Source organism: Dryobates pubescens, chromosome 24 (assembly GCF_014839835.1).
Source record: "Dryobates pubescens isolate bDryPub1 chromosome 24, bDryPub1.pri, whole genome shotgun sequence".
NCBI classification, from domain to species: domain Eukaryota; kingdom Metazoa; phylum Chordata; class Aves; order Piciformes; family Picidae; genus Dryobates; species Dryobates pubescens.
In genome coordinates, this window is record NC_071635.1 from 5401883 (window position 1) to 5514236 (window position 112354).

General features: G+C 41.2%; 3 protein-coding genes, 1 long non-coding RNA gene and 1 other non-coding gene across 11 annotated transcripts; 3 read left to right on the top strand and 2 right to left on the bottom strand.

Annotated features, from left to right (window-relative positions):
* The first annotated feature begins 2682 nt into the window (after positions 1-2682).
* Positions 2683-31269, top strand: LOC128898491 (uncharacterized). Of its 2 annotated transcripts, XR_008462859.1 has the most exons (5): positions 2683-2863; positions 3291-3329; positions 27024-27172; positions 30746-30851; positions 31179-31269. It is a non-coding gene; the product is annotated as an uncharacterized LOC128898491 (long non-coding RNA). The 2 variants fall into 2 exon arrangements; XR_008462860.1 differs by lacking the exons at positions 2683-2863; positions 3291-3329 and adding an exon at positions 24629-24721.
* On the top strand, positions 3006-3134 carry LOC128898497 (small nucleolar RNA SNORA24). Its single transcript, XR_008462867.1, has one exon. It is a non-coding gene; the product is annotated as a small nucleolar RNA SNORA24 (small nucleolar RNA).
* Positions 7094-38043, bottom strand: PRSS12 (serine protease 12). The gene is made up of 13 exons (XM_054172729.1): positions 37615-38043; positions 28883-29021; positions 27020-27198; positions 26346-26496; positions 23170-23348; positions 22409-22550; positions 22105-22301; positions 19214-19355; positions 16032-16237; positions 15651-15729; positions 13839-13961; positions 11162-11442; positions 7094-9707 (listed from the first exon to the last, which is right to left on the bottom strand). The coding sequence occupies exons 1-13, from the start codon at positions 37955-37957 to the stop codon at positions 9400-9402; spliced, it is 2469 nt and encodes an 822-aa protein (XP_054028704.1). The 5' UTR covers positions 37958-38043; the 3' UTR covers positions 7094-9399.
* Positions 32514-67573, top strand: METTL14 (methyltransferase 14, N6-adenosine-methyltransferase subunit). 6 transcript variants are annotated; one of them, XM_054172731.1, is made up of 11 exons: positions 32514-32627; positions 51066-51154; positions 51811-51898; positions 55106-55186; positions 55614-55701; positions 57755-57845; positions 59077-59218; positions 60850-60942; positions 62803-62919; positions 65165-65375; positions 65802-67573. In XM_054172731.1, exons 1-11 carry the CDS (start codon positions 32610-32612, stop codon positions 66113-66115), a joined length of 1332 nt encoding a protein of 443 aa, XP_054028706.1. In that variant the 5' UTR covers positions 32514-32609; the 3' UTR covers positions 66116-67573. The 6 variants fall into 6 exon arrangements, with proteins under 6 accessions (XP_054028706.1, XP_054028709.1, XP_054028707.1 ...); XM_054172732.1 differs by lacking the exon at positions 51066-51154 and adding an exon at positions 44165-44334 and having other exon boundaries at positions 32591-32627; XM_054172733.1 differs by lacking the exon at positions 32514-32627 and adding an exon at positions 44238-44334.
* Positions 67574-70104: 2531 nt separating this feature from the next.
* On the bottom strand, positions 70105-108264 carry SEC24D (SEC24 homolog D, COPII coat complex component). Its single transcript, XM_054172547.1, has 23 exons — positions 108187-108264; positions 105841-106041; positions 104423-104549; positions 103721-103869; positions 101763-102026; positions 101004-101125; positions 97883-97994; positions 96411-96538; positions 86476-86614; positions 85197-85312; positions 82343-82467; positions 79712-79903; positions 78970-79063; positions 77555-77671; positions 77060-77230; positions 76328-76424; positions 75621-75766; positions 74701-74839; positions 74136-74254; positions 73335-73514; positions 72706-72897; positions 72125-72214; positions 70105-71800 (listed from the first exon to the last, which is right to left on the bottom strand). Exons 2-23 carry the CDS (start codon positions 105989-105991, stop codon positions 71660-71662), a joined length of 3111 nt encoding a protein of 1036 aa, XP_054028522.1. The 5' UTR covers positions 105992-106041; positions 108187-108264; the 3' UTR covers positions 70105-71659.
* Positions 108265-112354: the final 4090 nt, after the last annotated feature.

Here is a 112354-nt window from a genome sequence, read left to right on the forward strand (position 1 = left end):
TGCAGCTGATTTTTGGAAGAGGTGCTGCAGGGTTTGCTGCTTGTATACCGGGCAAGCTAGTTGCAGGCAGAAAAGCAATAGAGAAGTAAAGGCAAACTGCTGGTGCTCTTGGCAGCTCTGATTTCTGATGGTCACTAGCTACTTGTTTATACAAAGGTCGTATGAAGCCACTTCTTTTTTTTTTCTTCAGAACTATTTAATTTGTTCTTACATTTAACAGGAGGCTATAAAAAACAGAATTACTTTTAATGTGCAGTCAGCTTGGTGAAGAATGAAGAGTCTGAGCAAAGCATGCAGTCAACAGGTAGATGTGTTATTCCTCAGATCCTAGATGCACGAGTGCAGCCGAGTAAGAAAGTCATACAACATGAATTACCTGACAGAGTTTAACCTCTTCTTTTCACAGCTTACCTACAATCAGTGTTTGATTTCCAGGCACAAACTATCAGTATTAACATTCTTTAAAAATACTGCTTCATTACAACAAATTTGTATTTGTGAGTCAGTCAGATGTTTTACTGAGGTTGGTAACACAGCCATGGTTTTCTCCTCCCCTGGTAGATAACCGCATAAGCAATTTCGGTAAAAAATGCTTGGTGGTGTGAGCTTCACATTTATGTTCACAAATCTGATTCTGAATTTTGCTTTCTGCAGACATCTGTGCTATTAAAAATCAGGGTGTGATTATGAGCAGAAAGCCACCAGTAGGAGGGTGTAGACATATGAAATCACTTCGTTATTTTGAACAAACATTCCTAAGAATACTGTGATATCGTCCCAGTTCTACTTGTGCAGAAAGAATTCGTTTCAATGATTTGCAGACTTTCTTGTACAGAAGATCCTTTTTCATTGCTTAAAAAAAAAAAAATAATGTGAAACTTCCTCAGGAAGCAATTAAATAGATATTTCGATGTTTATAGATGTAATAATACTCTTGTCATTCACATTGAATGAAAATTGCTGGAAACATTTTTCTCCAAGTTTTTTAAAATAAAAGATAGATATTATTCTGATAGTGGCATGGTCTCTGAAGTGCAACAATAAACTCTGGTAAGAAAATGTAGTGCTGTGTGGAAGTGATTTTTATGTTCACAACAGCTGTCCTTTTCCAAGTTGGTTAGCAGCTATTGCGACTTTACACTGAGCTACAACACAGTCCAGGAGTGTGGGAGCAGCATGAAATGTTTTCAGAAATTAAAAACATTGCTTACTCTCTCTGTGAGTGACTATTACTGCTGGATGCAGCTGCTCATTTTACTGCTTTTGCTTCCTGCTTACTTTTCTTTTTCTTTTTTTCTGCCAGCAATTGCTAATGTGCTGTAGAAACAATCCAGAGTTTGCTATTTTTAAGATAACAAGCAGACTTTATTCAAATTACTTGCCTTGGGGATTCAGTAGTTGTGCCAATGTATCAGCCTACACAGACAGGAGAAAACCTTTCTTAGGAGAAACCTCTAAAGACAGTATAAATGTCCAAAGGAAAATTCAAAACAGATTAAAAAAAGTGAAGTGTACTCTGTAGCTGGGCAAAAGCTGCTTAATACCCGCATAGAGGTGTGGAAAACAGGAAACCTAAGTTAACAAAATATTCTGTTCATTACTGAAAAATGATGTGACCTGTCATTTAGAAGGCTAAGCTTCTAATAGTAGTCATAGAAGCACAGAATGTTAGGGGTGGGAAGGGATGCTGAAAGATCATCTGGTCCAACTTCCCTGCCAGAGCAGGTCACACAGGAATGCATCCAGGCAGGTTTTGAATGTCTCCAGAGAAGGAGACTCCACAGCCTCTCCAGGCAGCCTGTTCCAGTGCTCCATCGCCCTCACAGTGAAGTTTTTCCTTACGTGAACTTGGAACCTGATATGCTCCAGGCTTGTCCTAACATTGGACATCTCTGAAAAGAGCCTAGCACCGTCCTCCCAAAACTTGCCCTCCACGTAAGAAGATGGGGCTAAGTTCCACAAGTGAATTCTAGAAGTAATTCTGACTAGAACATGTGTTTTTTACTTAGGGTAGAGTGCAGCTGCCTAATCTCCTCGAGCTGGTACCGTTTGTGAGCAATGTTTCTGCTTCTCAAGCAGAGCTAGCAGCTTAGGGCTTGCCCAAGCATACACGCATGGATACCTAGTTACATGGCTCTCCAGCTGCGAACGGAAGCAGTTTCAATGTCTCGTCGAGCTGAAGGGAGATGCTTTGGGGACTGATTGCAGCCGCTTTTCCATGCGCGCATTAATCCTGTTTCCGCTGGGACGCCACCCAGTGGCATCAGCAGAGCAAGACACAGGGCGTGGATCCCCTTTGCCCTTCCCGCCACACCGCAGGGCGGTGCTGCTCGGGGCCCGCCCCCGGGCCCGCCCCGGTGGCTGTCCCGCCGCGTGGGTGGAGCCTCCGCGCGGCCAGCGGCCAGTTCCCGGCGGGGCGCGCGGAGAAGGGCACGTGGGGCGGGCGGCTTTGGGCGCGCGGAGAGCGGCCTGAGGGCGGCTTTGGGCGCGCGGAGAGGGGCGCGTGGGGCGGGCGGCTTTGGGCGCGCGGAGAGGGGCGCGTGGGGCGGGCGGCTTTGGGCGCGCGGAGAAGGGCACGTGGGGCGGGCGGCTTTGGGCGCGCGGAGAAGGGCGCGTGGGGCGGGCGGCTTTGGGCACGCGGGGAGGGGCGCGCGGGGCGCGGCCTGAGGGCGGCTTTGGGCGCGAGGGGCGACCGGTGGGCGCGTGGGGCGAGAAGGAGGCTGAGGGGCTGGCGGGTGAGGTAACCGAGGGTGGGCGCTGGCGCGGCCGTGAGGTAGCGCGGTGTGGTCTTCTCCACAGGCGTGCCTGCCCCCGAGCGGAGACGTCGCGGCAGAGGGGAGGAACGGAATGAAACGAGAAGCAGGTGGGCCCTGTGGCAAGGTGGGCGGCGAGTGCGGGTTCGGGTTGTGAGGGGTTTGTGAGACGGCGGCCAGGACGCGGCCTGGGCAGGGTTGCGGTGAGGGAGGGAAGATGGCGGCCGCCACGTGGTGGGGTGGGAGGAGGTAATCCATGACTCCATGGGAGCTGCCCTGTGGCCGTCTCCCTTCCTAGGCATGGAAGAACAGTTCCTTGCTAATTGGCAAAACTTCTACCCTCCTGTGGGTATTAGTCGTTGACTGTAGCAAGTAACACGCCGAGTTGGCCATGGGGTGCTCTGTGTGGACTTGGCCAGCTTTCCCCCTTTGTGTTTTTTTGGTTGGCTGGTTTACTGTTTTCTTACCTTTTCCTCAATAAGCAGCTAGAGCTGAGTCTGTAAACCTGTTAACGGTTTGGTTTTTTTTCTTCCGTAGGAGCGCAGAAGGTCAAGTATGGAGCTGCAGTGTGACTAGGTATGTGTTCTGTAGCAAGCTCTGGGAAGGAGGGTTTCGGGCGGGAATAATAGCGACTTGATAATTTCTATTTAGCAGCTAAACTGCTGAGACTTTTCTGTAGGAATCGAGGTGTAGCCTTGGTGTTAAGTTTTTAAGACGTACTTTCTATGTTTGGTTCTTATCGACATAAAAATAGAACTGTGTAAGTTAGTGTGAGTAGGAGCAACTGGGCTTGGATGCAGATGTATTAGATACACTGGGAATGAATGATGAAACGCGTGTTGCCAGAACTTTTCCCCAGCCAAACTAGAAGCATCCAAATCTACAGATTTCTGTCTCTGCAGGTTAAATGTCGTTTTCAATAAATGTTTCTTTGATTTCGTGAAGTCAGTATGAAGAGTTACTTGCAGCTGCAGGAGTAGAAGGGGAAGTCAGGTTGATACTAACAGCTTTGTTTCAGAATAGTTTACAACCTGTAGGAGAGCATCATACTGTTCAGTGTTTGCTGTCTCTGTATGTGTTTCCAGTAGCAATATTAAACTGCCTTAAACTCGTTTTTACAGGGGAAAAACACTGTTGGGTTGTGATGACAGAAGAATCACACAGAAAGTTAGTGGTTGGAAGGGACCTCAAAAGATCATCCAGTTCAACCTCCCTGCCAGAACAGGATCCCCTAGAGTAGGTCACAGAAATACCTCCAGGCAGGTTGTGAATGTCATCAGAGAAGGAGACTCCACAACCTCTCTGGGCAGCCTGTTCCGGTGCTCTTATCACTCTCACAGTGAAAAAAGTTTTTCTTTATGTTCATATGGAATCTTCTGCACTCTGGCTTGTACCCACTGCCCCTTGTCCTATCATTTGACATCACTGAGAAGAGCCTGGCTCTGTCTTCCCTACGCCCACCCTCCAAAGAAGAAGACAGGGTTAAGTTCCACAAGTGGAACTAGGAGTAACTGTGACTAGAACATCTAGTTTTTGCTTAGGGTAGGGTGCATCTGTCTAATCTGGAATTGGTGAGCAATAATACTTAATGCTTAGCAAGCAGAGCTAGCAAAAGCTAGCTTTAGGGTAGATCTTAATTTTGCTTTAGAATTGAGAGAAAGGAGCTGCCTTTGTTTTTGTTTCTTAACAAAATCTGAACTTGGATCCTAAAGGAGACCCTCTGCCATCCAGTCCCTTTACAAAGAGGGGCTGGAATGTCACTCTTTATGCCTAAAATCAGCCTTGACTGTTTCTATATAAATACAATTAGGAGGACTCGTTTATTCTGTGCTGCTTTCAGAGATCGTCTGCTCATGTCTTTGGGCTGTTGCCAAGCCACAAGCAATTGCAATAATGCTGTTGGTAGATTAGTGGCTGTGCTGCACTGCACTCACTGTGTACCATAACTGAGCATACTGCAGTATTATTAAGTCTGAGAATGTGCACCTTGGGTGGTGGCTTTTTCTGCTGTCCAGGTGTGTGTGGTTGCTACAAGGTACACTGCACAAACGAAGGTAAGTTTAGGGAGTGCATGTGAAAGCTACAGTTGTAATTATGCCTATATAAAGTATTCAAATGTATGCATGAGCCAATAAAGAGACATCAACTTTGACTGCCAGTGTTGCTTCTTCCTTACAAGACTACTGATAACCAAGATAAGTCACATGGTGATAACAAACGAGTGGAAGCTTAAGATGGGCAAAGGCAAGGTGGATTGCCTGGGCGGTGTTTGGAGCTGCTGTAAGAGCACAACAACAACAGATGGTCACTCTGAAGGCCAAAGAGTGGCTCTGCAGGAGCAATTAGTAGAGGAACTATAACATGATCACTGTTGGATGGCTGTGCTCCAAGGCCTTTGAAAGGGAAAGATCTATGAGATTTAAGCTACTGGGCAGGGAATGGAGGGGAATTCGGGAATAAAAGGTACCACCACCACCCAGAAGACATCGGCCACCTGGGGCACCACTGGAACCTGGAATGGTGATAATTTTCTTCTCTTGCCTCTGGTTTTGCCCCATTCTTTCCTCTGTCACATGCTGCATAATCGTCTCTTGGTGTCAGTTTCCCTCCTTAGGTTCACTGAAGAGCTTCCCATGAACCCTTCCTCTAAGGTTGTGTCACAACTTGGCAGATGAGGGGGTGTTCCTGTCTGAAGTGGATGGGGGTGGAACTGTGGACATGTAATTACAATACAAACTACCTCTAAGGAAGTTATTTCCAATGATCGTGTTGGTCACGCTATGGAAAAGATTGGTAGGGAGATGAGGGAGCTGTCAGAGGAAACATTCTCATTTGTGTGGGGTTTCTTCAGCATGTACACTTCCTGCCATTTCCAAGGTATAGCTGAAGGTATATTCTGTGGAGCTATAATAAGTGGTACTACACCTGTTCTAATTGGTGGTGTGTGATTACTCTTCAAACAGCTGTGTACAACCTGATCCTATGGCATCTTCACTGCTTGGGGTTCCATGTTTGTGGCTGCCAAGCCTGGTAGCCAGCAGTTGTGTGTGCTGTGATTTTCCTTTTCTTTAAGAGTGGAAAGTAACAACCTTGTGCCTCTACAAAGAAAACCCCACATCTCTTGTACTAGGGTGGTTATTTGCTGATCTTGTGCAAGGAAATGCTGGGCAGCGGCCAGGGGAGCTGCTGTGTCTCGGGGACAAGGGAATGCTGCCACTGTGGGTGTGGTTGCTGTCCTGCAGATGTCCCAAAGTGGCTTGCTCAGGTTTTCAGATTAATTTGTGATTGGCTTTGACCTCATGAAAAGCAGGGGTAGGCAAGCAAGTAGGAAGAAGCTGCAGCAGGCTTGAGGATCAGTTTCCAGAATGTATTAAAACACAAGACTAGGACGTAAAGGTCTGGAGAGAAGCTTTTTTTCTGTTGTGGTTACTGAAGTGATACTGAAAAATTAAGGCTTTTCAGCACTGATAAAATTCCATTTGTTAACCCAATTCCTTTGAGTTTTAACCTTTTGAATCAGCAGCTGCCTTTTAAATCTGTTTTAACATTTCCGTGTGTAACAACTGTGTTGTCATTTGACCTGATTGCCCTTTGAAACTCGACTGTTCTGCTTCCTATAAGGAGGATCCTTTTATATGAAACTTAACTTTGGAGAACAAAGTAACTGTTCTGCTAGTCCATTGTGTGAGCCGGGTGGTGAGGTCACTGATAACTGGACCTGAATAAACTGGCCTACTGGCTTCATCTGGCCTGCAACTCAGATTTGTGAGTGTTTCAGCTCTTCATCAAATATTTAGAACTTGGAAAGATGAAACTGGGTTTGCTTCAAGAGAAGGAAGAAATAAGATTATGGTCAAATGTAAAAGTATGAATGTAATGTTCACTGTGGGTATCTCTTAGTTGAGTGCTCAGAGAGGTTATGTAGCCTTTCCTATGAAGCTTTCTATCAGCATCTGCTCGCATACAGCATAGTGAAATCTGCCTTGTTACTTGAGTACAATAGAGAGATTCTTACAAGATGTGGCTTAGGATGGCTTGGTTTTCATTCTTTTTCTTAAAATTTGATTCCCAGTTCCCAAAGAACTTTTTCTATCTTCACGTCTCTTCCTGTTGTATCTTAGCTCTTCCCTTTGTAGATGTTCCTTGGTTATCTGCACCCAGTTCCATCCAGTGTCTGAGAAAATATCCCAGAGTTCATATACTTAGAAAATACTTTCAGGAGCACACTTTTTTTACTTGAGAAAGCTCACATGAAGTTTTACCCCGTGGATGTTCCTGCAGCATCTGCTCATGTATCATCCACAGGAGTAACATATACAAGTTGTAGTTAGTGTGGCAGTTTTTATTAGGTACTTTTACATCATCAGGCTCATTGAACAAAAATCAGAATGGTGTAACATAAAGACAACATTCTGTGTTTGAAACTGAAAAGGCATGCTCTCTGCTTAAACACATAGTGCAACATTTTAAAATCTAAGAAAGCATCCTATTAAACTAATGAGCTACTGCACTAGTACTGCATTTAGTATGCAGACCTGATTTCCACCCACACCACCACCCCCAGCCTGTTTCTGTGGTGCGGTTTCTAAACATGATTTCCCCTGTACACAATAGATGTATTGCACTATATAGTCTACTTGCCACAAGTCAAAATCATGGGTCTTGATGGTACACAGATACATTTTGACAGGTTTACTTAACACTTTAATTCAAAGGGTTATGTTGGAGTAAAAACAAAAATGGTTTTAAAGTTCACTAGCAAAGTGTGTCACATAGATCTAACACTAGGTAGTCACAGTACTATGATTTTTTGACATGTTTTAAAGTATTTCACGCTATTTCAAATGGTGAATGAAAATATATTAAAGCACCACAAGTACTTGTTTAGCACCAGTTCCAACAAGTATTAACTAGTCATGACCCGTGAAAACTTAATTTGAGGTTGGAAAGAAATGAAGGGCCAAGTCTTCAATTGTGTGTGCTCTGTGTAATACCATCACCACTTCTGTATGCCAATGGAGCTGTCTTGCCTCTGTTACACCACCAGAGAGACACAGAACCACACAGAAATGAATGACTGACTGCTCACAACAGGAATACATGCATCCCACTGTTCACAAAAGGCCACAGAACACTGTCACAGCCAGGGTATCTGGGGATAAGGAAACAGTCACTGGTGGTCACAGTTTGCTTAGTTGCTCTGAGGTGCCACGTCTGCCACACTTGCCACATGGAGTGTTTCACGGCCCACAGAGCTTTTGTTTCATCTTTGTAAGAAGCATGTTTGTTCATGCAACTAGAACACACTTGCAGGCAGAATGACCTTGGACGGGGAAGGTAGAAGTATCACTGAACTTTGTGGTCTCCCTCTTGACTGCAGATAGTTCCAGATACTTTCAAGCATGATAGCTGTTAGTACTGCACTAGGAAGGTGATTACTCTTTGTGTTCTGTGTGCTAAGTTCAGTGGTGTGGCCCTTTATAAAAGTATAATAAATTGGCTTATATTTGTCCTGTACACCAAGAGTAACTGCTTATTAGTGCAGTTCTATAATAAACCAGTAGGGTTTCCATAGTGTGGGGAACAGTATCTCTAAAGGAATTAAATGGAATCAAGATGTGTCAATACCTCAGAAGTCACTGAAAACTATCTGTCACCTTTCCTGTAAGACCAGTCTGAACCAGTTTAAGACTTTATAGACCTTTGTAGACAGGTTTTGGCTCAGCATCTCCAGTATTTGCAGTGTACGTACTTAAAACTCTCCTATAGGATTGACAGAGGCTCTTAGTGTTACTTGAATAAAGCCCTCCAAAATCCGCAACGAGATTGGTATGTTTGTTAGTCTGATGCTGTACTGACAGCTCGTGGGAAATAAGAAAAGTAAGTTCTCTTCAAAATGTTGTAGGTACTAAAAGATCTGAATTTCAGAAAGAAGACAAATACTTATTTAGAGGAAATTAAATAAGAGCTCTGATCTAGCTCTTCCAGCTGTGCAGCAGTTTTATGGGGAACCTAACTACTGTGCTAGCTGTTTTTACTTGGGAATGTACTTTCTGCCCACTAAGCTTTGAGAACATTTATCAGAATCACTGGGAAGCTGATTATTGACAATTATTTTCTGTCTTAACATTTAATACATACTTGGAATTGCTTACTACAAATGATCTCATTAGTCAGTGAAACAGGTCAAAAATAGAGGGCTGAGTGTGAGATCAGAGGAGTAAGACAACAGTCAGGAACTGATTAACTATACTGAAGATTAATTTTGAGATCTGTAATTCTAGAGAAGCTCAGAACAGAAATAGCTTGGAGCTACTACAGCCTTCCTGTGGGCAGTGAATCTGACAGTGAGCTCTCCAGCTGTCCTGTTCCAATGTTACTCTAAGCTGGCTATCACTTTTCCTCTTATCTTAGATGCATGATAACTTGTACATAAACTTCCTTAATGCAGAGAGATTTTATCTGGATAGTAATCCTTAACTGGAAAGGTTGTGTGTATACAGCTTGGTTTAACAAAAAGAAAAACACAGGAATCAGGAAAGTGTGTGTTTCCACCCACTGTGGGCCCCAGCTGTGCACTGTCTGTGCTGATCAAGTTGTCCTGACTCAAACTTTCCTGACAAAGTTTGGGTTTCGCCATGGATGTTCATAGTTTGGTCACACTTTTTATCCAGGGTACAAAAGAGGATACTTTCGTATAGACACCTGGAGAATCTTTCACGCCACAGCCATAGCCCCAGGAGGTCACACCATATACAACCCAGCTTTCCCCTGGCCGTTCACACATCAGTGGTCCACCACTGTCTCCTTGACAGCTATCAACACGTTTCTGTTCCTGGATGTTTCCAGCACAGAGCATTCTTCCTGTGAATCTTCTTTTGTAACGCTCTTCACATATCCTCTTGGGAAGTAAGGGAATGGCAGCCTGTTGTAGTGTTCTTGAATAAGCCCTTCCTGAAAAGAGGACCCAAATTACTGTCTTGTTATGATGACTGGTCTTGGAAACATAAATACTATTTCATTCCATTTTTGCTTTCAGTCCTGTCAGTCATTAAATGAAAACAAGCTTAAATACTGAAAAAATGTACTGTGGATTAAAAATAATATGAATTCCTACATAATGTGAATATGGAATAGAGGCTTGGTTTTTAAATCCTGGTAATTTCTGTATACCAGAGAACTAATGGGATTGAATAAGCAGTGCTCTGCTTGTAAAATGTCAAGATTTCAATCACTTGGCTTTTTTCAGTTGCTTGCACATCCTTTTCAGTTGGAAACATGGAAAATTAAAGCCAGTGCTGAGAGTTTCTTAAAGTAAAATAGTAATACTTGTGATTCATACAGTAGGTTTGAAATTTCAGCTGAAGTACTGAGATGATGTAATTTCTTACTGTAATTAAAGTAAATTATTGCAGTGGCTAATGTTTCCTTAAATAGATGTCCAAAGTAAACAGTACTGCAGAACTTTCAGTGAACTGTGTAAAATGATGGACAAAGCCAGGTAATGAATTAGGAACTGTTTTAGCAAAATCCCTACCATACAAGTCCTATCTCCTTTACAGTGACCCAGACATCTGTGCACACAGAGGAAGAGCTGATACTTGGCCTTGCCTCCTTGTCTCCTTGCCAGTTGGAATGAGTCAGGGAAACAAAGGCTCAAGTGTGGTTGCTGTCTTGCTGTGTATTCAGCACCATAAAAACGTGAAAGTAAAACATGGTTATTAATTTATAAAACGTTTAAAGGACAAAGGCCTTTGAAGAGGAAAAATCTTACACTGACCTAAAAGGTGACTAAAGAGTTTGCTCCAGATGTCTGGATTGCAGATTGCTCTGTGACTCTTGTAAATTCTGGCAAGATGTTCTCTTACTTAGATCTAACTGCTGATGGAAAAATGTCATCAGTAACAAGGGAGACTAAAGATGTTCTTTGAAAGTCTATTGTGTGTGTATTTTCCATCCATTTTTCTGTTGAAGTAGTGTAATTGACATAATCTTTCTAAAATATGCATCATACTTACCTTAGAAACCTTCAGTGTGTTAGAGCTGTTAGTTATGTTCTGAGGGGGTGATAAGCTGCTGTGCAGGGTGTGCCTGGCAACAAATAAGCTTTTCATTCATGTTTGTCAGGCTTAATGAAGCCATTTTACTGACTGGTTCTGTGGTTTAGGGTGACATGGTTAATCACCACTTTTCAAATGCAAACTAAATTCAGCAAATAAAGTGTTGTCATTCCTGGTTAAGGATCAGGAAAGAAAATATTCCCCTATATAAGAAGAGTACAAGTGGTCCATTTTGAGCATTTTCTTACATTTAATACTGGAGTTGTTTGAGGAGGTGGTGAGGTTTTGTTTTTAATAAGCAGCCTAAGTTAATGAGATTGGTGGCTGGAAATCATTGAAAATTTTTACCTGTGTCACCCCATCCAGTGATATAGCAGTTGGGAGCAGTTTTCTGTGGTCTTTCTCTCCTTAATGGCAAACAAGCAGGTAAGACATGGGTACTGAACCTGGCACACTGTTCCTCTGGCCCCTGGAGCCTCACCAGTGCAATATCATAGTCAGTGCTGTCAGGCCTATACTCTTTATGCATCACAATCTGTTGGACTCCAATTTCTTCCTCATATTCTTCTGGTACCAGTGTGTGGTAGTCTCCAACTCGCACAGCATAGTTCCGAGTGTTGTTGCCATACCTAAGATTGAGGTGAACACAAAGAGGGCTGGCTTATGCAAAATCAGATCCTAAGCCTGCAAACAGATTTGAGCAGGCTATTTAGTAAGAATGAGACAAAGTGACAGTAATCAAAATAAAAACCTGAGTACTAACATTGTGATGTTCCAAATAATTGCTAAAATAAAAACAAGTTTGCTTTGTAGGTTGGTTGAGAAATGCTAGAGGCTTAGACAACTTAATAAACACATTTTTATGTTAACTGAAATTTATGATAAGGAAAGCAAAGCATATATGCATCACAAGCACCTATTGTCAAAGTGACAGGAGGCCTGTAAATCATAGACTTGCTTTGCAGTCAGTATGACCCCAGTTTCTTCCGTGTCGTGGACTAAGTGGTAAATATCTTGGAGATCATTACTGCGGCTGAAATAACAAATTTCAGTGCATGCCTTTGGAGATTTTTGGATTACAGGACACAACCCTGCTCAGGAAAATGCAAACGAGAGTAGTGTTGGGTACATTTATTTTCAAATCTGGCTAAGCTAACCCAAATATTTTTCCTTTGACTTCTCCCTTTTCCTTGTAGCTTTCAACAGGAAATTCATAATATGTGTGCAGAAAATACGCTACTGTGTCCTGTCACCTTCTAACCTGTGATTGTTCATTTTATACCCTCTAGCAATGTGCTGATCTCCATAGCCTACTAAAGCTTAGAGGACCATCAGACTAAGCAGGAACATTACAGATTTCTTCTGAACAATATATAACTGTACCACTGAATATTTGTTCTAATTGTGGGTTGTGTTCCTGGTTACCTTCAAAGCTTTCCATGTCAAATTCTGCACATCTCCATCAGATGTTCTATCAGCAAAACATCACCTCTAGGCTTACAAGGACAGTTAGTTGCAGGCTGTGACCAAACATCTTTTCATCTGAAGTGAGGAGTAGTGAGAAGGAGTGCTTTCCTGTCAGCCATAGATCAGATAGTACAGTAGAAAACTTGCTACATCCTTGATTTTGACAAGAGGAACAGTTCCTTTAAATAGGTTCCTCCTGGGCTGGTGTGTTATAGATGATGGTGATTTTTTAGCAAAATAATTAAGAGATTCAGGAAAATGTATGTTAATTAAAAGTCCTGATTTTAAACACTTACTAGAATGAGAAGTGCTGTTTCTCATGCAGAAATATGAAACTTTAATAGCTGCAAGGCTTCTAGTGAAAAGCTTAATAAGCAGTCATTGCACAGACTTACATATTTTTGTGCACATCCACATACATAAGGCGTTCTTAAACTGATTTTTTTCATCAGTAGACAGTTTCTTCCCCTGTAGTACCTGGTACTTGCCAGGTGTGGAAATATTGTAATACAGGATCAGTACATTAAAAAAGGTAAAGAAACCTAGCTTAGGGGTGTCAAGAATTTTAATTCTGCTGTCTACTTCATCGTATCTTACTAGGTATTTGGTTCTTCTGTCCTCATGGTCTCTAGTTATCAAAATACAATTACCAAGCCCATATTGAAGTACACATGGGCATTCAGGAATGCCTAAAGAAACATTTCAGTAAGAGCTATATTACTAGAACAGTGCACTGGTTGAGTAACACAGTATTTCTAAAATGACATCATGGCCATTATAGTTTCCTTTTCTGTGCTTCATTTCTAATTATCCAAAGTTGGGGTTTTTTTAATGTATAGACCTGCATAGCTGTCAGAACCACTCAGGACAGCACTTACTAATAAGATAGGTGGGTTATAAAAGGAAAAACAAACATTATTTGGTCTTAAATGATAGTTTGTGAAATTACAGAAATGAATAATGCTGACATACTACTGGAATCGTGCAAAAATTGTATTTAACTTTTGTCCATAGTAGAGATGAGCCCACTTTTGTTACTTAAGCAGTGGTCCAATTTCCAGGATATGAGAAATGGTATACTGGCCTTGTCTATCTGTGGAAAGTATGTGAAGAAGCTGCTTGATCTATAGATAGCTCTTGAAAACCTAGCCCCTTAAAATATTTGATCATTAGAAGTTCAATCCAGTCTAGAGCTAAAGGTGCCTTTTCTCCTTTACAGTAAACAGTAGTTCACCCACAGGCTGTTGGAGCTGCATGCTCACATCTAGGTTGCACTGTTTTAAATGCAGCATCTAAGGCAAAACAATACTTAGGGGTGGGTGTGGTTGGGGTTTTTTTGGTGTGGTTTTTATTGTTGTGGTTGGTGTTTTGGTGGTTTTGGTTTTGTTGTTTTGTTTGTGTTATTTGAAGGGGAAAGAGGTTGGTTTGCAGGATTTTTAAAATGAAAGACCTACTCTTTGGAACAGTTTTCAGTGGGCTTGAGCTGGAATGTTTTTTGCCTATGCCCAGAACAACACAATACTTTGAAAGTACCCTTCACTGCTGAAGAGAGACCTACCGTTTAAAACAATGTGCAGCAGTGAGGACCCAGCAGCTGCTGATGAGAGTAGCACCACACAAGAGTCTTCCATCACCATGAGAAGACTTCAGTCGGAGTGCAACCTGCCATGGCCAGCCACCCCTAAAGAGGACAGGAGACATTGCCTTTGTGGTACACCAATGGAAAAGTAAGGTAGCTTGTCAGTTACCTTGAGTTTAAATCCTTCTTAGTTTTTTTGACTGACATAACCTGCAAACCACATTATTCATTGAGTGGCAGCTGAGAATGCCTTTATATTCGTGCAGCATTGACAATTCCATTTAACAGTGGTCAGGACTACTTTACAGATTGTTTGGGCATCCAGCACTCTGAGTGCTTCCTCCCACTGTCAATTATTTCAATTTTCCCTTCTCAGATTGCATTCATTGTGCCAAAAATACATTCTATGAGTTCCTTGCCAAATACCATTCAAGTCAACAAACCAGAAATTTCCTGTCAACTGGAGAGGGGAAAGAAGGGAATTTCTTGAAAAGCTTAAGTTTGCATCCTTTCCTGTCTGCATTCAGATCTTTGTCTTGTTTAAAAAGGGAAGCTGGCAACACAAGATGTCTAAGGCAGCTGTAGAAAGCACCTTTTGTTAGCCTATGATCATCTGGTTTATATTGTAGATCTGGGATACATATTTGCAGGCCTGTGAAGACAGGATGAACTCTTTTTCTCCCATTTAACAGATTAGCAAAATACGGAATCGGGGGAGAGAGAGATGCACCAGAAAGCAACAGCAACATCCAAGAAATAGCGTCAGGCAGGCTTAGGTGTTTCTGAGTACTGTCAACTTAAATAGATGTGCTGGAGTACAAGAGCTGCCCAAGACCTCACCTCAGAGTTGCCAGTGCCAGTCTCAAGCTGCGCCAGGGGAGGTTTAGACTCGAGGTGAGGAGAAAGTTCTTCACCGAGCAAGTCATTCGTCATTGGAATAGGCTGCCCAGGGTGGTGGTGGAGTCACCATCCCTGGAGGTGTTCAAGAGGAGATTGGACGTGGCACTTGGTGCCATGGTCTAGTCATGAGGTCTGTGGTGACAGGTTGGACTTGATGATCCTCGAGGTCTCTTCCAACCTTAGTTATACTGTGATACTGTAAATTCAGGTGGAGGAATTTCCTCCCTATAAACATAGAACAATGTAGACATTTTTTACTTCTGGAAGATAGGATTCAGTATGTCTTTCCAAAGTGGGATAGTTCAGCTTTGGGTTTTCTGGCATGTATGTAAGGATCCAGATCCTTTTAGAACTTTGTCTTAATGACTTCTTGTGACAATGAGTCCTTTTCTGACATTGCTTATCTGTTCCTTTCCTTGATTTTTGAAGTCACCTAAAGTCCCTGTGGTTATTTATTACAGGATCAAGGGTCTTGCTCAGACTTAATTGTACAATCCATTGTTTATCACTGTTTCGTTTCATCCAATATTCTTTGTACGCATACTCTGAGATGGTTCTTTTTCTGTACAATGCATTATTTATTACTCTTATTACTGAGGTAAGTAATCCTACTTTGCTCTGTCTGACTGGCATGTCAGTATTTTTCTGGGCTCCCTCTCCTTAGTGTTCTTTGATGCTCCTCCACTTAGGCAGTGTTTGTTTTGAAATGGATTGATTGATGCCGTGCATAAATTTTGAAATATACTTTGAGTAGATTTCTGCTGCTACCTCATGACAAGCCAAAAGAAAAACAAACCTACAGTGAAACTATAAATTAGGCAAACCTCTCACGGCAAATATATCTCTTGGAAGCTTTATATTCAGAAAGACTTGGCTTTACCAAATATTTACCGTAAGGAATTTTTCCCTCCAATTATTCGCTTTTGTCGACGATGGAGTAACCTCAATCCACAAACAGATGCAAGAGAATCTAAACCAGAAAGGGAGATAAAGACATTATTAAACTCAAAATGAAAAGTAGCCAATCTTCAATGAGATTTAACTGAAAAACAACTACTAAGGCTGTAGTTATTCTGTGTCTCATGGTAGTTTTTAACTACTACATTTTTCTCAGACATGGTGTAAGCAAAGAGGATTTCCCACCACTTCTGTTCCTGGAACTCTTGACAGAACTCTTCCCTCTGTGCTGTGGGATTTTTCACCTCCATGTCTTCCTACTGTGACAGTTTCCCATCCAAACCTGTTGGTCTGCTGCATGCAACAGGGCTTCACCTTTATTGCTGTTCCCCAGGGCCTTCTTGCTTAGGTGGTCGCAGATGACCCCTGCGTCCTCACTGTGCCGGCAGTTGTGCATCCCAATGTCCTGCTTAATGCAGTCAGCCAAGGATCTCTCACTTCCTGTACATTTCACGTTATCCACATGGATGGGGCCTTTGCCCTCCCCAAAATACGCCATTGTCCTTGCTCTAGCCGGACCTCTGGAGACAGAACATATATTTTATTAAGCATTTTGAGGCATTATTCTTCATTTTACTCAGATGAAATACTTCAGAGAGTAGTAAAATACATTGAAGTGTTATTATAGGTGTGTCTGAACTATGAGTTTACAAGTCAGTTAACAGTAATTTACTGATACTTCATTGTGATAAGAATATACTGAATAGCAGGTAACTCAAGTGTTGCCCTACATCATAGCTTTCCATTTTGAAGGCTATGTGATAACTGCATGTTGTAAAGGTCAGTACTTCTATGCATACAGAAGGGTAACAGCAGGTAGAGTGGAATGCTGGAGTAGAGCCATAAATTGCCCATAACCATATAAAGATGTAAAAGTCATACATACAAGCTTCCTCTTTTCTCTCACTGGCATACAGAAAGCCTTGCCCGTTTGCATTTTGTTACCACATAAGTGAAGGATAGGCAGGCAGGTTATCTAAGTAGGTAATGTTGGTTAGAATGCAGGCATTGTAAAATGCCGGTATCTGTAAAAAGAAGTGTCTGACACAGATCTCACAAGGTCAGCAGTCTGTTGATAGACCAAGGTCAACATTTTTAATTTCCATGGCTAGCATGTATTTACCAGATAATCCAAAGCCTTAACTGACTTTGGAACCAGTAGAGGACAACCTGCCTAATGAGTTTAGTATGATTTAACTTGTCAATCATAAGCAATGTGATTCTTCTTGCTCCAAACATTTGAATGATACTCTGACTACAGACAATGAACAACAAATGTCCAGCTCTCCAATACCTTCCTTGGCTTAACATATAAATTCCAAAGAGTACTCTGATAGCTTTGAGGTTGCATATGCAAATATTCTAGGTGAAAGAGATGTAGAGAGACATACAGAGATAAGGTGAAGGAGGGAACTTAGTGCATGTGGATTGCAATCATGCATTGACATGAGACTGAACTGCAGAGACTCTTCTTGTGTTTATACGAATTCACTAAAATGGAAGTGCTAACAATCTCTTTACAGATTCTATCAAAATATTTCTGTATGTTAAACCAAATCACATAGTAAATAAATACTTGAGGAAAGGTGTGTGTTCTCTTAGTGTTTGTCTTGCTACAAGTCTCCAGTTTTAAGGCAGTCTTTTCTTCCACTTGTAATGATAGATGGATTACTTTTTTTTTTTCAAGGAATATGATTCCCTTATAGGAAAGACTTGAGGATGAAACAGCATTGTGAAGGGAGTTAAATGATGCTGTTCAGTTTTGTGATCGGTCTTAATCAACACTGATATCCGCTTCAGTGTTAGATGCTTTTTGAATTAATCCCAGGAGAAGGTCATAATGTGTTTATTCCTAAAGAAATAATTGTCATCAACCCTCATGCTCAGGTACATGAACCCAGAAGTCCCAGCCTTGCTGTGGAACAGTCATGTCACTGCTGAAAATAATTTAAACTTCAGCAGATAGACCTGTGCATGATCTTCTAGGCCCAGAAGCAATTCCAGCTCATCTGTGACATAAGAGCATAGTCAGGTTTGTGGAATGCAACTGTCTAGGTGTAGAGTCACCAAGACCCAACATTTAAAATAAGCTTTCTGAATTTCTGGAACCTAGTTTTAGATTTGTAAAATGTGTCTACCCCTAGTCTTCAGGAAGCATGTGCTGTGTTGTATCCTATCATCTTAACTCCCCCATTCTGACATGATACAAATTGAAAACCCAGCCAACTGTTTGTCCTTGCAATAACTTAAAAACACAGTGGGGTAAGGGGTTGAGTTTGATGATCTGAGGGAGACATACGAAAGGCCAGAGAGGCTGAAGATGAGCAGACTAAATAAATGATTCGGTGGAAGACAGTACAAGTCAAGTTTTATAGTTTTGAAGCTACAGTCATCTACTATTTATAAATGTGCTGTACTGAATGAGTACCAGACAGTGTTTAAAAAGGCAGGTATTATGTGTTCAGACATAATTTGATTATACTCAGCTGCACAAGCTTTACATTGTTGGATACAGCAAGCAGATAAAATGATTTTTATTTTTTAAGCCCAGATTTCTTTACAGATATATTCAGAGAAGACATTTCACTAATTTCCTGTTGGATTTCATTAGTGTTTAAATAATTTTCAGCTCTTATTAGTTCTGCTATTTATATGTCTACCATCTAGTTGTGTTATCTTTAGTGCTCTTAGGTATCCAAAAAAAATTGTTTATGAGTGATGTAAGCCTGATTAAGTGACTTAGTTCAAAAGTGACACATACATTGCGGTGGTTTTAATTAGATGGTGTTTTTGTCCTGTCAGATCTATCCCTATATTAAATGAAGCATATTGAAATTGCTGTCATGCAGGCTGAAGCCAAAATCCTTGGTATAATAGTTCTATCAAATCTGCAAGCTACATCAAGTTCAGCTAGGTCAAAAAATGAAGTTAAAACCCCATGAAACTAGGAATTCAGTAACTGCTGTGCCTACATCTGAATCTGCAGAAAGCATATCCACATCTTGTGGCAATGGACACTGACCTGTAGCTGCATTTCATAAAAATATTGACAGTTATGTTCAATCCTGTAAAGATTTCAAAGTCATAATTAAGATTTCTAAAAGATAAATATTCACAGCATGCAAATTGCAACTTTCAATGAGAACAGATTCTGAACTATTTTTAAAAATACCACCATTACCTCTGAAAGTTTAGCTAAATTCCAGTCATAGGTTCTAAAAATTTCTATTTGCCACTTAAGTTACCAGACTGTGATAGGATTTTGAATATTAAAACTCCTTTTCCCAGTTATGTTAGTTAATGAATACTCCTTTTGAGGACATAGCCTACTGCTTGTTATACAAACAGAATTTTCTATGAGAATACCAAACAGACAACTTTTAAAAGGCATAAATTATGTTATCAGACATATGTTGATGATAGTTGGTTTCAGAAACTTAACATTTTTAGATACAGCAAACAGATAACTTGAAAAACAGCTTAATGAGTTTTCTTACTTGTAGCCAAGCTGTCGACAGACTACAGCTGCATCCTTATCAGACCATCCATCATCACAAATTGTGCCCCATTGGCCATTGATAAAAATCTCTACACGTCCTTCCTTCTTATTCTCACCATCCATCAGCCTGATGGGAGGACCTGGGAATAAATAACTGCTGTCAACTCACAACAACAGAGGCAAGAACTAGTACTTTAGGTCAGTTTCATCACATGCAGTATATAGGGTCAGCTGATGTTTATGTTCAACAAGTCTAATATCAGCTGTTAAAATAGTCCTATTTTTCCTGGCTGACAAAACAAAGCAGTTTGCACAGATTGCAAGGCAAATACAAAATATACTGTATTCCGAGTTTAAGAGCTTGTCTGGTTCCTTAATTTCAAATAAATACAGGACATAGCTTGGAATTAGACCACAATGTGCATAGAACAGTCTCCCTCTAATTGCAGAAAACCTGAGATCATTTGATGTGATAGCAATGCAAGCTGGACCCATTTTCCTTGCAGAAACTGTATGGGTGAATTTAACTATCCCTCAGTTCATATATCCATTCTCAAACTGGTTGCTACCACTCCTCTTAACCACTGTCAGCAAACAAAGTGCAGCACTGTGTTGAACTTCAGTTATGACTTAGTGTTACACGTGCTGCTCTGTAGTATACTTTGTGCAATAGCAGGGGGCCTACAAGAAAGCTGGTGAAGGACTTTTTAGGGTGTCAGGTAATGATAAGACTAGGAGGAATAGAACAAAAATGTAAATGGATAGATTCAGATTTGATGTTAGAAAGAAATTCTTCACCATGAGGGTGGTGAGACACTGGAACAGGCTGCCCAGGGAGGTGGTAGAAGCTTCATCCCTGGAGGTTTTTAAGGCCAGGCTGGATGTGGCTCTGAGCAACCTCATGTAGTGTGAGGTGTCCTTGCCCATGGCAGGGGAGTTGGAACTAGATGATCCTTGAGGTCCCTTCCAACCCTAACAATTCTATGATTTTATGTTCTACAGCATGTTGTTCTAGATTAATGTGACATTATTTTTCTATCAATTCACATTGATTGCTTATTCAGATATCTTCATAATACAAAATCTCACTGATGGGAATAAGTTTAATTAGTCCTGGTTTGTTCAGTGCTTGGCTTTTTGAATCACGAGGCAAAGTACATAGTACATAGTACATATTTTGTCCACTGAATTCATCTAACTATATAACAACAGGGGAAAAAAAGTAAATGGTAAGAATAGAGTCTTTGTCCACTTTCCAATCAAAAAGTCCTGTAGGAAATGTCAGGTACACTGTCTTCATTTTCTTATTGAAATGATGAGTTATTCTGGAAGAATATGATTTAGGTGAAATTTATATTACTCGGTTAGAGTCATGGGACAGTAATGGTAGCTATTTTATTAGTATATCATCTTGTGGTTTAGAATATATATATATATTCATGAGCATAAAATTAATACAACTTTCTGGCAATGGAGAATGTGAGAAAGTTCCCATATGGATGCATTTAACTGAACCAGACCTCCTTCAGCTAAGATTTTATTTTATAGGAATTTAAGTAAAGCAACACAGATGGTTTGCATCTGTAAAGGCAGCAGTCATGATTCAAATTCCTGTTATTTTTGGTCTGAGAAAAATCTTTCTGCCAAATATGATTTGACATCTACACATAAAGAAACTGTAGTGAATCATAAAACATTCAGTGGATTGTGAGAGGTCAGAAGGCTATGAAGAAAAAGACTATAAAGAGGAAGAGAATAGAAGACTACACAGGGAAATGCTGATTGTTGGTAGAACAGGTAGCAATGTCATGAAGTAAATTTGTGCCTTGATTTGCACAGCAGACCTTTGGTCTATGATTTCCAGAGAAATTCAGGCACCCAGGCACACAAATCCATTGCATTTCAGCAGAAGATGTTGAGTCTCACTTTGCTACTTAACAATTCTAATTTCAAAATCAGCTAAAATATACTTGGGTGAACTAAAGATTATTGGTGGCACTTTTGTAAAAAGCTACATACTGAGGAGCTACAAACTCCGTATGCAGCAATTTTTTTACGTGAAAGTGTTTTTGAGAATTGCTGAGCAAACCATTGTCCCCCTATTAATTTTTATTTTGCATGTCTGATAGCCAGTGTTCTTGTTTAATTCTCTCTATGTGGTTTTAGGAATCTTTGAGATTCATTTGTATATGTTTGGGTCTACAATGCCACAGTTAATTAGTGTATTTCTTTTCCTATCTGTCATTTTTTATTCTTTCTTTTTTTCATACAAGTTTGAAGGAACTGGCTATGATCTGTGTTTCCACTATCATTCTGCCCTGGTCAGCAGCTGGGGCCCATTCACTCAGGCACAATATAAGTGTTAGCCAGTAGTAGTAACAGAAATAATTTCATGCATCTCATCCTTCCTTCTTACTGGCTCTGAACTTCCCCTCTTTCTCCATATATTTTTTTCTAATTGACTGTAAAACTGTAAAAGGATATACTGTTGATTAATATTCCTCAGTGTTTGGCTATGTCTCCAACTTTTGATAGTATGAGACAGTTACTTAGGACTTGGAAAGTGCTGAGTGAAGTGCTGTACACCATAAGGAAGCGCTGAATCTGGTGAAGATTGAGAGAACAGGATCTCCAGGATATGACTTTGTTACCTTACAAATTTGTGACCTTTAATGTTCTGGCTGCTTATGTTCCTTTAAACAAAGCTTGATTACTTCCTATGATCTTCAGGAGAAAAGTGACCTTTTTCCCTTCCTGTTTTTCCTTCCTTCTTTGCACACATCTGCCAAAACCACATATTTTGAGCGTACTTAGATATACTATACTTGCTCAGATCTGTACTCACTGAAGCACTGCTTATGCTGTGATTTAACTAAAGAGATGCCTTACCAAGTGAGAGTCTATGGCTGTCATTATCTGGATGGCAAATGAGTCTGACATCCTCCTGATGGGTGCAGTCATGCTTTCCCCACTCTTTCCTCGAGCACTGTAGAAGGTTCGTTTCCTTCCCTGAGCAGCTGACATCATCCAACCAGATGGGCCCAGAGCCTCCTTCTGAGAGACTCTCCGGTGCAGTTTTTCCATACCTGCATAATACATATGTACATACTGTCTACATACTGTAGGGTTCATGTAAATGTTTGTCATCATTGTTAAGGCAAGGAGTTAGATATCTCATATAAAGTAATCTTACTTAAATCCCAGCTGCTGGCAAACCACCTGTATATTCAGCTCTGTCCACCCATCATCGCAGACTGTACCCCACTGGCCAGAGTAGTAGACCTCCAGGCGTCCCTCATGACTGCCTTTCCCACTCACTAGTCTTAATGCACCATCTGTCATGAGCAAGTATGAAAAAGAAAAATACAAATCAGTCTTTCTTAGATCCAGTTATTGTTCTACCACAAAATTAATAACATTGCTCTTACTGCATCTGATCAGCGTATCAGGCTACTAAATCTAGTGCTGATCACTAAGGTGTCACTTAATGACAAATGCAATACCATAATGCCCCCATCAGCTGTGAAGTGTTGCATAATGCAATTGGTTAAGTGCAAGAGAAAGAGCAGAAGATATTGATCCCACAACCCCTTATTACATGCCAAGCCCACAGGAGTGGGCTCTGGTTACATGATTTCACTGTGCATACACCTCATCTTTGTCTATTCTCTTATCTCCTCTTTGCTCTGATGCTGCAGTGCTTGCCACCGCTGATAGATGTGATACAGTTGAGGCATGTCCCACATAGTGGCAGTTGGCATGTTCCTGAGGAACCAAGGCTAATGAGATTTCTGTACCTGTAAATCACCATAGCCAGCAGCTGGTTTGGTCTGATACTGCCCAAACACTGTTACTGTGGGATCTGCATCTGCAAACTTGACAAATGCTCTTTCCAGAGCTGTGAGCTCTGCATTTGTCACTGTTTTCCAGTGTGGTTGTTGGTAATTGAAGTACCTGTGAGAGGTGTGCAGGAAACACCAGCATCTTCTTTGTGGCCACAGTTGTGTTCTTGCCAGGAGCTTTTTGGACACTGCTCTATCGAGAGCTCATTTCCTGTGCACTGCACTTCATCCAGCAGCACGGGGCCTGAGCCTTCTCCAAAGTAAGCCTGACTCCATGCCTTGGCAACACCCCTGTGGGAGTGTAGCAAACACCCAGTTGAGAGAAAGCCAGCTGAAGAGTCTGGGACTCAAGAGGGAGAGATGAGATGTTGCATATCCAGCTTTCTAAACCAGCAGACGGACCACCTAAAGAGCTGGCCATGCAGCCTGCAGCGTGTCATCTAATGCGCTGTGGTTCCACAGGCCACTTTAGCCTCATCTGAGGTTATGGAGTTCCAGACTTCTACTGTTCAAATGTATCTAGAACATCTATTTCTATTGGTTTGTATCTATGATATTTTCCTTTACAGTCCCTTTTGATTTCTAAACATAACTTTTCTAGAAGAGATTATGCAGCTTGGGTATGAGGATTCTAATTTAATTTTCATTTACTGTTTATATGTAGCAAAAATAATTCAATACCTCTTTCTGCAGTGGCTTTCATCTGTTGTCCTCAGAGCACTTTAATTAAATCTCAAATACCCAGATGAGGCAGACAAAAGTGATTGTTCCTCATTTAGTCATGTAAAAACCATGGCAAAGAGACCTTAAGTGACATGACAATGTCATACCACCAAGCAGTGGTGGAAATAAGAACAGAAAGCAGACCTGGCCTTGTGTGCAGACTGTATGTCAGCTTAGAGGATTTGGGGCAGAAAAAACCTGTGTAAATTGGAAACACACTGTTGCTTCAGCAGGACAGAAATGGTACAGGGTTTAACTCTTAACAAGCTATCAGAATGTTTCCAATTCTGTTTAAAATACCATGTCTTTCATATCCAAATGTTGTCAGGGTTTGGTTTGTTTCCACTTATGTGTCTCTCTGTTCATTTATCCAGTCTAGTTTTTATAGAAGTGTTCTCAATATCTATCTTATTTTTCAACTTGTAAGACTGAAATGTATATTCAAGTTTTTCAGTATAATGAATTGATTACCTCCCTAAAGGTTTAGTTTAAATTAATTAACATGCAGTTTGGGTGCAGGGCTCTATACTAATTAATTTTCTTTAAAGGGAGCTTTCTATTACCAGCCATATGTTATCAAGTAACACCCAACAGGAATGGTGTGTTTAGCTTATACTGAAAACATGACAGGTCTTGACTATTTCATTTTGGGATGTAGTCATTCAGTATCTTAACTGGCTTTTGCAAGGGTGTGTCACAATAGTACATTTATTTTCCTTTAATATAAGTTGCAGTAGTACATGGGTTTAAGGCACTGATTAATCCGTGTATGGATCTAGATAACGTGGGTTTAATTTTCAGTGCTTTGTATACATACCTAACAATCTTTCTTCTCTCTTCTTTATTAAAGGAAAACAATACTAAATTTACTATTAGCAATCTCACAAATTCTTAATAATAATTCCAAAATGTTATAGGACTGCTGCAGCAAAGTTGAAAAGGTATGGGAAGCTTCTTACTGAAATGCTTGACTTTTGCAATTGGTGGCAGGCTTCCAGATGGATTAACAGTATGTAAATTTAGATTTTTATTATTTAATTGACTCTTCTACTGCCACTGTTGGTACAATTTCACTTCATATTAATGAGCACATTTGTTAAGAAATCTTGATTACTTGAGAAATTCTATAAATCTCTAGACATATTTCAAAAATATTTGGCACCATATTAATACCATTTATTTACTCAGAAAAATGAATAAAATTAGAAGCATCTAATCACATCTCAGGACTGCAGTTTATGAATGTTAAATATAAGTAATCAAATGTCTTAGTATAATCAGTAAGAAGGCATGTTAAGAGCATAACATTTGTCATTAGTGTACAGAAATGTAATGCATAGCTTGGTAATTCCCCAAACTCACTATTAGTGGCTCAGTTCAAAAGCAGAAAAGCCTGTAAGAAGATAGACTTGTTGTTAGGCATTCCCAATTGTAAATGTACAATAATATAGAAATACAGCACAAAATAAACTGGGGGAAAATGAAAATAGAGGAGCATGTTGATTCCCATGTGGCTCACCAGGAGATCTAGAAACTTGTAAAATACTGCACATTTCTCATTCTTTTGAGCTGATTTGTATGGAAGCAGCGGTTCAAGGCCTCGGTTTCATTTTACAAGTACACTCTGGGAGCTACCCATTAATGTCACAAAGCTTGCTGCCTTCAGTGCCACTTCATCATAATCCCAGCAGGGTTGACAGGTGAGTTTTGTTCCAGTCTCCTTTGCACTGACCTACTTAGTTCTCATCTAGTCCATCTCAGGCATAATCCCCTTCTCCGCCTTGGGTCTTCTCTGCGCCTTGCTCCTAGCTCTCTCCCTCTTCAACCCATCTGGCCTTTCATCTCAGTGTCCCCATCTCCTTCCTCTCTGGTCCAGCAGTTCTCTTTACCTCCCACTTCTGCAGCATCTTTCTTCAAATAGTGACTACTTATCTTATTTGTGGTATCAAAATCACCCCCAGCTGTTCAGAGGAGGAACAAGAAAATCCCGTTCTGCTCTGACTGTGTTATGGACCATGCTTAGTTCAGACAGAATTGCTGATAAGCTTAACTGTCAAAACTTCAAACAGACCTCTACTCAGTATATGCAAATATCTTCAGAGACTCGTGACTTAGATCTTGAGAGATTCTCACAGGGATGCCAAACGGCATCCTTTCTGATAGGGCAGTGCTCTTACTCCAAAGCGAGGAGGCTCGTAGACTCCTCAGTGAAATAGATGCAAGGATTTTAACAGTCAAGGCACCTTCCTTTTCCTCACCCGTGGTTTGTCCCTGAAACTTTACTGAAATTGTACTGAGTTTTCACTAGAAAGTATTTCTTTCAAAACAAATCCTTTGTTCTACAGACAAGATTGCCTCTATCATACGCCACTGAAAACCAGATCCTATAAATCAAAGTTTCAGGGAGTTGAAAGTAATGGCATTGTACCTGAACCTTCTATAAACAAACTTAGGTACTGCTTCAAAGTGTCAGTGTGATTTTAAGGGAGCATCTTTTTACATAGCTCCAAGCTATGTATCTCTCCTGCTTTGCTGCTGGAGTAGAAAATATGTAGAAAAACAAACCCAAGGCCAAGCTGCCGACAGACAACTTCAGCATCTGCGTCATCCCACTGATCATCACAGACAGTCCCCCACTGGCCAGCATGGTAGACTTCTACTCTTCCTTCGTGAGTGTTGGTCCCACCAGCCAGCCGGATCGGAGTAAAGACAGGGGCTGTGATCAAACACAGAATATAGGAAAAGGTCACTTATTTACCAAAATGTTATTTTGGTAGTAAAGAGAAGTGACGGCTTATTGGTTTCTCTGACATCACTCAAGAATCACACTTTATTTCTTCTAGTTAGATGGAAAACCTGAAATTGAACTTCTTAGAAATTAGTTCCCCTAAGGTCCACTCTCAGTAGCTGAAGAATATTTTACAGACAAGTAACCATACTGATGTGGAGTTACTGAAGTGTCAGAGCACTCGCAAATACTTAGGGCTGTAAGACCAAATACTACAGTCAGGAAAGCTGCAGCTCTGCCAGTCAGAGCAAAATTGTCTCTGTTTAGGCTTGTCCCGTGTTGCTGCTTGCACAGCACAGAGGGATTTCAGTTTGTGATGCAATGATTCAATCTGTTTAACTTCCTGTTTCAGGAAGTCTTAATATTTTTTTCTAATTCAATAATGACTAATTATTACTACTTGTATTTAAATAAGGGAAGGAGTTAACCAAACCATATGTATTTTCTTTACCCAGGGAAGAGCTACATGTGACAGCAGCTGCCATTTTTTGAGGACATGTTCCATCCTGCCAGATGTCTTTTTCACACAGCAGTATATTTTCCTCATCACCACGACAACGCACTTCACTCCAGTAAACAGGAATAAGGCCCAGTCCAGAAAATGGTATGTGTTTTGCTGTACCTTTTTCACTGTAAGAAGAATAATCAGGATAGGATATTAGAGTGGGAGGTGGGGAAGTGGAACATTTTGTCTTGTATAAATCTTGGAGCAGAAAATTAAAGACTTTCTTCAGCAGAGTAAATTCATCAGGTTTTCATACAGCTCTGCATTGTCTTCTGCACAAAGAAAAGTAACAGATGTGAGCCAGTTCGCACCATTTTACTGTGGGATACTCCAGTACAATGGCCTATGCTGCTGCAGGGCCAGCTATATGCCTGTCCTCCCTGTTCCTGACTACAAAAATCAACAGTCCACAGTCCATAAGTGAGTCCCACTGCAGCTATACTTCAAGGAGAGGTCATGCTAACAAGCCTCTCACCCTTATCCTCCCCTTTACTACATTCAATCATTACTACTGCTCTGCCCATGCACATGTCATAACATATGGTGTGACCATGAATGGAACCACCTCAGGCTCTGTTCGATCAGTCCCATGTCCTATATTCTCCATTCAGCCATTCCCATCCATGCAAAACATTTATAAACAGCTTTCCTTCTTTTCCATACTGGATCTACAGCAACAATTATTGAGCTATCTTTTCTTCCATATAATGCCTAACAAAATTAAAACCAAAGCACAAATACTGTAAAATCAATGTATCAGAGAGATGGAAGCACCTGAAAAGCACCAGTAACACTTGGTGAGTTCACCTTGTAGTATAGGTCCAAATTTCTGCCAAACAGAAAACTTTCGATTACCATTTCCAAGGGGCTTTTTGTCCTGCATTCATATTTAAGCCATTTCTGTTGAAAAGGCAAAACCATTCAGCCTAATCACTGAATTATTTTGCTAACAGAGGTCTTGTTTAACTGCAATGTTTAGGGTATGGAAGGCAAAAAGAACTTAAATGAAAATGAGTAAAGGAGACATTGCATGTATACAGCTGAAGCCATAAGCAAAATCAAAGCCTCCAGATGGCTGAACTTTTATCTCATCTAATCCTCATATATTTTTATAAGTTGGCTTGGTGTGTCCAGATTAGTACTGAACATTATAAACCAGCTTAGATTTAGTTCTGGCTAGCAGTCTTAAAAAGTAGAATAATCATTAGGAATGTCACATTGCAAGTATGCTATAGAAGCCCCTTACTGCTTGTAGCAAATCATTACTTTGGTATGTGACTGCAAGAAATGTTAGAAGGGCAATAAAGCCAGACATACTTTGTGGCTTATTGAGACAGTGCAAACTGAATGGAGTGCTGAGGGGAATATTCAAGCAATAGGGTTGCTAACTTGAAACAGCACTGGTTTTTCAGCAGCTGAAATTACTTTTTATTTTTAAAACTCCCTTTGGATATGGGCCTCTTCTTTCTTACCTGAGTGTTATCTTACTGTTGCAATTGCAGTATCACTATAGGCCTTATCTGGAGTTTAATAACTAAATTATGTTAAAAGGTCCTGTTCATTAACTCCATTCTGAAAGCAATGCAGCTTTCAAATTAAATACTGACATTCACAGCAACCTCTCTGAAGTACAACACAATTGAAGGAAATGAAGGATTCTGGGAAGAACAGCATCAGCATTTAGCAACTTTCAAACAGAAAAAAACAATCCCCAAACACAAAAAGCGTTCAGGATGTGCAAAATAGAATGTCCTTTATACTTAAACATCATGAAAGTAAGGTGACTGATTTTTACTCACTGAAACTTACCCAAGGGCAAGCTGGCGACATACGACCGTTGCGTCGTTATTGTCCCAGTGGCTTGCACAGATTGTTCCCCAGATTCCATTCAAATAAACCTCCACTGCACCTTCAAACTCATTTTTACCACTCTGGAGTCGTACTGATCCTAGTTAAGAAAATTAAAAAAACAATAAGCCACATTGCTTAATTAATGTATCCCATAGGAAGGGCTCTGTACCTGATTTTCCCTCTGCAGAGAGAGTTCATGCATGACCATGTTTGTGCTTTTTGGGAGAGCTGCTTCTAAGAAGCTCTCTGACACATTTAACATTCCTATACACTGAGGTACAAAAGATAACCATATTTGTTACACGAGGAATACATTTTGCTTCTTACACTTCTTTCACTCATTTCTGATCCTTCTGATGCTACAAGTATGTATAGAATACACATAAATATTGGAATGTTTATTTTAAAAGTGTGTGTGTATATATAGAGAGAGTGCTATACATTTATCTTCCACATAATTCCATCCAGCTTCAGGGAATCAGAAAACAACCACAAGGATTGCATAGCTTTTGCTCTGACCCATGTAACATTATGCATGTCATGGGTATCAGCAGTTTATTTTAGCCAAAGAATGCATTTGTTCATACTTGCTCTTAGACAGGAAAATGGATGTAGTTCTACTAATTCATGAGAGGTCTTTACCAAATTCCCAGACAAGCTAAACACGTGAAGAATCATCCAAAAGGAGTGAAGAAAATGTCTGCTTCTTAAGAGCTGCACAACACAGAAATCCAAGTAAATTAATAGAAGTTGCATTTTTTTACAGCAGTAGTTTAGTGGAGATGCCAGATGCATCTGCTCCTGCTGGTAGACAAGTGCCACTGGTCAAAGTGGGGAAAAGCTGGTGGTAGCTCTAACTCTGCAGCAGCAGAACAGTCATAACATAGCTCAGAGTTCAACAAGAAAGAATACATTGTTGTTAAATTATCAAATACAGCCTAATTGCATGCATTAGTATTGCCTGAAATCTCAGTTAATCCATCTGTCCCTGTTCTGTGATCTACTTAAAATCAGAAGCTGCACCATCATCCAGCTTGCAGGGTGTTCAGCAATGGAAGAAAACAGTCAATGTTTGTGCCTGCATTTCATTGTATATGTGTTCATGTATGTGTTGTTGTTAATAATAATGATAATAATGATAATGATGATGATGATGATAATAATAATAACAACAGCAACAATAGCAGCTAGATCCACTTTTTCTTCTCAGCTTGCACTCAGATTGTGTCCTAGTTTTAATTTAGTTCAGTATCTTGTATAAAGCTATGAAGCTAAACGACTGCCAAATAACTGGAGGAATTAATTAACCTCAAGCTTGGGTTTGTGTGTTCCTTTTTGCCTCCTATTTACTTTCTCAGCAGTAACTTACTGTGCAGTAAATTGCAAACAAAATTTATTCGACTCATGTTACAGAGTGAGCTATCATTCCAAATAAGGGGATCATTAATGAGTTAATTATAACTATTGGAGACATGTTGCATATCCTTTATCTGTCTTTATAATTCTTCTCTGTTTTTTTCTGTCACATACAGACAGAGGCTGGAATTTTGTTTATTTCTGGGCCTCACCAGATTGTTTTTATAGACTATTATTTTCACTTGAAACATCAACTGCAGTCATAGCACACTGATTCCTGACATGCCAGAAAGCAATTTTGAAGATGTCATCTCCAAAAATAAGTTTATTTTTGTACATGCTTACATGTCACCTACAGCATTTCCTGAGTACACATTACACAATATTTCTATTCAAATATTTGAGTGAGCACATGAAGAATAAAATTCTCCTCTAAGTCTCCATGGCCTCTTTCTGTATTTACAGAATTCCCAGTGACAACAGTGGAAGAATTCATTCATGTACACAGAGCAAAAGATATCACAAGTGATATCTTCTGCACATCAGCAACTCTCTTCCCAACAATTGAAATGTAAGCGATCTGAAATCCTTTGCATCTCTCATAGAAGCTTCAGGGAAGAAGTTTGTTCAGTGGTTCATGTCCACAGTGAGAACTCTGTGCTTTTCAAATAAAACAACCTGTGCCTAGCCACCCGCTCCCCTAAAGAACCCCCAGTGACTTCTCGTCCCTGTTAAAATGGGAAAACACACTACTGGTACCAGTTGGTAAGGAAAGGAAAGTGACCGAGGGGAGGGTACCTGATTTCCATGTGCCTGTAGGAAAAGACATGTACAGAGGCAATAAATGAGGATTTTTAAAGAATTCAACAAAATATTTTGGTTTGCTTTTTTCCTGCAGATGGACAGCTGTGCATAGAAGCACCCATGTTTTGTGAAGGGCAGTAGCTTTCATTAAGTGACCTGTGTTCATCTCATAAGAAAATACAATGCCAGATTCAGTCATACAGAAGAGAAAACACACAAGAAGATCACTGAAGGTAATTTTGGAACAAATTTGAACTATTCTTGATTTTCAGATGGTTAATCTGTTTAATAGATTTAACTGAATATCTGGTACAATACAGTACAATAATTCTAACACACTGATTGCATTGACTTGCTCCTCTCCTCATGGGACAGTGTTGGTATCTACATCTACCTACCTAAACCATCCAAGGCAAAATCCAGCATTCTGTCCTCAAGCAAACCAATAAGTAAACCCACTGTTTTTAAAGAAAAGTGAGAATTGAAACCCCTAGGAAAGCTTAATGTCTGTAACATATTTTTCCTTTGTCCACTCTTAAGTGTTTCTAGCTCAGTATTTCATAAACACTTTGAAGTATGTACCAATCTGTATCATATGACTAGTCATGATTATGAAGCAAGCAAATCAAAGAGCATGCTAATGAGAAAATTATTTCCCTGTTGTTTACTCAATACTTTGCAGTATTCCATTCCCTGGGAGTTGAGTTACTGGATCAAGAGATACATTAGTTACAGTAACATGGATACTTCCTATAACATCACAAACATAAACTTTAAAATATAGACTTCATGTCGGTAGCTTTTGTTTTCTTTATAGTAGCTAGACCTCTTTCTTCACAATGAAACATAAATCTGTGTTTCATGTGCAAACTGATCATAGGGAATTGCAAGATGACCAGCATCATCTACTATGATGTATGTTTATGCTGTATTATTCATGATTGAGTCTTTGTTATAAAAGAGTGTGTTAATATTTTAACTGCAATATAATCAGTATTGCATTGTTAAAATAACCAGGAAACACTCTTTCACTTGACAGGCAACAAGAAAACTAATATTTAGCAGGATTAGAAGCTAACTCTTTATTTAACTGATTAGGTCTCCTACTATTACATTTTAACACCCTCAAGCCCCTATGGCATCTCAACACCTGTGCTCAAGGGGCTTCTTTCCGTGCTTCCCCTAAGGCACCAGAAACTCTAGAGAAAAGCATCTGAAATACTTCTTAGAAAACAGGTCTGGCTTAAGCACATGGAGGCTCTAGGTTTCTGGAGTTGTAGATATAGTAACATCTCCAATTTTTAAGTTATAAGATTTCAGCTCTTTTAGTTGCTGATGGGAGTAGAGCTTGTGCAATAATATCTACTCTGGCTTTTATGCAATGCTCTAAGAAACTCACACTCTTTTCCCTCTCATCCAACTCAGTATGGTGTCAGTCCTCTGCTGGAAGTGCTGATCAGATCTTCACTGCCTCAACACCAAGCTCAACAGTGGCAAACATGTGGGATCCTGCTCATGGCTCTCAATGCCCTCCTCAGCACAGGTTGGTAAGAGAAAGGATGAGGAGAGAACTGACTCCCTGAAAATGAAAAACAAGAGCACCGGACCACAAAGGGAGCCTACTAGGTCACATACTGTGGTCTCCCAATGGACTTAATTCCGGTATTTACTGAAGAATACAACATTGTCTTGACAGAAACTCCCAACATTTATCCACACTCAAAAATATCTGTGTTTCTTCTAACTACGTTCTAGCCAAGGTTACAGACGGTCAGCTTATGTTGTTTACATACAGTTGGGTAATTTTAGTTGCCCTGGTGTCTGCCCAAGTCAGAGTCTTTCCCATCTGCTATCACTGTTTAAAAGAGATTAAGTTATACTTGCAAATGCAAGGAAGTAAGGGTATCCAGCGGGTGCTGCTGAGACTTGCTCTGCAGCACCTGCCATATAGGCTTAAGATGAGACACACAGGAAGAACAGGAGAGGAAAACCTCTCAGACAACTTTTAATTAACTCCAAAAAGCAGAAGAGCTTCAAAGGAATTGTGCTGTTGTGCTTGGCCTGTTTAGCTATACCATTCTCACCTCCAGAGATGGTGGGTAACTTCAAACCCTGTTTAATTTTCTGCAGTTCACTGAGAATAAGCCTTGTTACTGTGTGTGGCTGAATTGCAAATAGAGTAGGAATCCTCTTCTGCCATATGTTTGCCTATATGCTGCAGCTCTGGGGTTTGTGGTGTTGCCTAAAGATGGGCCAGTGGTTTCTTCATGAACACCTGTGTCCAAAGGTTTGTTGTTTGGCTCTAAATGTAGATTTGGAAAAGAGGGATCAGAAGGAGAGGTTGCCTGTGCCTTTCACCCTGGTGCTGGGCTCTCAGTACAGATTTAAAGCAAAGCAACAGAATTGGGAAATTTGGACATCTCTATAACAATAAATAGTTATATTTATGCTTTAATTTCCAAGCTGTTCCAGCATGAGATAGTAACACAAAAAGGCCCTGCACTGATACAATGCATCCAGAGAAGGGCAACAAAGCTGGTGAGGGGTTCGGAGCACAAAACCTATGAGGAGAGGCTGAGGGAGCTGGGATTGCTTAGCCTGGAGAAGAGGAGGCTCAGGGGAGACCTTATTGCTCTCTACAACTACTTGAAGGGAGGTTGTAGCCAGGTGGGGGTTGGTCTCTTCTCCCAGGCAACCAGCACCAGAACAAGACAGTCTCAAGCTGTGCCAGGGGAGGTTTAGGCTGGATGTTAGGAAGAAGTTCTTCATAGAAAGAGTGATTAGCCATTGGAATGTGCTGCCCAGGGAGGTGGTGGAGTCACCATCACTGGAGGTGTTTAGGAAGAGACTGGATGGGGCGCTTGGTACCATGGTTTAGTTGATAAGACAGTGTTGGATGATAGGTTGGACTCAATGATCTCAAAGGTCTTTTCCAACCTGGTTAATTCTATTCTATTCTATTCTATTCTATTCTATTCTATTCTATTCTATTCTATTGCCATGGAGGCAGTTAGGTAAGTCCAAATTGACACAAAGTGTGAGGGTCTGCCAGTGATACACCCTGTATGTCCCATCTAACCACACCGTAACTCATAGTACTTCAGAAAAGTAGTGGATCATGCATAATACACGTAAGAGAGTCTGTCCCAGTTTCTTTATGAAACTAATGCATCAGTTTGCATGAAGGGCTTGTACCTGTACTTGTAGTATAGGTCAGACCTAACACCTGTTCAGATAAACTGAAACTTTTCTACCCTTCCAAGATCAGGCCTGGCTAAAATTAAAGAAATTAATCCTACTGATTTGAGCAAAATTATGGATGATGCTCACAGTGATCAGTAAATTCTGTTGTCCATCACTTTCCTGAGTCCAAAAATAAAATTAATTTCTCCTGGTATTTTAACCTTGAAAAAAAAGATGATCCATCAGAAGTACTTTTCAAGACCCATCTAGAGAACTTTAGCAAATAGCAGGTTTGCATACCCAAGCATAAATATAAATACTGCATGTGCAATATAAATATAAATATTGCATGTACTGAGTATGTAATGTGCTGAATCGGTTCCTCTGCAGCAGGGAGATTGATCAATGGGTTAAGGCTTTGAAAAAATAAAGGGAAGTGTTAGGAAGGTAACAGGCTCTAAAGCACTGCAGTTGTCTTATGGGGTACAGAGCTGTAGAATATGAGGAGGCTCATGCTGGGCAGCTGTAATAGGAATGGTTCCAGAAGAGCTTAGAAGGAAAAGCAGACACTCATGTTTAATTTTCATAATTATTTTCTTTAACCTTCTGCTATTAAAAAGTCCCAGTTCCCAAAAGACCTTCCATCAACTGCCTGTGCTTTAGTATAACAGGTGGGGAGAAGAATCTAATGTTTAGACTACAAGCCAGAGGCTTGGTTCTTCTCTCACAAAGGTTCAGTGAAGCATTATTTGATTGGTACTAGTGGAATTACCCTGTGATAAAAGCAATTTAAATGGAAATAGTCTACAATCTGGCCATTCTGGAGAGGGGTATTTTGTTTTCAATTCTGCCACTGATTGGTGGGGTGACCTCTGGCAAAGACACTTAACCTCTCTTTTATTGTTTCCCCCTTTTGTGAAATAAAGAAAAATAGTAAACCCCCTTTTACATACTGAGGTAGGCCTCTTCTTCGAAGACTGAGTATGTTACAGGTAAGTTGTTAATAGCAGTAGCTAAAATACTTCATTCTGCTGGAGTTACCCTGGCTCTGTGTACAGAGTGCTCCCATACTCATTCATTTTCCCCTACAATTTCCTTGGTTAATCATGATAATTTATATATATTTATATTTGGTTTACTTGCTTTCAAGGCAAATAAATAATATTACCCAGATGTCTCTAATTTTAGAACAAAATTAAACACAAAACTAATTTTAGACTGGTTCCACGTAGCACAGTTGCAAAGGCACTTTTCCTGTAATTTTTCATTGTTAATATTTAAATATGAAGCAGTTTGATATATAGACATGCACAAAGTGTAGCCAAGTAACTTTGCAGATAAGTCTTAATATCTAAGCTGGGAAAGCCAGGAGATTTACAGTTAAGGCTTTGAATATGGTGTTGCATTTAGCTACTGTATGTGCCTAATAACTGAGCATGGGCTTCCTTAGCACATGTCCTTAAGCAACAGTGTAGTAAGTTTCTCTCTGAATGGTCTCTCCTTCTCTGGATATAAACTGCACCATTATCTTCCTTACATTTCTTTGCTTTTTGTAAGAAAGGCACATACTGCAGGGCAAATGTGAGAATAATGTTTATTTCTGAGCAAATGGCTGGATTTATGTCCATGCTCCACCTTAAGCCATCTCACACACTCTCCAGTGCTTTCCTATCACTTCCACAAATGCTTTGGGACAGAGGTTTGGGGTTTTTACCACTGAGTCAGATGACCTTTCAATTAGAAAGTATTGGCTATTGTTCAGTATGTGTCCTTCCTCTTAGCAAGGGCTAAGCTGAATTTCCATTTTGGGAAAAAAAAAAAAAAGCCCTCAGCATCCTGAAAAGACTGAAGAAATGCAGCTAAACCCAAACCAAGTTTTGGTGGGTTTTTTTACTTAAATCGTATTTGTGCTGAACTTAGAGGGGATTCTGGAATTCAGGTAAGTACAAGATTGGGTGCTTAGCAATAAAATGCCACATCCTTCTTCACTGCAACATATTAGACAAGCCCTCACAAAGTATTTTGGGAATCAGACTGAAGAATGATAAAAAAAAGAATGATGGGCTAAATTGAAGAAGCAGCTGTGGGACCCTTTCCCAAACTGAGACCCCTTAAAGGGCATGAAGTCTTCTGGGTTTTTTTTGGTTTGTATCTAGTTACCTGTTTTCTTCTCTACGGCATCAGCTGCCTGGTATTCTTTCCAGGGAAACATCTGTATTGCATAACATCATTCTGTCTTCCTGGAGTGCAACACTGGACTTGAACACAGCTTTGGAAGCTGCACTTTTTTAATGCAGAAATGATGGGTATAGACCTCGGTGCCTCCATATGCTCTTCATGTGATATTTTATATTGATATGTATAATGAGCACATTGTTCAAATTATCATCTTTTTTTGCATACACTTCTAGGGCTGTTGTTAGAAGAGAAACATAACAACCCTCTAAAGAGATCCAGAAGTAAATTAATAACCCAAAACAACCTAAAATCAAGTTCCACAAAACTAATAATGATAATAATAATAAGTTTCCTTGTTGACCTTGTGATAGTAAAAATATGTAAAGGATGGACAACAAATAAGGGAATTTTAATTTTCTTGCAGTAATTATGCTTGATCATGTTTACTATAGATGTAGACAGGACATAATTCTAATTTAAGTAGGAGTTAATAGCAGAGCACTGAAGGAGAAAACGTGAAGCCATTCAAAACCAGCCTGTACATAAATATACTTAATGCCGACACTGATGAAGTGTAAAGCTGATCAGCTGCTCAAGGGCTGAAAGCTGAAATTGCTGTTCAGTCCTTGTGCACTGAAAACTTCCACTGAAGTCTCAGAGTTTAGCCGGGAGTGTGTGGGGGCAGCACAGGTCTCCTGGCTGGCTTCAGAGATATTCCCAAGCACCAGTGCTACTTTGCAAACCCCCATTATCCTAAGATGGGGGGGCGGGGAAAGCAAGAGATATTAGGTGAGCCGTTGATGCTGAGGGTTAGGCATCCTTTTGCTTTCTTTTCTTCCTGTTCTGTAGATCAAGTGCTTCTCAGGGAGACGCGTCCGGTTAGGGTAAGAGGAATGCCCAGTACAGAGTATGCAGAATATCGGCGGCACAGCTTTGTAACGCCGTTTACCTCCGGATAAAGCAGCGTCGGGATAAACCCACGTAGCACCTTCTCTTGCCGAGGTAGCTGCTGATGTAAAAGTTTAGACAGCTCGCTTTTGCTGACCCTTTGGCAGGAGGTGCCTATGCTCCGGTCCCTGTGCCCTCTCCGTCCCGCGGAGCTCCACACAATTCCCGCTCCGCCGCCCAAGACTCGCCCCCTGCTCGCCCCGCGCCTCCGCCCCGCTCACCTCTCTCGCAGTCAGAGCGGCCCCGCTCCGCCGGGCTCCGGCCACCCCCGGGAACGCACCCGGGCCGCCCGCTGCTGCCGCCGCCGGGTAGGGCGCAGGAGCTGCGTCGGCCCCGCGGCTCCTGGCCCGCCGTGCCCCGCCGCGGGAGGCCGGGCACTGCCGGTGGCCAGGGGCGCTGGGCCACCGCGAAGCCCCCGTTGGAGCAGCCGGCGGGGGGCGGCTGGGCCGGGGCGGGCGTCTGTGGGGGGCGGGCGTCCGGGAGGCTGGCGGAGACCTGCCCCAGCCCGCGGGCTTCGGGGATCGTCCCTATCACCAGCGCCACCACGAAGCCGGCGAATGTCATGGTGCCAGTCCCGCCGGCTCGGGTCCATCTCCCCCTCTCATCGCGCCCGGGATGCGGATGGGGGGGAGGCGGAGCCGCGGCGTCCCACTAATCCCCCACGCCGTACACCCTAGCCTCCCTCCCCCCGGCTCCCCTGCCTGCGGGGGCAGGGCCAGCGGCGTTCGGGGCTACCTGCCGCAGCCTTCTCAGGCACGGGGAGGGGGGAGCGGGATTGCTGCCCGGCCCCATGCGGCAGCCGTTCCGGCAGCCCCGGCGGGGCTTTGGAGGAGACTATGTATCGACCTAGTCGCCGCGCCCCGCTGGAGCCTGGCTCCGGGAGCTCTCTCCTGCTCTCTCGCCGCTCCCGGGTCCAGTGCTGCCCGCGGTGCTGCCGCAGGCTCCCATCCCGCCCCGCATCTTCCTCGCACTTTGGGGCTCCTCTGCCAGCCACCACTTTCGCTGCCCTGGTCCCGCAGTTGCGGCTCCGCCGAGCCTTCTGACAGCCTCACAAGGAGCAAAGTCTGGCCCGGGTCGGGGGACAGAGGGTCTAAACGGACTCTCACAGCGGCTGGGGAGGCAGAGGGATGGAGAGCGCACCAGACGCGTCTGCGGGAAACAAAGGGGCTGGAAACAAATACCGTGAAGAGAAATGTCTTCGAGGGTTTAGCTTCAGCCCAGCCCCATGTGCTCTGAATAGTAATCTGCTTATTTCCCCAGCGACCGCGGAGTTCTGCATGACCTGATCATCTCTGATATCCCTTTTCTACCAAGGTCGCTGTCAGTTAGGTTTGTTTCTTTGTCGCAAATTGTTCAGTTGTTAGTTTGGGTTAGTTACTGGTTTTCAATTTATCTTGGAGTCTATGCTGTTCACATTTTGCCAAGTCCCACTCTGCCTGACAGAGCGCACACCCTTTATTTGGCAGTTGGTCTGTAATGTGGTCTGCAGAGCCACTGCTCCATAGGCTCTTTTTTCCTCTCTAATTTATTTGGCTGAGAGGTGTTACGCTGGTTTCTGGGTGAGCACACCAGTATTTCCACAACCTTGCATTGTGACCAGAGTATAAAAGAGAGAGTGTGTACTTTCTGCTTTCCATGCAGCATCCCTTGTGTCTCTACTAATCCTTCCTTCAGCAGCCTCCAAACCGTTCAGAAAGTGCAAAATACATCTTTACCAATTTAAGCTTTTGTTTGCAAGACCAAAAAAGCTCCAATGCTAGGGAGAAGCATCTCCTAAAGAGCTTGGTATTACCTGTAGTCATTTTAGTTCTGGTCCTTTGCAATTAATTCATTATTGCAACATTTCAGTTAGTATTTTAATCACAAAGTTAAAGTATACTCTGCTGGAGTTGCTACAGCTACATGGTAACTATGTCATCACATGTATCTGTTGCACTTCTGTGTGGATATAAGCACACGGATGGTCCTTTCTGAGGTTTCTTCTGGGATATGTATCTACATCACCTTAGAAACTGTCAAGACTAGTAAGAGTTTAATTTGTTTTCAAAATATTTGAATATGTACAAGATATTTGCCTGAAAGCAACTCATTATGGCCATTTTTTAATTTTCTGAAGAAGTGTTGCTGTCATGACAAGTTGGTTGCTTTTATCCGTTGGAAGGGCATGTTAAAAGCATGCTCAGCCTAGCTGGTTAAGGCTTCATTGCCCAGTAAACATGTTTTTGGCATCACAGTAACTGCAATGTTTCATTTTCTCTGACCTAAGCCTCTTCTCCCTGTCCCCTCCCCCACCCCGCCTGGAAGAAGAGTTCTGCTGATCAGCACGGGAGGAGGAGAAGAGATGAGTGTGATGAATCTTGCAAAACACTCGAGGCAAAGCTTTGAGCCTGGTACTTAATGTATGCTGATCTCATTTGTCTGCCCTAGGTGTGTGGGCCAGCAGGAATCTTGCATGCAGTGAACTTCCTTTGCCTGTGTAGAGTAGAGGTGTTTGTGCTTGAGGTTGCAAGATGGTACTAAGCAAGAGGTGGGGGGGAAGGGGTTACACAGGATAAAAGGTTTGAAAGTAACTAGAATTATAAAAGAAGCATCAAGACAGATAAAAAAAAGGATCATAGTAATTCCCTCCCAATATAGGATTCAGTATTAGTTGAATGATCCACATCTACAAATCCACTCTTGAACATTTTAATTTTTATCAAGATTGTTGGGGTTTGGTTTGGTTTGGTTTGGTTTGGTTTTCATGTAATTGTATAAAGAACAAGATCCTTAATTTATTTTAATTGTAAATTAGCTTCCAGTATGATGTGAGGTGTGCTAATGCTACAGGAAATATTTCCTTTGTTAGAATTTCCAAATCAGGAGTTTGGTCTGGCTTCCATCCCAGATATTGATAATAGTTTCACTGGATAGCAGGAGGGGACCTCTTCTAAGGAATACTGGAACTGATGCAGTTTGTTTTTCCAGGATGTCTGCTTTGCACTTTGGTTGCAGCTTCTGTCTTGGCTGGAGCATTTACAAGTGTCTCCCCCATATGGTTCCTCATGTGCTTGATCCATATGAGCTCATGATGCATTTTTCCTTTGGCTGTAGCACTTACAGGTGCCATGTATAAAATCACTCTTGTCCACCTTACTACTTTTATTATGCTTGTAGGAAGCTCATTGTCTGTGTGACTTCTGCCTCTGTCACAGTTCTCACAAACCATCAAAAGTTACTGAGAAAAGAAAAACAATAGTTACAGATACAGACAGCATGTTCTTGAGAAGCTTGATTCTTTTGGACCTCACACTTAGAATAACAGTAAGAATTACAAGTGTGCCTAAACTGAAACTGCACTATCTTTTAAGGGTGGATTTTGCCTTTGCATGTTTATAAACAAGAAACAAAGGCTTATTACTCTGATATAGCTGACACAACTTTTAAAAGATGCCAAATGTGAGATGCTCATAGTGCATTTGGTTGCCTTTAAAAAGTTTTGTTTCTGCTGTACAAAACCGTTGACAAATTATTCATGAGTTGGAAATGAAAAGGAAAGGAAAAAAATACTTGTTCAAATAGGAAAAGAAGCAAGTAGATCTTTAGAAACCCAAGAAGGTCTCAATGGATCCAGACACTATGTACAACTTTGATTCTGAAACTGCAGTATCCAACTTTCCAGGAAAAAAAAAATTGCCACAAAATGCTGAGAAAATAATAAATCTTTGGAAACTGTGCTAGTCATGCTCCTGCAGCAGCAGGGTGGCGTTTGAAGTTAGCAATCTGTTTGACAAGGCCTGCAATTTCATGTAGAAAGAAAGGCTTCTTTTGGTGTTTCTAAATTGGTAGTGAAAATAATCCATTAAGATGACATTGCAGTGGGATGACTGGCTCCAGGTGAAGCACATAGCAATCCTCCCTTTTGCAAAACAATGTCATATTTAATCTTAGCATTTATTCTGTTCCTTTTATGCACAGGGCTAGCATGTATCAGTCCCATGGAAGTCCATTGAACAACTCTTGTGGCAGACAGCAAACCTGTGCTGCCTACCTGATGGCTTCCATGGCAGCAGCTGTAGGAAATAATCTGCTAAATAGCTCTTCATTTCTGTACAATTCCACAGGATTGGCTGCCTTTTTCTCTTCTGGTATTTGACAGCCCCAATACCAAACCATTGCTAAAACAGCAATTAAAAATTCATAAGTATGAACTATATATCCACTCCAACACACACACCCCCACACCATGCCCCCACACTATTTTTGTGTATAGATTCCTCATGGTACCTGAGAAATGGAGATATCTGAAATACTTGCATTATACAGCAGCCGCCTGTGTTATTCCTATATGCAAGGCTTAAAAGGAAACACACAATGAGCTTCCTTTATCCTAATAGCTTTGTAAATGCACTGCATAGTTCTTCCCTGGTCCTGGCTCTGCTTTTACATGAACTGTGCGAGGAGGTGAGGGTAGAAGTTACCAGAGGGCTAATTTTTAGTAAATGGTTTCTGTAAATAGGTGAAGGTATCTGATGTGCAGATTATACATGCAAAAATAGTAGTCCTCATTTCAAAACCCTTTAATATCAGACATTTAAAATTCAGCTGGAGAATCAATCTAATTCTGTCCTCATTTAATCAATAGCAAAATTCACTGATTAGCCTCTTCCTGTGCTCAGTAAAGCTGCTTACCTTTATTTTTAAGTAGCTCATACAGCGTGCTCTCAGCATAGATTTTAGAAAAGCTGAGCACTTCCAGCTGTTGGTGGAATGCAGTTAAAATACTACTGACACATGAAGGCCTGAGTCAGTCTCATCTTATTGCCACTGATAGCCCTAAACCAGGGTATTCTCTCCTGCATTCCCTCAATGTAGCTGTGAGAGATCAGGGCAAGGGTTGACCTCAGGCAATGCCATATCTGAGAAATTCCTCTGGGAAATAAGTGCAAGTACAAAGCAGAAAGAATGCAGCCAAACAGCCAAACGTCACGAAATTGTTTTCAGCGTATCCATGCAGTAATTTCTTACTGCTATTTCTTCACATAGTCAACTATGCTGGGACTAATCAGACACTGGAATCAGTGGGGAAAATTATGTCCATGACCTAGTAGGCACTGAGTGAGATCTAACAGCATCAGAAAGATCAGAGGAAGGCTTCACACTCAGGAGATTACCGTGTGCAAAACTGGCCATAGAAAGGGTGCTGTAATGAGACAACAATTTTAGGACAGAAGTCAGTGCTCTTATAAAATAATTTTATTAATAAATACCATCCTTTTTAGCAAACATGGGTGGCAGAAATTTGAAATCCTACCAAGTCTGACTCAAAATTAATTTGGGTTTGTGCTTATACGGGAGAGAATAGGCCTTTTGTCTGTAATTATACGTAAGCTCCATAGGGTGAGCCTGCATTACACAGGATGTAACTGAACAGCCAGTAATTGATGAGGTTTCCATTACCACATAACACAGTGCGCAGAGTAATGAGATCATAGAAAAACCTTTTTAAAAGTGTTAAGTATTTTCTTGTATAGCAAGCTGAGTTCATCATATAAGGCAATAAGAAACCAAATTTCCTGGAACAATACAGTACATAGGTGCACAGGTACTAACACTGGGTTATACAGACATGATGAAAGAATTGCACTGAAAGCTAAACTGAATCATGCAAAACTGGTGAATACTTTTTGTTTGATATAGTGAGCAGAAAAAAAAAATTAAATGTTTCAACGGAGATAGATTTGTCAAATTCAAAGTAACTCTACATAATTTTTACACTACCACAGTTTTGTGCAGAAAACTATGATTTTTGCACAACAGTGAAATGTGGAGATACTTGTTGAAAAGTATTGTTTAGAAAATAAACAAAAAGTTCTGTATTCACCAGAGGTTCTAATTATCTAAATATGTATCCTTAATATTCATAGATTTAGAGATTCATAGAATGATTTAGGTTGGAAGGGACCTTAAAGATAATGTAGTTCCAACCCTCCTGCCATGGGCAGGGACACCTTCCACTAGACCAGGTCACTCAAGGCTCCATCCAACCTCTCTGGGCAACCTATTCCAGTGTTTCACCACTCTCACTGTAAAGAATTTCTTCCTAATACCTAGTCTAAATCTACTCTCCTAAAGCTTCATTCCCTCTCATCCTATCGCTACAAGCCCTTGTAAAAAGTCCTTTCCCAGCTTTCATGTAGGCCCCCTTCAGGCACTGGAAGGCTGCTATAAACTCTCACTGGGGCTGCCTTCTCTTCAGGCTGAACAGCCCCAACTATGCCAGCCCGTCCCCATAGGGAATGTGTTCCATCCCTCTGATCAGTTTTGTAGCCCTCTGGACCTGCTCCAGCAATTCCATGTTCCTCTTATGCTGGGGACACCAGTACTGGTCACAGAGCACCAGGTGGGGTCTCGAGAGCAGACTAAAGGGGCAGAATCACTTCCTTCATCTGCTGGTCACGCTGCTTTTGATGCAGCCCAGGACATGCACAGTTGGCCTTCTGGGTTGCAAGCAACCATTGCCGTCTCATGTTCAGTTTTTCATCAGCTGACACCCCCAAGTCCTGCACACTGTGATGTCCCTATGTAAAGTCAGGAGTACCATGGGTAAAACTTGGGAGGACTGGAGACATGATTTGTTCATGCTGTTGCTGCTATTTCATTAACATCCAAGAAGATACAACTAGCACAATACACAGTCTTGTTCACACAGTTGCAATGTGATGGTGTTTGAAGTTGTGTTGTATACTGTTTCCATCAACAATCTCCAAGCACTTTATGTTTCTCTTGCAGATTTCAAGTGTGCAATGCCATGTGGCTGCATGGGGAGTGAGACTCAAGTGTGAGAGCTGCAGTGCCCCAGCATGACTAAGTACAACAGAAGTGCTGCTTTAGTTCCTGATGCTTAGAATAGGAAGTAGGTGCTGCATCACGTATGTTACAGCCTGTGAACTAGGTGAAAGGTGAGTTTGTGTAGCTGTGCTATAAATAAGGATATTTAAAGAGGCAAGATTATGCCAAAAGAATATTTAGAAGAAATGGAATGGCAAATGGTATTTGTTGACAAAAAAATCTTAACAAATTTTTGCTAAGAAATAGAACTTTGGTTCTGAACCTGGCCACCTCAAGTTTGGTACGTGATTCATTGAGCCTGTCCCTTAAAGGAAGCTCTGGACACGATTCATTCTGTGCTTCTGTTGGTGAAACAACCCACCCCAAAACAAACAAACAAAACCCACCAATGGCCAGGCTACACCTTTTTAGAAATATTTAATATTTTGTGGAACATTTTGGTTTAGATCTAAGAGTGGAAGTACAACAAAAATCACAAACCACAGAATGATTAAGTCAATCAGGATTGGTGTGTGGTTTCATCTTCCATCTAACACAATTCTCACCTTCCCATTAGCAGTAATGAAACAAGGCACTTCTAAAATTTCCCGCAGAAATTTCCCAGTGTCCTGCATAAAATGCAGCAGCAACATACATGCAAGGTCTTAATAAGTCTTAATTAGACTTTGTCCCCAGAGTTTCAGAAGGATGCAGGAATTTCTTCAGTGTACTGAAGTACACTGGAATGCATGCATGTAATACATGCAATGATCCTTCAAGTATTTATGTTCATTAGCATAAGACTCTGTTACCAGGAATGAGAAAGGATAAAGTGAATTACAACTGTATTTTTATAGTTAGGAATAATGCAAGGGCCTATTACACAATTCTATAAATATAGTGTATTAGAACATGTAAAATAACCACAAAGAGGGGAGAAAAAATTACTTGGAGCAGGAATTGTTTTGTCCATGAAGCCATATTTAACATTGTCCTGTTGGCTGTATTAGTTAGTAATTCCATTAAAATCAGTGAGTCTTCTTAGGTTAGTGAATAGATTTAGTGCAGATGAATACATGCATTAGTTTGCCCATACTGATAACATTTAAAGAACTATAAAGCTCAGCAGGCTTAGCTTGCTTTCATAAATACCTACTGGTATTTGCTGCTGGGGCAGCAACTATTTCCCACTGATTAATACAAAGTGATACTCAAAGATGTACTCCTTTCAACATTTTAGCTGACATTTTAAAATACAACTGCACTTTAAAATACTCAAGGATAACATCTACAACTGCAAGGAAATTCTGTACAACAAGGAATCAGAGCTGACTTTGCACTATTGAACTATGACTCTTGTAGTTAGAACAACACTGGCATTGTGCAGACCTGTGACAGACATTTGCACTTGGATGGCCTTCATTACCACAGAATGTGGAAAATGTCAGGAACTGTAGGAAGGGCAGCAGGGAGAGCAGGGGAAGAAAGGCGGCAAAGAAGGCAAGATCCACTGCTGTAACTAGTGGCAAAACAAATCCCTTTCTTATAATCTTCATTGTTGGCTTAATCATCCCTTACTCTTTCTTACTTCTGACAGATGTCCCTTTCTTATCTCTTCTGATCCCTCTTGTCCCATCATTATGATTTCCCCATTTCTGTTTTTTCATAATCTAATGCTGATGTGGAATTGCACATTCCAATTTACTGCTTTCATAATTAGTCATCCTGGTTAGGACAATAATTTGTTAACTAAAGTATCAAAATTAAAATTAAACTCACTGGATTATGAAAAGCCGCAGATTTTTGCTATGGCTATAGCTATGCAAAAGATATGTAGTGACTTGTCCTGGTTTTATATTGATCTTCTTAGCATGCTATTTACTTATGTAAATAAACACTATGTCAGAGTACACACTACCTTTTGTACTTTAGACTTAAAAACACTGGAATTTTACCCAATACGTTCTAATAGCATGCAACTAAATCCTGCTGGACCAAATGCCTAGTTACATTAAGTAGAAGTACTGTTAAGATTATTGATCATAAAATCTCTAATCTCTCATTGTTACCTTTCCATTATTATTATCCTCTTTTGGAAACAAATCTCAGAGTTTTGCTATTAGTTTCAACAGACTCTTTGCTTGGCCCTTAGAAATCAAATCAGTAACTTCTGCTTGGAGCTGTAGGGAGAGAACTTCCAGCTTGAATTATAGGATCAGAGAATCACAAGTTGGAAGGGACCTCAAGGATCATCTAGTCCAATCTTTCTTGTCAAAAGCACCTGTCCATCTGAATCTGAATCTTAGAAGAGTCCAGTGTTGGAGAATCCACCACTTCCATGGGGGCATTATTCCAATTATTCCAATGATCACGAGTAGCCCATATATCCACTTTCTGTTTATACGTAGATTTTTCTGCCTGAACCGTCTTTCTAAATTTCCTAGAACCCAGGAAAAGTAAAAAGCAGCTGAATAACTTCTTCCTTTACGATTTGACTGCAAACCATCTTCATATTTTTTGTATTGCCTTCCATCTGTACTTCTGGTGCTTCTGAAGCTGCAGTTGAGCGTTTGCTGCAAAATAATCCGGACTGGCTTAAAATATCAGCCAGATCTTTTTCCTGATCTAGTGGCACAGCCACTCAGAAAACACAATGGATAGTGACCTGGCATGAATGTAGAATGTAGAAATAAGGTATCGATTTGCTTGGTATGCTATAAACTGAAAGAAGAAAGCATTAAGATCTAGTTATTGAAAGTATTGACAGAAGCCACAGTTAACCAGTGATGCTGTAAATACTCTGGAAAACATGAAAGCAAATGGGAGACTGGGAAAAGAAGATAAATGCAGAGATATGTTTTTAAATATTCTGTGCAAATAACATGCTGATGCAAAATCCTCTATCTAATTAGCTATCCAGGAAAACATTAAATAATATTGCAAACAAATTTAAAATGGAAAAGCACTGAATATATGAGGTAATATATAAGGATATGTTTTCTGGAATACAAGGTCTTCAGACAGATGAGGTTTTCAGTGTACAAAGCTACCACACATTGTAATACTCAGTATAGTGTCATTATCTAGTCACCCTTATTGCTATTTAGTACAAAACAAAACAGCTATGAGAAAAAGCAAGGGTACTGTTACCACATAAAATATGCACAAGTACCATATTGAAACATTAAAATGTACAAGATTGTTTTGCAAGCATGATAGGACAGAATTTCTGACTGCAAGATAAAACCAGCAGTGTAATTTTAACATCTTGTGTGAGAAACGTAGGGAAAGCAGGAAAGGGATATATAGTATGTTCTGATTTCAGTGCTTACAGAGTTAAGTCTGTAAGTCATTGAGGTGTAGGGAATATGTTTGTTATTCAAAGCATAACAAATTCACACTTCTTTAACACTTTGATTTATAATAATAAAGCCAGCAGATGTCATGTAATTAGACTTGTTCTGCCCATAAGGGGAGCAGATCAAATTCAGCTCAGTGGTTAGAACAAATGTCATTGAAGTTCACATAGTTACTAGAGATTTGCTCCTGCCTCACTAAGTGGGGGAGGGTTTGTTAGGAGGTAGGGGGGGGTATATGTGTGTTAAAACGAGAAAGGAGGCTGCTTCGGGAGCAGTGTTAAAACTAGAATGAGTAAATACAGATACAATACAACATATGTATGGCATATATGTGGGCATTTCAGTTAAAAAGCCGGTTGCATTTCAACACATTCTCTGAAGGTGATTGCAGGCCAGTAATGCTTGATCTTCAAGTGAAGAGTGACTTGAGGGCTTGGGGGACTGTTTTGGCTAATTTTGTAACTAATTTAGAAGGAGGATTGTCAATTAATTTCACTGATTGCATTTGTTGAAAGAATATGTGGTCTCTTTGTTAAAATAAGGATGTAACTGTTGGCAAGGTATGTGGATGACTCAGTAGTCACCTCCACATTAGTAAGGGGGCTGTGATCAGCAGGCCCAGAGGCAGCAGCTGTCATGCTGTGAGCAACATGCAACATCAAGGCTTCATGTCCATTACAAAGGCCATGTACAATGCTGGATCAAGTGGCAGTGAAACATGATCTAGATGAAGTGTGAAATCACAGCACATACCTGTCAAATTATCCAGAGCAGACAGTGGTGCATTTATGAAGGCTCTCTGCTGGCCATAAGTTAGCTTCCTGAGGACAAGCAGTGCTGGCCTAATGAAAACTCAGCTGCTACTGACTTACAGGAAATTTTTCAAGAAAATTTGAACTGCTCTGGTGAATTGGTGTAGATTGACAGTTGTAGTGGTTTTGCAATATGCTCATCAAGTCAGACTTGCCATCTTGTGGGCACACAGCCAAAGGCAGAGGTAGAAATGCATGCGCTGGGTGTTGGGGGTACTATCATAGAATTGTTAGGGTTGGAAAGGACCTCAAGGATCATCTAGTTCCAAACCCCTGCCATGGACAGGGACACCTCACACTAGATCAGGTTACTCACAGCCACATCCAGCCTGGCCTTAAAAACCTCCAGGAATGGTGCTTCTGCCACCTCTCTGGGCAACCTGTTCCAGTGTCTCACCACCCTCATGGTGAAAAGTTTTTTCCTAATATCCAATCTGAATCTACCTATTTCTAGTTTTGCTCCATTACCCCCAGTCCTATCACTACCTGACACCCTACTGGCCACAGAGCATATACAAGACTCAGAGAGCCAAACCCACAAAGTTTGGCAAAAGCAAGGAGCATTCTGAAAAAACACAAACTATTTTGAAACAGGATATGTATATAGTGCAACATCTTTCACAGCTATTAGAATTTGTAAAGATTAGCTCGTCTGGACTTAGCAACTGGTTCTAAAAATGGAATGCAGGCTCTCACAAACTTCATCATATCACATCCAGGAGGAAGTGATTCTGTTACTGTGCAGGGACTTCTACAGTATTGATTACAGCCAATGCTGTCAAAGTGGTGTGCAGCACTGTGAGATAGCATTTCTCTTTCTATAACATTTCCTACATAGGACAGTATAACTAATTATGTATTCCCTAAGGAATTAAAAGAAAATCACCCTTTGGGTATATTTGGGTTTTAACACTTAAAAGCTCCATCACTTTTCTAGGATGTTCTACTCTTAAGAAATGTGAGTAGCTGCAAACAGTTTCTTTCTGCAGTAGTCTGCACTGCAGAAAAAGTTCTTCTCCTCATGCATCTTTGTCAGTTTTAAGTTTGACATGCATAATGTCACTGGCATTTGTACCTATATATATTGCTTAAACCCCAAAGAGAGTAACAGCTCCCACCACTAGTGTGATGGTATCTGCAGCAAGATCCCAGCAGAGGGGACCTGCCATGTAACAGGGCAGAATGTCGCCTTTCAGATTGTTGTCCACATCTTTGGGTAGGACAATTACAGGAAAAATTGATCTATTTCAGGAGAGTAAGCATTAATTGTAACTGTGGAGACCATTTTTAATACTTATTTTTGCAAGACGGTAGGAACTGAAGTTTCATTGTACAACTTTTGAATCCAGACTGTGGGCCTTCGTTTCAATCCTCATTCTTCTTGCAGTACAAATAGCTGTCAGTGAAAATCAGCATGCAGTACAAATTATATACGTTCAGTGACCAACTACAAAATGTGAGAGGGAAAAGAGGATGCTGGAAATAGACCAAAAATCAGATGGAAAGCACTTTGAAGATTTTGCAGAGCTTCCTCTAAATGGAATCTGAGAGATGTAGGCTAAATAGAAAGCTTAATCTACAAGTAACTGCATTGGATAATGCAATAGGATATAAAGGAGAGACATGGGAGAGAAGCAGTGTTCTGGTTTCAATAGAGAATGACATGAAAGGTTGCATGTGAAACTAAGGTATGGGCTTCAGAATGCATCAAACCGCTGTGGTCAGAGCTGTGAAATAGGTGGAGAGAAAACCTTTTGAAAAGAGCTCGCTAAGATTTGCAGGGCTGGGTGTCTGGAGTGATACTTGTGTTGCATTGGTGGAGTGGAAATTAATTTAAGGGCCACACTTAAAATCACTTAAATGACATTAAAGCTGGTAAGCAGTCTGTTCCGTGACTCCTGGAGAGTCAGTGACTCGCATTTCCATCTGTCTGGTGGCTAACGCATTTCACGGTAGGACTCGGTTATCTGTAAACCAGAGCTCCCCCGTCGTTGTGAAAGGAAACGCTGCAGCGCGGCTCCAGCCCAGGGGTGCAGAGCAGTGCGGTGAGGCTGGGAACCGTCCCGAGCCCAGCCCGGCCCAGCCCCGCTGCCCGCAACCAACATGACCGCCACAACCCGCGCGTCACGGGGCTGCCGCAGCCGCGCTATTGGGCGAGGGGTCGGAAGTGACGCAGCGGCGGGAGCCCGGTAGCACGGGGTGGCAGTCGCCGACTAATTGGCGATGAACAGCCGGCTGCAGGAGATTCGAGAGCGGCAGAAGCTGCGGCGGCAGCTCTTGGCGCAGCAGGTAGGAGGGCCGGGGCGCTGAGGTGAGCCCTGGCTGTCTCTCGCCAGGCCGGGCCCTGCGGCTGGCGCGGGGCGCGTGGGCCCCACCCTGTCGCCGCGGGGAGGGGAGCGGGCGCGCGCCGCCGCAGGTGCCGCCGTCCCGGTAACGGCAGCGGGGCGCGGGGAGGGAGCGGCCCTGCTTCTGGCACCGCCGGCCCGGCGCGGGGGGACCCGAGCCACGCTGTCGGGGTGCTGCAGTACTGGCTACACAGTTAGTGGTTGTTAAGGGCCTGCAGCTAGCTCTGCGGGCGGGCCCAGCCGGTGGGACGGGGTGTACAGCTTGGCCCTTTGCCTCACTGGCTCCGCTTGAGACGGGTTCAGTCCGCGGTAACTGTGGCTCGAATTTGTTTTGGTCGTTGTTCAGTTGGGAGCGGAAAACGCAGACAGCATCGGGGCCGTGCTGAACAGTAAAGATGACCAGCGGGAGATTGCCGAGACGAGAGAGATGTGTAGGTCAGTATGGGGTTGACACTCGTGTTAGCGGGTTAGTTAATAGCAATGCAAAGCTGTGAAATAGGGTGAGCGAAGTAAAATCCTACTGTTTATGTAATAACATGGAGGTCAGTGATCACTGAAATCTGAACTTTAAATAAGGTGAGTAGTGTTTAGTCCTTCATTTCTAAGAGCAGTTACAAAATCAAGGCTAGCTTTTGTTTTTGCCGTTAAAAAGCTACTGTGGAGCGAAATTGAGGTGTGAATTTAAGAGTATTCCACCTGTGTTGCCCTAGGGCCTTTATATCTTTCCTAAGAACAGTTACAAGGTAATTAGTTCTTAGGGAGAATAGACATGTGTAGGATGGAGTAGGTAGTACTTATTAATTCTCATGTAACAGCAACTTTCCTTTGTGAGCAATGTATTTGTTTGGGTAAAACAAGCTGTGCCTTACAGAGCAAGGACAATGAGGAAGCAGAATATCTGGTTTCAGGAGTCCTGTCCTTAAGTTGTGCTGGTCTAAAATACCTTGAGAAGAGCAGCTTGTTGTATACTAAATTTCAGAATCACTTCAAACTTGTGACAAACGTGGTCAAGGCAAATTATCAGAGATTTATGAAAGGTTCTCTCAGGAGAGAGAAACTTTTGTATGAAGACTTTTTCTGGATATTTATAGGGCTGCTTATGATACTTCTGCCCCAAATGCAAAACGCAAATACCCCGATGAGGGAGAAGCTGATGAGGAAGAGATTGAAGAATATAAGGTAAGAAGAAAAGGACTAACTTCCTTTTTTCTGGTGTTGATAAGTGTGTGTGTATAAAAGCATAAAAATGTGTAGGGATAGTTTAAAATATGCCATCTTGGTGACATCTCTCTTTAGGTCTTCCACTGCAGCATTCTGAGAGGTGTCAGATGGTAAGTGGTTCCTCTCAGGTGTTGCTGAAGTGCCCTCTCAGGTGTTGCTGAAGTGGATTGATCAGTACCAGAACCCATTGTTTGGAGGCTTAATTTAGTGCTGCTTCTAGGAGGAGGCAGGCTTAGGTGATAGTGGCCACAGAGAATGGTAATGTGTTGGGTAGGAAGAAGTGCTAAAATGTGTCTGCGCTTGGGTACACTAAAAAGAACTTGATCAGAATCTGTCAGAAGGAAAGTTTGCCTTTAGCAAGAAGCACAGGCTATTGGATGAGCTGCAGGGAAACTGAGGGTGTCTTTCCAACCTGCATTGTAAGTGCAGAGGAATCCTGTTCTGGAAGAAATAAAGGACTCTAAGGGAATAGAATAGTGAGGCTTGGTTTCTGGTGTGCTTTAAGTATTCAAGCTATCCAGGGTAAGTTCAGTTAAAAAACACACACCCCTCCATGGTCACTGAAGAATTGTGGTTGTCCTTTTTCAAATGCTTATCTGAGGGTTGTGTGACAGCTTTCTTCTTTCATATCTAATGTGATGTTTTGGCAAAGATGTGTGGTAGAGAAGCAAGGTTAAACAAAGGCATAATTGCCATATTGCTGTCTTCCTGATCTGCTTTGTGATTGTGTTGCAGCATATATCCTGCCTTTCCTTTTCCCCTTGTCCTAATAACCTTGCTTCCACGCTTAAGCAGACTCAAAGTCAGTGCATTTGTGGAATAATGCTGTGTCTGCTGTTCTCTTGCATACCTAAAAATAGTAATTTTTAAAAATGTGGGGTCTTGGTAGTGTTATGTTTGTGTTCAGGTTATTATTTTTTCTGTAATAACATCAGTTTTCTGTCTTACTAAAATATATACCAGGACCTTTTTTGATGTCTGTTTTTTAAAGTCTATCTGTAAATGGACATTGTTGTTAACATGCTGAGAGTTTGGTTTGCTGAAAATGTCCAGTACTGAGTCACCATTTCACAGAAGGGATTTGCAGAGTACATGTGCTGTTTGTGAAGTGGGGCTTTTGTGCTCATGTTAGGTATCAGTTCATAGTAGTTTATTTTACTCCTTCACCAAGTAAGTGGTTAAACAACTGATTTATTTTCTGTGAAATAACATGTGAAGAAGTCATTCCAGTTGACAAAACATACGAGTCTTACAATTAGCATTTTCTTCATTAGCATGGAGAAGACTTACTTTAAGGTGGGCTGTAACCACTTGCTCTTATGATGTTGTTGAAATTGAAGAATATTTTAATAATACTGGTTTGGATCAGATGAATAGATTTAAGAAACATGAAACCCTCAAGTACAACTTCCATAGTGGTCATCAGCTGTTTTCAGTAGGCATTGCTAATTCCCTGTTGGCAAAGAGATAAGAACTTTGCAAAATCCCTTTTTTATGTATGTAACTTTTTCCTTAGTACTTTGAGCCAGTTTAAATTTAGTCTTGCAATGTGAACTGATTAAAAAATCAAGGGTAGCAAGCCCTATTGCATTGTATTACGGATTCCTTAGGCTAAAGTCGTAACATGCTTCAATGTTAGTGTGTGGGCTTGGGGGTCTCTAAATGTAGTTGTAGTTTCTAGTATTCCAGATGGAAAGTGAATGAGCTAATGACACCTAAATGCCTTATGCTTGTTTTGAGAGAAGGCTGAACAATGACATTGATTTTTCATTATGTGGGGAAGTGTGAGAGCAGGTTTCAAGGTGAAAAATGAAATATGTTAATCTTCCCTTTAGGAACATCTGATGCCAAAAAGGTGCTGGGTTTTTTGTGGAGTAACCTTAAGTATATAGTGATGATTCTTTAGCAACCATGAGGCTGATACAAAAACAAGAGCAGCAAGGCTGCTTGACTTGTGCTGTGGGGTCTGACCACCTTGCGGACTGCAGAGGTGGGAGGTATAGAAAGACTCACGTTAATGGCAAAGGTGGATAGTGGATATTTCAAGGTCAGAAAGCTGAATTGTGGTTCTACAGAAACTCAGCTATGCTCCTGGTTTTGTGGGCCTGTGTCATTGTACTAGGGTTAGTTGAGCTCCCTGCTCTGTATTTGGAAGTGACTATCTGCTGCCACTGCCAGGCTTTTTGTAGATGGCTGAGAGCTGTGATTGTTGCCCCACCCCTCCCTTTCTCCAGGTACATTTACTCAATTGTTTGAACCTGTGTGTCTGGGATCAACAGTGTTATGTGGCAAATACTGCTGGAGTTCTAACTTAGAAGTACAGAACCACCTGTGGTTCAAATTTGCTGTCTGCCAGCCTAATCTGGGGCAGCCCTGCTGTGCTTTGTTTCTGCAAGAGATGGCCTGCAAGCTTGGAGTGCTTCCATGCCATTGTTCTGGAGGCTGGAAACGTCTTCCTTTCCTGAGTCATGGTAATTGCTTAATGTATCTCTAGTCATTTGAAAAAATGTATGCGTGCATATTAGTGTTAATTTCATTCTGTCTTTGCTTTGGTTGTGCTTTTTCCCTTTGAAAGTTGCTAGTGTGGACTCTTTGTTGCCACAAGACCTTTTTGAAACTGACTTTATGAAGGCATAAAGAGAACTGGGATCACTGAGATGTAGGTATCTAATAGGCACTTAGGTGTAGCATGTGTTGTTTCTGCAAAGAAAATTACAGCAAATTTATATAGAGAAGATGGCTTCCGCTCCTGAGGTTGGAACAGAAATGATTGAGTGCATATAAATGTTCAGAGATTCTGCTGCAGAGGACCCTCAGCAAAATGTATCATCTGCTTTAGTCAGAGGAGTGAAATTTTGGAGGGACAACATTTTAAAGTTCATGGTGCCTTGTGAAGCACTGCCTGCACTGTCAGGGCCTAGGGTTTCCAACTTCATCCTCAGAGGCCTTTCCCAGTAATGCTTCCCTCATTAACAAGGTCAGACCTTTTGGGGATAGGTAGGTTTTTTTTTTTCCTCCCCCTCCAAAACTGGAGTTGGCTCTGTTCATGATCTGCTGCTGTAGATTATTTCTTTTTGTTGACAATTCTGTTTCTTAAAGAAAGAAGCAGGCTGTAATGCGAGAAACAGCATGGTCTTGTGTACTTACATCTCCTTTGTTTCCAAGGATGAAGTAGAGCTGCAGCAAGATGAAGAGAACCTGCCCTATGAAGAAGAGATTTACAAAGACTCCAGTACCTTTCTTAAGGTGAGATGGTTTTGCATTTAAACCTGTAGTCAAAGCTGGCATGGCTGTGTTAAACTGTTTCTGTGAGTCACAGAATCAGTCTTTGAGGTTGGAAAAGACCTTTAAGATCATCACATCCAACTGATGGTATTTGAAGTGACTGACAGGAATCCACAAGTATGGAAGCTTCTTGTGAAAGATCTGGCTGTAACTAGCATTTACATTGATCTGACTAAAGATCTGGATCAACTTACAATGAGCTGTAGTAATGGTGGACCTGCTTTGGAACTAAAACTGCGGTGATTTTTGCTAATGCCACTTATAGAGACATGTTAAAAATTAACAAGAAATAATCTTACTTTTTTGTTTGTCAGACTGACGTGCAGTGTATGTGTGCACATTCAGTTATCTCCCTGTTGCTTTCACTGAACTCCCTTTTGTTCTGCAGGGTACTCAGAGCTTAAATCCACACAATGATTACTGCCAACACTTTGTTGACACAGGACACAGACCCCAGAACTTCATCAGAGATGTTGGTAAGTCATAGTAACTGTTTGAAGGTAACTTGGTATATTCAGTAGCACCTTTTTCTTGCCCTTTTTAATTCACTTACTGGGAAATGCAGATGTGTGTACTTCATAGCTTTGTCTCTCTGGACTCTCCTGGGCACGCATGTAGCATGTAAACTATGAAAAATGGTTGAGTCAGTCAGCAATGTGGATAATACTTACCAGCTCAGTTACACAGCTGCTGACAACCCATAGGCAGGCCCACCACAGTGAGTTTAGAGGATGTTACTTTTTATGTTTATGTTCTTCCAGCCATCCCTGAACTTGAAATCTTACTTACCTGAATGTAATCTTCAAAAACTAAGGTATGGTTTGGTCCTGTTTCCCAGAACATGTGCCTGGTAGTTAATGGTTTTAAAGCAGGCAGGACAGCTCCCTCTGCAGTTTTCTGCAACAGTTCTCTGTATTTTATCAAGTTGAAGCTTGTCAGGGCAAGTGTGTTGTGTTTATAGATGCCAGCCCAAGGCGGTTTTATTTGCCTGTTGAGGCAATGTAGTCTCTCTTTCTTCTCTGTATTTTGTGAATGCTGAGAAACACAGTTGGATGTTGAGTATGAAAAACTGGTTGTTTCAAGTCAGTTACATCTTTATCTGCAGAGCATCTGGGCTTCAGTTCTGTGCTGCATAAAGAATTGGGACAGAACAACTTGTTACACAGGTCAGCAGCAGTTAGTCTAGACCCCTCATTAGAGATGAGGTATGCTACTTTATAACTGGATATGAGCCTACAAAAAGCCATAGGGTAGTAGTGGTTCCAGAGCACCCAGTTACAGCTCTTTGATGTTGCTGTTGGAAGAGAGGGAGAGACCTGTGGGTTTTGTCTTGGTTGGTTCATTCATTCATTTTTATATTCATTTTTATATTATTGTTTAATTTTTTTATTTTTAAAGCAACTGAAGTCATCCTGATAGAAAACTCTTTCACATCTGTTGCTGCTAACTAGCTTCCATTTCTGCTGGTGGGAATAATTGCATTGGACTGGCTTGAAGCAGCACAGTAGTGGAAATTAGAAAAACACTGCGGTTTTTAAGATGTTATATATTTAAGCAGAAGAATGAAAACAATCTTTGGGTATTATGTACATGTAATGAGAGATAATAAGGTTAGATGCCCAAAAAACTGCTTTTGCCAGTGTGATCTGGGGTTGGGAGTTTGGAAGTTTGAATTAAAGTATGAAGAGGCGTGAAGCGTTGTGGGTTTGGGTGGGGATTTTGTCCCCCATGGTTAGGTCCATTCAAAGTTTTACATGCACATGAAGTTTTGTAAATAACTCCTACTAAAGTTGAACAGATACTGCTTGGGAGGTGGGAATGGTTTTGATTTGCACTGAGCCTCCCACTAGCAGTAACAAAAACATATTGTGACTGCTTACTTTTTGGAAGGGGGAGTATAATACTCTGTTTGTTCTTGTTCTTTTTGTTTTAAAGTTTGCTGCAGAAAATCTTATTCTCCCTTTCGCATTCTCTGTGTATGAAAGGTTTGAAAATTAACCTCATAGAGCTAAATCTAGGAACACAATAAACAAATACGCATGTAGTCAAATCATGACTGACAACAGTGTACCAAATCTGTATAAGGGGTGCCCGCAGGAGCCAGCTACACCCCATTTGCTGCCATAGAAATCACCTTCAAAGCTTAAATAAGAATATTCTATAAATTAATGTTAATTAGATCTGAATGTAATCTTAGGGGAGGGAGTACAAAATAACTTTAAACAGTCTGGCACTTTTAGTTTAAATGAAAGATTGTTTCCTCCTAGAAAAAGGAATTGTGAACTCCTGACCACTGTAGTGCTCTAGAGTAGATTAGTCAATTGCAGCCATAGTTCACTGGGCCAAGGCAGAAAGCTTTTCTGAAGTACTGCTGTGAGGGGTTTGGTTTATGCTAACAATTTTTGTTATGCTAACAAAAATTGAGGCTAAGTATTAAAACATTTGGACCTATTCAAAATACTAGACAATGCTTAATTGATACAGATTTACTCTCAAGTAGTTGTTAACTTCATGTTTTCTTCTTCTTAGGCTTAGCAGATAGGTTTGAAGAATATCCAAAACTTAGAGAGCTCATCAGATTGAAGGATGAGCTGATATCTAAATCTAACACTCCTCCCATGTAAGTGTTTATGTGGAAAATGCCTTTCTTCTCCAGACCTGTTTGAAGTTGGCTGTCTGCTTTGCAAACCTCTCTCTTTAGCACCTGCTCAGAATTTACATTTTCTATTTCTGTTCATATATAGAAATTAATCAGTTGAAACTTCAGAAGAATAAAATCAGTTTGTTTTGCTAGATATTTAATATAGTATATGAACTAGATTTTTCCTTCCAGTGTGGATTATTCATAGTATCAAAAACTTTGATTTTTAAGACCAAACTGCCAACTGATGGGGCTTCAGGTTTTAATTTGGGAACTAAAAGAACATTGGTTGTGATTCTCATGATACGTGCAGTTTACAATAGCATGAAAGCTTAAAAAATGCCTCTTAATATAACCTTAGTTGTTTTTGTAACAGATTTACTTGGTAGAATGTTCAGCTGTTCTCTTAGTGCCCATCAATCAGATGTCGCTTTGCAGTTCAAGACCAAGAAAGTTTATGCTGGCTGGAAGTGATTTGAGAATTTTTGCTGAGTATCAGATGCAGTATGGGCATGCAGTGTGGTACGCCCAGGAACGTGAACCTATCTGAATGTGAAGCTAATTCTTTTAATGTACCATTGTCCCAACCTGTACTGAGTAAAACCAGCATTGTTTCATGATGGTCACATAAGCTGCAGTGGTTGTCTGAACAGCTGAGCTACAGACTGCAAAACTCAGCTGGCTGTTTTGAGGTTGGATGGATTTGGGCATCCTAGAGCACAAAAGGGGGAAAAATAGGCAAATGTTGCCTTCTGATAACACCAAATACACTTAAAGAATGATAATCTCTTCCATACACTTTCTTAGGAAAGGGATGATGGTGGTCTGCCAATCAGGTGTTTTTTTTTAAGGTGAAGCAAACCAGAAATCTGTCAGCCAAGCAGCGAGTGTTTGCTTTTTAAATGAGGATATTTTTTCCTTCGTGTTCATGGATGTATAGAAAATTCAGTGAGCATCTGTTCCCTGCTCGCTAAATTAGAATCCTAAAAACTATTTCAGAGAGAGACTAACTACTTTAAAAGTGTCTAATGCAGCAGCATTCATCTGAGGTTAGGTGAGACTGCATTGGGCATCTCTTGGGTTCAGTGTGTTTGAGCTGCGTGAACTGTACAGGAGACCACTTCACTGGCTACGCAAGTGCTGTGTGGAGTGTAATCTCCAGCCACTGCTATAACTTGTCCAAGCCATCTATAATATTTTCTCTAAACAGGTACTTGCAGGCAGACTTGGAAGCTTTTGATATAAGGGAACTGAAGTCCAAGTTTGATGTGATTCTCCTGGAACCACCACTGGAAGAGTACTACCGAGAGACTGGCATTACTGCCAATGAAAAGTGCTGGACCTGGGATGATGTAAGTGTTTTTCCTTCTCAGAGAAGTATTTCATAGGGGTTTTTAGGCAAATAGAGGACTTCATTTGGTGTCAAAATGTTTTAGAGAAGTATTTTAAGGAAAAATGGATTTTTTTGGTTTTGGGGTTCTTACCAAAACGAAGCTTTACATTTGTAGACACGCCTACACTATTTGTGTTAACAGACTGTGTTTGGAGGAGTTCAATGAATTAAATACATGTTTTTGTTCTCCCTGAGCCTTGTGGAAACTTGTTGAAACAATGGTGGGATTTCTCCCTACCCTCACATTTTTTGCTGTTGAAATTCAGAATATTCATTGTAAATATTCCTCATTGAAACCACCCCCACCCCCCCCCAAACCCTAAGACAACAAACAGCCCCAATCTGTAGTAGAGAGCAGCTGATGAAAACAATCTTGGCATAACCATGTCAGGAATTCTTAGGTTCAGGCCTATGGGTGTGAACATGCAACTAATAAATCCCTATTTTGGGGAGACCCTACTTGAACACAGGACTGTTTTATTGGCCATAACAAGAAAATTTCAGCCATAACCCATTCACTCCTATCTGTGCTCTATGCAGTTTGGGCTGGGGATGATGGTGCTGCTTTAGACTTAGTTTGTTCTTAGGCTGAAACCTGTACACAAGTGAATCAAAGTAAAGGACCACGAGAACAAGAGAAAATCCAACCCATCTTTAAGGAATTAATTTCAAAACAAAGGCATTTTTATGCTTGTGATAAGAGATTGGGTAACTATGTGTTAAGGAATAGATAGCTTCTGTGTTAGCCTTCAGTTACATCCAATAAAAATGATGCCTGGCAGCATTGCCTGGGGAAAAAACATTCTGTCCTAACAGAGCTGTAAGTGCTGGAGGCAGGAGCCATCCTCTTATCTTAGTTGGGAGTTATGCTCTCTTAGAATGGCTTCTACTGCATTATTTTTCTTCACAGCAGCACAGAATGAAGCCTGATTTGATGTGTTAGCAAGTTACAGATGAGTCTTTTCAACTTGTAATGAGTAACAGATGCTTTGCATCTGAAGTTATTTCATCCTGAATGTTGCTCATTTGTCATTGTTGAACCACTGTCCCGATAAATTCTTGCTGCTTTTTTCCTTAAAGTGAAAATGGAGAGAATGTCTTTCCTGTATAGTAATAGGAAATAAGCTGGGGTTTTATGATGTGTCTTCACAGAAATAACTCAAGGGCTGAAAAGAAACAGAGCCCTGTTTCTCTGTTGTTTTATCTTTTCCCTACCAATTGAATGACAAAATGAAGCAGGGATTTATAGGGGTGGAAATCACGTCGGTGTTCCCTTCCAGCTGAAATCTGGACAGGATTGTATTAGTTTTTCAAGTCTAGAATTTTCTATACAGATAGAATTACTGTTAAAATGAAAAATTACACTGGTCATCAGCTGTGTTGAAAACATGCTCTTGAGTGCTGATAAGGTAACTTATGCAACATACTCTGGAAAACAATTCTGAGGGCATGGCCATGAGTAGTATACAGACTGACTAATAGAAGTGCTTCCTGATGGCTTCTGGGATAATGCTTCAACGCTTACTAAGTATTCTTCCTGGTGTGATTTGTATTTAATCCAGAAACATTTATTACTGTTATTTTTACTAGATCATGAAATTGGAAATTGAAGAGATTGCAGCTTCAAGGTCATTTGTGTTCCTATGGTGTGGCTCAGGCGAGGGTCTGGATCTTGGCCGAGTGGTAAGGTGATGTTTTAATTCTGTTCAGCAGGAAGAGGCCCAAGAGTTTATTTTTGTCATTGACTTCTTCTGTATAGAATTCTCCACAGTAACTCCTGAGGGATGTTTTGTTACTGTGGTAGAGGATGTAGGATTTTGAGGGGATTAAATAAGTGTATCTGGCATTAACTGTTTAGATAACTGTTAGTTTTGAGATGTGGTGTATATGAGGAAGCGTGGTCCTACAGAGTTTAGAAAGCTGTACTGCTCTCTTGCTTTTGATGTTGCCATGTTGAGTCCATTCGCATTTTATTTCTTTTTAACAGAATTCTTAAGAGTTTTCTGCCAGAAATACTCATGCTAGTAGAAAGGTGCTGCTACTCCATAAAGTGAGATAGAATTGTGTGCAATAGCACTGCTTATTTCCAGAGAACACATGGAGTTTAAACAGGTTTAGTGCTAGTGAGCTCTACAAAGTTTTATAACCCTGTAAGATTTCGGAGTTTGAGTAATCTTTCTGTGTGCCAGGGTAGCACTGTTTGTGTTGAGGGGGTGGTGGAATAAGAATTTCCAGCTCTTGCAGTGCTGAAACATTCTTTGCTTAGCTCGAGCGGTGCTTTCTGTGGAAACAATATGGCATTTGTTAGAGGACCACATGTGGTTGCTAATCTGTTTCCTTTGTCTGCTGTTCGTTTTGAGGTTGGTTAAAATAGCTGTTTCAGAGAGAGATTTTGGCCACAGGTACATTTTTGGTAGCTGGGCAGATCCTGAATGCAGCAACAGCCAAAAGAGCTTAATGCCCCATTTGCTCCCTTTCCAAGACAACACTCTCAGAACTTAAAAACTCAAGAGCCATCTAACTTTGGGGGATTTTTTGGTGGCGTTTTTCTGTTTTGGTTTTGTTTGTGGGTTGGTGGGTGTTTTGTGTTGTTTTAGTTTTCACAGATACAGGAAAACACCACAAAATGGTAGCAATGGCTTTTAGCTATTTCTCTTCCTGGTTGTAGAACTCTGCGTTGATGTGAAAAGTTACCAGAGCGCAGGTATTAGTGGAGACGGGGACTGATTCTGATTCAATTTAAGTGTCACTAGGTAAAAATGAGTGCAGAGTTCCATTAAAAAGCTATTGAAAAGAGAATGATACACAGACAAGTTGATGAGAAACTGGACGTGAGCCAACAGTGTGCGCTTACAAGTCCAGGAGGCCAATGGCATCCAGGGCTGCATCAAAAGAAGCATGGTCAGCAGGTTGACAGAGGCAGTTCTGCCACTTTGCTCACCTCACCTGGAGTACTGTGTCCAGCTCTGGAGACCTCAACAGAGGAAGGACGTGGACCTGATGGAGCAAGTCCAGAGGAGGGCCACAAAAATGATGAGGGGGCTGTAACACCTCTGCTACAAGGACAGACTGAGGGAGCTGGGGTTATTCAGCCTGGAGAAGAGAAGCCTCCAGGGATATCTAATAGCAGCCTTCCAGTATCTCAAGGGGGCCTACACGAAGGCTGCAGAGGGACTGTTTACACAGGTCTGCAGTGATGAGGGGCAGTGGTTTGAAATTAGAGAAGGGGACATTTAGATTGGATGTTAGGTACACGTTCTTTAGCGTGAGGGTGGTGGAACACATGAACAGGTTGCCCAGCTCAATATTTGAGGCCACATCCCTGGACGTCTTCAAGGTGAGGCTCAACAAAGTTCTGAGCAACCTGATCTAATGGAGGATGTCCCTGCTGACTGCAGGGAAGTTGGACTAGATGACCTTTGGAGGTCTCTCCAACCCAAACCATTCTATGATCCTATGATCAAGTATCTACATGAACGTTCAGCTTAGGTTACTTAAGTGTTTGGTGTAGTGTGAACTGTTTTATCTGTCTACAACATTTAGTGTCTGCGCAAATGGGGTTACAGAAGATGTGAAGACATCTGTTGGATTAAAACCAATAAGAACAATCCTGGAAAGACCAAGACTCTAGACCCTAAGGCTGTTTTCCAGAGAACCAAGGTAAGGATTTGGTTCAATTTGTTCTCTGTTTCTATCCTGTCTCTTCATGCTAGTGAAACACCCAGTGTCCCACAGGATGAACTTTTGTCCCCTTTTAGACTTCAGTCAGTGTGAGACAGAGAAATGTCACCTGCATTTAACACTGGTTGGTGAGTTTTTATTCTCTAAATGTGGTACTTACTTGAGCCTTGTTGAAGTGTGGGTACCTGAGGAGGTTTTAGAGATTGATGAACAATAATGAAACAGAAACTGAATTAGAAAATATTAATGTATGTGGCAGTGGTTTTGACCTGGGAGATGTTTCAGTTATGGATAAATGGTAAATAAGCAGTTAGCCTATTAGCAACCTCCTTTCTAGGTTAGGGAAGAGGATTCGCAGGTGGAGGAACACCTACAGAATGGAACTAAACTTGGCAGTAGAATGTGACTAAATGTCGAAAGAAGTCTTCCAAAGTGTAGATTATGAAGTCCTCTGATTTAAGAGACTCCAGTGCTATTAAAACCATTACAATGTAGCTAGGATGAAGAAAGAGTTAGGTTGGGTGTACATGGGTGTAACTGTGGCACTTGTACTGAATGTGGAGTTGGGTGACAGTTTAATAATTTGAAGTGCCATTAACCTCAGGACTCATTCCACATTAATTCATTACTCATTGGTATTAAACATCCTCAGCCCTGTTCTCACATTTGCTGGTTTTTAGGAGTGTATGCTTCTCTTTCAGATACCTGGAGTCTTTCTTTCCCTTGCATTTACATTAATTAGAAGTTTGAAAGCGTGCTACACTGGTTATAAATATTCAGAAGTACAAATACTGTGTGTGTTGCACGTAGCGTTGCAAATATGTGCACTCACTCGTGAGGGAGAAGTTAAACCTAACACAGGAGGATCTGGGGAGGAATTTCTGTCTTTAACAGAGGATGGTTTCTGGTATTAGAGAATTTCTGTTTATTGAGCAAGGGGTGAGCTGAGGTCACTGTTCACAATAAACATTGCAAACCGAGCTATTTTATTCTGACTAAATAAATAGTCTGTTGTGCAATGTTTATTTACCAGGGATTCCAACAGCAAATGCTGTGCTGCTGTGTTCAGGTAACTCTAGGTGGATGCTTTATCCTCTGCCACCTGTTCTAGAATCTAAGGTACTAAAGGAATGACATTTCTCTAATTTACAGAAATAAAGTGTTCTAGATAGAACAGAAGAGAATCAACCAGGTTGGATGGGGCTTTGCTTGATGGCTAGCTTGTTTAGCAGTATTCTGCCTTTTTATGTAGCTAAATTTAAGATCTGAAAACTCTGTAGGTTGGGTGCAGTTGACCACCTGCATACATTTGGTAGGTCACCTATTCTGCCTTTCGTATTTATTCACTAGCTCTTAAAACTCTCCTCAAAAATCTGGAAATGATCATTTTGTCTGCAACTTTTTCAGAGCCATCTGGTGGTGTTTAATGAATCAGTGGTTTATGATACTGGGGAAAATGGCTCATCTGAGCTTTACATTGCCAGAAACAGAACTCTGAAATGAGTACAAGGAACCCTCTGTACATCCTGTACCAATTACAGTGATGTCTCATTCATGGATTCTATGTACTAGTCACTTAAAATGATCTATGGTGGTTTAGAGGAAAGGAAAGCAAGGCATGTTGCAGTTAAGAACACTTGGAATGCTGATGGAGTTGGCTGAGAGTGCATTTACAATTTGATAGTTGTTTGGTTTTACTTGTTTGATACAGTGATACCTTTTAGAAAGATCTGATGGTGAAGGCTGCTTCTGTAACAGAGGTACATGATGAAAAGTACATCTTGTGTTCACTGAGAGTTGTGGAAGTTATTTGTGTGAATAAAGGCATGATCAGAGTGCTGATACAAGCGTTGATGACAATCACTAGTGCCTTGCTCTTGCCAGCACCTCGTTCTTTCTTTCCTCATGGTGATTTCTCAGCGTTTCCAGCTTAAAGCCCTAACATTGCACTAATTGGAGAAGTCCATGTCCAAAACTTCTGTTTGAGTTTTACCACTCTATAGCATAGTTCAAGCCACATATAGCTGACATTGCTTTTAAAAGACTCTTTTGGTAGCTCCAGCTTGGTTTGTTCTTCATGTTCATGCTTCCGACTTCTCTGTACAGGAGAAGGATCTCCTCTGCCTAGAGCTTCTTTCTCTCTGTGGTGCTCAAACCACAGACGTGGGTGCTGCAGCAGCCGTGCAGCATGTGACAAGGTGCTGTGTCTATTGTGCATGTGCAGGAGCACTGCCTCATGGGCATTAAGGGAACTGTGCGTCGCAGCACGGATGGGGACTTCATCCATGCCAATGTTGATATTGACCTGATCATCACAGAGGAGCCTGAAATTGGCAACATAGAAAAACCCGTGGAGATTTTCCACATCATTGAGCATTTCTGCCTTGGACGGCGACGTCTTCATCTCTTTGGAAGGGACAGTACAATTCGACCAGGTAACTCGACTTTTGACAGATACACAGAAACTGTAATTTAATAACTCTTCCATCATCTGAGGGCACTTGATGGGGGGGTTCTGCTGCCGATCTAGTCTGGTCACAGAGAGGCTGGAAAGCATTGCTGTGGTGTAAGAACAGGTAGGAAGGAGGCAGAAGGGGTCTTGTGAAACCACAGAGGGAATATTCCCATAGCCAGGCATAATTAAAAAAAAGAAAGAAAAGAAGCCTTTAAGAATATCAAACTCAAATCTGAACTTCTCAACACCTCTGGCTTTCCTGGAGGTGCCCTTTCCTTTCTGATCAGTGCAGGTGATGTGTAGGTAAGTGTCTGTCCCTATCTACTTCAGTTGTCATTTACTAGGCAAAGGACAAGGCCCCTGAAGCCTGACGTTTGCTGTCGCTGACACTGCCTTTGTTCCCCAGGTTGGCTGACTGTAGGACCCACCCTCACCAACAGCAACTTCAATGCAGAAACATACTCTTCATACTTCACAGCTCCTAACTCCCACCTGACGGGCTGCACCGAAGAGATAGAGAGACTTCGTCCCAAGTCACCACCACCCAAGTCCAAGTCTGACCGGGGCGGTGGTGCTCCCAGGGGAGGAGGACGAGGAGGGACATCAGCAGGGCGAGGAGAAAGGGGCAGAGAGAGGAACAGAACTAACTTCCGGGGTGAGAGGGGTGGCTTCAGAGGGGGACGTGGAGGGACCCATAGAGGAGGCTTCCCCACCCGCTGATGACTGATAGATAATGATTCTTCCCCTAGTCCTGTGCCTCCTCTCTGAATCTTTTTCTTAGTCTTGTTTTGCTAAAGTGAATTATTCTGAGACTGAAGCTAGATAACTTTTGGAATTGTTTTTGGTACAAGCAGTAACAGGTACCTGCCTTCCAGTGACCAGCCTGGCACATCACCTCACCCAGCAGGCAGGTTCTGCACCTGACAGCACTGAGCTTGGCCTCCTGACAGCTGCTGTTTGTCCAAGCAGAGCACACCCCTGCTTCAAACCACGGGTAGGATCAAAGTGGAGACACTTGCTTTTCTGTTATGAAACTTCCAAGCTGTGGGGGCTGCCTTGACTGTCATTTTCTCCAAAACACAGTTTGCTCTTCCTTCCATGGAGTTTGGGGTTTGGACTGACTTGAATAATAAGATGGAGTAGGTATGAAATGCAGTTCTGAACTGCGTGGCCATAGCAGGCTTACTCTAATTCATCACAGAACTAAAACTGCTGTGTCTATACTGACACCTATTTTACCTTCTCTTAAACCAAGGAGCAAGTTGAATAAATAGAATTCTATTTTTCCTTACTTTATTTAAATTTCCCAAACTATGCCTGGGAATAGGGAACAAACTTGTCCTTCATTTGTGGTGTATATACACTCATTTCTCATGTGTGTAGTGGGGAGAGGGGTAAATCTGTGCCGTTGTGTGGTGTGCTTCATGGACAGCAAGAAGCTGTGTGTCCGTGTGCAGTCCAGAACTTCTGCAGAGGTCTGGATTGCTTCTGGAGTAGGGATTGTCATAGCTGGGAATAGCCTTGTTCTTTGGTAGGGAAAACCAGTTTTACTGCAGTGGTGGCAGTGTGAGTAGTAGAAAGGCCTCACTGGAGGCATTGTTAATGTGAGGTGCTGTTCTAAGAGCTCCTGAAAATACCCAGCTCGGTAAGGAGGGCACAGCAAGGGATCAGAAGTTTGCTTTGTCTGGAGATGTTAGGCAAATGGAAATATGGACCGTTGGTGATCAGCTCCGGAGTGCTGTGCAAGAAGGAAGCAGATTGTTGTGGTGTGTACAGTGTTTGGTTTTAGCAAACCACGGCTCTGAACTGCTTGGTCAGTTCTGGGTAGAATGAACAGAATTGCTGAAGTCTGTCTTAGGTGTTGGAAAATTGGCTTTTAAGTCTCATAATGTTTCACTGTTGAAGCCCAGATTTTAAGTAACTGTCCTGTAAAGCAGTGGATTATTAAACTTGTTTATCAAAGCTCATGGTTGAAATATTTTTCTTAATGTTTTGTGGGTTTGTTCTCTGAGGTTTGGGAATTGCTGTTTTACTGTGGTTTCCTCCCTACTGGTGTAAGGAGTAGGCAGGAACTGTTCTTCTGGTGCATTCTTTTTGGTTCTTCCTCAGAAAGTAAATACTGGACTTGCAACTTCAGGAAGGTTGAGTTTGTGCCAGTGACAAACAGTTTTTGTTTTTCTCAATGAATAGAAAATGTTAATTCCCATTTCCCCCTTTTAACTACATGTCCATAGCTGATGGTTCAGTGTGTGGGCTGCTCTTAGCAGAAGACTAGGCTACACTGAAGAGGAGACTCATAAATAACTGGTTGAGATGCACATCTTTACTGTTTTGCAGAGGCTGGGGTGCTGCTCAAGGCTTTAGTAAATTGGGAAATCAATTGAATGTGGTCTTGTTTAAAAAATCTGCCAGATCAATCCCTCTTGGGTATGCAGAGTTTGGGTTCTTGGGATTCTCCCTCAAAGCTTAAACAGCTCCAGACATTGCTGAGCTAGCTGAATAGGCCAGCTTCCCTGGGCAGTGTAATGTACATCTTGTTGACAAGCAGCTGACTTCACTGTTGTGCTGGAGGTTAATGGACAAGGAAATGGAACTTCCTAGGTGTCCTCTATGAAGCCAGATGCCTGCCAGTCCTGCTCTGAAGGTGGCTTCAACTGCAAGAGATTGTCTGTAAAGGTAAGAGTGTGGTGCCTGGGGGTGTGTACCCAAAGGCTGGGTGTGGTGTACTTGTGGTGATGGAGGCAATGGTTAGAAAATGCTGTCGTGAGACACTGTCCACTCTCCTTGCTGCCACCCCCTCCCCCCCGCAATCATACACTAAAAGCATCTGGCCTTTTTTAATCACTGTTGCTTTGGACCATATTTGAAGTGGTGTCTAGAGCTGAAAAGCTTTTAATTTCATTATTGGTTGTCAGTTAATGTCTCAGTTGTAAAGCTCGAGGAGGATAATGCTCCTGATCAGGGAACTGATGAATATTTCATTTACCACAAGTAAAGGAAGACTCGGTTGGAGCTTGCTGCCCTTGGAGATAAAATGCCTAACAAATTTCTTCCTTTTTAATTGTATTGAATGCATAATGGCACCAGTCTGATTTGGTGCCTGTCTAGATCTTGTCTCATCTTACCATTCTGGAAGAGGCTTACAGTGCTCTGAATAGCTTACACCCTCTAGGGATTAAGTGAAGGATTTGACAATTGCACTAATAAAAGATATTTGGGATGCCTCAGCATGTAGCTTCAAAGGGATGTCAAGATCTTGGTCAGCTGTCAGTCTTTGTGTGTAGATCCTGACATTGCTTTGAGAACATTCCTACTTTCAGACACTGTTGGCTGAAGTGTTGGATGTGCCCTGGGGGGTTTGAAGTTTTTAATGGCCACAGGCTCATTGTTTATGTTCACAGATAGTGAACGCTTTGTTCAGTGCAGTGGCATTTAGACTGCAGGGTAAAGAACAATTTTGATCTAACGATGGGATTAAATGACATTTTCACCCAGATGCTTTAAAATCCTTGGCAGGGGATAGAAATATCCAGAATGCACTCTAGAAAGAATAAATGTACATTGATCAGAGTTGCTGGTCTTGTTTCTTGAACATGGCTGAGGATACGCTGAGTAACTAAGAGATAAGGAGACTCCTCCTGGCTGTAGTAGAAAAAATGATTGCTGCCTCTCAAACTGGTGAAGTTGAACACTGCAGTAAAAACTGCCCAGTGTAATGGGATGAAGGTCCACAAGAGTGCTCTTACAGGTGAAAAAGCAAGCAGTAACTAAGGGCTGTAGTGAAACAAAGTAATTTTAATTACTGTACCAATAAAGCTTAGCTAGCCTAAATCTGAGTTGAGTATCACATGATGATTTTCATGATTGCTGCAACAGTGTCTGTACCTTGGTGCTAGTTCAGCCATGATGTCTTCATGTAGGCAAAATTACCTGCAAGTGAAAGCCTGAAGCACTGATGAATTACCTATGCAGCTGTAAATAGCTCTTACTACAACTTCATGCTGAGCAGCACCTCTGTGCCTGGAGTCCTGGGTCTCTGAAGACTATCCCCAGCGCACAGGTAAGTGACAAGCACACTTTGTTCCAGAACTGTAGGCGTAAACCAGGCTGCCCCAAAGCAGGTGGTCAGTGTTGCTTGGCTGGTCTGACCAGGCCAAGTAGAAGGTGCACACAGCTGTGGTGCAGAAGTGGTCTTTGGGCCATCAGCAGATGCCTTGGAGTAAGGTAAAGAAATGGATCTGAGCAGGAGTGGATTGGCAGGAGCTGTCTGAGAAGTCTGGAATTGCTTCTTCCTACTTCCCAATTCCCTTGGTAAGTGATTGTCCTAAACCAGTTCACTTTTCAGGCTATTTTGGCACATTTCAGACCTGGTTTGAGCAAGTGTAAGAACCGAAAGTTCTGTTTGTTTTAATAAGTAGATCATAACAGATGAGCTGGCCTCTCTTAAGAGTCAGAGTAGCAAAGGTGAGCCCCCAGCAGCCTTTACCAAGCTGTGAGATGCATGGCATTGTTTATGCTGTATAGGCGTGAGCCTTGCTAATTTATCTGCCACACTCCCTCTGTACTGAACTTTCTGTTGCCTTGCAGTGCTTACAGGGCAAGACAGGGAGGAGCTGCATGAACCCTGATGCCAGTTTCCATTGCTAGTTATCCTTAACCACCCTCTGTAGTGCCCTGGGGTACCAGGTGTGGTGCTGCTTTTCAAGAGGTGTTAGATAACTTTTGCCAGCAGCTGATAGCATTAAAAACTTCAACATTTAGTATAGAAAATAATACACACATGATTATTTTATTTAGTAACTGCTTAATTTTTTACACAAGAGTTGCTGGTGACATTTACAGAGGACCCTGATTTGGAATAGCAACAAATACTTCTTACAGGGTAACATCAGCTAAAAAGTGCTTCTCTTGGCAGCTGAATTCAGTCTTAAGATCCATTTGTAATATAGCCACTTATTTAACAGGATAGAACTGTTTTGATAGGCTGTCAAACCAAAACATACATTTTGCCTGCTGATCTTGGATAGTAAAGTGATTAAGTAGCAACACTAACAGGGTTAAAAAGGCACTTTTTTTTTTTTGAGGCCCAACTCTTATCCTTACCTTTGAGAAGGTTTGTGTTCTTGGAAACACTGATGTTTGTTACAACAGCTTTTCAAGTTTGGAGGCGTTGGTCCTAAAGATGCACAGACTGCTGAAGTATCTGAGGTAAATAGTGCAGCCAAAGGCTCTGGCTTTCTCACATCTGCCTTAAATATTGGTATGAGCAGAGGTTTGTTTTTCAAAGCAGTGGCTGTTGAAAAAAATCAGCCTTAAGAGAGGTCACCAAAAGACTTGGTATGAGGCAAGAGGCTGGCTTTCTATAGCACCACAAATACCCTCTGGTTAATGTGTCAGCTGACTTAGCTGACCTGCCACTGAAATTTAGAGGGACAGATGGTTATCTGAGTTGGATTGGGAATATTCCAGTTAGCAAAGGCAGTAATGAAACCCTGATTTGGAAGATGTAATTGAATAAGTCTGTTAATTTAATTGCTGCCCCTAACACTAGAGAATTGTACCACAGTAGTGTGGCACTGACTGCCGAACTCGGCCAGAAGGTTATGTGAGTGCTGTTCTTCCTGTGGTCCATACTGTTTGCTAGATTTACTCTGAAGTCCAGTTACAAACCGATAGCCCTGGGTGTGGAAGGTGACCCAGCACTGTTTCTGTGGAAGGTGATGCTTGTTCCTTCCAGAAAAAGGGGATTGTCTTTTTGGAGATTTAAACATCCTTCCTGCAAAAGTACACAGCCTGGACTACATGATTACTGCAATATGATTCACTCGATGCCCTCACTTAGAAAAGCAGTGAGTTGTTTTTTCCACTTCTGCGTAGACTTCTAGCATCTTTCCTGGCTTCTGTATAACTTAGGACTAGTAAAAGGAATAATTAGAGTTCTTTCTGTTTTCTAAATGGTATTTTAATAGATGCATACTATATGCTCCTAAAGCCATGACAGTTTGAAATCTGGCAGTTCGCTTGGAGAAAGAGTCAGGACTCTCAGAATATAAATACCTGAGTGCAGAACTTACTTCCTATTCTACAGCTTAAGAAAGCTAAATGCTCAGTGAGAGGTGGTGTGAAATGAAACTGTACAAAGAGAGCACAGAAAAGGAGCACTAAAGCACAGCAGAATGCCCAGGTAGGGTGGAGCTGTGGGCCAAAGACAATGATTGTCCCTCTTGCAAAAATCAAAGACACTGACAAAATGTTTGAGTTTCCTTAACTGAGCAGCTGGCAGATCTCTTTGTGAATGCAGCACAGGAAATCCACATAGGAAGCGCCTCCATAAATACTCTTGTCTTCTACCAGCAACTGGCGGAAGAGCATCTCCGGCTGCTCCCGCTGTTTCACTATCACCAGCTGGAAAGGTAAAAGATAACACTGAGGAACAATCACAGAGTGGTACTATAGGTTTCCTGGGTATTGTCATCTGCTGGGGTTAGGATAACCACCAAAACTGAATCGGTGTCCACATTTCAGTAGCTGTGTTTTTAAACTAGAGTGAATTAAGGTTTGCAGAATAAAATGGTAACCTTTGGCCATGAGCATTCTTAAGAATAAAGCACTGCTGAGGTGCTTGTGCCCATGCTGGAACTCCCTGCAAGTGCTGATAGGTAAAGCTTTCCACAGGTCAATCTTGTCATAGCCAGTACTGTTCTTGTGAGCAGGTATGAGAGGCGTTACCTTCATAGTGTAGGGCTTCTGGCTCTGGAGGTGCTCCAGTATTGACTTCAGTTTCTTAGAAACTGGATTGTCCAGGTCGGGTAGTGATGTCTGTTCAAATGACAGCATGGCAGGGTGTTAAAAGTCTAGTCATGGCTCTCAAGCACTCACTCAAGAGCTGCTGCTAGTTGATGCAAGTTACTGTGGATTTGATTCTAAACTGGGAAATGCTATTCCCTTCACAAAAATGTCTCATCTGTCATCTTAAAAAGACTCCCCTGCCTATGCCATTTTTCAGTGTATGACAAGCTCAGGAGAAACTTTTAACCACTGCAAATCCTTTGTTCCCATTTTAGCAGTACACAGTCAATAACTTTTATGTGCAACAATGAAAGTTTAAGGTGGTTAGAAAACTATTACAAAAGCTTCTCACTTGTAAGACTGTAAAAGCTTATTACATGTTTTTTGTATGTCAGACCCCTTCTTGTGGCTTTACACTTCCTGGTGCTTACCTGGTCCTGTTTTTAGCTGAATCCACCTCGCCTGGCCTTACTTAAATTGTAAATTACAGCAAAGAGACCAGTCAGTCTCCATCTACTCACAGCCTCGGTGCTGATGTGCGCAAAGGATGGCACGTTGAAGAGCCCCTGGATGAGCTCTGGGGGTGCGCTGACTCCCAGCCACAGGAAGAGAGTCAGGCCATTGGCCAGCAGGAAGGCTCCTCCTTCTGAGAGACGTTCCTCAGAGCAGCGGATGGCAGCTGGCACCACATCGCTCTTTGGATCCAGGCTGTGCTGTGAGGCAAAATTAAATTGAGTTGTAGGCTCCAGCTACTGGAAAAGCAGCTACTGAAAGGGTTACTACATCTAAGTGGTTCCTCTCCAGGTTACAGGCATTGGAAATCAAGACTCTTTCAGTTAACACAGTGTGCACAAGAAGGCCTGCTGTGCACAGGCCCACCTACGCTGACCTTCAGGAAAGTTAGCACCTTGCTGAAAGTACAATGAGGTTCTTCAAGGAGGCTTATGTCTGACTGATGATGTTGTTACCTTCTCACTTTCCATTAAGCCAGAGCTCCTACTTCCTCACCTCATTTTATTTCTACTAGCAGCTCCACCACAGGAAGAATGTAATCCAGCATGGTATAGCATAACACCTGCCCAGCAAGCACAATGCTTCCTGACAATGATAGTGTCACAGCATACTGAAGACAGTTGTGCACCATACTCACAATTGGCAGGAGCTGGGGATAGAAGAGCAGCTGTGTGTCAGCTACCCCCATAGACAGGACCAGCTGTCGTTGGTGAGCTCTCTCGTCAGTTGGGATCTCTGGCCTGCCCATGAGCACACAGCTTTTCAGCAGACAATTCATGTACACTGGCAGCACCTTCATGGCATCTGGAAGGATGAGCTGAAAGGCAGGGAAAGCTTGGTAATACAGCCCATGTGCTACAGACTTCATTTACATAAATCACTGAAAATGAGATGACCTAAATACAGGCCATGCTCAGGTTGTGGGGAGTAAGTGACCAGGTTCTTAGCTGCTTTATTTGCCAGAGGATCTAACTGCTTTATCTTAACCACGGAAATTTTTTCCTCCTCTAGCAGTTTGGCCCTATCCACACGATACATTTATCCCTCCAGCCCCGAATCACCTACATGCAAATTCAGATTATTTACTAAGATAAATCCTATTTTCATTTCATAACAGTCTTACTTGTCAGAAAGTGGAACACTAAAATGTTTTAACAACACACACAAAAAAAAGCAAAGCTGTGTGAGTCAGCCCATAATTGCTGCAGGAAGAAAAAGGCTGGCTGAGCATCCTCAGAGTTTGCTCACTGACATTGCCACTTATGCCAGAACAACAGCCTCCATATGCTGCAATTGCTATCCATGAATCCCATGCATTTGAAAGGAAGGGAAAAGCTTGCCCTGAACTTTTCCTTCCTGGCACTGGTGATAGTGCAGGGGTGGTTCTTTATCTGCTGCAAAGCCTGGCTGGGGAAGACAGAGCTGGGGTGGGTTTTACCTGGCTTACTGCTGAGGGGCTGGCACAGTTCTTCTTGTAGCAGGCCAGCATGTGAGCTGTCTGACTGACCAGGATGTCTCTCACTATCTTCAGGGGCTGGCTGAGAATGGCTTTAAAAGCTGCAGATACAGAAGGAAAGTACATTCAAGATGGGGACGTACTCGAAGTACCTACATTCCGGTAGCTTCTACTATTAGCACAAGGTCTACAGCTGCTGGATTTTAGTCTCCTAGACTTCTTGGAGGATGTTTAATCACCTTTGCCCAAACACCACCCCCTATTTCCCCAAGCCTCTAGCAGTGTTAGGATGTCCATTTCTACAGCTTTGCATATCGCATGTCTCTACTCACCCTCTCAGGTGTTACTTTCATGGCAGCATGTCTAAAATGCGCAAAATCTCTTTTCAGTTTCATAGTACTGCAAGAGCTGCTAAGGCTTGGGGCAGCACGTTACAAAACATTTCCCACAGGATAATCCTTTCGGCTCCCTTTCCTTCCCCTCCTTCTACCCCACAGTGAAACAACAACCAACCAAACAAAAATAAATCAGTCTGTTACTTTTTTACCTGACTTGGCAAAGAAGTTGATGAGTGCATCAGTCTCACAAGTCTTGTAGACATCAGCTAACTGGGAGCTGCAGTTTAAGCCTATGTTGTGTATGCGAAGTCGTCTTTGTCCACTCACTGAGGTGTAGAGGACGGCACACTGCAGCAGAGCACCAAGTTACCATTTATTGTTAAAGCAGGCAGGAGCCACCCACTTTGTGTGCAAGCAGCACGTTCATTACTTCTGAAGACAGCCTGGCATTAGGGTGCTGCTTCAGTGCTCCTGGCAGCTACAGGACCAACATACCTGTACCAGATGGCAGTCTACTGAATGTTGTAAAGCCTACCCACCTTAAAATTGTAAACAACAACATGATTGATTGAAAGCTTACTACTCATTTGCTACACACTGATGGGATCATTTGAAAAAACGACCAGTGATGATTGTCAATTCCCAAGTCTCACACTGTGTAATATTTGAATGGTTCAAATGGCTGTAGCTGAAGAGACATCACACATGTGGTGAGAAGCTTGCTGAGAAGTGGTCTGCCCATCACGCTACCTCTTGGCAAAACCCCAAACTTCCCAGTCTTGAAAAGCTGACTGATTCTTTTTACACGAGTAAGTTGCATAAGAGGTCCTGCATCTACTATGGGCTTAGAAATAAGAAGCTTGGCTAATTCTATGCCTTACATTTAAAACCATGCACCCTGTAACATTCTCTGTCATGGAACAAGCAAAAGGTCATGACTAAACATCCAGAGGAGTAAGAACAACCTCTCATTTATTCGTGTTTTGAGGTAAGATGCAACCTTTGGCTAGTCAAAACCTTTTGTTTGTGGCAGGCATTATGTCAGAGCCTGGGCAAGCTGTGCCTTGCTCCCATCAGTCCTACATCATAAATATTGTCATGACCTTACATGTAATTAAGATGTTTTTACCTGAATTAAGGCTCCACTGTCTTCACTTAGTTTGTCATCGTGTTTGAACTCCACAGTCACTGCCTTGTCACAGTCAACTGCTGCCATCTCTACATCCGTGGTGTTGTTCATGTAAATAGCACCAAAGAAGTCAGTAGCCCTGAAGCCTACAGGCAGATTAAAACAAAACCAAACAACCTCCTGTTTTAAAGTGGCCAATAAAGCAGGCGTTATTTCATTACTTTCTTTCTTTACTTCATTTGCTTAGTGACAGGAATCCTTTTCACTCTGGGATTTGCATTCTCGGGGTGCTACCAGCTGTCCCTCCCAGTAACATTTTTTGACAGTAGGGTGAGAGGGAAACTGTGATGGGACTCAGAGCACCAGAACCTTTTACACTGCTGACTTGGCCACTGCATGTGTATGTTTCTCAAATACTTGCAGCTGAGCTAAGCATGAACCACAGCAAGTAGGTAACAGTGATGTCATCGAATTATGAAAATGAAGGACCACCTAAGTGCTCAGCAGCAGCACTTGTGTATCCCACTTCCTTGCAATCCTAGGTGCATGAATTACCACCAGAAGCCTTGCTCCCATTTGATCAGTCCATCCGCTTACTTTTCAAGACGTACAGTACAATGAAGCTAAGCTAGCCTGAACCGCCAAGTTTTAAATCCCACACTGCCATGTGCATCCATATTTGTTTTGGCCCCAGTAGGTGCCGTTACCTGTACTCGTCCGAACCCTCATTATGGCATCAAATCCGGTCTTCTTCTCCACGTCCCTCCTGAGGTCGCTTAAGAACTGGGAGCTGTCGGCATCGAGCTAGTAACGCAACGCAAAGCAAAGCTGCAGATCACCACAGGATGGCAGCAGCACAGCACAAATACAACCCTCTCCCCTCCCTGCTTTTCACAGCTCTTCCTTTAGAAGGGGATGGCCCGATGTTTGTTCACAGAAAAACACACACGCCCAAGTGCCTGCCAATTCATCCCTAGGCTAGGAGATCCACAAGTTCTAGCCAATCGAACCAGCTCCAGTAAGGTTGGTTCTTGCACTTCACCTTGCAGCACAGCCTTAAAAAGTACAGAGCAGTCTTGCTGGTTTCTCAAAAGGCGGCTTCTGCAGTCAGGTCCTGACACAGACAAAATCCCCTGCCCAACAGAGAAACTGTCAGCAAATGTCAAAACCAGGTGACAGGACAGCTTTTTGGGTCTTTATCATAGGCATTTTTACCTCTGTGTACAGGAAGTAATTAACTTTCCTACTCAGATGCCAGCAAATTTAAGGGGATTCAATTTTAAGATACCAACCAATTTATTGTTGCAGAGTATGTATTTGAGCCTGCTCTGTTGTGGAGCTTTAACTAGAGTCACTTCTATGTTAAGCAGGGAAGCATAGTTTGAAATGAAAAGGAAACTAACAAAACCCAAGCCTTTTGTATCTGAAAGGAGACTTACCTGGAAATTGTTGTACTTGTACAGTGTTCCTCCAGTGTACATTGTGACAAGCCCCATGGAGGCTATGTCCACGTACTGATTTGGGAAGAGGAACAAGTTGACACAGCAGCCGTTAGCCACACAATCCTTAGCTAAGGCCTCGTAAGCATTTGCCTGGGGCTGGAAGAGTGTCTGCATAAAAATTAAAATACCTAACATTAGACACTGTCAGTAGCCAACCACAATCCCAGTGCCCCCTGAGCAAAGAAGCTGAAGTGGAAATCTTAAGTGAGGCATGGATTCCATGAAGAACCTGTTCCTCCTGTCCATGTACTGGTATGCATGGAACCAACTGCACATTCTAACGAAGGCGAGCTCACTAAGCAGGCTCTTGGCTGGGTGCAGTTATTGGCAGCATGAATATCCCTACATAACCAGGGAATATTACAGATTTAACACAGCTCGGTAAAAGAAACAATGCAAAAAACCCAAGGCTCACTTAAGAGTATAAAATACCTTTTCTTTATCTGTATTGAGTAGTTTTTTGTCATCTCTGTTTCTCAGCTTCCCTGGTGCTTCTGCAGTTGGCAATGAAGAGTGGAAGATAAACAATTTTCCAGCACATTCTGCAGCCTGTTTCAAAGACACCATATTGGCATATTTGTTACTGCTAAGGTAAACATTCATATGCTGTGGTATCTCAGAGAGCAGTGTAAACTTTTGGCAAGATCCTCAGGGCTAAGTGACTTGTTTAGAGACTCAAAACTTGATGGAAATAAGTCCTGAAACAAGCTGGGTCAGTAATGCATTGCTACAGTAATTCTACACAGGCATCAAAATCTTGATGGGCAAAACTAGGAGTACTTCTCATGGAGACTTTCCAATTGGATACAATCATTAGGATTCAAGCACCCAAAATACAAATACTAAACTTAAGAGGTGCTTGCTTTTACAGCCAGCAAAGGAAATGCAGAACTCTGGCCTGTGTTTGTTTTGTAGACGTCAAGAGTTAGGGAAGAGCCTCCTGACAGGCAATAACCAAAGGCTAGTTTTGCACACACTTCTGGCAGCATGAGTGACTAACAAGAACACAGGTATGAATGACAAGTTACTTAAGAAACAGATTTGAGGAATGTTGTTCAACATCTGCTCAAAGCTCCTGCTTTGCTTGTACGCAGCTCGCAGATAAATCAACCCCTTCCAAAAAGGCCACTGGTTGTTTTCTGCCCCCACAAATCTCGTGGTGAACCCTGGTGGCATTCTTCTAATTGGCAGCACTCCATGGAAATGTCACCACTTTGGAGGATGTCCTGGACATACAGAAAGTGACTGGGGATGAATCTTGACCTGTGCATTCATTTCCAGCTGTATTCAAACTGTGAGAACTTGTCAGTTAAGCAGAAGGCCTCCAACCCCTACCCAATTCAGTCATAAATAGCCATAAATATCTCGTTTTGCACAAGTCAGCGGGAGGAGAACAGGCAGGGCAAAACCATGTCTTGTATCAACTCTTTTCTCATACTTCACTTAGGCAAGGACTAGGTATCTGCAAACATCCCCAGTATCTGTTTAGTTCTGTCACAGTAACTAAACACTTTTTTTTTTCCCCTCTCAAATGCTGAACAAGAAACTGACTCCTGCTCCTCACCTCCCAAGTATCTGTTCTATGCAGAATAGACTCTAGGGACTGGTTTCCCTCAGTAAGCAAGATGTGGAAACAGATGTTACACTTTTGACTACAGCAGTTCAAATGTACAGTTAGAATAACAGAACATTAGTGCTGGAAGCCATCGGCAACTTCTTTGTTCCCAGTTTCCCGCGGTGACTTGCAGGATGACTTGCGACTGGCTTTAGCAAATGAAATTTCTGCAGCTTATCAAGTCTTAGTCTTCTGAAAGAGCTACTCCTCTGCAAGACAGAAACACACTCACCTTTAGTGCCTCCATGCCAGCCTGGATAACAGGAGCAAAGATGGTCTCACTCTCGTTAGTGTCTGCAAACATCTCTGGAATCTGGTCCAACAAACTATGAAAGAGTGAAGGATCAGTGTCAGCTGGTCAGCACATTTGGGATAATCCCCAGACATACCTTGTAACATACCAAGTCTTCACACAGGAAAATGTAAATTTGCATGGAAAACATTTCAGACAACCACAACTAACCACAAACAAACAAAAACACACATGAATTTTGATGGCTCAATGCCTTAGGATTCCAGTCAAACAAAATACCAATTTTTACATTCTAGGAGGTGCACTGTTTCAAAGCTGGTAACATAAAGGAACACATTAAATATAACTACAAAAATACAGAGTTGCAGTGTACTGTAAGGACCTGAGAGTCCTTGCAGATCCTACTCAGGTGTGCATCATACACATCACAAGGGGACAGACATGCACCATGGCACAGAGCCACAACCCCCCTCCCAACTCTGAAGCAGCACAGCTGAAGACACATGGTTTACACTTGACCTAAATATGCTTTCAAATTCAGCACTGGAGGGTGGTTGGTAGCACTCTCTGCCTCAGAGGTGGAAACATGAAGCATCTGCTGGCTTCTAAAGTACTGCAATAAATAGAGGGACCCCCCAAAATCCAATTATCCAATTGACTACAAGGCATGCCACACACAAGCTTTAAGATCTTATTCCCATATGCAAAAAGTATACTTTACTTGATAACAACAGATCGTGATTCCTGGAAGTTAACAAGGAAACCATCCAGCAAAGGAACAAAAACTTCTCCAACATCTGACACCACCATCATCTGAGGCTGGGCTAAGCTGCTTTTTACATTGAAGAAGTGGAGGACCTTGTTGTAAGTGACAAAACCAACTCGAATTGCTGAGGATTCTTCTTGATCTTCTCTGTAAGAAAACCAAAATCAACTGGTTATAATTCCAGAATTCTGACCCATGCAACAAAAGCATCCCTCTGAAATGCAAGGCTGCCTCCAAAATCCAGTGTCTGTACTGGAAGCAAACAACAACAAGCAGATGCGATGGCCTTAGTCCTTGCCTTAGGTCAAATTGAAACACTGATAAGAACTGTTGCACTCTTAATTTTAAATAATTATACATATCTATGTCAATGCTATCAGCTGACCATCCCACCCAAGCAGTCAAAAGTCCCCAGGATGAAGAATAAATCATGCTGTCCTCAAAACATGGAGAACAGGACAATTAGTTACAAGATGGACTCAGCAAATCAGATTCATTTAGAATATATGATAATTCAGTGTCACTGATGATTGATGCCTAGTAAGAACAATGTCTAGGCTCCAGTGTTGCCTGGTGACACCGATGGGTCAATTTCCTGCTTCAGAACTGCTTGGAAGCAGGCAAAGTACTGTTAAATCGCCCCTAGCTGTGTATCTTAAGTTCCCAGCCAACCAAAGGCAGCAAATCGCTGCCAGCAGACAACAGAGCAGGCTCAGCCTCTGTTCTGCACAGCTGCTAGTGAGTCTGATTAGCTGAGCTTATTAGCACACCTCTACACACATTGCTCTGGATTTCTCTGTATTTCTCTCTAAGCTTGGAAACATCAGTGCTAAAGTTTCAAGGAAGCAACTAATGTGTTTTCTGCTGTACTGCAAGTCTACAAAACCAGCAAGTTCTTCACCCCAGGTTTTTGAGCCACCTACTCTGACCCTTTCTTTGTTCCTCTAACTTCTCACTTCACAGCCACTTTCACAGGCTCACCTGCCACAGACCTTTATGCCTTCTTGTGACACAGATTGTTTTGCTACCCCAAGTCTTTCCTCTCCAAATTAGGAGCTAAGAGTGAATTCCCAGCACAGCACCTTGACCTCACATGCTAACAGCAGAATATTTTTGCAGGTGTCCTTGTCCAGCAACAGAAAATGAACACACAGTGACCTTTGTGTCTCAGCACTGAAATACAAAAGCTTCACCCCAAGTTCGGACAGAATGCCTTATGTGTTGTCTTTTTGGTTGTGTTGTTGGGGGTTTGTTTTGTTTTACATTAGTATTGTTTAAAGACAACAGAGATGTCTGAAGAAACCAGTGGGCCTGCCCTTTATTTTTTTATTGCCTTATTTTAGCAGACATGAAAACCTTGGGCCTGCAAGCAAATTACTTAGCAGCAGATCTCTGCAGCGTGCTGGTGAGGCGAACGAATGTGTCTTTTTTGTGAGGTAGACAGATTTGCTTTCATTTTTGATTCAACTTTCCCTATTCAAGCCCAGGTGTTTCTACATTGACAAATGCTTTTTGTTATTACACTCATGCCTTTTATTATCTTCAGTCATGACCAATCCTGATGGAAAGCTCTGAGATATGTTCAAGATGATATCAACCACTTGTGTCTCAAGTACTTTATCAGTGAAGATTACGCTGGAGAGATGGCCTTACATGGGCATCTGACAAACCAGCCCCCCGCCCTGGACTGGAATTTCTTTCATGCACAGAGATCCCAGAAGGACACAGGATAAAAGATTTTTAACATATCCCAGATTATCTCAAGGATCTCATCTCCCATCCTGCCTCACTTTGCTCTGCCCATTTCTTAAGTCTGTTCTCTTGCAAGCGTTGTTATTTGGAATGCATTTTCTTTATGTTCTTCAACGTTTTTATATGCCTTCAAGAAGCATCTTGTCTACTTAATTCCTCAGTCTTTCACTGCTCTTTTAAAATTTAAATCATGCAGACACACAATGAAAAATTATACTAACAAACTAGAAACTATACTAAGATAATTTCCTGTCATTAATATTGATCAGTAGCAATACTACTGCTGTGTACTTAATGCTCACAAAGCAAACGAGCTGTATTTGATAAAATGCTTGCTGCCTACAAGACTCGTACTCCTCCCAGACACGCATCAGGCAGAAAGAATCTTTCAAAGTTTGCTAACTAACAATAAAAGAACCAACCCTCTGGCTTTAGATATTCTTGCTGTTCTTGACCATTCTGGTTTTAATATTTCCCTATTTAATTTTCTGAAAAAAGCAGCACCGCAGTAAAGACAATCACAGCAAGTGACATCAACACCTACAAGCTGGGACTTAGCTGATAGTACCACTAGAGTTCACTACAAGAAAGGAGAAGAATGCCAGCTACATGTGCAGTCAGTCTGACAGATTTTTCCACTTCCACAGTAAATACAGACAGCAAAGCTGAAGAATTGCCAGCAATGTTAAAATTAACATTTGGTCGCTATCGGCCCCAAAATGCCTGTACTGTAAATGCTGACATATTCTGAGCCTGTTTCTATCTCTGCACATGCAAAGCTGCATGAGAACTGCAGTGCAGTCAATTAAGCAAAGCACACTTGTGTTCCTTTACCTTGGAAGTTTATCTAGCAGCGTCTTCAGTTCATCGCATATGAGTCTGACCAGGCCACTCTTGATGTTATTGTATGATACGTCGATCATGAAGATGTACGCTGGTGGCTTCGGAGGCTTGCTGTTCTGCAGGAGAAACGACCATCAGGGAAAATTAGAGTGTCCTGTTATATACCATGAGGCAAATTAAACAATCTTCAGTTTGAAAAATGCTATGGATCATAACCGTTAACTACTGTAGAAAGCTGACAGGTATTGGGTAAAGTCCACCTCTGGAATAAAACATTAATGTTAAATACGGCATCCCAAAAGAATAAGATTTGTAACGGCTCACAGTTCATTAGGTAAGACAAAACAATCATTTTGGGTTGGAATTAAGCGTTTAAACAAATTTGCCTTTTGTCTTTTTCCTGTACCCATACTGGTTTTGCATTCCCTCTATCATCATGCAATAACTTCTTATTAATGCTGAACTGAATGCTGAAATTCAGTTTTTCCTGGAATTTGCCTCTAACAACTGTTAAGTGATTTCTAGCCCATCTGGAATTAGCAAACAGCACTGAGGTACCGAATCAGAATTAAAGTAGCTCTGTTCTAAACAGTACTAAGTGGTGACCATCTGCATCCTGTCTGTCCTGCTCCAAAGCATTCTGATACTCCACAAGATAACCAAAGCATGAGAGTGCAACATTTAACGTACGTAAGTGCTGCACACACAGCAGTGACAGGATGGTGTCGATTTCTTTATGGAATTTTTCTTATCTGTAACGTAAGTGGCCTATAAATTGTGATAGGCTACTGGTGCAAGTCTCTATAAGTAAGGAAAAGATGAAGGTTTCTTATTTCTAAGTAAAGGAACGTGATGCTTAGATATGGACCCAGGATGAAGATCAGATAAAATAAGCATAGCCACTGGAATCATCACACTCCTTAAGATCAGTTTTCCTAACTCCCATTAAAGACAAGCAGCAGCCATTATTTGGTGTCAAACTCCAGCTTTTCCATTGTACTGTTTCACTGCCTTCATATACAGAGTTCTGACCACTTAACCACATTATCCTTGTTAAACTATACCTCCCAAAACTCTAATGAGTACAAAAATCATCTAACCCATAAGTTATGGCTTACCCATAGTCCCTGGTACACTTTAATGTCTGACTTTGTTTCAATCGTGTAAAAGTGAATTCATTCCTGTGAACTAAAACCAGGCGGTGTTTTCAACAGCTCTTCTGTACTTGGATCCTAGTTCCCAAACCTGTAGCTCTTGTATCACATCACCATTTGTAAAAAATTCCTGGGTATTTTCTGACAAATATATAGTAGAAATGAGGACTTGTGCTCTTGCCACATCTGCTTAGCTAGAGCACAATAATGCAATCCAGCTGTTATTTGTTAACATTTTTTGTAGCTCTTTCTCCTTGTCATTTGATAAGCACAACAGGAAATGACTTTTTAGTTCTGGTCTTAAATTGGATTTATAAAAGAATGAAACCTTTGGAACTTTCAGCAAAATGAAAAATTCATTATAAAATAATGTTAACTTCTGTAAAACTTAATGACTCAGCATTTCCAGTGTGAGTGTTCATTTTGGAAGAGATTTCCCCCCCGCCAAGATTCGGGATGGCTGGGCCTTTGCCGCAAGCACAGAGACCATAATGCATAAATTATTGAGGAAACGCCCTGATTTAAGCTATATGGCAGGAGCCACTGCACTGTGATGATGACTCCATCACACAAGGTTACACTCTGGGGTAGAGAAAAAGAACTGTGAAAATGGCACAGAGCCATTCAGTACATGAGTTTTCAAGATCTTAGCTGCCAGAAATCAGCAAAGCTTAAATCAATCTGATGGAGCTATGCTGGACGTGTGCTGAGGATCCCACACTGCATTTCTGTAATACTCTCTCCTGTTCTGGGGTTTAACCTAGATTTCAATAAACTCAAAAGGTCATCTCAGGGATTTCACTGGATGTTGGAGCAGTACACCAGTGAGGAAGAAGAATTACAGTTGTTCATTTTCTTCATGCCAGCAATAATTTGATGATGCTCTGAGGAAGTTGCTGGTATCTACTTCAAGACTGTAGGATCCAGTTGCCTTTCCTAACCTTATCTTGACTTCACGTCCACTGAGAGCAAGAAAATTCTGCCTGATTTCAGCACAAACAGAAAAACATGTCCATGCTGTGGACAGATGAAGTAGAGTGTGAAAACCGTAAGTGATTTATGCTTTGCGAAGTATCAAATAGAGTAATAAAATCAACTACAAAGCTTTACAGTTACTTGAGTGGGTTTTGGACTGAATTCTTCAGCAAGTTTGTGTTAGGAAAGAGAACCCATTCTGCTGTAACTTACTGGTCAGAACACAAACCCCACTATTAACAGGAAAAGATTACATTACAAGGTCAGATTCCCTTGCTAAGGTTTTCAATATTGGTAAGGCAACTGAGGTGCATGTCCATCTGTCTTCAAAATCAATAGAAGACATACTGTGTTTACATTCCATGTAAATATAAGGAACAAATCCTTAGATGACGTTCAAAGGTTCCTTCCAACCGTTCTGTGGTTCTGTGATCTACAAGGCAACAAATGCACCAGAATTTCAGCTATAGCCTCTAAACCAGTTAACAACTGGTGATATTTGACTTTGTTGTGCTGTTTGTTGCTTTGACTTGCTCATGCTTTGCTGCACAACACAATGTTGTAACCTTAAATTCTATGCATCTGTCCACATCTTCTAGAATGTTCCTGGCCTAATATGCAGCTTACAAGCATGTTTATTCTGCTGTAGGCACTGAAAGGACTTTGTTTGTTTTGACATTAAATTGCAACTTAGTTTATATACTGGAAATACTCACTCGGCAATAATCCAAAGTAGCAACATATTCATAAGATCCCAGAGACAGCTCAGGTCTTTCATAGTGGTCCACTCGCCGACCAATGTGGTCCAGATGTTGAAAGAAGAACGGAGGAACTAAAAGCCAACACAACAATAGGAGACAAGTTTTATGTTTTGGGGAGGAGAGGATCACCAACAACTTCTTTTAACAAATAAAATGTACTAAGATGGGCTCCTCTGCTACTGATGCAAGGAAGCCTTTAAACACCAAGACTGAAGGTGATCCTTTACCCACATTGGCTCACAACAAATCCCAGGCAGAAAAAAACAGTGTTCTAGCAACATCGGCTGCAGCGCAGGGCATAGTCCCCTATAGACATCCATGTTCTTCCACTTCTACACTACGAGGCTTGAGTAGGTAAAACTGCCCTACTATCTACCTACTTTGCTGGCTGGTTTTAGGCCTCTAAGTCTTTTTTTACGTGCTTTCTGACTTGGGGAAGAGACACTGTAGCAAGATAAAGCATTATTTTAATGACACTGCAACTTACATGGCTTTCTTAAAGTGTTCACAAAGCATTTACATTGTTCTGAGAGTTTCAATTGCTAGCAAACTATGAAATTCATTAACGGTTACACTTGTACAAACATCTGAGTGTCGTGGTGGAAAGAGTCTCTCAAGGTTGCCATTTCAGTGTTGAAAAGATGACTGTATTAGGGAAAGCACTGCTGAGATCCAGCTGAGGAAATCCAACTTGTTACAAATGTTGAGGAAGGCTACTTCTGGCAAAGACTTGGGATTCAGCCAAGAGCACAAGAACAGTTATGAGTCACATGCAGCACACTTGAACAAATATGGCATGGTATCTTCTGTGAAAACCAGCACTTGTGACAGTAAGATTAATAGGTTATTTAACTACTGCATCCACAGTCATGGACAGGGCTGACATGGCTCTAAATCTCTGCTTGCTAGATATTTAGATTTTTTTGTAAAAGAAAATCTATTTTTTTCCACACAGAAGTTGCTTTCAGCTAGTAATACAAGCAGCTTTGTATCCTATGCTGAGGTAGTATTTTTAAATAAAGCTTTGACTGTATTGGACTTCATGAATCAGCATTTTTCTTCATACAATTATTTTTCAGTTGTACTGAACAAATATTTTGACTTATTTTTCTTGAAATAGGCTGCACCTCACTATTTTCACATCAAGGCAGCAAGTCAAGAAAATCATTTCAGGAATGTAATTTGAGTTTTATGGAACTTGCATGGACGACATCACATCAAAGACATCACTTACCATCATTTACACAACTGCAAAATCCACACTGGTATCTTCTTCCACCTTCAATGAACTGCATGAAGGGACACATATAAGCTTTGCACCGGTTGCATCGGATTGGTCCAGTCTCTCCATGGTTTACAATGTAAAGAGGTGTCTGCACAAAGAGAAGTTATCAAAAGCATCACAAACCTGAAACCCCTAGAAAGACACTGCTCAGATACTGCTCGGGATTGGCTCTTGTTTAAGATCACCTGATCAGGAGATCACTCATTGTGAGCAATCTGCAGTACAGTTGATGTCTATCAGAATGACTAAAGACTCACACCAAAAGCCTGCCAAGCTTTGAAAGCATCGGAAGTTTAAGGCTCCAGGCTGATCTTCTCCAGCGAAGAGTTTTTACAGCTCTCCAAGAGAAATATGCTGGAACCAGGGGTTTTGCCTTGCTGTCTTAAGCTTTTCCTGAAGAAATCTATTACTGCTCATCTATTGCAAATGGTCTCTCAAACAGATACTTGCTAAGACAGCTTCTAATACTTTGCCCTAAACGCTGCTCCCCCAGGGCTGCCACATTACATGGTTAAATGTCACAGTCAGCTGGAGTAGGAGATGTGAAGAAATACTAATATTTATTGAAGGAAAAGTACATACAGCAAACAACTACAGTTCCTCAAACACTTGTCACTATAATTACAATGACCACGCTTGCTTACAGCCCCTGCCAAAACCCACAGCTAATGGAAGACATTTTCCAGATGCCTCTTTCAGTAATAGCTGTGCAGCAATTGAAAGATTCCTACAATTATACTTAATGTTAGAAGTATAAAAATGGAAGTTTGCTCAATTGTTTGTGAAAAAGCAATGTTTTGTCTTTTTCTTCCTCCCTTCACTATCAACTAAAAACCCCTCAATGTAAAAATAATGGAAGGAGTCCAGAGTTTGGATGCAACAGATTTCTAGAAGAGGAAAAATGCTGACAGCCTTTGAATGCTAAAACATTACCACTGGCATATTCACTTTTTTCCCCCCTAATTAGTCTGTCTCTTCTTACAGAAAGGACATATTTCAACTTTTACACACCTTATCTTCTAATGGAGCATCAGGGTCTTCAAATACCTAGAAAACCATTCCTGTCCTACCAGCATTCACTCCTTACGTATGTTTTGTTTGTATTTTTCAGAGATTATTTACTCATTCATTTCTCCAAAGGGTATCATGTTTTTAGCCAAGGATTTTATACTTATGAGTGGATTTTTACTACATGGTTCTAAGTGCTCCCTCCTGCTCACTGAAATATTATTTTGTGTTCTTTCTTCTATGAAAACTGAGTTGAACACAAATTAACCAATAATTTCAGCTGGCAAACTATCAGGGCCGTTTTTCAGACATGAAAGTCTTGGCTATAAAATCTGCTCACCAGCCACAATCGCTTAACAAGTTTTAAAACTTCTGGGTTTTGTTCATTACTTGGCAATTTTCTGATGGTCATTCTGCCATATGACTTTAATGAGGCCTGGATCTGGTTTGCAGCTCTTATTATTATAGTATCTGACCCAGCAGGGGGAAACAAACCCAAGACTAAAACAAGTCCTGATGCATTTATACACACTGATTTAGTAATTTCAAACCTTGTTTTGACACAATCAGTGTTATTCAAGCAAAGAAAAATTACCTCTGATCACATTTACATAAAAAGCATGAACAAGGTCAATTAAAAAATAAATGCCATGAAGTTCAGAGCCTAAGTTCCTACACATACTTAATAAATCACTTTTCTAAAGACAGCAGAAATAATGTGTGTTTTCCTTATTTTTTTCCATATTTGGAGTAGAAATTTTAGTTTTTCCCATCCTTTAAGTTTCTTGATTATTACAAAATCCCTTTTGAAATATGGGGTTCAGTAACCTAAGGGTTATGTCTGCCAAGATTCAGATGCATGTTTAAGTTTATCCATTGAATGGTTGTCTTAAAGCTCCTGAGATGATGTGCAGTGCATGAGGTTAAAACATGTGCTTAAGAAAACAGTATCATAGGCAAGGTTCTGTAAACATATACTAGGCTGGATTCTCTTTTGTCTTGCCCAGAGAAATAAAGCATGAAACATCAAAAAATTCCTACCACAGCACCTATTTTTTTTATTCCTAGTAAGCTTCCAGAAACTTTGAAAAAATTTTAAAGGGGGGAAAAATTATTTTAAAAAACAATCAATGAAGTAAAAGCAAAAAATGCACAGAGTAAGATTAAGGACTTTGTCTAACAAAGAAAATTTGTATTAAAAAACCCATCTATGTGCACCTTTATGAATTTATTCATTTGGAATTTTTGGAAATCAAATGAAATCTGTGCTTTAAAAAAGTAATTTCAAGCCCTACATCAATAACGAGCACATCATCATCATTTTGGAACAGGCACTCAGACCAAAAGCATCAGAAACCCAGAGCTGTGGAAGCAACTGCAGCTCAAAAAAAGCTGCAGTCTTCCAGGGCACTCTACCACAAGACCAGACATTCTACCCATCAAGAAAAAGAAATGCTTGGGTGTGTAAACTGCTAGTGCATTTCCAGTTGACAAAAGAACTTGTCTCAGAGTGAAGCAACTATGTTTTCAAAACCAGGCAGACTTCCAGGGAATGTACAAAGACAGATAATACACTACACACATCGAAAAGTATAAAATAAAGCAGTAAGTTTAAAAGGGAAAGCCTTGTTTGATGTACTCCACTCTCTGTAGAGGTCACTGTATACTAGGAGATAAAGCAGGGATCTATTGTAGTCCTATGGACGTCCACAACAAACTCATAAGGGCAGCAGAGTAAGACAAAAATCTCTTGGGTTGTTTGTGTTGCTCTTTGTTTGGGTTTTTAAACAAATGCAAATTCCTTTCTATTTTGCCTTTCTACCTATAAAGTATCAGCATTTTCTTTCCTCTTTTAAAATCTCCACCAATAATAACTGAATTAAATTAGATGTCTACCATAACTACTTGGACATTTGCTATACTTGTGGACTTGTTATGGCTTTATACTTCTCTTGCCCTTAAACCTTTGTCCAATTTGCCTATTTGGACCACCTAATCAAGAACAGAGATGGAATGCACAAAAAGGAACTCTTAAGTACTGACTGTTGGCATTCCAGAACTAGCAAATTGTAAGTACTTCTAAAAACAGTAACTAAACTGGTAGTTGGTAGCCTGAATTTGAACAGGACACATAAAAGTGCTTCCTTTTATTTAAGCTGAAAGAGCAGAGATGCAGAAAGAGTCAATTGTGCTAGGAGGTGGAACATTGTAGTTTCAGCTTAAAGCAAAGAAGGATTGGGCAGAAGAGATAGGAAATGCTGTAAGATACCTGCATAAAATTTTCCCTTCTCTGGAACTTCAGGGTCCCACTGGAAAGTCCTGAAAGCTGATCTGATAAACTGTAATTTACCCCACTATTAGTCCAAATATACCTGTGATCACGAGAGTTTTAGTTTGGAAATATTTCAGCAAGAACACCTCTAAGGACTCAGAACAGTATCACAAAGCAATAGACAGACATTGGTGGCACAGCGCCAGGACAAAATACATCCATAAAAACCTCCAGAGGGACTGTAACCTGTGCTTTAAAGTCTGAGAAAGATGAATTGCTATTGCTTGCTATAAAAATGAAGTCTGACACACTCCTGAGGCTTGCCTGTGATGCCTGTGAAGTATCATCATATTCATATTGCGTGATAAGGGCCACAGCTGGAAATTGTAAGTCTAGAAGTCTGGACTGTGATGACATTCAAGATCATCATGGCACATCTCTAGAAAGGGGTTGTAAAGAGAAAAAATCATGAGAGAGAGAGAGAGAGAAACTGCCTCTAGAGAACAAGAGAGGCACAGCAACTGCTGAGGGAACCTAGATATTTATGCCACAAACATAACATACATACAGCACCAGTTTTCATTGCCAGACCGGCACAGGGGCTGCAGGACAAATCTCTTCTGATAATAAAAAAGAATTTTGATACGTAACACTGATGTTTCTGGGAAAAGAAACTAGGTCATGAACCAAACTGTTTCCTAGGACTGCTGAAGGGCTTTGGGTTTGTTTTTTTATTATTATTATATTATCACAGACTGCTTTTGAGAAATATTAACCACTTTGAGTTGCTTTACTGATTCACATGAAAATGTCAAGACAGCATTTCCCTTTGTGGCATTCCTCCTGTCTTTTACCAGAAGCCATTCCTTCTGAAGACAAAAATTGTTTTACCTATTCTTGGGTTTCAGATGTTGAACACTATCCTCAGCTGATGAATCAAGCCAGCTGTGCTATCTTCTCTGCAAGGCTCATAGGAGGTTCAAGTCTTTTCTTCAACACAGATCTTTTTCAAGTTTCCTTGTTTGCATAAATGCAGCATGGCTAAAGCATCAACCAAGCGACACAGTTTCTCCTGGCTCTATCCTGATTTTTACAGGTGACAGAAGGGGGGCAGAAAGACAAAAAAGGAAAGGTTTACTATCCATGCTTAGGAGAGGCACCACAAGTTTCCCTGATCCTAGACCAGGAACACCAAGTGTTAACAAGCCAGCACTCTCCAGCACTTCTCAGCTTTGAAGTGCTGACTGTTAGTTGGATGTAGGGACATGCTGTATCTCAAGTGAAGGTCAGCAGCCAGGATTAACTGATGATATAAGCAGGAGCATGAAATTGGATGATCAAGAAATCACACTGAACAACAGACTTTCACAATGTTAGTTAGCACTTTAAAACAATGAGATCTCAAGCAAGACCTGCCTCGGTCTGTTCTATGCCCACTCTAGCAAAAGGGAGCTGGTGCAGAGGCACATACACACAAGAAGAGAGCAAGGAAAAGCGTAAGAGACAGATAAAACTTTCCTAGACAGTGTTGTGTTGTCATGGTTCTCCACCTCCCCTCTCATTTGCACCCCCTGAGGGTTACATGCACACATTAATCACATGACAGGACTCAGGGTCAGACCCCTACTAATCTGCAGCTCTAGGTTTAGAACAAATATTGCAGTTTGTAAATAAATCTAAAGGTAGCATAGTGAGCTCTGAAGCAACACACTTCTGGATGAAATTCTGCATCTGAAGAATACAGGATGTTCTACAGGACAGCATTAGAGCCTGCTGTGGTTAGGCCCTAGATGAACTGGTGCTATGTTAATTTGACACAACAGCTATACACAAACCACCTAACAACAATCCCCCCTGCCTCAACATCAGATTCCTCTTCAAATTTAAAAAGCACATTTTCTATTAATTACACACTTTAAACATGATTGTGTCCAAAATCCAATCCTGCATTAACATACAGAAGAAATACATGCAAACTGAAAGTGCAGTAACAACTTCAGGTTAAAAAGCAAGCCACAAACTTTTCCTCCTGAACTTACTAAATACCAGCATGTTCTGACTCTGTGAAGTTTCCAAGGTAACCAAGTAACATCTCTGACCGCTTAAGGTTAGAGCTTGCATAGTCTTCTAACAATTCATTTACTGCTGTTGCTATGATCAGTGCAGAAGAGGAACACAAACACCATTTCAGGAGAGCAACACAGAATCTGTAAAGGAAAATGCACACGCAGATACCATTTCAAGTTACAGAGCTGTCCAGTGATAGCCAAAGCAACTTTTGACTTAAGTACCATTTTCGTTGGCAAAACCCATTATTAATATTATTGGCTAGGTAATTAGGTGGATGTGAAGGTTCTTTACGTGCAGTTGCTTAGTCAGGTTTTACTTCTGGCATTACTGTTCTGAAGAACAGTCTCCAACACAGCAGCGACTAATTACAAGATCTTTATAAAAGCATTTTCCCAGTCGAAACTTGGAATTTGTAAAAGATTAGGAAACATTAACAGGAACTCTGATAACAATGTGAACCAAGTTATGCAAATGCCAATTTTTCAAGTCACCAGCCCCATCTCTTTCAGAATTACCTCCTGGTGCATGGAAGGTACCACTACTAAAATACTACTACGTAAGTATTCTAAAGAATACACTTTAAGGGTATTTTTAAAAGGTACACTGAAAACAAAAAGGCAAAAAATAAATCAAGACATTCACTTGAGAAGAAAAAGCTCTACTTCCAAACCCTTTGCTAAAACTTGCTCTGAAAGTTCATTCTAGGTACTCAGTGTAGTTACCACCCAAGAGGCTAACAACAAACTTTCTTGTAGCTGATGAAGCCTTGGGAAGCAATCCAATTCTAAACGTTCTACAACCAAATGCAGCCTAGCACAGGGCACACTCCATAAAGAAAGCCTTATCTAACACAGGATTCATGCACCTCTAAATTAGGCATTGTGAAACCTAGTTTAGAGGAACCAGCCTCCAGAGAACAGAAAACTTTCTGGGTGCTTGAGAGCTCTGGGCATGGGAGGAGTCAGGCATCCCAGACAACCTATGCAAAACCCCAGACATAACCTGGCACTACCTAATTGTAAAAATGAAACCCAGCATTGACAGAAGAGCAAAGACTGTCAAATACCCATCCTGCTCCATAGTCCAGGCAGATTCAGAACTGTGAGATCAGTCCCACTTGTGATCATCAGCATTTCTGAGAATTCCATTCCAATTTTATCTTTTAATTGGTTAATTGATGAAAAAATGACCAGTGAAAGATTAAATTCTCTCTCAATTAAAAAATGTCAAACAAATAGGAAAGTACACAGTAGAGAATGACAACACAAAACTACTAAGGAGCAAAGAAGAAACTATTTTAGATATTTAAATATTTTAAACTCCAAGTAATGACTCGGAATTGTTTACTTTTGCAACATGAAAAACTCTTTTAACTACCTTTTTTAGCAAGTAGTATTAAATGTTAAATTAAGATCATATGGTTTATTCAGGTTCTGGAAATAGTCATACATCTCCAAAACAAATTCATGTAGGGTTTGGTCTATGATGATAACTGTGAGATATAGTTTATTTTTATAGACTGTTGCTAAAGCACTGGTGGACTAAAAATAAGTTCTGTCAAACAATGATACTGTATTCTCGGTCTGTAACAAACAAATACTTTCCATAGATTATCCAAATCAGGAGAGTGAAAACAGCATCTTTATCTTTTTACTCTACTACATTTCTGTAATTTTGAATTTGTGCTTTCTCACTGCAGGGGCAAACTCTGTTTTGGGTTTTCTCCCCCCCCCAAAAAAACCCCACCTTACATGACACGCATGAAATCATTTTGTTTAGCATCCTTACCTAGTATCATGACCATTTTGCATTGTGTTATTTTCTCCCACAGGGATAATTTGTATCTCATTCTGCACTGGAAATGGAGCTCTCTGTGGTACATATTTCTAAAATAAGAGGAGGTCTGAGCAGTTGTGTTCCCTGTCTCATACACATAACTACTTCTATCAGTGTCAGTAGACTTAGCTAATTCATTGCTTTTTTCACTGAATTTTTGCTGCAGTCCTTACAGTTGAAGTGAGATAGGTGAGTTTTTCAGCTGTTCCTAGCCCTACTACCAGCTGCACAAACCATTTGTGGCCATTTCACATCCACTAAACCCTTGTAGCCATTGATTGTCTTCCTCCTTCGAAAAGAAACAGAATGGAAATTCTCTGGGTGCTAACACTAACTATATTAGAGACATATCTGCAGCTGAAGCTGCAAAGATGAATGCAGGACAACTATTCACTGAAAGGCTAGAAGAAAAGTCTATTTTAAATGGTTACTATGTACAACATACTGTTTATGAGAAGATAAGAGTAGACAGATTCCCACTTTGTACTGAGCCCTGTGAGGATGTGAGGAGCATCTCCTGCAGGCAATGTTAAAAGGCACCATCCATCAGAGAAGGTGTATTCCAAAGCAAAGAACATTCAATGCCTTGCAGCCACTAGTTCCAGGCAGAATGCACCCATACTAGGAAATTCAGAAACACAAATAAGCCTCTGAATGTATTTTACCTCTGTAAATAGGCCACTTCTTTGAAATTAAATAGCTTTTCAGAATTAAAGTTCTTATATATCCCATAAGGAAGACTACTTTTATTAGAAAATCTTAAGAACAAAATCTTATTTTGGCAGCAGCAGTGAAGACAAAGGGCACAGGCAAGCCTTGGAAAAACAGTCTCAGTTAAGATTGTCCAGCGCTTCCTACTGTAACACCATCTCTTCAAGTTCTTGTAACTTTACCAAGCTGTAATTGTTCAGACTAAAATTTTCCATGCTGGACTTCTGCCAGTTTTGGGAGGCATTTTCAGAGGTTTTTTTAGTCTCTTGCAAGGAACAGGCTAGAAAAAATCAGACTGCTCTTTACAGATTAATGAATTCCACTGACCTTTCTAACAGCTAGAGAGCACTAATGCCTCAGACAGGTGGGTCACTAAGTATATAATTTTGCCAGCCTTGGGAAAACCCTCCTGAACCTGGCCAAGCATAAGTGTTTGTGCACTCTGCTGATTTATGTACACTGAAGAGATTCAGATTTAGCAACTCATTGATCACCCTAACCAAACACCAGAGTAGACAGGGAAGCCATGTATGGGGGACATAAAGCACTGAAGGCAGACTAAAAGTGAAAGATGCACCAATGAAGAGCCAACACGAAAGCAGAATGAGTAAGTGTCACTTGGGCACAAAACCTGGGATAAAGAGGAGTACAGAGTAAAGTTGGCTGGTAAAGTGAAGAGATGGAGAAGCAGCAGCAGGAGTTTCATCTAGATGAGAATGTGGGGGGGGCAACAAGCCAAGTCTGTACATTCCCATCAAGAACTGGAATGAAACCCCAAACTGCTGTCTAGCAGACAAATGGTAAAACTCTGTATCTGCAGAACTGTAAATAATACATCCTATTTCCCTGTGGAACACAGAAGATAACTACATATTACCCTGCTAAAATAATATTCTCTAGTTTAGAGAGGTCTGTTGGATTGGAAGTTATCCATCCTGATAAAGAACAACATCTGGTTTTCACCCCCACAATATTTAAAAAAACCCCAACTCCTAAGAATTTACAAGTAATAAAACAAAGTTAAAGAAAAATCAAAGCCTGCAAAACCAAGCACTGAAAGTCTTTGCGATTTTAATTAGGCTTTTCTGTGCATGCATTTTATGAGGAGTTTTTGAAGACACAATCACATACTACAACTTTCATAAAATCTCAGGGTTTTTATCCCAGCAAACAGCTCTCTGAAAGGAAACCAACACAGCACATGAAAAGCAAACACATTCTGCAGACCTTCGTTGCACACTTTGGAAGCTGTGCACTGAAGGAAGCAGGAGCTGAAGCACAACAGAATAAAGGATCATCCTACAGATGCTCCACTTGAAAACCGTTTTCATCTCTACTACTGATAAAAATACAGCTCGTGCTGAGGTATCTGGGTAACTGTCTTAAGACTACAGGGTATTGCTAACCTGCAGGAATATTTTGCAGAAGAACTAGGGGTGTGTTTGGAACATGAAGAGCTATTAGAGATGGCGCTGTGAGAAAACAAATTGACCAGGTTAGTGCCTCCAAGAGAATGCCCCAAATGGGTGATTATATTTGCCTTCTTTCTGCGACTTAGCTCACCCACATACAAAATACCATTATCTTCTCAGTCTGCTGTGAAATGAAATTATTTTGTATACCACTAAATGGAAAAATGTCATACTTTGAATGTTACTGTCCACACCTTTAACTTGACACAGTTTCTGGTTGTCCTCTTAATGCCTTTGTACCTATAGTTCCAGCAGAGCAAACAATTGACAAAGCTGGCACAAACTAGACACAACCAGAGGAACACCAGGAACCTGGTGGTTCATATTTACACAGCCATCACTCTTTCTACCTTTTCTAAGCCAAGATCCCTTAAAGCTGTATCATGACCCAAGTCTCTCTACTGTTACTCTGTCACAGTTGGGGTAAAACACCTTCACCTTTAACCCAGAGAAGAACAATTCTGCAATATTTTGGAGACGAAACCACACAGGCCTACTATTCAGTTAGTCCTTACCTCATTTGGTGGAACAACAGCAAAAGGCTGGATGACTGCTGCTAATGGAATGCGAGCCTGTTTGGCCATCTCAGAAGAGGAGGGGAAGCAGTAGGTGGTACATCGGATGAAGCGAGGGCTAGCATGGCCTACAACACCCAACACAACATGCAGAATGAAAGACTGTAACAATGAGCCCGCCTGTCCCAAACACAAACCAGAAAAATCAAACCAACAAGTGCAGACACCAAGTTAAGTACATGCTTGCCTTCCTCACATGCAATCTTCTGCCCCTTGCTCCTTTTCATGTGTCAGCCCTTTGCCTGTCCCTGGGGGTAAATCTTTTTGTACTGTTTGAGTTCAAAGCAGAGATTTCAATGTATTATGAAAATTACCACAATTATTTTAATAAGAATCTGAATAGAGATTATTTTGAAGCATATCATATCTAAGATGTTGAAATAAAATAATACAGATCAAATCCCCAGTGAAAATGCCAACACTATATAAAGAAATGCTGCAGGGTGCTACCTGCTGTTAAGACTGCTCTAATGAGCTGGCTCTGATTCATAAAATACCCTGGGTTAACATCACCGTGCTCATTTATCTTGCAAAACAGTGTGCTGAATTTACCACACAACTTTCTGTAGCACATTTAGCTCAGTTCCTTAAACAAGAAACTGTGCTGTGCAGTGCAGACAAGAGCACTGAAAGGAGACAGAAGTTCAAATTGACTTCCTTATATTCTTTCTTTTTTTTTTTACCATCAAGCTGCAGCTCTGCTCAGATTCTTGGAAGGAATTTCTTTGTTCTTCAGAAGTGCATTACCCTGCTCTCAGATGCCAAAAAATCTTGATGTGTTTGCTCATTTTATACAGTTTATTCAAGCACTGATAAATTAATGCTGGACTTCATTATACCACCAAATTAATCTATATTAAAAAGTATGCTGTCAAGAGTAGCACATGGAATATTGTAATTCCAAGGCCCTAGGCAGAGGTAAAGGTGGACACACTGTCCAAAGGAAAAAATTAAGTCAGCTAGACAGTTTGTACATTTCCCTCACTGCCTGAATGGATTTTTCCAAATTCTTATCTTAAAACATAACAGTGCAAGTCTCCTTGCTAGCATCCATCTTCCAGAATATCCAAAGAACTCAAAATGGATTTTCAACTTGAGATTTAAAACCTTGAAAATTTTTAAGTTAAATAGAAAAGTTGTCTCAACTGTTCATATTATTTTAAAGGTCAGGAAGGGGAGCGGAGTTCTTAACCCAAAGTGTAAAGAATTCAACTCCCACTCCCCCCATGTTTTTTTCCTCTTTAAAAGGCATTTCTGATTTCACATCCAATATGGAGTAAGAAGCATCACTTTCAGAGGAGAAATCTGAGAATTAAACCTTTTGGTTTTGTAAAAACAAACAAAAACAAACCTCAAACTAAAAACATTTGATTTCACCTAGAAAAACTCCCAAATCAGTAACAAAGAATTACCTTGGTCTTGGATTATGCAGTCTGTGGTGACAAGAGGAGGAACCTGTCCTCTTGTGTTTGTAGCATAGATCTGCCCTCCCCTTGAGGCCTTATCATTTTCAATTACTTGAATCTGATGAATAAGGAGTAAGAACAGTATGAGGAAGGTAAGCCACGTATTCAGTTACATTCACACACAGGTATGCCAACTTCCACACCAAGTCACATTGTTGGTATTGTCTTACATAGAGAGACATTTAGCAGCTAGAGAAAAATGTTAGTCATTGCTCCTGAATAAGCTCCATGCATGGGTGGTTAAAACATGAACAATTAACCCTGATTGAGCCGTATTTCAGCACTGCCATTTAGAAAGCAGCACCTGAGGACAGCCTTGTCGGCCATTAGGTAGCATTTAAACACTGGAGCTCAGGGTTTTCATTCTCTCGGGCAGACTACCATGTTGTGAAGTTCCTCTGAGGAAGTTTTTCATTAAAATGAAGTGGTTCTGGTCACATGTATTTTTCCTCTGGCTGAAGCCTAGTTTTTAGCAACTGACAATGTAATGTCATGAAGTTGGCTTCCCTAGTGAACAAATTCTTCACCCATACACTTGCACCCCTGTCAATTCTACATAGCTCCTCAATACTGATACTTTTCAGGATAAAACTGAAGTTCTATAAAGCTGCATTTTGTTTCACATCATAATCAAGATCACTGAGAGGATGCCATTATTCCTCCTCTTCCCTGAATGAACCTATCTTTTTAGCAATCTATGCCTAGCAGCTGAGAGAGGCAAGAGGAATGAGACAGGGGATTCATGAAACTGGCTTTGCCACTGCTGCTAGTATCCCATGGAACTGTATCTTTACACTGCACATGAATTTCTAATAATAGCTAGGGAAGTTCAGAACCCTCTGTTGGAAAGCAAACAGAGAAGAAAAACAAAATTAGTCACATAGAGTCTATTGATCATCGTCCAAGAGGTATTTCCTAACACAATGGAAATAATCTGGGGCCTGTACATTTTTTTTTCTCCCATAAAGTTTGTATTGCAACCTAAACATACAATACATTCTTCAGAGAGCTTGTTATATCTTCTGCTTGATTATTTTTCCCTGCCTCCTTGGCTTCTATAGTCATTGTATACTTTTGCATTAGAAAGAAAAAGACTTTGCTCTAAAACACTCCACTGGCTGAAGCAAGCAAACCACTTTCAGACTTAGGTCTGCAAAGAATCACTGTACCATGGTATTCTGCAGCTAACTGGTCTAGATATATCACTGTTCTTGGAAATAACTGTTGACAAAGCCCAGATGTTAGCTCTCAGAGATGTTGTCAGAGCACATATCAATCTTTAACACATGTAAGGAAAATATAAACCAGCAATGGCTCCAGATAAGAAGTCAATTTATCTCGCAACACTACTGAAATGATATAATGTAAATAGAACAAGAGAAATACACATGGTCATACTTATTCCTCATTCTGAATTACCTTTCTGCCCTTTACAGACACTGAGCCAGATCATGCCTCTCAAACATGTCATTTTGATCCCCTCTGTGCTGCTTAAACAAACCTTTTAACCTATTTTAACATTGCTGTCACAGTCAAGGCTGTTTACTCTACATGTGCAATTGAGACAAGACATCAGCCCAGGCTTTTATGCCAGGCCTCCTTTTCCCTCCACCCTCATCCCCTCCTCCACTACTTTTTATTAGACAAGATAATTTTATCCTTCTTTCTGTAAAAATCACCATGCTGAAACACTAGGAATGACTGACCTTTGATTGGCATTTGTTAATTACACGCTCAGGGGTTTTTTTGTTGTTTGTTTGTTTTTTAACACAAGTTTTCATTTACACTTAACTTGAAATTTGCTTTTAACAAAGGCAGCTGTTACGTTAACCTCCAAGTGATTATCAACAAGCATTTTGTTCCAAAATTCTAGGGATTTTACATTAAAACCAACACCAAATAAAGTCAGTAACTTTTTCTAGAAGGATAAAAGAATATCCTAACTTAAGGAAGTAGAGCTTCTCCTTCTTAGAGTACCAAGCTCTTACACAAATGCTTTTCCCTCACCTTGGTGTAATACAAATTCTCTGCTCTACAGTAATCCTGTCCCAGCACAGAATGGAGATTCCTTCACCCAGACTCACTCACAGTACAGTGGTTAATACATTTCTTTACGTAGAAAGTTCTAGAAGGTCAAACTTGCAGGACACAGCCTGCTTCAAGAAGCCCATCTCTCTGAGGACCTTTGGACCCAGCCACATGATTGCCAAAAGCAGTACAGGTGTGTGCATCATGCGTTTCCCCATGAATTTAGCACATTTTCTCCCTCTATTGCAATCAGCTGCTCTCAAAGGCAGCCTGTATCTGCCCAGCTGTTCCTTTAGGTTACAATTAAGACTACTTAAGAAAGATAGACACAACCATACCCTTGTTTTCACTAACACCATTCCAAGAAGACAGACTGTCCCACCAGTGCATGTACAGGCATGCTTCAACAGCTGAGCCTCTTCAACCTCTATGAAGCTTAAGCATTCAGTATATTCCAAGCTCCTGAAATATTTATAAGGCTGCGGCAACTGGAATGATGCTAAGGCAAATAATTCTAGTTGCCTGGGAAACTCCTGAAATCAAACAGTGAGGTGGCTTTTAAGCATGGGACTTCCCAGCATTTCCAGGAATTGCAGTTTTAGAGTTCACATACCTGTATTCTGCACAAATCCTACTGTATGTGTCTACCTGCTACTAAGTCTTCAGACTTTCTGGAGTGAAAAGGAAAGGTCATTAGCTGCAGTGAATGCAACTAATCCTTCAGTACTGCTCACTGGCACACTAAGAATACTGTAGAGAGGTGAAGTACTCAGGTCATGGGTATGTCCCCATGCGAGATAAAAGTTACACAGCCTCTTCATTATGCATGGATTTAGCCAAAAGTGACAGGGTACAAAAATGTATGGAATTAAGAACCTGCAAGTTTGGAACACTTCTTCTGAACCAAGCCATTAAGAGCAATTTTATATTACTAAAAAGCCCCACCAACTAAAATCAATACAGCATTAGCATTGTTATCCCTCTATCTTAAATGCAGCAGAAATTGACTTTTATAAATCATCAGTACCATATTACTTACTGGGCTTGGAATAGAGTCGGGATCAAGCTTCTTCTGCGGTGGACCAGAGAGTTGTGCTGGACCTCCAGGAAAAGCACCAGGGTAAGACAGCTGAGATCCTGCCATCTGAGGACCATATTTTGCTGCACAGTTACAAAAGACAATTATTTCAGCTGTGTTATCAATTTTTAACAACAACTTTTGCCACACATCGTTCTTACTTAGCTAAATGCAATTTCTCCTACTGTTTTCAGCAAGTACAAGAATGGATTACTTTGGCTCAAGCTTACCTTTAAAAACACACATCGTATAAGACAACTTTGTCTCCAGAGTTGTCAGGTATGCCACAGCTACTCAAACCAAGCCATTGCATTAGTGAGAATCTCCCCTAACATGTCAGCCAATACAAACTGGTCTAGTTTGCTGGCTTTTCAGTTGTCAAAATAACAGTGTTACTCACCTATGTCAGGTGAAATAACTGTTTTCAGTTAAAATTCTGTATTACCTCTGAAAGCTGCCTACAAAAGACACTACGATAAGACAGCGATATACGCCTTTGCAGAGTAGAAGAAAAATTGCTTTCTGTGGTATCTTGTGCCTTTACCCATACTAACCAAATAATTTCATTAATGATCCAAATTAATCTCATTTTCTTGTTACAACCTCCAAGTGCTGAACTTGTGAGTAAAAGCATAGCCTGGCCTTGATTGCACTGACAAATCACCAGTGGTTCCCCATGCACATTTTGTTTTCAATTACATAACAAAATCCTTTCCTTACCTTGTTGAGGAGGATATCCAGGTCCTGGAGGCTGCCCTGAAAGCTGTTGCAAGTTAGGATTTGGGGGCACAGGTCCAGGGATCCCATCTTGTCTGGCCATAGGAGGCAATGATGGTTGAGCACAAAGGCTGTTAACAGCTGGTGGAGGAACCTGTGGTCCAGGTGGTAAAGCGATTTGCTGCTGGGCTGGTGGTGGCAATTGTGGACCCTGAAAAGATGCTGGATGCCCAGAGGATGTGTAAGAACTCCAAGTAGTGCCAGGACCTCAGCAAGAAACTGTCAGCTGAGTCAAAATTGGTAACTTACTAACTCTGTTCTACTTTTGCTCACTACACTTACAAAAGCAGTATTGTATCCCATACTGACAATGCTGGCTTATTGGGATTCTGAATGCCTGTTCACATAATAAATCTGACCTCACAGCTGAAGTCTGAACTGATTAAAACATTCAACTTTATTTCTTTTGGCTCTATAGTCAATAAAGCCCTGCAGCTGGGGTGGATGGAGAAAAAGAGAGGGAAGCCAGCCTTTGACAATTCTTGATTCAAATACACCTAAATGGTATTTGAAATAATAGTTCATTGCATAATGTGAAACAACATTATTTTTGACTAATAATAAATTTCTCTTTTGTGGCACTTTTTTGTTAGTCTGATGTTTGCATTTCACCATGAAAGGTTCAACGAAAGATAAATCCACACATTTTATCTGGATTACAAGCATCTTCTGGCTTTGATGCCAAAAGATGAAACATGTGGAAATTATTCTGTACAAGCTGGTGAAAAATAGTTTGTATTTTTATAGGATCCAGATTCCAATTAGCGTTAAAAGGACCTTAGAAATAAGGGGTAGGTTTGGACACTTACAATCTGTAACTACTTAATACTTCACAAAATCTAGATTTATTTTTTTTTAGTCAAATTTTGCTCCAAAGATCTACAGTCAAATAATTTTCAAGAAAGCTAAAAAAACTAAGGAAAAATTAGGTTTGGAGTAAAATGTGTTAACATACAAATATTGAAATGTATCTCCTGCCAGACATATTAACTGAAAAAAATTCACATACAAAACACTAGCTCAGGTTCTCAGCTGGTACAAAACATCACTCCAGGAGCTTTACAAGCTGTAAATTTCAGCACTCTGTCAAGTTACACCAGCTCAGAGGTACAGCTAAGGAAAAATCTGAAAAAACCCCAACACAGGGGCAGAGATGTAAAGGATTCATGTCTTCACTGGTCTGAAAGGTAGCTCAGCCTTGCAGCATAAGCAAGGATATTACATTTTACATGGTAATTGCTGAAGGCAGAGAGGGGAAAAAAAGGGTTTCACAAATGATTGTACAAACAGAGGGTCAGACCCACAGTAGCTCTGCAGGTTTCATTCCAGTCAAATCAGCAACTTGTAAAGCCAAGGTAGGAAAGATGCAGTATCAGTGCAGCCTAAAGTGAAACATTCACCTTTACAGATTACAAAGGTATCAAACACCAAGATCATCCTCATTAAACAAAAATTAAATTAAAAAAACCTCATCCTTCTAAACACAATAGGCTCAGCAAACCAAGCTACTAACTGACTTCCACTCCTTTAAAATTAAATAGTAAATTTCACCATAAAATACTCAGGGAAAGCAGATATAACCAAACAGAAAATCAGTGGTGGGCAGTAATTTACATGGAGGAATTATATGCTGACATCCTTACCTTATGGCTTAGATTTAAGGTATTTCAACCTCAAATTGGACAAAGAATACAAAGACAGTTTCAAGCCAGAGAGAAACTCTGATAAGATAGCTGACTTTTATGGAAAGTTCATCAAATATCAATTCAGAATTAACCCAAGAATACTGATTTTGGATGAGGTTAAAAACAATATAAGAACTTGAGCAAAGTTTTAATGTTCTGTTTATACAGATGTTCAATGAGCTTCTAATTAAACTGAGAAAAACTCAAACTGATTACCGTAGGTATTTAGCTGCATACTGCTGAGCTGGTTGGCAAGTTGTGTTGTAGATGAAGCTGATGCAGCATTTGGGTAGGCTGGTTGTGCCTGCTGACTGTAGGGAGGACAAGAAGGTCCTATATTGCTTGGAGGTGGAGGACCTTGAAACCTAAAGGGAAAAATCAGTGCAGTTACACAAAAAATTTACATCAATTGACAATTCTAGGTGATCTCATGCCTTCACAAGGGTGGTGCTGAAACAGCTAATGTGAATAAAAATTCATTTGTCTTCTCAGAAAACATACACAATATCATGTAGCACAGGGACACTGCACAGTTGTTTAAAAACAAACACAAAAAGAAAAACCAAAAAACCCAAGGAGACATCAGAACATGAAAGGTAATAAAACCCAACTTCTATATCAAACAGCACTTAAACACCTTATTGCTGCTTTAAGAGAACAGGCCTAAGTCCACAAAGAAAGAATAATTACAAATAGAACAATGCATGATGAAGACCTGACTTGCTGTAAAATGGAAGTTAATAACATCACAGATCACAATGTATGTCCTGGCAGTTTAACACAGGGAACCAGAAGATCCATTTCAGAACCAGAATAAGCCTGAACTACTGAAGATAAAAGAAATGCCAGTGAAGCAGTCAGAGAAAGGTAACAGAGGTCAAATAGCTTAGATCTCATGTATTAATTCTTGAAAGTTACCTATGTGGCTGTTGCCCTGGCACGCTGGGCCCATTCTGAATGTTGGTCTGGCTGATTTGATGCGTACTGGGTGGTGGAGGCCCAACAGGAGCTGAAGATCCAAAAGGCACAGTTGATTTCAACATGCCTGCAAAAGAAGCAGCAATTTTATGCAAGAACCCTGTAAGAAAGTGCAAGGTCACCAAGAAATACAAGTGCCCAGCCCTGCTTTAGAAATCACACCACCAGCTCTGGGTGAGCAAGAGGGCTGGTGATGAGACGACCTCCAGAAGTCCCTTCCAACCTCAGTCTGTGATTCCATAAAATCTGGCCAGCTATAGAAGCAGTTATTAAAGACAGATAGTAGAAAGGAGGCATACATTAAGTAGCTTTTAACTTTCCAGCAAAAGAACTCAAAAGGGACAATAACAAGCAAGCAAGAATGAACACACTCTGCAATTCAACCTGAGACACTGCCAAGTCCCTGTTATCTGGTTAGCTTTACAGACAGAAGCAAGAGGTCCCTTTCACTTCAGAGATGATGGTCAGAACAAAAACTTGGAACAACCTTTGAACAAAAAGCCTCCACATGCAGAATCTGTAAACCTATCTTAAAAGTGGTTCTGATTTCAGCTCTAGAACAGCTACTGTAAAGAGACTACAATTTATGTGAAGACAAACAGCTTTTCAACCTGTACTTCTTGAATTATTTTTCCTTTAAACTTGTCTAGCATCAAAAATTTGTTTGGTACCAAAACCATTATTTTTTGCCACACAGTCTAATAAGCAGAATACTCAAGTTTTATTTTCTGATTATATTCAGCACTTAATTAAGGTAACATAAGTCCTGCTGTCTTTAATAAATTTTAGATAAATAGGTAAAACTTCTTTTTTTCCCTGTTTTTGTAACATAAAAATCAAGGACACCACAGAATATTTGAAAAATCTTAATACATCTGAGTGGTTAGAAAGCAGATGGGCTCTACTCACCATGGACTAGCCAAATAAATCACCCAGTAAACAGGCTTAAGTAGGAGAACATCAGCTCATGATCATAGGCAAGTTTGTGCACAGGAAGTCTGCAGGGCAAAGGTTCTATTTCTGAGAGCTTACTGGCCATTAACATGTATTAGATGAGAAACATTTCTCTATTCCCAGACATCACCCTTCTTGAATTTGTCTGCATTAGGTATTTCTCATAATACAGCATTGAGCACCAGTGCTTATTGTTTCTTGGACAACCGAGTTCACACAGAAAGGTCAGATACCCACTAGCACACATTTACATCAACACCTGAGCACCAACAAGAACAGACAAAGCTAGCACAGGACCCTGTCACAGCAGAAGTGTAAAACTCAGCATTTGGTGCCAGCACAAGTAAACAAAAGAACCAGTGAAAGACTAGGTGCTGAAAATATGTTCCAAGACAAATTTGTACCTGGTTGAGGTGCAGAGTAGGAGGAGTTGGGGTCCCCATAATGTCCATAATGAAGTGAAGAACTAGGGGGTCCATAACCTGCAGAAAAGCCTCCCATTCCTGGTTGAGACTGGGAATATGGAGGAGCTGCAACATAACCTTGTTGACTCATGATGGCAATATTCTCATTCCATGTATTTGTATCAGGTGTTCTTTAAGAATCTGCAAAAGAGAAAGAGACACCCACTACTACTCTTCATTCATTGTCCAATTTAAAGGGCTACGAACCGCGTTCCCACAAAAAACACATCTGAAGGCAAAAAAGGACGTGGAAGTCCTTTTTCATATAGAACTTAACAAAATCAGAACTCTGCTAAGTTTCTTGATGCCCAAATTAAAACTGTTTTGAGAAATGATGAGAATCCAAACCCTGGATGAACACTTCCTACTCCTGAAAAGTCCCAAGTACATAGATCAGGCACCCACACAGAACACATAATATAAACCAGCATTATAGATGTTGTATGTTCCTTTGAAATCGCTTTCCCAACCTGCACTTCACAAAGGCTTCAGTCATGGAGTCATGTTTGAGTATTGAAAACAGATGAAAGTAAACTAGGGATTGTGCTCTAGCAGCAGGCACAAAGGCACCTCAACACTGCATGCAGCACTAAGAACACTGCAGACAAATTCATACTGCACTGACACATGTCAGTAGAGAACAGCTATCCCTATCAGAAAACCTGTCTCAAAGTTTTTCACATTAGACACACATTTGTGGGAAAACAAACCCAAGCAAGACAACAATTTTACTCTCTTCCACATCAGACAAGAACTCACTTTGCACGGGGTACAGGGCCCAGCCCTCCTGACACATTGCCTGTGCAACCCTCTAAATCACACTATTTAATGCAGCATATGATTTCCCAGTTGCAGCATTAAACTGCTTCAAACAAGTAATCTTAGGGAGTTGTCTTCTATGTGTTAACAAGATAAACACAGGGAGATAGAAAAAAATGTTTAAACAGAAGCTTCCTGCTGCCAGCCGTACTTTCTTCCCTCCCCCGCCCTCATCAGAAAAGACGTGGCAGTATGAGCTTTAGTTGCTCCAAAAGACAGTTAGCAATAAATTACCTACACCCTAGCATAGACATACATATATTAGATCTATATAAAGGAGGAGACTGTCATTTTGAGGCAGCAGTGACAGCCAACACCTTTAGCTGTGACAGCATGCAGGGGAAATGACTTCCTTCACAGCTTACACACACATAAAAATCTTGCCACGTCAAACGTCCCACAGACAGCATAAACACAGAGAGGCTGTGCTAAAGAGAGACATGAACTCTAACCATAAGCCAAATGATGTAGCTTTATCAAACACAGTTCCAGATTTACTTTAACACTGAGCATATTTAATCCCTTCAGGATATGCACATATACCAACCCAGGATGAAAATAGTTTGGAGGCAACACCCAGAATATCAACAGAAAGTGATCACCCAAGGTTTTCACCACCAGGTTCCAACGAGAGGCACACAGATTCACTCTGGAAATTGCATGAGAAAGATCACAGGATCTGCTAAACCGAGATAGTTCTCTGGGTTTTTTTTACTATAAATGTCACTATACAGAATGACATAGAAGGTTTTTTTCTGCCTCTCTTAACACTAGTCTACCTCACACCACATAGCCTGAGGAACACTAACAAAAGTTTTCCACAATTTAACTCACTGCTGTTAATGCACTGGTTGTTATTTCCTCCACTGGATTACTGCACCTGTGCAACGTTCTATTGCACCACCTCTGTGAAGATATAAAACTCCACTAGGTGCATGTAGAAGAATGGAATCAAAAAATACAAGACCACATTCTTACCCAATTGAAGGTGAAGTATTAACTTTATATTTCTTCAGAGACACTGTGCTGAGAACAGATCACCTAGGAAGAGGTGCTGTCCCCACCAGGGCATGCTGCAATCTCAATCTGGCAACTAACCTTTAGACAGTGTGCACGCATACACAGGATGGAAACGGCTACACACTTACCTTTTGTGGTGTTTTTTAGCAGCACATGTTGGAATACGCCTAAATTTACTCCAGTTCTGAGCAAAACTTGCAAATAATTAACACTTCTTTCCGCACCAAGATGACCGCAACAGGTTTCACCGCTCGGTCGGTGCCACGACCCCGCTCGGCGCAGGACACATTTGCAAGCATCGGGGTCCACCGGCAGCACCTGTGTGCGGCCTCTTCCACCGGGCTGCCTAAATGGCCGTCCCCCTCCCGCCCCACAGAGCACAGCGCCAGCACAGCGCCGCCACAACCCCCCCGCGTCCCCCCCTCCCCTTTCCCCCCGGCTGCTCACCCGGTGTCTCAGTCGCCGGCGGGGCCTGCTCCCCCCGCGCTGCACCCGGCAGAGCTCCCGCTCCCACCGGCTCCCACCGCCTCCCGCCCGCCCCTGTGGCGCCGGTGCGTGCGCCCGGGGAGGCAGTTAGCGCAGCTCGCCGAGGCCGCGCGCAGACCCTGTCCCGCGCGGGGTACTCAACTCAGTCACTCACACAAGTGCCACGTCTGAGCCTGCCCGCGCGCCGCGCCCCCTCCGCCCCGCGTGGCGGCGCCTGCGCAGTGCCGGCTACGAGGCCGGAGCCTGAGGGCAGGGCGGCGCAGGGCCGCTCCGTGCCCTCCCGGAACAGTATCGCCCGTGGCAGCCACCGCTACCGAACGCGACAGGGATCATAACGTGATAGCATCGTTCAGGTTGGAAAAGACCCTTGTGATCATCAGGTCCATTAACCCTACTCTACCAAGTTCACCACTAAACCATATCGCTAAGTGCCACATCTGAACTACTTTCAAACACATCCAGGGATGGTGGCTCAACCACCTCCCTGGGCAGCTTGTTCCAATGTTTGGATACTTCTCTCAGTGAATTTTTTTTTTCCTAATGCCTAGCCTAAGCCAACCCTGGTGCAGCTGGAGGCCATTCCCTCTTTTCTATCGCCAATTACCTGTGAGAAGAGACCAGCACCAACCTCTCTATATTGTCCTGCCAGGTGGTTATAGAAGATAAGGTCTCCCCTCAGCCTCTTCTTGCTCAAACTAAATAGTCCCATTTCCCTTAGCCTCTTCACCAGACTCATTCTCCAGGCCCTTCACCAGCTTAGTTGCTCTTCTTTGCACCTGCTTGTCTTTCTTGTATTGAGGGGAGGTGCTTTGCTGCTACTGTTGCCACTGTGTAACTGACAGGAGCACTGGGCGCAAGGAGATGTGCTGAGGAAGAGCAAAGGGCTCCAGAAGAAGCGGGCAGCACAGCTGAAAGGGCATCCCCAGGAGACAGGGAGCAATGCAATTAGACCAACTAGAAACTGATACAGCACATGGCAGCTTGTAACTCATTATCATCTCATTCCTTGTATACTAGGAGTGAATTTCCTTATTAAACACAGAAATTACCTAAAAATTATACTTTAAAACCACATTTTCATTCCAGGCTATATATATATGTAAAATTACGCCATCTGAATACCAAGAGTGAAATATGATACAGGTACTTCACCTGTTTGCATACTCTGGTTCTAATTACTGTTCAAGCACATTTAACAATACTACCTTGGTTACAGGATTGAGTCAATGTTCTCATTATCAAAGTAGAATCATGGAAGTAACATGAGAAAGATGTAATGGTAAAGTGACTGTTGCAGTCAAAAAAACCCAGACATTAGTTAATGATTGTTAAGGTCTAAAGGACCTTTAAATGATCTTCCAGCCTAAAGGATTCTATGACTGTATGCAACAAGAAAAATAGTAACTCAAACACAGCTTTAAAACTCATGCACATCTGGAACTCGGACTCCATAGGCTTCCTTATCCTTTGAGTGTGTGTTCTACACCCTTAACAAAGCTTTTGAAAGTAGTGAACCATTTTACATGGTGCCAAATCTCAGTAATGGGTACTTAGAATAGGGCTGTCAAAAGAATTCATTACTAGACAAAGTAATTCTGAACAAAAAATCCCTGTACTTTTGAAAGACATGACAAAAAGGTAGACAGAGGAATCCTTTACATGAGAGAGACATACAAGAAGCCCCAGAAAGCAACACAAAGTGGGTGACCTGTCTTCCTTCTTGCTATCTGGAGCTGGATTCACCACCAAATAACATAAGCTGGCTTTCTGTATGTTGTTGGAGCCAATACTGCTGAATGACAGAGAACACTGAAAACCTTTCAGATCTCTCACAGCTGTCTAATCAGAATGGAAAATTCAGTCCATGAGGTAAAAGCATGGCTGTGGAAGGACCAGTGACTGTTTCATAAGCAGGATGCAAAACAATGCCTTGCATCACTGCTGCACTGTAGTTTGACCCATTGTCCCTCCCTCTTCCTGGTTGTAAGGACACATACAACTACCTTCAGGTATGCACAATGCTTTCACTGAGGAAAATAATGGCTTTAAGTTTGGACATTCCCTGTTTTGCTGTCGCCACAGGTGGGTCACTGCCCTACCAGTCCTACTGTCTCTAGCTCATTGCTTTTAATGGCAAGCAGCTATGGATAATTCAGCACTAAAGAACCATGCATGGTGCTTGGCCATTGAATACTTACTATCAGATTTCTCTTCCCTGAAATCAGCTCTGGTGAAACTGAAAGATGAGATCAGAAGAGCAAGAATAAGCTACTGCATTGTCAGTCCTTCCCTTGCTTGAGGCCTGCTCTGGAAATGCATCAAGATGTCTCTTTTTTTGAAAATTAAGCTTTGCTTCTATTGTTCTTAAGCCTGTAACACAGAGATAAAAGCCACCCAACATGTCACAGACTGGATGCTTTGAAGCTACAAGTGGAGTTTACCTACAGTTTCAACCTGTTTCATAAATCTAAGAATCAGACTGGTTTCATCTCTTTTATCATCAGTAATGATTATCTTGTAGTTTAAATTACCTTTTTTAATCAGTTTTTCCTAAAGTTGTACCTATGCAGTGCTGCTGAAAGCAAATCTGATTTCATGTATTTCAGACATAATTTGGAGCTGGTACTGGTGAGGTAAACAGAAGAATTTGTCCAAATCTGTATTAAAAAAAACCAGCAGAACCTCTGGTTCTAAACCCTCATTTTTAAAACTCTCACTAAAATTTTCCTATTAGTTCTGAAACAGTCAGCCAGCCATCAGCTTGAGAGATTGATACGGGACAAACACAGGGTCTGTAGATGGCTAACTCAAATATTTCAGAGGCCAATATCAAAATAGTTATTATTATTTTAATCATTGAGATTGATCAATTGCCTGAAGTTGCTACTAGAGGTCCATAAAAACCCCTTGAGGACTGACAGTGCAGAGCTCCCTGTCTCTGCCTCATAGTACATTGCATTAAGGCAATGTGTGATTCCGGGAAACCTAAATCCAAACCTTTCCTTTTCATTTAGAGGGTATCCTTAAAATACAGCCTCAGCACAAGCTGCCAGAAAGAATCAGAACACCACCATGATGCATTTGAGCTACAAGACTGTATTTCTCACAATGATAGCTATAGCGCTGCTTTTGTAGCAGCTAACATTGATTGTGTTAACACACAGCTATAGCAAGAGAGCTATATGAATTTTTTTGAAAGTCAAAATATCTCCTAAACCATTCTCTAGAGAAAGAGGTGGGCAATGCTGGGGATGTTCTTTAAAGAAAAAAAAAACAATTTCATCATAAGGGATAGTTTATAAAACTACAGTTCCTAGACTTGAAAAGGCTTCTTTTGTTGAAACTGTTTTTCTCCTTTCATGTCCTGAAGATAAAACAACAGGCTTGATTTTGTATAACATCAGAAGGGTCCTAATAGCTGTTTACATAACAACAGTACTTTCTTTTCCTGTCATGCTTCCATATAATACTAAAATATTATTTCATGTTTTGTCTACGGTATAGTTAAGATCTAAGGAAAACAGTTTACTGTAAAGCACTTTACAAGCAAAATGGAAATTATATTTACAAAGGTTGCATTTGTTTAAAATGAAAATACTTTGGTAATAAAAGAAGTAGTAAAATCCTGAAGGATTATGACTGAGGTCAGATTAAAAAAGTGCTACAAGCAGAAAAAGGAAAGATCTAAAAAGAAGGATGTCAAGTTGGAGTAGATGACCTTTAAAGATCCCTGCCAGCCCAAACCATTCTGTAATTCTAATACTTCAGGAAACAGAATACTACTGTAAGAAGAATTAGTTGTGGCTAATCAGTGTTGTGGCTCAGTTACATTTCTAATGTAAAAACCCAAACAGCACAGAAACATAAATAAGGGTACAATAGGAGTGAATATCAATATTTTGCTTCAACAGACTCAGTGGCAATCAGAAAGTATTATTATTGAAATACACCCTTCAAACACTGCCCTGTAGCAACTGAGCAAAGGGGTTTCAGAATATTAGACTGGTGTAACTGCTGTTTTGCAGGAAAAATATAGTAATGTTAAAACTCTGTCACTCCTAGGCTGCCCCAACCCTTTTAAACATCAATGTCAACCGGTAAGCCCACAATGATAGAACATTTTATCTTC

Excerpts from the sequence above, each read along its gene's own strand:
- SEC24D (XM_054172547.1), bottom strand. The coding sequence starts at position 105,991 with ATGAGTCAACAAGGTTATGTTGCAGCTCCTCCATATTCCCAGTCTCAA. Across the intron at positions 97,995-101,003 it reads CCGACTCTATTCCAAGCCCA|ATTCAAGTAATTGAAAATGA; the intron begins GTAAGTAATATG and ends CTTATTCATCAG. Across the intron at positions 75,767-76,327 it reads GAGGGTTCGGACGAGTACAG|GCTTCAGGGCTACTGACTTC; the intron begins GTAACGGCACCT and ends ATCTGCCTGTAG.
- METTL14 (XM_054172730.1), top strand. The coding sequence starts at position 50,598 with ATGAACAGCCGGCTGCAGGAGATTCGAGAGCGGCAGAAGCTGCGGCGG. Across the intron at positions 50,664-51,065 it reads GGCAGCTCTTGGCGCAGCAG|TTGGGAGCGGAAAACGCAGA; the intron begins GTAGGAGGGCCG and ends GTCGTTGTTCAG. Across the intron at positions 55,187-55,613 it reads ACTCCAGTACCTTTCTTAAG|GGTACTCAGAGCTTAAATCC; the intron begins GTGAGATGGTTT and ends TTTGTTCTGCAG.
- PRSS12 (XM_054172729.1), bottom strand. The coding sequence starts at position 37,957 with ATGACATTCGCCGGCTTCGTGGTGGCGCTGGTGATAGGGACGATCCCC. Across the intron at positions 26,497-27,019 it reads CACATGTAGCTCTTCCCTGG|CCCCTGTCTTTACTCCGATC; the intron begins GTAAAGAAAATA and ends GTTTGATCACAG. Across the intron at positions 22,302-22,408 it reads TGCCAGCAGCTGGGATTTAA|GTATGGAAAAACTGCACCGG; the intron begins GTAAGATTACTT and ends TGTATTATGCAG.